The sequence below is a fragment of the Kryptolebias marmoratus genome, linkage group LG9 (assembly GCF_001649575.2).
Source record: "Kryptolebias marmoratus isolate JLee-2015 linkage group LG9, ASM164957v2, whole genome shotgun sequence".
Classification (NCBI taxonomy): domain Eukaryota; kingdom Metazoa; phylum Chordata; class Actinopteri; order Cyprinodontiformes; family Rivulidae; genus Kryptolebias; species Kryptolebias marmoratus.
The window spans coordinates 17,727,738-17,871,916 of NC_051438.1; the positions used below are offsets into that span (position 1 = coordinate 17,727,738).

General features: G+C 37.7%; 5 protein-coding genes across 7 annotated transcripts in view; 3 read left to right on the top strand and 2 right to left on the bottom strand.

Annotated features, from left to right (window-relative positions):
• Nucleotides 1-8,579: 8,579 nt before the first annotated feature.
• Nucleotides 8,580-103,555, bottom strand: LOC108243080 (dedicator of cytokinesis protein 2). The gene is made up of 51 exons (XM_017428295.3): nucleotides 103,401-103,555; nucleotides 101,362-101,445; nucleotides 100,952-100,992; nucleotides 100,720-100,775; nucleotides 100,533-100,629; nucleotides 100,309-100,457; nucleotides 99,897-100,032; nucleotides 99,303-99,460; nucleotides 97,569-97,650; nucleotides 97,272-97,407; nucleotides 96,196-96,271; nucleotides 95,903-95,979; nucleotides 94,133-94,383; nucleotides 93,791-93,889; nucleotides 93,563-93,635; nucleotides 93,223-93,326; nucleotides 91,916-92,117; nucleotides 90,391-90,488; nucleotides 90,210-90,299; nucleotides 89,858-89,958; nucleotides 86,622-86,756; nucleotides 82,218-82,326; nucleotides 81,097-81,167; nucleotides 79,159-79,265; nucleotides 64,239-64,381; nucleotides 57,895-57,990; nucleotides 26,418-26,516; nucleotides 26,172-26,266; nucleotides 24,896-24,974; nucleotides 24,669-24,769; nucleotides 24,321-24,379; nucleotides 23,411-23,559; nucleotides 23,015-23,100; nucleotides 22,639-22,795; nucleotides 19,078-19,118; nucleotides 17,048-17,138; nucleotides 16,236-16,346; nucleotides 15,257-15,346; nucleotides 14,431-14,535; nucleotides 14,167-14,308; nucleotides 13,253-13,334; nucleotides 12,999-13,083; nucleotides 12,575-12,661; nucleotides 12,219-12,395; nucleotides 11,813-11,896; nucleotides 11,583-11,720; nucleotides 10,722-10,849; nucleotides 10,406-10,613; nucleotides 10,191-10,296; nucleotides 9,538-9,686; nucleotides 8,580-8,834 (listed from the first exon to the last, which is right to left on the bottom strand). Exons 1-51 carry the CDS (start codon nucleotides 103,441-103,443, stop codon nucleotides 8,772-8,774), a joined length of 5,526 nt encoding a protein of 1,841 aa, XP_017283784.1. The 5' UTR covers nucleotides 103,444-103,555; the 3' UTR covers nucleotides 8,580-8,771.
• insyn2b (inhibitory synaptic factor family member 2B) lies at nucleotides 45,877-57,658 on the top strand. 2 transcript variants are annotated; one of them, XM_017428297.3, is made up of 4 exons: nucleotides 45,877-47,639; nucleotides 50,593-50,667; nucleotides 54,889-54,995; nucleotides 55,348-55,457. In XM_017428297.3, the coding sequence occupies exons 1-3, from the start codon at nucleotides 46,084-46,086 to the stop codon at nucleotides 54,980-54,982; spliced, it is 1,725 nt and encodes a 574-aa protein (XP_017283786.1). In that variant the 5' UTR covers nucleotides 45,877-46,083; the 3' UTR covers nucleotides 54,983-54,995; nucleotides 55,348-55,457. The 2 variants fall into 2 exon arrangements, with proteins under 2 accessions (XP_017283786.1, XP_017283785.1); XM_017428296.3 differs by lacking the exon at nucleotides 54,889-54,995 and having other exon boundaries at nucleotides 55,348-57,658.
• A 3,627-nt stretch (nucleotides 103,556-107,182) lies between the features above and the next one.
• Nucleotides 107,183-121,945, top strand: LOC108243071 (histamine H2 receptor-like). The gene is made up of 3 exons (XM_037977309.1): nucleotides 107,183-107,300; nucleotides 116,844-120,258; nucleotides 121,088-121,945. The coding sequence occupies exon 2, from the start codon at nucleotides 117,336-117,338 to the stop codon at nucleotides 118,353-118,355; it is 1,020 nt and encodes a 339-aa protein (XP_037833237.1). The 5' UTR covers nucleotides 107,183-107,300; nucleotides 116,844-117,335; the 3' UTR covers nucleotides 118,356-120,258; nucleotides 121,088-121,945.
• Nucleotides 121,946-137,934: 15,989 nt separating this feature from the next.
• LOC108243070 (T cell leukemia homeobox 3) lies at nucleotides 137,935-141,240 on the top strand. The gene is made up of 3 exons (XM_017428282.3): nucleotides 137,935-138,601; nucleotides 139,542-139,779; nucleotides 140,178-141,240. The coding sequence occupies exons 1-3, from the start codon at nucleotides 138,175-138,177 to the stop codon at nucleotides 140,359-140,361; spliced, it is 849 nt and encodes a 282-aa protein (XP_017283771.1). The 5' UTR covers nucleotides 137,935-138,174; the 3' UTR covers nucleotides 140,362-141,240.
• A 128-nt stretch (nucleotides 141,241-141,368) lies between these two features.
• LOC108243089 (Kv channel-interacting protein 1) overlaps nucleotides 141,369-144,179 on the bottom strand; it is a 47,234-nt gene continuing 44,423 nt past the window's right edge. For both annotated transcript variants that reach the window (XM_025008617.2, XM_025008618.2), the window contains exons 7-8: nucleotides 143,257-143,319; nucleotides 141,369-142,887 (exon numbers count right to left, since the gene is read on the bottom strand). In XM_025008617.2, coding sequence (XP_024864385.1) covers nucleotides 142,840-142,887; nucleotides 143,257-143,319 — 111 coding nt within the window. In that variant the 3' untranslated portion in view covers nucleotides 141,369-142,839. The remainder of the gene's footprint in view (nucleotides 142,888-143,256; nucleotides 143,320-144,179) is intronic.

The window sequence follows — 144,179 nt, forward strand, 5'->3', positions numbered from 1 at the left end:
CTGGTGTAACTATGCCTCCACCCTTATTATAGCTGCCCAGTCTTTTTCTATATATAAATCACACTGAAGTCCATGTAAAACCTGATGATTATTAGGTTTAAAAAAAGAGACCTATCTCAAATAGTGTGACTTTTATGAACTTTACAAATCATCTCCCTGCATCCACATTTACACTTCACTGTTTGAACTAATTTTGTGGCATTAAAATAAAATAATAAAACCATTTACACACTATACAGACTTAATAATGTAAAGGAAATTAATCCAAGCTGAACATATAAATCCAGAAGTTAAATAAACATGATAGTTAATGAGCCTTAGAACAGCAGCCAAGTGTTTGTTTTATATTTGGGTAAAGTCATGCTTCTTGCTTCCAGTCTTTAAGCTTTGTTGACCATTTTTCAAACACATGCCTCATATTTTGCTTCAACCCTCCAATTGTGTTACAGTCAAAATTGACCATTTTAGAAGTTTTTTCTTTGAAATCCTTCTTGGATCTGATTTACATGATCAATCAAATCAAACTTTAATTATCTAACACCTTCCAACAACACCTTGCATTTACCAAAGTGCTTTGCAAGATAAAACAAACAAGATTTTCATGACTCAGTTCACACAAGTCAACACAAGTTGGGTTTTTGTTGTTGTTTTGCTTTAAATTTTGAGGCAGTCTTTTTCCGCTTTGTCACACCCTTGGTGTTCTCACTCCAAATTCAGTTACAAACAACTGTATGAAATATTAGGTGTAAACTTCAGCAGATGGACATAATTCTCTTCCCTCATATATATATATATATATATAAAACCAATATAGTAGTATAGAGTTGTTGTTTTTTTGTTTAGGCCTTGCTCACAATTCTTTTTGTGGCAGCACAACAACCAACAACACTCTTTCAGATCCTCAGTCGTATTTTGTTTCATGACAGTGATAACAAGGAGGGAGTTCAAGAACTTGACAAAAAATGCTATAAATTGGAGGAAGAGTCAAAATTTGAAGTCAACTGTGTGATCAAGAGACAACTGATGTGGAACAACCCAATGATGAGGAAGAGACCTCGATTACAGGTACAGGTGTGTTTACTATGTTGAGCGAACCCAAAACGCAGACTCATTTTCAAGAAAAAAATAAAAACTAATTTGTTAGCAAGAAGAAAACAAAAGGCTAACATGGCAGCAAAAATAACTTACCAATTATGGGAAATCAGGAACACGAGGAGCAGGAAAACAACGCGCATGATCGAGGCGTGAAAAACATTGAAGCATGGATATCAAAAGCAAATTGAACCAGCGAGGCATGAGTAAAAAGAGACAGTTTTAAGACTAAAGGGGGGAGTGGGAAATGAATTACAGCTGGGACATAATGAGGAACAGGTGAAGTGGGTGTGGCAGGCTGACCTGAGAATTACATAGCTGAAGGCAGGTGAATAGTGACACAGGAAACACATGAGAAAATTAAAATAAATAAAATCACAAAGACAACCAGAACACAAAAGTGACAGGAGACACAGAAAGCAAAACTACACAAGAACTCAATAACTGAACACAAAATAAACAAGAAATAGAACATAATTACAGAAAACATAAAACAACAACAAACCTAATACAAAATAAAGTCAGAAATACTCAAACCTATGACAGGTACATTCTGTTTAGGAAATAGAGATATTGCTTTCATCCATCCATTGTATTTTACCCACTTCTCTTTCAGAACTATATCTAGACCTTTTTAATTACAATGACAATAATTTTATCAAATGAGTAAATGTTCAGGACACAGCTTTGGAGCTGAGATGTCTCTCTGAGCCATAATTAAAACCTGAAACGGTTTGAAAACAATTGTCTCTGTTAAACTTTGACACTTTATTCTATGAGAAATATCTCAACATGTTTCATGTATAAATGTGTTGTAGTCCAAAAATGAGTCATATGAGCTCAGATCAGTGAGGCCTATAGGCCATAAAATAAAACAGAAGATCTAAATGTGTACTGTTCATTAAAAATAATCTTTTCATATATATATATATATATATATATATTATAATGAATTTATAATCAGATATAGTGGACAGTCATTGAGAACAGAAAAACAGTATGCAAAGATTGAACACAATAGGAGGGTTAAGACGTGAAGGCAGGGATCTTTTAACAGAAATTTCATGTTGTGGTATTGGCAATCATTCTGCTTCTGATCCGTCTGGGTAAAGATCTCCTTTCTCCCCAGTGACTACATTGTGTTTATAAAAACATCAGCTGGGGTAAATGCTCTGCTGGAACACATGCTGTACTGTAAAAGACTTCTGACTCCGTGCTACACCCAGTTTGGTAGTTTGTATCGATTTTTTTTTCCTTTCTGTGTGAAATTGCACCTCTACAGGATGTCTTACAAAACAAATATTTACAATGAAAAAAAAAATCCTGATTTGTTTTCTCTTATCAGTTAATGCTTCTGTTCTAGAGGTATTTGTATGGATTTCTATTATTATTATTATTATTATTGAAGTGTGAATAATCCGGACAGTTGGAACTGACCCCTTGTCACTGCAAAGACCATGTGCTGCACCAGTGAATGTGCTGTTATGTATGTGCAGACCCTATGCTGCAGGCACATATTGATAGGAGCTATTATAGCCCCATTTAACTTGCTGAATGATTGCTGGATGAGGGAATGTGAGTAACATGGTATCCCTTGATGAGCTGTCAGAGAAAGGATTACCACACATCCCCATTGACGCTCACAGTGCTGTTCTGCTTTCTTTCCCATCAGCTGTTTGCAAAAACTTGTCAGAGAGAAAGGAAGAGCACAAAGAGGGTCAGGGGGAGGGCAAAACGTGCTGGGGTGAGCGAGGGGAGAGGAGGAAGAGTCGTCAGAGTAAGGGTCAGGCAATTACAGAGAGGCATGGAGAAGAGAGTGAACTGACACTGGAGGAGCTGAGGGCGAGGAGAGGTGGGGCGGGAATGGTTGGGGATGTTATCAGCCTTGATTTAGACAGTTGTGCAGGGTATACACCACCTTCTGTTCCCAACACATCAGCTTCCTCATGCAAGCATTGATTAAAGAAGAATCTTCTGCTGCTACAACTCAACACTGCGCTCTACAGGATGAAGAAGAAAATACAGCTCTGGGCAGGAAATCGAAAAGACAGACCTGCTGATCTTAAAGCAACAGTTCAAATCTTTTAAAATGGCATTCTGTGGACAGATTATGAGCAATTATTATCTTACCTGTTGTAGATAGCTTTTTGAAGACCAGATTGATGAGCTAAATGACCAAAAGGATTGATACTGTTTTAAAACAACTCTAATCTCAAAATTTGCATTGCCATTCATCTAGGCATTACTCAATAAACCTTTACGATGCATTGATTCTTTAATCAATGCATCATAAACTTTTGATTAAAGGAAGCATTGACTAAAGAATTTCTCATCACAAGAATGTCTATATTTAGATAAGTCATCTTTGCCTCGTCTACAAACTGTCAAGAATGCAGCAGATTGTCTTCTGACCACATGACCCAAATTTTTCTAACTGTTAATTTTAATTATTAATTTTTAAGGTTTTTACATAATCATTCTCCAACGCATTTAAATGATCTTCTTAACACGCCAGAAAGAATCCAGCCAAACATCTGGCTGGTCAACCAGCCAGATGTGAAAAGATCCAGATTAAAATGTAAAAGTGAACAGCGTTTGCAGTGTCTGCTCCAAATTTATAGAGCATTTTAATATATGCTTACACTAAAGAAATATTTAAATCCTTCTTTAAGACCCATATTTTTAATATGGCTTTCGATATAAACAGAACACCAAAGTTTAGTAGAACTTATGTACTTTTAAGATGCTTTTATAAATGTGCTTCATTGTCTTTGTACTTTTTTTAAATATTATTATTATTGTTTCTGTATTTAGTTTTGTTGTATTGTTATCTGGTTTGGCTGTAACGCCCTTTGGTCAACCTCAGTTGTTTTGGCTATTGACATTGACATATCTGTATTTACATCAAATATATGGGTATTTGCAAGTGCAAATAAGAGCAGCAGCTAGCTGTTTGCATTTCCAGTGCAGCCAGGAACACGTCCAGCAGGAACATGATATTTCAGCCACAGAGATGCTGAAATATCATGAGGTTCAAAGGCCACCCTTCACAGTCCTACAAATAGTTATATGAGTATAATATATTTTATGGATTTAACAGAGGAGATGCTTTAATGAGTTAAATAGAAATTGTGAATTTTTTGTTATTCATTTTTTTTAAGTTTGCAGCAATCTAATTTGGTCTTTGCACTGCTTGGACTTTCCGTTTTTCATTCTGGTCAGAATTAAACTTTATTTTTCTAAACTATGGCCCTTACTATGATATTAAATTATCATATCCTTTCCACAAAACCCCATTTTCAAAGCCTTGAACTATTGCTTAAAGGAATCTTTTGAGAAAGGCATGTAATACACAATGTCACTAAGAGAATCTCACTCAGATAGTTTGGGCCAACAAGTGTAGTTAACCTATCCATACATCAGGATCAAACCACATTTCAGATTATTTATACCAGGACAAAAGTCCAGAGGTTAACAGGAGTTGGTTACAGGCTACATTTCACAAAAACTGTGTTACTGACCTGTAAACAACCACCAAGGTCAACAAAATATGATGCCACTGACCCTAACTCTTCTTTAAATGTACACAAACACCCCGAAGACGGCTGGATTAAATTTGAAGACCTTGGCCCTGAAGAACAATTCATACCATGGCTGAGCAAAGAAAATCTGCTGGAGCAGCAAACTGGTTTGGCTTTGTATGCATATTTTTTGCTTTTAAACTAAAACTGTGACACATTTTATGTATAAAATATATTCAAAACACGCAGCTTTTGTTCTTTTCCTTACATAAAAGCAGAGCCAGAAATTCTAATTATATAGTTATTATTGCATAGTTAGGCTTTCCAAGACTGTGTACAGCATTGGGGTCTCCTGCCAGCAAGAAGAAGTCGATAAGAAATATTATCTTTCACGGTGAAGCCAAAGGGTTGAGGAGTTGAAAACGATGCTTCCTGTGTGGAGGTGTGATATGATGGTGTAGCTGACGCTGCTTTGTGTTTGTAATCACAGGGAGAAGTGAGGAGCCCTGAAGCCTTCAGCCCCACAGGGAGAGCTTGTCTCCACGGTCAGAGCAAATACTCAAACTCACTGCCCAGACAAAAACAAAAACAACAAAAAAACTTGTTTACCTCTTCCACTTGCTCACCAAATCCCAGCAAAACATGTCTGTAAGTTTTGTTGGGAACTTGGAGTCAATGTATTGAAAGACTTTTCGATTTCACCACTTTCATCTTGTTTTTCTGCATAAATTAAACAGGCAATCTTGGTAATTGTCAAAGCCCCACATCATGTTTAAAGCTATGTTTTACTGCCCCCTAGTGGAAAGTTTCTGACTTTTCAAAGGGCGCACAATTATGTTATGTTCTCCCGTCCCAGATTTTTCAGTGATTGTGACAAATGCTTCAAAAGTGAATGCTGGATCTTTAATTGTTCAGAAACTTGCTGCAAATGCACTTCTTGCCACTGTAACAGAGCTTAATATCACACACTCACAAAATGATGTTAAATGACCTGTAACAACTAAAATGTTGTTTTATTATGGCGAGAAAAAATTAGCTTGTTATCAAAACCAGCATTTATTAAACAGAGTTGTTTATCAAGTTTTTGATGATTTTTTCCATCTCAGGAACCAAACCTGCCACTAAAAAGGATTGTTCCTTAAAATGATACTTTCAAAAGCTAAAAGGTAGTGACACGTCATTACACGTCCTCAGAGAAACAATTTTTACAGAGTAATAAGCAGGTTTCTATTTTAAAAGGGAGTTCTGTTCACATTACTCTGCTGACACAGTGTTTTTTGTAAATTTACACTCTTTCCAATTTGGTCTCTTTAGTAATAAATCTCTTGGTCAGTCAAGCAATGATGCTGCATCATTTCCTATGAGGATTTACAGCATATCCGTTAACTAACCCAATCCATCCTTTTTATTTTTTGCAAGATAGATTTCTGTGGAAGTGAAACCAGTGAGCGCTGCGATGTTTAATCAGAAACTCTGTGTTCCACGCTGGAGGGCCGCAGGGCAGGACTTTGCACGAGTTTTTAATGGCCACTCTGCAACTTTAAATTGTCTGGGAGGGGAAAAGTTTGTAGTCAGAGTGGAAACAGCTAATGGTTGTATTAATAAGGAAGGGGCGCCACACTTTGACTGCTTTTAATCACCTTTTATCGACAAGTCTGCAGTGGAGAGCTCAGAGAGAAACACAATGAAATCAAACCTCCAGAGGATAAAACTGATATATATATCCATGAATCATTAAAAAATTAAAGTCAGAGCATTAAAGGCATATCACCCACCACCTTGCATGCAAGAGCTTTAAATGAAAATCACCTTATGCTGAGAAGCAACAGAGTGATATATTGTGCTAATATCCAATATCGTGATATCCGATATCACACAACAACATTTTAAAAACAGATGTCATGCAACCAGTTAGTGCTCAGAGTATGGATTGGGGATGACTCTCAGCTACTACCACACTAAGATTTAGCTTAGTGTCTGTAAAATTTATTGTGTTTTAGCCGTTTTTGTGTTTGGTAGGTTTGTTCCTCTGTGGCAGCCATCTTCAATGAGGTTGACTATATAAGTTATTTCATTGTAGACGTACATCCAGTGATTACATTCTGCAAGTTTCATTAATATCTGTTCACAGTTTCTTGAGATATTTTGCCGGTGCAGGTAGGATATTAACTTCCCTATTTGACCAATCGGTCTACCTAATTTATATTCATCAAATGCAGCTGCCAGTCGGCCTTTTTTATCAACTCATCTTACAGCCTTTATTCAAATGCCACTAAATTCAATGAAGAAAGTAAGACATAAGACACCTCATTTACTCACTATCTGTCAGGACTTTGAGTGGTTTATCTGTGTGGATTTAGAATAAGCCCGGATGGACCCACTGGTGACACAAATCACTAACTTTAAGCTCCACAACAGACCTGAGGGCAACAACGTCTCTCAGTGAATTCTTTTTTTGTTTTCCTTCAGAAGGATTTAAAAAAAATGTTCCAACTGTACACCTTTTGATTTTTTTTTTCTCCCTCTTCTTCTTTTCCTTTGACCCCTGTTCAGACCTGGGATGGTGCATCAGCATCATCCCAGGTGACTGGCCCTATCGTGATGTTGTTCTTTCATTATTTACGCTCTCTCTGACTCAGAGAACCAATTCTTCAGGGCACAACTGGACTGGGATCCAGCAACACAGACATGGAATACAAACTAAAAAAAAAAAAAAAAGAAACTATCTTAAAGCAGAGGCTGAAACTCTTAAATTTAAAACAAAGCACCACCTGGGAGAGTCAAAGTAAGAGACTGACACCTCTCTCAGGAGGCAATTAAATTAATTTAGCATAAAAATTAGAACCATGTTGGTTTCTTCCATCTCTTTCATTTAAAAAAAAAACTAAAATTAAAAGTCTGGGAGATGAAGGGGCAAAGGTGTAGATGTTTTGGTCAAACCTTGCAAGGTAAATAACACTTGTAATCTTGAGAGGTATGTTGAGGTTGACTCTCAGCTACTACCATTGAAAAATTGGCTGCTGTGGCCATTTTAAATTGAATTAAGTCCAAATATTATTGAGTTTTATATGAATACCCAATGATTACTAATTGCTGGTGCAATTGAGCTATAAAAGTTCCAATTTGACTTACCGGTCTGCCTAATTTATATTCATCAAGATTCAGATAGATAATAATCAATGGTAAAGTTAAAAACAAAACTCATGTGACCAGTTTGTGCTCAGAGTATGTGTTGGAATCGGCTCTCAGTTACTACCACACCAAACTGTAGCTCAATATCTGTAAAAATGACTAAGTTGTAGTTATTTTTATGTTTGATAAGGTTGTTTAGCTCCGGCGGCTATCTTAAATGAGGTTAACTCCAAATGTTAATCTATTGGAGAGATGTTCATCTAATAATCACTTCATGAGAGTTTCATTAAAATCTGTCCAGTGGTTTATGAAATATTTTGCAAACAGACAAACAAGCACACCAAAACATTATTGCTGCTTTGCTTTTGGGCAATAAAAAGTTCAAGGCGTTATTTATGATCACCAAAAATCACCTGACTTCAGGCCTAAAACTCTTGTAAGTAAAACAAATATCCCACAGCATCTTCATAAACCTTACAGATATCATGGACGTAAAAGTTTTATGAGCCACTCAAAAACAAACCCCCCCAGACTCAACCCATTTAATGTCATTACATTCTTGTTTGTTGAATCTGTGCCAGAACTTTTTGGCTGGATGTTGCTGAGCGCAGTCCTACGGGAGGACACAGTAACCTTTTCGCTTTACTGAATTCTTATTTTCTCATTAACGTCAATCACAACAAGCGCTGAAAACTGTATAATAAGAAGCTTTTCAATCTAGCGCACCGGACGGGGTGGCTTGTGTTTGCTCGTTCTAGTAGAAGCAGAATTGATTGAAAAGCTGTAAGGTGGCATTTAGCTTCTGTGGGAATGATTCAAATTAACAAGAAAAAAAAAGGTCACTCAACAAAAATAGCCTTTATTGACAGGAAAAATCTATTACATTAAGGCAACAGAGATACTGAGATTGACAGGCAGGCAGAGAGGGAGTACATCATTTTGGTTTTGGCAACAAGTTTAATAAAACTTTTCGTAAGAAAATGCATAAAAATGAGTGATTGCAATGTAAAAATAAAATAAGAAACTTCAGAAATGATTGTCACTTTCTTTGGCTGCATCACCGTGCTTCCCATCTTCTGTTCTGGAGCTCTGTTGAAACAAAGACAAGTTATTCAGAAAGGTAATATGTGCTTTAAATCAATGCAAATATATTATATTAGTAAAATTTAATATTTTATATGGTAATTTTTCAAAATAAGGGAAAATACACACACACATATAAATATATTTCTGAAAATATTTGAGACAGTCCAACTGTCTGTAACACATGTAACACAATTATGGTTTTTTTTGGTTCCAAAGAGGGCTGGGTTTTTGCATTGGTCTCACCAAAATTACATTGATCTTCATTTATTTTCTTCACATTTTTTATTTGTGCTTTGTCTGCTATGTATGACGTACCATTGCCAAAAATCAGAGCACACTGTTTTCGACCAAGCCGCATGCTCTGGTGTATAATTTGCATGTTTTATTTTAAAACTGTGTGACAAGACAGGACAAACCCCCCCCCAAAAAAACAATAGTAAGCAGGATGCTTCATTGCTTCTGCTTTGGCACCTTTTATAAAGACAGAAAAATGCGAAAAGAATATCACTTTGTATAGTCATTATAAAACAAGTCTAAACTTAAAGCATAAAGAGGAGAAACAGGGTTCTTTAAACAGATTTACAGAATGAAGTGTTTGTTACTGAGCTTTAGAGGAGGCTGTGTGGTACAGTTTTTATTTCTTAAAAAAAATTGTTTCCTGACTTCCTGTAGGGATTATACAAAACATTGAGGCTTGTTTTCGTACCTTGGACTTGAAGAGCAGGTTGATAACGCCCTTTGAGCGTCTGTCTGCTGTTCGGTCAGAGGTCCCACAGACAGACATGCTCTTGCTGTCCCTCTTGGCTCTGGGTGAGTCCACCTCCTCTCCCCCACCAACCACTGACAAGGACAAACCTGTAGACAGGGGAAAAAAGCAGAACTGACTCATTTATTATCTTACGCTGACTCTTCAGCCTGTTCCTACAGCCAAACACTGACTCATGGTGCTCTTGCAGCTGTTCTGCCGCTGATGATCTGCTCTGCCAGCGCTGCTACAGATGTGTGTTAGATCAGTCAAAGCCAGCAGCACTAATCAGAGTTAGTGTATTAACACCACAGCTTGTGCTGGCTCAGCTTGTTTGATTATGGCAGGAGGCCAGCAAAGCATCAGTGAATTGTAGTGTGATGCACCACTACAAGTGCAAGGTCAAGTAACTAATATAATGATGTTTAAACTGGATGAAACCGATGCCTATTTTGAAAAAAAAACAACATATATATTGAAAAATAACAGATTGCTGGTTTACATCGAGCATGGAAAAGACATGACCTCTCAACTTTGCTGTGCAGAACAGGTGGATTTTGAATGTATTTGTGTGTATTTGTGTATGTGTGTGTGAGCGTGCATGTGTGCATCACCTGTGATGGCTGGCAGGGACCTGGAGTTGGCGCTGGTCAGCAACACGTTTCCTTCAGTTGGCTCAGACAAGTTGGTGTCACTGCGAAATTCCTGCTTCTTTGACAGCTAGAGGGAGACAAAGATCACACACGAAAAAAGATTCAACACTTCAACACAAACCCTGGATTTTATGCATAAACATTCACACACACCCAGCACTCGCCCTCTGTCTCACCCGTTTGCAGTCCATAGAAATTGTGTTTTCTCTCTCCTCTGAGATGAAGATCATGCTGCTCCTTTTCTTCTTCTTCTTGCTCTTCCTCAGCTTGACCTCTGCGTCTCCAACTGTCATCACCCCTTCCTCCACGGTGCTCATACTAACACTACCACTGGAGCGGGGCAGCGTGGAGTTCCAGGAGTTCGGTGACTCTGGAGGGATGTCTCTAAGAGAAGACAAGAAGAAGCAGAAGATCCAGGTTATCAATAAAACTGTTTGTTTTGAGATGAGTGGCTAAAAGGTTAAAATGTCAGGTTATGAACATCTATGGTACCTATCTGCATGAAGTTTGGTTGGAGTCCCACATTCAGATCCCTGCAGGGAGGAAATCGAGATGATGGACTGACGAAAGGAGCGCAGCATTGAGCGAGGACGAGTGGACTTTCTATCATCAAAGTCCGGCTGGAGAAAGATGGAGACATTTGGACATTATGTAAACAAAACTACAGTGGTAAAAAGGTATCAAGATATACTTCTGACTTTGAAACACAGCTTAGCTACATTATGAGAATCACAAAGGCATATGACAATAGTCACTTGTTCAATATTATATCATCCTGCACTTAGTGTAATTTTTCATTAGGGCAGAGCTAATTTCAAAGTTATGAACATCTTCGAGCAAAAGCCACACCAAAACAGGTTCAGGTTTTTGCAGAAGTAATAAAACAGCTCTTCTTTCCCCCTTTTCTCATGTTACGACCCAACTAAGTCAGGAAAAAGGGGAAGTAACATTAAACCAGATTGAATTGGTTTTGAAAAGAAAAAGGTATTTATTGTTCAACCTTTTCAGTTTTAAACTAAAGGAGAACAAAGGGTGAGTACCATTAACGGTACTTTTTACCATTAGATTAGGATTTACAAATATAGCATTTAAACAAAGTGCCATCTAATATAAAACAAACAGTTAAATCAAACAAATAATGCAAGTAGTATTTAATCAAAATGTACTGTAACAAATTTTAATTTATTTGAATAAGAAAGATCCAACCTCCAAAGCTTTTAAACTCTAACCAAATTAACAAAAGCAAATGTTCTATAATTAAGACTTCTGGGCCTGTTTCTAGAAACTTAGAAAATGTTTTTTTTTACATTCAGCCTCAGGCCACAGCATATCATGTTTTTACTAAATTCTTACCAGCTCTCTCACTCCATACTCTTTCTCCACTTTCTTCTTCAGCTGCTTGAAACATTCCTCCATGCGATCATGGAAAGGACGCAGGTCATCTGTGACTCTCTTCCCGTGGAGGGACAGTCCACCACCCAGCAATGGGATCTACAGACACAAACATTAGGATGTCAACAGAACATCATAATAAAGGGGGGTGGGTGCATGTGTTTGGTGATGCGCATAAACGTATTCTGTACCTGCCATGCGATGAGGTCTTTGAGGCGCAGCAGTTTATCTCTGTCCTCGGGGTGCAGCATAGTGTATTCCTCCGTGAAGAATGCCTGATGCAGAGGAAACATTCAGGACTCATTTAAATGCTAACAGCTATAATATTCTCTCAGGCAGGTCATAAAGTGGTGCTTTAAAATGTGCAAAATTCAAAATTTTACCAAACAAGATATAAAAATCATCCAATGTGTTTTTTTTCTATGAGTACTAAACTCAAAGAAGCGCTTTTTGACAACTGCTAATTTAATGTCAGTTTGCAACAATTAATCAATATCAGAGCTTATCTGTACTCTTAAAACTCAGTAGAGCAACACATATTAAATGTACCAGTCAATTGTATTATTAGTTTGATACTTTGTCTTGTTGACAGTTTACCTTTTCATACTTAGCAAAGCCCCCCATGACAGCTGGGTCCACTATCCCATTAAGAAGCATTGAAAGAGGGTTAATGGGAAGACTCCAGTCAGCCTGGTATTGATTTATCATGGTCAGAATCTTCTCATTGGTGGACTCCATGGTTTCTATGGCATTCTCAAGTGGAGACAAGACAGTCTGCAGAAGGGACGCAGAGAGAAGTGACAAATGTGGGTAAGAAGGAAAAAATGAGGTCAAAGAAAATAACTTAATTTAATTATTAGAGGTGAGATGATAAACGTGGCTGACTGGATAAGATGTCTCAAAGGAAATACTTAAATAAAATAACAAGTAAAAACATGCCCTAAAAGACTCACATGCTTTATGTCAGTAGCCTCAAACCAGCGCAGGATCCCAGGTAATTTATACACAGTGGTGAAGGTTGTGCGTTCAATCCACATTGACTGAAACAAAAAGGTGCAGAGGAGAGAGAAAATCTGCTGATGAATCTTTTCCTTTTTAAGGGGTCTAATGCAGATTCTGCCCAAAACTCCAACATCAACTTGGCACAAATCTAAGCTAAGAAAATCCTTTATTAGTAGCTTATGGCACAATCTGATTTTATTTAATAAAATCATACATCAAATTAATACCTGAATTCAGTGAATCCTTTAAACAAGAGTTGATATCTCATTTTATTAAGGAAGAACTCCTCATTTCAGACTATTGCATGTACAAGTATACCGCAGCCTCTAAAAGACTTTCATGGCCCCTGTAGTAACGCTTGTGAAATAAACTCACAGCAAACTCATTGCTTGGGTCCACAGGCTCTCTCCTCACAGGTCTGGAATAATGAAAACGCTGCACATAGTTGGACTTGTAGAAGCTTATGTAAAAAGAAAGAAGCAGACATGAGTAAAAACAGTAAATCTCAAAGATATTAAAGCAATAATTACAGCAGAATTAGATGTGGCGAATGTATGAAAAAGTACTAGTCCTAACTTATTATTTAACAAATGTTTAGTTTTATATATACTGAGGAAAATAGCACTAACTTGATGATCTGATCAGGTACGGGTTTGTTCTTCAAACGAGGAGGAATCTCCAGGACTGGCTGCACTGTGAAACACTGGATATCTGGTTTAGATCGCTCAGAAAGAAAAACCTTTGCTGCGCAATAGTCACTCATCATCCTTTTTTCAAAGTATACAAACTGGTATTTCAAACCATTCTAATAATTTAGAGTAATAAACAGAAAGAAAGATCATTCATCTCATGAAAGATCCAATAGGATAGATTTGATGTCTGAATAAATTCTATTGTATTTTTGTGTGGAAAAAATAGTTTCTTAAAAAAAAAATCTTGGTCAATCTTGAATCTTGGTCTTACAGGAAACATAACTTACAAATTTTCACTTGGCTCAAGGCCAGAAAATATACCTGTATATTCTATATCTGCAGTGCAGCTGGCATAGGCACAAAGTGCTAGTTTGAGCTTGATTTCATTTGTATGCTATTGTGAATAGTCTGATATACCGAAAGCCTTCTACAGGTTTTATAGAGAGTGATTTGTGTCTGCACAATAATCTCAGAAGTCCCATGCTCCACAGAAGAGAGCTCTGGGGTGAAAACAAGTCTGCATTTGTATGTACAGAAAATAAGCTTCAAAACAGGGTTGGACCAGAGTGCACTTGTATCGCAATTCTATTTGACCAAATCATGTCACAGACATCTTTGAATGAGTTGTCCAAAACTTGCAACAGACGTAATATATCTCATGTATTATTTACTCATTTTACCTTCAGTGCAAGTGACTTGATCATTTATTAATCCCAAAGGTAGTGCATGTTAATATTCATGAATGTTTGTACTTGCAATCCTGCAAACGTTGAAGATCATGTGCTCCATTTAGAAATTTTGCATGGCTACAGATTAAAATAAATTTGTGTGTTTTTGCATTCAAAGGATACACTGCAGTGGAGAGTTTTTGACCTCGTCTCCTGGCATGGTGGTTATGTTGAGGCGCACAGAGCTGGGGTACTGGCTCATCAGCTGGTTTTGGAAGTCCTCTCTGCGCTCATACTCCTTACCTCGGTGGATGAACACCTTGTTCTGAAGCCAGGACAAATGAATTGATGTTAACAAGGGTGAGGAATTTTTCTTTTTTAGAAGTGCAAACATATACCTGCAATTGTTCATTCATATTCCAATAAAACAGACACATAAATACAAACCCTGAGAAATGGAGGGTAGCCTTGTCCATAGTAGCCCACTGCAAAGTAGTCAGGCTTAGGTCGTAAAATCTTCATAATATTTTCATAGAACTTGGCTTGTTTCTCCTGCAGAGAGAGAGAGAGAAAAGAGAAGTCAGGGATGTGTCCGGGGCAGAGTTTCAGATGTGCACCGTGCGCAGTCAGGGCAGTTTAATCAGCTCACGCCAATGACAAAGCTACCATCAGCAGAATGCTGGGCCTGTGAGGGTGATAGATGCAGAAAAAAACAGTGTGCACCATCCAAGGGCAACGTCTGTCATTTATATAACCACATAAATTCAGCATTAACTGAGAGAGCCATAGCCGCAGTCATATAAAGAGAAAAAGTGATTTTATCTGTTGTTGGGAAAGGTGTTATTCTTTTTGGGAAAGGGAAAAGAAGTGTTGAGTGAGAAGGAGATGAACAAGAACAAAAGAGAGGTGAAAAACCACAAGGTGGGATTCAGGAAAATCACTTATGCTCAGGAGTGACTGAGAGGACAAAGAGAGCAGGTTTAAAAGTGGCCTGAAGTCGACAAAGACTGACATTGATTAATCACATATTGTTGGGGTCGTATGGTAATTACTGAGACAAAAGCAAAGTTCAATAATTGAAAGCAGGATATGATGTAAGTATTGTTTAAAGTGTAGCTGATTTAAGAAACCTCTACATGTTTCAATGTTAAACACAGTGCAATGCATAACATGACTGGGGTAAGCTGTTAACCCAGAGAGCAAAACAAACAAAAAAAATGAAATCATCATTTTTACACAGAAAATTCAAAGGTTTCAGATTGTAAAGGATTACCAGTCTTTTGCTGAGTAACTCGTAGTCAAAGATCTCATTTTCATACTGTTCTGCTAGTTCTTTGCACAGAGTGATAGCCTCTTCCCACATCTGAAACATACATAAAAGAAAAGAAACGATTAACAAGGAAAAAAAAGCATGCCCTTTAATATAAAGGTTCCCAAAGCTGGAGTCACGACCCCACTTGGGATCATGAAACACAAGGTGTGTGGTCTTGAAAAGATCAACAAAAATCAAATGAACTTTACCAAGGATTGCTAATAGCATATTTAGTCTTAACAGTGACAGAAATAAAAATAATGTCTATAAATACATAAAAACATAAATGTTTGACAAAACTATTCCTTTAATGGCATATTAGCAATGTTTGTATACTTCAACAATATAGTTATTTAGTCTCTAAAACTTTCATTTGGTGGGTTGAAAGCAGGGAGGTGTGTGAACCACTGCTTTAATGCTCCATCTGTTTACAAAATTGACTTCAGTGGAGCCATTTGCTGTTGGAATTTAAAAAATATCCTCTTTTCATCAATAGTCCTTAAGATTTCTGACAGTGTTTACATGACTGTATTGGACATTAGCTTTATTATATTTCAATCCAGTCTTCAAAACTGAGCATTTTCAAATTTTGAAACAAGTCATCTAAACTGAAGGGATGAACGAGTGCTGGATATACATATCTTGTGCAAATAAGCAAAGAACCAATTTTAAGTTGCTGTTGCAAATACATAATTTGCTCAAGAGAGAGATGGAGTTAGGATTCAAACGTGTCACTCTGTCCTCTAAAACCAGCTACACCTGCTTTCTGCTGCTGTTCTGCCAGGAACTTTAAAAGACAATATTTTCTCATTACAAATCTTTTTGGAAATGATTTTAGAGCTTTACTCATTTCTCCAGATAAACACATCAGACAAAAAATATATTTTCAAAAGTTAAACTTTTCATTTAAGTATCACCAAGTCTAGACAACCATACAGACCTTGCCCTTGTCAAAGTAATCAATGATGGTGTCATACAGAGTTTCTTTGAGCTGCCTCTGCGTTTGGGAGCCATGGAACTCAAACTGGGGGCTACACATCTCGTCAGACCACTGAGAAACAGACAGAAGTGAAGACAGTCATGTCAAAAAATAAGCAACTTGGATGAGAGAAGGTACAAGTTTGAGGCTGAAATAAACTAAAACAACTGTAGTCAGAACACCTTAGACTGCGTTTATAACCTTTCTTAAATTATTAAGAAAGAAGGAAGATAAATTGTGTTCATTCAATATGAGACCCATGCAAAGTGCAAAGTAAGCAGCATAAATGCATTCTTTATATTAATTAGACATTGCTTCATCGTTTGTTACATAATTAAAACAATAAATAATTTTGCAAATGGCACTTCTGATGCTTTGTTTCAGTGACAGAAACAGGGACAGGAAACAACAGCGAGCTCTTCTTACTTATACTTACCTTTGTGAGCCTGTAAATGTCCCATAAAAATGATCAGGGGACAAAAGAGGTGAAACACATTCTGACACATCCGTAACATCCGGGCACAAACACACACTCAGTGACCAAGTGTACAGCATCAATCACCACAGTGATATGGCTGCGGTGGCTGACACAATGCCATAAACTAACCTTAGAGCCTCATCATTTAGAGGCCAGAGATGTAGCAACCAACTATCAGCTAATAAAAATTCTCATTGTTGAAGTTGGACAAGTGATTAGACAGAGAGAGACAGTGTGTGCAGCATTAAGCTACAAGACATCTTAATATGTGTGTATGTGTGTGTGTTTGGCTTGCCTTGAGCAGACGAGAGTGCAGCAGCAGAGTGTAGGCTGCCTCGGTGTAGTTTTCACCTTCCAAGTGAAGGTCCCTTAATTTGTACAGGTACCTAAGCACATAAAGATGAACATAAATTATTTTTAAAATCATCCCACTAGATGCCAGTGTTGGGCAACCTGAAGTCCTGCAAATGAAGCAATAACCCCAGTGTGTGTCAGCATCCTTTTGTCTCACACAACAGACCTTGAAATATGAGCACAAGACAAGGTCATTCAAGAGCGAGTGCAAACACACAGGCAAAGCACTGTGTGTCTTTTAATGCTATGGCAGCTGCTTGTGGTCTAAAAATGTTTTAGAAGCCTGAAATGTGAACAGAGTAATTCTCAGCAACATTAACATTAAAGGCAGGCAGGTGTGAGGGCATGTCAGAGAACAGATTGTTTGTTGTGTAGACAGGTAAAGAAAGTGCTTTTTAAGTAAAAAGGTCTTCCATTTGCATAAATTGCATTTGGCTGAGTGCTTATAGAAGAAGCATATATAGTGCATCAGGAAAGGAACAATTTTACTGCAGATTTTATTTGCAAGGCAAACAGTTTGCTAAAGCTGGGAGACAGTCTGATTTAGTCGTAAAAATAAGCAGTACTAATCATTTTAGTTTTAGTCTTGCATTTGGATTGCTAGAACTCTCCCACTGGTGTACTTGCACATGCATCATCACTCTGTTTTTACTGAGGCACTTTCCTGAGTATTGATCCCCTGTGTGTCTAAAATCTCACAAATTATCTTTTTAATGAAATCCTGATCATAGGGCTTGTACGGGTAATGGGATTAACAATGGCACTGGTTATACAGAAGGGATATTTTCTAGGTTTCAAGATGTCTTTATTTCAAGAATAGTTTGTTACTGTTGTTTACAGTGCAGTGCATTGTGGGTAGAAGTGATATAAAATGGTGGTAAAATGCCTCTGTTTCTGAACCTACAGTGAGATACAAATTAATTCTGATGGTTGTGATTCGAGCCTGAGGGGAGTGTAGATGGTGTTGATAATATTAAAAAGATTTGAGAAAATGTTCATTAGGATGCAGAAACTCAGAGAGTTGGGATGATGGGATGAGAATAAATAAATAAATTAAGTTGACACTGATGCCAGCTGTGTTACTGTTATTGTTCGTTCAGTCAATAAAATATTTTTTTAACTCTTTAGCTTCTTTTTTTTTAAACTTTTTTTGTATTTATCCTTAGTTTAGGGGCTGTGGTGGCTTGGTGGTCAGTTCCACGGTCTTTTAATCCTGAGGCTGCAGGTTTGAGCCCAGGTTGCAGCAGAAAGGACTTCTGGTGTAAAACCATTGCCGAATTGTTTGTGTGAGTTTGCTTGCTGTGGCAACCCCTGAAAAAGGGAGCAGCCAAAAGAACTTACTTTTACTATCCTTTGCTTACCCAGGAAGCTACCATTAAGATACATCTATTGTTCTAGGGAGTCCTGGCAAAGATTTAGTATGAACAAATAATATACATACGTAGTGTTGCATAGTTACGACCCTGCTCTACAATTATTCATGTCAATTCATTGTACATTGCTGTGCAAGTGTGCTATTAAATATTTATTTGCATTACATTAACCCCAACTAAATGGGCCTCCATTTGCCACAGAGTTAAAACCATCAGCAAGTCAACCACTGAATGTGAATAGCTAATATGTTTAAGAGCTACAGGCTGAAATGAACCGAAGAACCTGTCAGCATCTGTATTTCTTGTTTCTTGAATATTTTAGTCTCCCTCCTGCAAACATCCTGCTCCTCTCTTTCCCTGCACCTCTTCATGTGTCTCTCTGTTCCCTCTGCAGTCAGACCACCAGCTGATCCTTTGGATTTTGACATTAATTCAGTGGAACTCATATAATCCCTTGTCAGATTATGGAGGCGCGCCACACACACAGAACTACATTGATCTAGACATGCTTTCCCATGCGTGCATACACTGTCCAACACAGCACAGACACACAACATTTAAAAAACACTTTGACAAATCCAAAATATAATGCAAATACCTGATGTACATTCCTTCACGATTGATGTCCTTGTAAAAGTTCTGCAAAAACCAAAGGAAAAGTTGGATTATTGTTATATTTTGGGTCTGTAGAAAAGAAGAAGGTATCTATAACTATTCTGGGCAGATGTATAAACAGTAAGTTCTAGCACTCATGTAGCTGAGTGTTTTCCTAAATTACTTTGTATGTGCCATATTAGTACAGTGAGTTGTACCACATACTTCTGGTTGCCTAAGTGTGTTAATGTGTAAGAGAGTCTGCAAGTGCATTTCCCAGTTTAATTAAGTTTAATGACATCTACAGAGAACAGAGATGTGGAACAAGCTGATGTATCCCCACCTTTTATCAACAAACAAATCCACAACACAGTCTCAAACAAACAACTCCAAACACACAAAAAATTGATCTTAAGCTTCTTTACAGAGAAAGTCAGAAGCCAACTGTTTGCCTTTTTTATTATTATTTTTTTCCAAGGTATGACACATCATTGATTGCACTGAGAGTATTTTAAGTCTGTAAGCCTATTTTGTACACTTGGTATTTAATGATAAAAGGGTCAGATTTTTTTTTATTTAAATCAGACAACATGTTTTTTAAACATGCAACTCAATTAGGGGGATTTGCAGCCAAGTGTGAAACTGCCTGGAAAAGAATTAGCACCTCCAACTCTGAGGTCACAGTCTTCTGTTAAAAAAAGGCTGTTTGCCAAGACCGAAATGGGAGCAAGCTGAGGCCTCAAGTGGAGGAGTTTAAACACCTCTGGGTGTTGTTCACAGACTTAAAAAGAAGCAGATGATGGAAAGGCAGATTTAAGGGGCATCTGAAGTAACTCTGTCATTGCACCAATTTTTGGTGCATGGTGAGGAGAGAACTCAACAAATGACAGTTGATCTAAGAACTAGTGATCACGAGAAATAATTAGCGACCTAAAAAATTAGACCCCAACAACAAGCAGCTAAAATGAGTTTTAGCTAAAAGATAGATAGCCTCACTTTGTCTTTGGGTATGGACTCAGATTAGATGTGTTGCTCCACTGCATCAAAGTCAGTTGAAGTGGTTTGGGCAAATGATAAATGTTCTTCCCAGAAATCTCCCAAGGGATATGTTCTGAACACATCCCACAGGACAGACCCAAGACTCACTGAAGAGATTATATCTCATTGCTCTCTGTGGAACACCTTTATGTTCCTGAAGGAGCTAGACAATGTAAAAAAAGCTCTGCAAATCTCTTCTCAAACCTCGGTGAAAAATGTAAGCATGGATGGATGGATGATTTGATAGCCATTTAAGAAAAATGATTACAGTTATGTATAGTGTAATCTTTAGGCTTCTTTCCCCCAAAATAACAACAGGTAAGACCAACTGTTATTGGTTGACCAACACAAACATATCTAAAAAAAAAAAAAGGTAAATAAAGGCATAATGACAACACAAATAGCTTAAACTTATAAAACATTTTCATTTAAGACTATGATTTTTAGCTTTTGTTATAATTGTATTTAAATAAGCTCAGAGAATTTCTTTTTAAATTTTGTTTGCTTTCTGGAGATCATCTCAGGTCCCCCAACATGGTGTTTTGTAACCCACAGTGGGGTCCCAACCTTTCCTTTGGGAATCCTTGATGTAATAAACATAGGGTTAAAAGGCTGACTATCAGTTTTAATTTTAGTGTGTTCACTTTAAAATTAAAGAAAGTGCTCAGGAATCAAACACTTTTAAAAGGTAAAAACTCTGTCAAGTGATTAGAAGTATTTCAACAAAGTTTTTTGTTTGTTTTTAAGGTGTGGATTGTTCTTTTTCTCATTTTATTGAAATTAATAAATTATAAGGTCTAAAGTTGATGCTAAGGCAAATAATTGAATTTACAAGCTTTTGATGTCAACCACAATCGCTTACAAATTCAAATTAAACAAGTAATTTCTAGGCTGAAAAAAATAAACAATCTAAGTATTAACAGTTGCATTAGGAGCAGCCAAATCAATATATCTGGTAAATCTTATGAAAGAAAAAAAAAGTGAAAAGCACACATAGGAGGTCATCCCAAGATAAGAATGAAGACAAAACTTTAAAAAAGTAGCAAATGTAGAAGTGCCAACATCTGTTCTTGCTTTTGTTAACTGCTGGCCATTAAAATCCTTAAAAATAAAAGGAACAGATAATACTTTGTCAAAAAGATTGTAAAAAAACATTTTGGAACAATCTTTGTAAGATCAGACTGTACCAGCATGACTGGAACAAAGTATTACAAAGAGAACCTGGGATAGTCTATGATTTGAAGCATTATGACTTCTTAAAAGATACAACTCAGGAACTTTTGAAGGCAAGAAAGTGGAATATTTTCCAATGATTAAGTCATTCACCTGGTGACAACTTGATAGTGCTGCATTTTACTTGTTGAAGACAAAATTAAAGAGAAGATGAAAAAATAACAAATGAAGATAGATGCAGTAAAGTTCTGGCAAAGCATCATCAATTTCATCCTATAAGTAATCCCTCTTTTTCTGTTTTATTGCAACTACATACCTGCAACTTGTATATTTTTTAGTAAAGAGCCAATAGCACAAAGTTGCACTAAAAATCTGTAAGTTAGCAGAGGTTATTTTAGCCAGAAGGATTTTTATGTTTCAACATGTAGAAGTATATTTGTGTTCCTTTGAGAGTTTATCTGCATCAGGAGGCTTGACAAATACCATATGTAAGAGAATGTGTGTGTTAGCCTAGGGGAGTGTAAATACAAGAGTGTACTAGTGTCTGCTAGCCTGGAGAAAGGATTTTTTCAGCTGACCAAATAAATTAAATAGAATAGCTAATGGGCAGCTGCCACAAGCTACAAGATAAACATCTCTGCCATTCACCAGCAGCCTTCTTCTAAAAAGGCTAAGGTGCAATACAAGGTACAAACACAGAAACATAGACTCATAAATAACTAATCTTAAATATTTACACCTTAGATTGATAATAAAGTAATAATTAGACCTGAATAAGAAAAAGAAGATAAAGACTAGAGTAGTGATTTAATCTTCTGGAGAAAATTACAATATGATATGTAATTGGGATCCACCACTATCACTGAAAACACCATATATATATATATATATATATATATATATATATATATATATAGTCTTACTTAGAGAACACATCAAGAAAAGATTTAAAATGGACAGAAGCTGATGTAACCTAGTGTAAACAGTCAGAAACCTGAGACGGAAAACCGACTTTAAATCAGGCATTGAATGAATGTTAAAATAAATCAGAAAGACCATAGAACAAGAAACACAACAGAGTAAATATCTCTAAATCTCTATTCTGTTTCCTTTGATACTGATGTCATCACTACATAGAGCAAACACACTAATGTGTTTTAACTATGCCAACATGATGAAGTTCTAGTACTTAATAACTAGTCTACTGGGTACTGCCCCTTAGGAAGCCCACTCCAGCACATTTTACCTTTGGGAGGTGGCATACTTATGATGCCCACATGTTGTTGTTTTTTTTAAGCAAGGCAAAGGCAACTCTGAAAACAAAATTCAGGTTTTACTGTGGTTTTTTACTTACCAGAAGATTGACAGTGCAGCTCATGCGGTTGTTGCGGCTGTCATCGCTCATCACTGTGCGGTAGTCAAGGAGACGAATAAGGAGACCCTTAACCAAGGAGACAAAGTGCTGCACCTGCGGCTTCAGTGTGGGTTTCTCTGCAGCACAATCCAGCAAGCTACAAACAAGCATTCAAACCTTAATCATTTGTTTATTATTGCTGGAAGTTTTTTGTGTTAACATATCACTGAAAAACCAGGTAAAAGGGTTTAAAGTCACAGTTTTAGGCATTAGCCATGCTAAGATTTATATTCTAAGAAAGCAGCAAAGGTGAGTACATAAGAGGATCATATCTGGGTGATTTGTGTCATGTTCTGACTCTAATACTCAGACCTACATGGTTTCTAACAGCTGCATGTATCGTTCATCTCCTCCTCCACCTTCCACCTCATGGTCCAACTTCAGAATGATCTCATTCTCAAACTGTAAATCCGGAGAAACAAAGAAAAAGAGAGAAAAGAAAAAGGGTAGATAAAGCGGAGATAGGGAACCAAAAGCAGTAGAAAAAGTAATCAATTATGCAAGAGTAATTAGGGTGCCTCCTTTACTTTTATGTGCAGCATAGCTGGAAATCAGTGGAGGACAATGGGTGTGTGCCAGTGTATCTTTGTGTGCAGATTTTATTGCATGCATTTATTCAGAGATATGTAATAAAGGTATAGAAATTTGTCATCTTAAGTGTTTGACAATCTTATCATTTTCACATTTTTGTATGTGTACTGCACACATGTACCTTTTGGAAGTTTCCAAACTGTGTATGTTCACAGTTGATCATGTCAAAGAAGATAGGAATAGTGGCTCTTCTCAACTCCTCCTCAGGAATTAAGGTCATTTCCAGGATAGGACCCACCATGCCAGGGATAAAACAGATCTTGTGACTTCCTGCAAGACACAAATTTATATATGTAAAGAACCCACGTTTTTTTCTAATTAACTAGAAGTTTAAATGTATTGCTGTTAAAATCAGTGCTACAGCGCCTATTGCCACTCTGAGCCTAAAATCCACAGATAGAGCTCCTGCCTCTTTAAGGCCTCCCTCTTGAAAGGTCTTGTCTGCTCTAATTGGTCACAATAGGCAGAGTGCAAAGCAGATGCTCATTCTCTGTTTGAGGTGTGCCAAACTTGCCTGTAGGCAAATATCTTTCACAGTGATGTAGAAAAGTGAATGGACAACGGCCAGGACTACAAACAACCTTTTTGAAAGAGTTCAGGAGGAGTGCTTTCTGTGAGAAACACTAAACTCATTTTAACTTTGACTTTGTAACTTTAAAGGGTAAAGAAATCACTAAAGAAATGGAGAAAAACCCCAAATGCTTTGTATGGTCTCTAATGGTTCACCACCTTCCACTTTCCTTCAGGTGACTCCCTGAAAGAAAATTGCCTTTTTCTGCTTTAACACCCTTTAACTCCACTTTTTACAGTATTTGCAGTCTATTCCTGAATTTCTGCTTTCTCTGACAGCTGTACATCTTATTTCCAGAATTAAATGTCATATTGAAAATCATCTGCTGTACGTGACAATATGTTTATTCAGTCTTTTCTAAGATGTGATATTAGGAAATCCGCAGACATCTAGTTGTGTTATAAAGTAAAGACATCAACCAACCCATGCATTCTTTGCACCATGAACTAGACTTTCTCACCTAGTTTGTACCAGATGTCACGTATAGCAAAGCCAATGAGCCTTCGCATATCTCCATATCTGAAATAAAGTGTGATAAAGAGTTTGAGAGGAAAAATACACAGAAACAAAGAAGGAGAGAAAAGTTAGACCCTTAGTTTAAAACCAATTATTTAATCAATACTGTTATTTTCACATTCAGAAACCGAACAACCCCTTAGGAAAGACGATGCTGCACGACTCTGCCTCAAACTAAATTGATTGCAAATCTACTGGTAACACAGTGTTTTAATAGGTAGCACCATTACTGCGGAAAGAAGAGATGTGGTAAAAAAAAAAAAAAAGGGAAATTAAATGCTTGTATTCTCACTTGACCAGAATCTTGTTCCTCTTGGTTGGAGAGAAATGCTGAAGCTGCAGAGACTCTTGAGTAATAAACGCCACTGCCAAGTGGAAATAGTTATTCCACAGCTAGAAAGAAGTAGCAAGAGAGGATTTAGACGCTTATGAAAAAGAGTTAGGAGTAGACAAACAAAATAACACTTCTTATCAATATTGCTTCTAATGAAGATATAATGTATAAAAACCTACGCTTACCTGAACTTCAAAGTCATCATTGCTGAGGAACTTCTGGTTCATTGTGTCAGCATAGGTATTGATGGCTCTCAGGAACACTCTGATGGACAGACGTACAGTATGTTATATACATATAATGTGTATTGCAAACAAAAAAAAAAAGTAGCAGATGTTCCTTATTTTGAAATTTGAAAGTAATTTTGAAAAATGAGTAGGGTTTTGAGACCATAAAAAATAAGAAATTACAAAAATTGTTCTGCATTTAAAGATCAAAGTACTAATATTTCCTATAAAAATCTTTTTTTTTGTCATAAAATATAAGTAAAAATGTTCTGGGTAAATTCATTGATAAAAATATAGTTGTTAAGCAAAGCGATTAGTGCTTTCAAACATAACCACGATATGCAAATAAGAATTGAATAAGAACATATTATACCAGAGTAGTTTACTTTTTACTAATAATGTAATGTTTATACAATAATCTGTAACACACAAACATAACTTCTTGAGACAAAAATGTGAGTTCATAAAAATTGTAATGTATCACAACCACCTTTTTTTCTTTGGGAATTCAAAACAAAATTAGCTTTGAAAGTCGCTCAAGTAGATTCTTTCAAACTGATTTTTTTTTTTTTCTTTTTTGCATTGCTTCATAATCTAATTTTCTTTTCAAATGATGGCATGATGACACCTCAACAGAGTGCAGGTGTATTAGTGAGACGTTACTCTTTGCATTTTTGAATTTGATGAGAAACTGCTCCTGTTCTCTTTCGGCACAAACACGATCTGTCATCATTATCCTGAGTCAAATGACAACCCTGTCATTCCTCTCCTCCTCCTAACAATTTCTATAGTAGGACTCCCTCTTTACATTTGCACATTTTTTCACAACCCCTCCTCCGCAGACTCCTTATCAACCTGTCTTCACTTCCTTCTACTGGCTTTTCCCTTTGACACAGCTTTAGCCTCCCCTCTAGTTTCCATCACTGATAGATTTTGCTCTATCAGCTCACGCACAGACACATTTGTCCCATCAGCCGTTTTCATCATTACAGCCTTGATCCCAGCTTTACTCTCTCTAACTCATCCTCATATGGGTTTGTGCCAGAGAACAATTCACTGTGGATGTTGACAGTCTTTTAAGATGCAGCACCGAGCCTCGTGGGTCCAGCAGCAGACCAAAGTGGGACTGCTCTGGCCTATTTATCTGTAGGAGAAGGAATCTGGAGATCTAAGCTTGCCACTCTCTCTGTAAAATGTCTTGTGCCTGTGTTAGAGCATGGATTTGGTACTGTACTTGTTCTGCACCATGATCATGGCCATCCAGTCAGACGGGTATACATGTTTCCCAATCAGGTCCTTAAAAAGTAGAAAGGACTCCATCAGGAAGTCCTGTGATCAAAAACAAGAAAAAAACAAATGGGCAGAAAAAAAACTTTAGTATAGCTTTCAGCAATTTAGTTTAGGAGTATAAATATTTTCCTTTTTGTAATGAACCATTAGCTCATAATTATTTGAGTTCAGTGGGCATGTGTGAACTTACCACTAGATCAGTGGTTCCTGTGAAGGTTTCTATGTAAATGGCGTAATGACGATCATCCATCTGACTGAGAATAGCTGTCATGCAGGCAACAACTCTTGACTAAATAGGTGAAGACAAATGAAAGGAAAAAAGAAGAAAGAAATGCAACATTACTTTTATTGTTTTCAATGCGTCTAAAGTCCAAGACTTAAGACAAATGTTGGTGCATCTTATCAAAGTTAGCAGAACACACATCTTTAGATTTACTCCTTTACTTTATAATTTATGTCATTATTCAAATAAAAGAAAAAATAATCATCAAGAAGCTTCACGGACTACAGGACAGCAGTCTCAGCAAGAAAATGTGTTATTTCTGATGCTATTTGTAAAGACGCTGCATGTGCCAACAAGTCGGTACCAGAGTGTTGTTCACAAATTATCATAATTGTTATAAACAAACAAAAACCACTGCCAGAAGGACTGACAGCCTATGTAATTTCTAAATTACATTATATTCAGTAATGTTTACATTGTGTCAGGTGAAAAATACAGACTCTGAATGGTTAGCACAAAGAAAGAAAAGAAACTAGAGCTGTCAGATATTCTGTTGACAGCAAATTGTAAAAGGTCCAAAAAATATCAAGAAATATTTTTTAAATATTCAAATTGATTTATTTAGTTAAAATAAAAAGTAAGATAACTTTACTCATGAGGCCAAACAAAAACTACAAACAAGAAGCAGGAAGAAGGTCTTTGAAAATCAGTCATGTGAAGGAGTAAAATGAAGCCTGTTCTTATATAATGTATGACTTTATATTTAATAAAAAATAATCATTTCAAGCCACAAGCTATAAAGATTTAGATTTAATAAAATTTTTACTGTAGAGTATATATTTTTCATTTGACAATGTTCATTATTAATCGAGTAACAACTTTTTGTTACTTCGTTCTCATTTTCCATTTTGTTTGTTATCTGTCAATAATGAGGCATAATCTTCACAACAGTGAAGCCTGTCAGGGGTTGGGAAATCTTTAAGACATTAACAGGAGTCCGACAAGTGAAGAGCACTGCATCAATATTCTTGTGTTGTGTTTGCCTTTCTTCATCCTCCTCAAGAGTGGTTTCTGATCCTTTCCTCTGTCTCGCTTCCCTCTTGAAATCTACATAAAGTTCACGGATCTGTTTCAGGAAACACAGCAGATGTACAGCTATTCCTGCGAGCCAGGGTTTTGGGTGAAATTATCTTTTAGAGTTGTCAGCAGAGAAGGGAAAAGTGTGACTGAGATCAGAGATGATGGATGGCTAATTGAAGATGAAAGATGAATGGGCATCCAGTGTGATGACAGCTTTCATCTCACCTCATCAGAATAAGCAAGGCTGGTGTTTGTGCTTGCCTGAATTTGAATGGAGGAAAACATGCAGGGGCTTTTGCTATGTTAATTAAAATACATGAACAGATACTGAAATAGAGGAAGACTGGCTGATTGGTCAGCCGATTATTTTGGCTAATTGGATTACAGCTCAGGCACATCTGTGGCAGAGCAGGGTGTTAACACTATGTTTTTGTGTCATTACACTTCTCATGATGGGTTGCCTTTCATAGCTAGAGCTGGTCAGTCAGCATTATGCCAACAAACCACAATGAAAACTGCTCTAATTAATATGCTAACTTTATAAAAATACACTTATATCTACCATGAAAAACCTTAAAGTTTTTTAGAAGCTGTATGTTTTTAATTGGTTAGATAGAAAATGTTACTTTTAGAGAGTAAATAGTCAAAATTTCCACATCTAAGCTAATGCCAATTTCTACAAAATGGAACCCTAATTGGTCAAACTCTATACTAATAACTTGTTTTCATTTGCTCACAAAGACTCAAAAATAAAAATCTGACTGGGCGTGAGTATTCTGTTTTTAACGCTGTACATTATTTGTTCAGTGCATGAGCAGAGCCATCTTCCATCAGCACACTCACCACTTTAATTACTCCTTTCTTCTTTCCCCGCTCCTGTTTTCCCACATTAAACGTATCAGGAGATCAGTTTAGGCTGACATCTAATCAAGAACTAATTAGAGGTCAAATTTTCTTACAATAAAAGCAATAAACTGTTATATGAACCTTGGTATGGCAAACACTGGCAGTTCTCCTGACATGATAGTAGAAGACTAAATTATGTAATTATATATTTTATGTGTCTACCACCCCTAAGTAGCAGACACCAACAGAGAAGACTGAGCAGCACAATTAACTCCCCCTGCCTTTTCTCCTCTATCTTTGCCTCTTTAGTGTGCAATTGCTGAGAATTAATAGGATTACAAAGCCACCCACTCTCTCAGCCCCTTACCAGAATTACTCCACAGTTAGGTTTTTTTAAGCTTTCATGATCACAGCATTTGAGTATCAGTGCATGTTTGTATTATGAAGTGTAGGTCACCTGTCATATATTGCCCTACTTCACTGTAATTGCTGCTCTCTGAGGACCTGCAGTCTGAAGCTCCTTCAACACCATCTAAATGCTCAAAGGGGGCAAACTGTTTGTGTCCTCACATAAAGAATGTGTTTCATTAACACCCTGAAAATATATGGAAAGCACATTTATGGGGTGGATATTAATAAAACCAAATGTCAAACAGAAAAACAGGGCATGTTGAGGCAATGCCCTGACACAACAGTAAAGAGATTACTGGCAAAACTTCCTTCCTACTTTGTCCATTCTCACACTCTGGCACTCTCGCTTTCAATATATTAAAAGCTATAATTTCTGAGTTGTTTCAAAATGACAGCCGCTTGGAAAACACCTTACAATAAAGCAAATAATAAAGTTTCAGCCTTATTACAGTAGAATACCTTAGAGGCTCAAATGCTCAATATATTCTACAGTAAAAAAGTGTTAAATTCTACAAAAATATAGTTTCCCAGGGAAGACGATAAATGACTACTGTGGACTCATGATGGCTCTGCAAAAAACTAGTGATGGCAAATCTTGAATGTACAAAAAAACTAAAAGTATTTTCTATAAAAACAACTTTGAAACCTAACATTTGCTGAAAGTGTGTGGTAATTCTGCCATAGCTGGGATGGCAGAAACTAAATGCATTCACACACAGTGATGCAAATATATTTGTTTAAACTGGAGTCAGCATTCAGCACCTTCAACAGATGACCTTAGCACATATAAATGTAGAAAGCTGTCCATCTGTTAAACTCCTGCTTTGAATAAATATTTAAATGGGATCGACATCATCAGGCTTTGGGGTTATAAAAGAGCAAATCTGTAATTTCTAGCTATAGTTGACATAAATTGTGAAACATTTATTTTTAGTTATTTTTGCTACTAAATGAAGTGGAAATACAGCTCAACAAAAAGATGGAGAAACATGTCAAGGTGCCCTTCTTTACCTAACAAGCATTTGATTAAAAAAATGATGAAAAAATTTAATTGAAAATTATTACATGTAATTTGTTGTCAGAAATATGTAGAATTTGCTACAGTTGTTTTGGTATATTCCTTTTTTTTAAAGTGGGACCTATAACAAGGAACCTAATAAGGCAATTAAATAAAGCAACCACATCAACACAAGGTAAAGTTTTCCAATTTTGTAGGCTTTTGTTCTGTTGTGAGTAAAGTTGTACCAATAAAGACCCTGTTTAGCACACAAAAGATTCATTTCAATAATCAAACATGCCCTTCTTTCTAAAGTTACAGCTTTAAATTCTCTGTGTGAAGTCAGTTATCCCCCTGAGATGCCCAACAGGATAAACAGTCAAACTTTTGATGCAATTAAACATAATTACCCCATCATTACTTTTAAATTAAGACAGAACATTAAAGCATTAGCTGTGACAGCCCTAATTTACATTTTTAAAGGGTAAAGGTTAATTTGTTGAATTAAACCAAAAAAGTGTTTGTGACATGGACAAACCTGGCACTTAATGTGAAACAAGTAATACAGCTATTACATATGAATTGTTTTGGCATTTTCTCATATTTTTTCACTGTTTTAACAGGAAATACCTAAGACAGTTGGCTTTCTAAGGAGTGACAGATGAACCAACGCAAAACAACACAAATCTCTTTTAAAAAATCTCCTTCAACACAATTCATGCCTTTAACAAGTACTTCATTTAGGCTCATATACTGCCTGTGCCCTCCCCAAAAATATTCCCTTATTTTCTCTCCTCTCTTGCTTCTTCTGTGGCATCCTTCCAGGTGGGAAATCATTACATGCCTCTCAACTGTGATTTTTTGTCTTTTTTTTTATAACAGAGCATCTAATCTCACTGGAAGCCCGCAGCACTCCTCCACAAACACATGCTCGTGTTTGACCCCACTCTATAACACACAAAAACACATAAAACCCATGTTTTCCAATACCTAGAGGCAGGAGGTGCAAAAACTAGAGGACAGTTAAAGGCAGAGATGGATTGTCAGCAAGCATAATTAGAGCTGTTGTGTGTCTCCATGTGGTTGTGTGTTTGTCTAAGGCATGAAAAGTAGAGAGCAATTGGTGTTTTGCGTATTTAGTGTGTCTGTGAACATATAGGTGTGTTAAGAAAACAGATCAATGTGCTCTTATCCTCCTTTTTACTTGTCAAGTATAAAGAGACACAATCAGGTAATACTAATAGGGTAGAAAAGGGATTGGAAAGAAGGCAGGTCAAGGAGAAAGAAACAAAAGGGGGAGTTTAAGGGAAAGGAAGACAGGAGAGGAAGAATACAAAGATGCAATAAAATATTTGTAGTCTAAAGATGTTTTCTTTCGTCTTCACCTCACTCAGAGTTCTCCATCGCCTTCTCTTCTTTCATTGACAATGGCATGCTTCTTCTCAACCACCTCACTAAAATCAAATCACTTTAACATTACTAAAACAAAGCTATCTTGTGCTTCATCAAACCTTGCATGCTGCTAAGCACGTGGGTATTATGTATGTGAACAAGCACAGTTTCTATATGCATATACTGTATACAGTATAAGCATTGTTTTCTCCATACCTCACTGGAGGTCAGTTGAAATGCAGCACAAGGTGAGTTAAGCACTTTATGTTGGTGGTGCATATGTCTGCTTATTCTCAGATGGGGGAGGGGGTCATAAGGGACATTCACAAGGATGCTGCATCAAAGAAATACTCAGTCAACAGTAACACAAAAAACTTACTCAGATTGTCTTAAATGCACTCCCTGAGAAAAACGTTAAGGAACCAGAGTGATAGAAATTAAACAAAACTATATGTTAAAAATTGTTTGACTGTACTGCAATGATTACAATGTTAGATCAAATGGATGACAGAGTTAATAGTACCGGCACACTACTGGTCCCATGTCAGAAGAGTTTGGGGTTCTCTTAGGCCCAGACACAAGAAGCAATCTGGCATAGAACAAAGTCTTTAAGTTGCATACTCTTCCGCAACATGGCAACATGTCAGCCCACTGTTGTAATTGACTCTAATGAAACTCTAATTATCCTTATCAGCAATAGGTTCAAGCTAATCCCACAAATGTTAGAATAAAAGAAAGATGTGAAGACACTCCTGACCACATTAAGACCTCAACATAATGCAGGCAGCCTATAGACTATGTATGGATGAGTGTTGTCTTGCTGACAGACTACTGGGCTGCTGACTCAGGAGGGGTAAGACATGCAGATGCAGGATGTTAAGGACATAGTGCTGTGCAATCAGGGTCCCTGAATCAGTACTGTAGGTGACCTGAAGTAATACCCTATGACTCCTCACAACAAGACACCAGGAGTCACACTCTGACGCTTTACAGCATTAGTCAGTATTGGTCCTCTTCTCTAAGTGCAGCCATATGCACATGTGGTGATCATCTATGGTAATCCAGAAGTTAAATTCATCTCTGAACATCTACCTCACTCCTCACCAGTCCATGCCTCCCAGTTCAGGCACTAGTCCTAATGCAGCTGTCTCTACTGTAGCAACTTGGATATGAGACAGTCAAGACAGTCGTCAAGACAGAAGATGGTTGTAAAGAATACCTTTGTCCAGATGGCATTCGGGTTTTATAATGCTTGGTGCACAAAATGACGATCTAGTGTGGTTTGACCAAAACTTTCATAAAGTAGATAGGTGCCTTCATGTAACTATTGGTTCCAACACTGGACCGTTGTAGCATCTGTATGCCCCACATGACAAGTAATTGCACAATACAATCATTTGGCCTGCATGCAATCCCTTTCAAACTCTGTCAAGTGATGATAATGCTGTCTAATGGGTTGATGAGGCATCTTCCATGTCTGATGACCCTCACCCACTGTTTTGACTGACTCTTGGACGCACCAGCAACTACTCAATAAAACTCATGATGCCAGCACATAAGCCCTCTGGTGTCTGTTCAAGACATGTCAGCTCCTTTCAAATCAAATAATTTACAAACCCATCACTTGCCTACGTGTGTACCAAATTACATCCAAACTGGACCATTGCTTCTAATGTATTTTTTTTGGTCATAGAGTGTATTTTAAACAACATTTTAAACAAACATTTCACTCATTTTATTAACTTAAAGTTGCATAAAACAAGAACTTTTCAAAAGAAAATGTTAGATCATTAAATTGTTTGTTTTTCCCAAGCATGCCTAAAATTTTAATATGACACCAAAAACAGTAACATATTTTTGTCTTTTTATATTTGAGACAACTGATGCATGACAAATGATTAATTCGCAATCAGGACATTTTTGTCATGCTGAGAAGACAAAGTATTTGTCATTAAGTGTAATTAAAGCCTAATGTAATGGGGTGTTTACTTTTACAGTCTTTTCAATTTGTCTAATTGTCTAGTTTGTTGCAAGAAAGCAACATCATGCTCAGCTTGAATGAACAGGAGCTCAGACAGAGAATAAAATCAAAACTGGATGAGTCGCAGGGACAGCCAAACACAAAGGATTAGGTGAATGTGCGAAACGAAGATAAAAGAAGAGGACAGAGTTGAGTGAAGAGGCTGAAGTGGAGCAAAGAAGGAGGACGGTGACCACATAGAGGAAAAAAAGGGAGCTGAAGCTATCAGGGAGAAAGTGAGTAAGTGAGCATTAGTAGACTGTGTTCAAGCAGAAAAAGCAAAGATATAAATAAAGCGGGTGGTTTGCGCAAGAGTGTGTGTTTTTGTAAGTGTGCGCAAGTGTTTGGGTCCTGGCTAAACTCCCGGGAACAGATACTTTGTGCTGCCAAAGTTTCACTGGGACCACCTCTGGGCCAGGGTCAAAAAAAGGAAATAGAACAAAAAGGGACCTTAAAACCACAACATGACACTGAAATGAGCCACCAATATGTGAGAAAAGTGGAGAAAAATGTGTCAAAAAGGGAGACAGAGATGTGTGACATTTTTTTAAAGACAGGAAAGTTAATGAGAAAATTGCAGTAGGTAGAAACAGAGATGGAAATCGATCAGGAACAGGGGGAATAAGAGGGAGGAAGAGTGAGAGAGAGGGAGGGAGGGAGGGAGGGAGGAAGGGAGGGAGGATCAGTGGGCTCCGCGAAAGCATGTTGAGGATCAGCAGCGTCAGAATGAGACGGAGGGAGATAGAGAGCAGTAAAGAGTCAGAGGAGAGCGCTGCTGAAGACTAAAGGACTACCAGACACAAGAGAGCCACGCCGAGGAGGGAGGAGAGGCATGCGGACCATAGAGGAAGACAAAAAACAGGTAAGTGGAGGAAAAAGCAAGTACAAAGATGGGTTTTAGAAAATATTACAATGTATGTGAATTTAAGTGTGTATAGGGGAGTGAAAGAAAAAAGCTTTTGTTTTGAGGTTTCCATTAACACACTCAGAAATGTAACCAGACTGATTTTCCACAGCTAGTACTTTATTTCTCAAAGCAGATCCTCCGAGATTAAAAACTAGCAAGGATTTTGATTTAATAGATCTGTGGAAGTGTTTGGAAGCAAGTGTAATACTCAACAAAATGTTAGGTAAAACCTCTGGACTGTAAAACATTAAAAAACAGGTTTGGCTTCTTGTTTCCTAATGCTGATTTTAGCTGCGTCTATGTAAGGAAAGCTGTGTTCTTAATACTCACTGTGTATTAAAGTAATTTAAAATTAATTAAAGAGGTAGTGGGATCACATCATCAACACCAAGCATAGAGACAGTGTATAGGTGAAGCAGGTGAGAAATCCTATCCAGCTGTCATGGTAGGGTTTGACGCATATGAATGCATTTATGTGCAGTGTGCGTCTTTGTGCTCAGCTGGTGCTTACACTGGGTGTTCTATTATGCAATGTTAATGACAATTTTTGTTTTGAAGAAGGGTTCTAAATCTTGTGTGAGCATGTGTGTGTGTGTGTGTGTCCTAATTGTTATTAAAAGCTTCTAAACCAGTCTCCAGGGCAGCTATAGCTTTAAAAATGATCTCTTACACCCTAATGCTATTCCTTTGCATGTGTGTGTATGTGTGTGTGGGTAGTTCAGGTATTTCACAATGGATACATGTACTTGTTTACACATTCTCATTATAGAGACATAACCTGTTCTTACGTACCTATAATGTAAGGTATTTCATCAGGACACTCATGTTTGGGTTTAAACGCAAAGTACTTTGGGGCTAAGGTAAAGTCTCCTTGACATAAATATCCTCAGAAATTATTACATCATGACAGAGAGCAGAACAACCAAATATGTTCACAGGGATCCCACTGTTAAGCCACTGTGGACATATAAAACACATGCACTAAAACTTTCATTACAATCACAATTCAGAAAATGATTCAAGGTGCTTGTCTGTTCGGATGTATGAGTGCACATTTCCATGAGCATTACACTCTCTAAGGAAAATATTTCTCTCACAATTCAAATTAGCCTAAAACTGAATCATGACAAAATCAAAATTGTTGAAATTATATTTATTAGTGTACACATGTTGTACTAGTGATGGGTGGGATGATCAAAAACTCTAAACACAATATTTTTGTGTTTAAAAAATGTATTTTTTATTCAGATATAGCGTTCAAATATTTAATGGGCTTCTTTACTCTGTTTTTATGATAAAGCAGTCCATATAGAATAGTACTGGTCAATGGAGAAATCTTGTTATGTATGCAGTAAATGAAATAAGAATTACACTTCAATTATAAGCCTTAGAAAGTTAGGCTTGTGAAAACATTGCAAATTTTATGCTGCAGGAAAACCAGCTGTTCCACTGCGTTTGGTTTCAGTGAAAATATGAGGCAGTGTCTCGTATCAAACAATCATAGTCACTTATACACTCCAGCTAGCCAACAAGTGTTTATGTTGAGTACAAAATAACAACAACAACAAAAACTCTAAAATGTGCAGACAAAGCTCTTCACTTAGTAAAAGTTCTTGTGGTACATTTCCTGCTTTGTTTTGCCTAATATCTCCATTTTGTGTGATTTAATCCATTGGTGTTCTTTTCAGCTGTTTAAGTTGTTATGCTGCTTGGCTAGCTAGCATATGCAGCCATCATGTCACACTACTGTGTAACTTGTAAACATACAATTAGTTAAGCAAAGTGTCCTGTGACATGCTCTTCCAGCCTATGGTATCCTAGTGGCAAAAAATCATGAAACTGAAGCATTAGTCTATCTTTCAATATCACAGCATCAATATTTCTGCTGTGCAGAAGCATATAAAAAAGTAAAAATTATATCTTAAAAGAAATCTAACACCAAAAATAGCATTTTCTTCCTAATGCTCAAAAGTTGTCAACATTTCTTATCATAAAATTTTAGTCTTTTCGTTTCCCAAAGATGTGCAGTTCATTACATAAGTTTCAGTACAAGCTTCTAAAAAGATTAGATTCTTTTTATCTTTCTTTGGATTTTAGAGATGCTTTGCCACAAAGTTAAAAGTAACATTCTATATTCTGGGAGAATTTTTGTGTATTTGATGTTTGGGAATCACTTCTGGAAAGCAGAACCACTTCACTTGTGCCAGGAAAAACATTGTTGGAAGTGTTTTGCTAGAACAGTTTTTTTTTTGTTTGTTTGTTTGTCTTGTTTTCCTGGCAGTTAAGCATATTCACATTTTTATCTGAAAGTTTTCTTGATTGGTCTTATTCACATCTTGTTTTCTGATCTGTTTTTCGATTCTTAATCTTTAGCTCATATAAATCTTTTGTTGAGTTTAACCAAGACGTTAAAAGAGTAGAATATTTACAGCACCAGACTGTGGAATGGTTATGGTCTTATTTCCAAAAAGAAAGATTTCTGAAACAAGTAAAATCCTTACAAAAAGTCCAAATAATATGTCCAAGACTTTCAAAAAAAAAATCAGAAAGTTCTTAAAAGTATAAAAAAATCATTGAAAGAAACAGGATTCCCACAACCTTTAGCCTTGATAATATTCAGTTTTTCTATATTTATAAATTACAGAAAAATTTCTTCCTTCTTTTTTTACGTTCTTATTTTAAACAATAAAAGCATGTTATTCACATGTTTGGGCCAGGCTACTTTGTAATGTGATCAATTATGAATATAAATATCACAGCCCCTATAAATAAATGAGTGACTAAATAAGTAATGTTATTCTGTTTGTTTCTTAAGTTTTTTTAAACAAATATTTCTTAACATTTATAACTAACAAAATGTTCAAAGTTTCAAAAATGAAAACATTTATTTTTAATTTAAGACAAAAATACTGCAGCAGAGTTCCTGCAATATGGCATGAATCTTTTGATTTCTTCCCTTTATCTTAGATGAGTCAAGCATATTTTATTTTCTTGGAGCAAATTTAAAATTTTCATTATGAGTTATCTGTCTAAATTAGTAAACAAGTGTAAAAACAACAACAGCAGCACCCAGACATAATCTGATGAAGTTCAGTCCAGATTACCAAGTAGGCGAAGCCAGTCAATAGGTTATTGCAATAATCTGCATTTGCTCCCAGTCTATATATATATATATTTTTTTTTTTACCAAGTGACAGATGATGGAGAGAAAGAGCAAATAGAGGTTAAAGGAGGATTGACAGGAAGACAAGAAGAATCAAAGAAATGTGTGTGTGTGTGCCTGTGTTTGTGTATCTGTCACTGACACTTAAGCTCCTCTGCTAGCCAGACAGACAGTGAGAAAGTGATGGGACAGAGATGAGATGAGGAGAAAGACGAAAGGACTGAGAAGTCAGAAGGGCAGCAAGATGAATGAAAAAGAGGGGGAAGAGGGCAACAAGACGGAATGATGAGAGAAGGAGAAAGATGAAATAGATTTGAGGGTTAATGATGGAGAGACTGCATGGAATAGTCAGCCAGGGTGAATAAAATGACAAAGATAAAAGATTAGATGACAGAAGAGTACAGAAAGAAGAGGTAATAATCACAATAAGGAAAAGTGAATGATAAGGATAAAAAGATGGAGGCAAGAAAAACAGAGAGAAGAAGATAGAGTGTAAAACCCACCTATGACACCTACTGATAAGATGTTTGCATGGCCGTACATTCAAAGTGCGTCCCCAAACTCAGACACTGTTTTCCTTTGTTAGATCACTGGAACGAGTTTTCTACTTTATCATGTTCATCTCTCATCATCAAATATTTGGTGACAAACGCCTCATAAATATTCAGCTTTAAATTTGCTTCTCTGCTCTGCTGCTCAACCGACACGTCACACGCATTCCCCTCGCCAAAGACAAAACAAATGATTCAAGCCAGCAGATGGATTTGTCAATAATCTGCTCTTTTTTTGTATCTCACCCTTTGCTTGTTGGAGCTCCACAGCAGGTTATTTATAAGCTTACACCACAAAATCATTTTTGGGGGGGTGGAGTTTTGACAGCCTTCCAACTGGAAAACAACATAAATACTGTTCTATTTATTATTTCATAAAACTGTAAATTAGCTAAAAAAAGGCAAACTTTTAATATTGTTTTGTAGTTATGGATTTAGTTTTTGCAGCTTCTACCTTTTGTCTTGGCCTTCAAGATTAGAGGTCTAAAACTAGAAACAGGTCTACAACCTATAAACTCACATGTTTAGACAACAAACTAATTTTTTTTTGCATTCATAAATTTTTTGTTGCCGTTTCTTTCCTCTACTGAAGAGGTTTTTGGAAGCAAGAAGCAACAGCGTGCAATGCACGTATGCAAAATAATACTAAAATGAACATAATGTTCTTTTGATATGCTTTAAGTTTAAAATGCTTTTAGCATAATCTGAGGATGTCTCAGACAGAAATAAATCAGGTTAGTCCAGTCCACAGGCTTCTAATTATTTTATCTTCTGTTTTTTTCCATCACTGAAACCAAACGTGCACACTTCGAAACATCAAAGCACATGCACACAGAGGAATTTGTCTAAAGTTGATTTACATTTAACATTTACCACAAAAAGTACTGAGAACAGACATTAACATCTATAGTTTTGAGGGAAATCATTGGAATTTGTGTGTGAGTCCATGATTAACATTAAGTTCCTTCTGTTCCATGTTTCAATAATTAATATTAGCAGCCTTGATGATATATTTGAGTTTCTAACCATTCATCTTTGACACGGTTTGCCTCAAACTATCTTATGGGCTGGCTGAGTAGTTTGGCTGTTTGTGATAAGAACATTAGCCTTTGTGGCATCTGGTTCTTGACTTAAAATGCTGATTCAAGTGCATTGTCTCTAAACAATACAGCTGGACTCAATTAAATTGTACAACAAAACAGGCTGCAGAAAAAATTAAAAAAGCCCAAAAAAAAAACGCCCATTCATTTTCTTCCAATTATCATTACTGGATTTGTGCTTCTGTAAGGCAGCAATAAATGTTATGTCATTACACTTAGGAACAGACAAGATCAGTGACCAATTAAAGAAACAAAAGCAAAGACAGATGCAAGATCCAGAGCATATATGTTTTATATCTGCAATGCAGCGCACAAATCTGCAGTCGTACAATAATTTGCAAGTAGCAATAAAAACCCAAACACTTCCCTGATTGTTTGTGTGCTTACAATGATGCAGGGACACATAAATAGATCCCAAGCATGCAATAAGCATCTCATAAACAACTACAGCTTTAGTCTGTAGAATTTAAACGAAGACATTGGCATGAAGACACTTTTATATTCAGAGCCATGTTTTCATTAATATAGGATCAAAATAAAAACTTCTTTTTAAGACGAGTCACTACAGGTAGCACAAATCCTCCTCCACAGTGTCTGCAGTGTTGCACCACCATGTTTCTACACCGGCCAAGAGTTACTAATCAAATCTGAGCCATAGAAAGGGTATTTCTTTTTTTATGGCCACTGTAGTTTCTCCTTAATGCTGGTAAGAACACGGTGGGTCAGAAGTCTTCAGTTGGCTGCAAAATTCCTATGCCACCACAAGCTTTAACTAAACCCTACATGTTCCTCCTTGAAGTCACAAACTGAACGAGACGTCCTGCAATATAAGATGAAGGCCCCGCAGTTCTGATTTCAGCATCATTTAAACAGGTGGGGATTGCATGAAGAGACGTAAGATCAGCCTCAAGAAGGGTGGCAAGTTCCCAAGGAGCTTAAAACATCCTATCTGCCAGGAAGAGCCTGTACTGCTTCAAAAGCATTTAAAACCAAGCAGGGACTGGATTTGGATGTTAATTGTATGTTTGCAACGAAGCATACATTTTAGTTTTAGATAACCACAAGCTGCTCTTTGTTTTCGAGAGAAACAGGGAAAAGTTCTGTAATCAGGTATTTCTTATGTTTTAATGTCAACATGCTGAAACTAATCTAACAGGTCATCAGATGACTAAATCGGCAGTCTTTCAGTCATTACTTACCACATATATAGTTAGAAAGAAGGTCTCAATCATCATACAACTCACACTTTTACTTTCATTAGGAAATGTATGCGGCCACTTGTGGTAAAATCACTTCAAAATCTTTATTAATACAGAATGTAATTTTCTATTACGCTTCACCTTAAAACAAAATTTGTGCTTCTGCTGTTAAAAAGAAGGAATATATATACAAATATTGATTTGGAAATCACTGAGTTTTTTTATGTCAAGCTCAATCACTGTAGAAAGTTTCTTGAAAATAATTTTAAAACATTGTGCTAATAAAATAAGGTAACTGCAACATCCATATAGTCATTAAAAGTATAAAGTTTTCCTCTGTTGCTTCCAACGAGAGAGAAGAAAAAAAAAAATTGACTGCAGAATCCAAAATGCAGTGTGTGCCCTGTCTCAAAGGGCCAATAAAGAGCTGTGTTTGTTCTGTCCTGGCAGTGAGTGGGTGAGAGATAGTTACAGGGAGAAGCCGTGTGATTACAGAGCAGTAAAGCAAATCTCAGTCACCCTAACACATACACGCACACACACACACACATACACACACAGGGCCCGTCAATCGTCGGTTGAAAAATGAGGCTCACCTTGAAAAGACAGGGGACTCGATTCGCTGGAGCATTCAATGCTCTGTTACCACTGCAAAGGTGCACACACATGAATGAGGCCTGGCTGACATTTCTCTAACGGTTATAACCTACCGCCTGGTGAATTAAACTTATTTTTCATATAAATAGATGCCATGAATTGTTTGTCAAAATAATTCCAGTGGTGTTCAATGGAGACGTGTGTGCATGTGTGTGTGTGTGTGTGTGTGTGTGTGTGTTTGTATATGGTAACAGATGTTCAACCATACTTGTAACGTATTGATCTTTGGCAAGCAGATCTTTTTCTTCCTCTCTTTTATTGTGTTTTCCTCCATGCTTCTCCCTTGTGTGTTATTTTCTCATTATTATTTAATAACCCCACATTCACCGGTTAAAACCTAATGTTATGAAACAAGCCTTTTCATGTCTTCCCCTGACTTACATTGATCATTCATTAATTTTGTCTTGTTTGTGATTCGTCTCCATCTGTTACCCCTCCACTGTCTTTCAGCACCTCCCTGTGCTACCGTCTCCTCCGCTCACGTCTTTCCTTGCCTCACCTTCATCCTACAGCTGACAGTGTTTCCTCCCCTTCTCCTCCCCGTTCATTTAGCACAGCCAGGGGTGCAATGTGGGCGAGAGACTGAGATTAAATATAGAGGCTGAGGGAGGGGATAGAGAAACCCGACATATCACAGCATGACAGAGCAGGAAAAGAGGGTGTTGTGTGGAGAAGCGTGACAACAAACACAGGTAACGATGAAAGAGCGACAAGAGGATAAAGAAGACGGAAAGCTTAAGAATGAAAACGCTAGTAGGAAGAGAAAGACCGATGGGAACGTGAAACGGATTTCTGAGGACATGGTGTCACTTTCTGCCTGGCAGCACACAGGTCAGAGGTGAACGGTGAGATTTGAGACAGACACACATGAACAAAGATCACACACACACACACAGAAAGACTTGCTGCACAGAGAGGAAAAGACAGGAGGAAACTTTTGTTGCAGCAGGTGCTCTGCTCTCCACTGTGGCTGTAGATGGAAAGACAAATACTTTGAAATAGACTGTGGTGAAATTACCTTCCACTGATTTAGTCCGAAGCCCAAAGCTAACTCATATACACAAACACTCACATATGCACACACAGCTGTGGTCCGTTTGTGCAATTTTCTTTAAGCTTTCCCTGTCTGTTTGTCTCTCTTTAGAACAATATCATCATATGCAAAGTGTACTTTTCTCATCTACCTAGAGGCTGTTCCCAGCTTTGTAAATAAAAAAGTAACTTGTAAACTTTGGAACTTGAAAATACATTCCTCATAATTTGGGAAGTTTGTGTACACACTGAGTCTTGACTACAGTGGTCAAAAAAAACAACAACTGCACAGCACGTTACCAGCCATAAACGTTTAAAAGTACCACTTCCAGTGACGGTACAAGCCACAAGTGCTTGGAAGGTTCAACATGCAGACTGCACAGTCTTTCATGCAGACTGAGTGGTTCTGTAGAGCAGTTCATGCGTGGGGCAACAATCGTATTAAATAGTATTCATTCCGTTTTAATATTTAATGCTCTTAACAGAGAAGTAGAATAATTCCAAAGAGTCAGACAATATCCATTTCACTTGCTGCCAGTAAGAGGACAGTAAGAGGGTTTTAATAATGCCCATCAATATTCTGCTCATGGTGTAAAAAACAGCATGGGGACATCAGGCTTTCAAATGAGTCACTATAAATCATGACCGACCACTGGTATGAGTGAACGTGTGCATGACTCTGCTTCTGAATACATATGAACTATTTGAGTAGAAGTCAGACCCATCACAGTCAAGTTGAATTATCTGTTGGAAAGATATTCGTAATTACTATAAGGTCATAATATTTTATGCTGCTCATGATTCAATATTTGCGTGCATTTGTCTGGATTGTCATTAATTTCACTGATTCTTAAAAGTATAATAGTTGAACATCCATATTTTATGTTGAAAAATGTTGTTCTGATCAATTGTTGACACTATGCATCACTGCTCTGCTGTTTCACCATGGAACAGAAAATGAGCTTTTGGTTTGTTTGTTCACATTTTTTAGGTGTTTGAAAGAACTGAGCGCCAGCAGACTTCACACCACATACCAACTGTCAGAGGTGCTGTTAGAGTCTTCAAACACAGTGAATTCAGCTAAGCTTAAACATTGTAGAAATGTTGTACGCCACTTACATCTTTTTCAAGTTATTTAAGAGTAAAACTAATACGGTGCATCAGCGGTTTGGATTACCTGTCTTTGATATGAAGTTAAAACACAATGGGTGCAGTCTAAGTTCTAACATTGTGATTGTTCTGTTGTTCAATGTTGTGGTTAAATACTACAAATACATTTCAACCTTGATTTTAGTCAAATGCTAAATTGGGCATCTTTTGGGCATCTCCTGCCCAAAAGTGTCAGATTCTATCATGTGACAAGAGATATTTTTAATTTGTGAAATACTGGGATAACTATGTCTAGTTGATCTAAAACCAATCTTTCCTTTATTTGCACAAATAAAATAATTTAATCTGTTTGTTCCATTTATATTCTCTTCATTCATCTGTTCTCCTTATCATTAAACAAGCAAAATTTCTAAAAAAGAAATATTATTATTTTGTCATTTGATAGGTAGCCTATATCCTTAAAAATTATAATATTTTAAACTGCAAGTTATCTCTTATAATTTTTGCTCCTGCTTGATTTTTCCTGTTTATTCTGGCTTGTAAACTGCTCATTTCAGTTTTTAAACTATGTTAATGTTTATTTTTTGTGGTGTGCCATTTTATCTTGAAGACATGTTCATAATTATAGTATTCTTCTTATTTGAGTTGTTGCTGTTGTTGCCGTTTATCTGCTGTAACATAAAAAAACATAAGAATTTCCCAGTTAGAGATAAAGTCAGTGAGTGCCAATTTTATGACAAAGTACCTAAGAAACACTTGTCTTCACTAAAAATTTTCAGATCCACTCAGTCAGACTAACTGGATAATCCTTTTCACCAACCTGATTTTGCAAAGAAAGAAGCACCTCGTTGCTGCAGTTGTTACTCAAGGTTCTTCCTCCTCTTACCCTACTACCTCCTTAAATTAGAAAAATCACTATTATCTAATTCCAGTAAGTATCGGTCTGGAGCACATGTTCTCTCTGTTACAGTTCACGTGTACATGCCACACATAAACACATGGTACCAGGTTGTGTAAAACCGATGTTGCTTGTATGAAACAAAAACAAATTAAAACAGCCTTCTTCTTTCTGATTTAAATGTAAGAAATTGATCTGTTCAAAAAAAAACATTTGGGGCTGCAGACCTGAACATCCAGGCTTAACAATCCACCATCCTGACTACAATGTCCCAACACTGTTTTGTGGTTAAAAGAAATAATATAAAGTGAGACATTTCAATCGATTTCATGGTTTTCTAATTCTATAGATAAATGATGCTGCTGACCAGCAACATTACCAGCACTAAGAGGATCTCAAAAAGTTTGAAGTAAATAAAAAAACACATTTTCTACTTGAATTGGAACATCAAAAATGGTGATTTAATTTAGTGCAAAGTCAGAAAAGAAATTCGCTGCTGCCTTGCACTACCAATTACCCTAAGAGCTAAACGTGTCTAATTATGTGATTCCATTAACTAAAATGAAAGCTACTCAGACAAATGTGGGTCCAATTACTTTTCCATGCTCTTAAAACAGAACAGATTGTATTTGTAGATTCAAAAAAACCTTCCAGGAGTCATTTGTCTCCAAATATCATCTACTAATCCAGCTAAGACTATAACACCTTGCACCATTTTTATTAGATAATCATTGTGTGACACTACACACCACTCTGGACCAGTTCTCTGTGAAATAAAGAGGCACTGATTTGGTGAATATTTTTTTCATACTCACACAGCCCAAAATTTCAATGACACAATTTAATTAAACATAAGTTTTATTTAAACAAGGGTACAATTGACTGGTTATCAGTTTAATTTTCTGACTACAAATGGAAATAAGGTTCAAATACCCAAGGTCAGCTGTTTCTTGACTGAACAAATTAAAAATTTGAAAATTTGAAGAGCTAATAAAATACAAATTTTTCTGCAAGTGATCCTACAGCTAGAAATATAGACATTTGTTCATTTTTACCAAAGTGGAAACATACCTTGTCTATGATCTAGCAGATGTTTTTCTTTTGCATTTGAAAATGAAAATAAAAATAAATCTTTGGTCATAAACAACAGGTAACTGAAAGAAGAAGAATTCATAGTTTTAAGTGAATATATAACACTGGCGGGTATTTCAACACTATTTATGTTAACTGTTCTCACTATCAATCACTTCTTTCTTTATTGTGCTTTATGTAGCTGAACAGATTCGGCTGAGGAATATTGTCATTCCCAAATGTATATTTCATTTTTTTCTCCTCAAAAGTATTAAAAATCAATAAACAGATAATATATTTATGCTTTATAGGCAATTTTGCTGCCAACAAAATAGTTAACTAAACAATGTAAAACTACTTTAACACCAGGTTTAGACCACATTTGCCTGTTTTTGACAGAAAAAAAGATTGTGCTGCTTAATTTAATGAAATAATTTTCAAAACGATAAGGAATGTCACTGCATGCCTGATTAACTAAAATAATCCATATTGTTATCAAATAATAAAAGCTTTCATCAACATCAGAAGCAAGACATTTGTACAATTTATTAATGAGTCGGCTGTGTGTGTAACACACAGTTTAATAAGATAAATGCTATTACGATTAACATATTTCTGAACATTCTCTTTCTTCACTTAAATGAGATGCAACATTTTGCCTCTATAACTCCCATGCTTGGATATAAGAACTTGATAGACCTGTATCGATCTGGTCAGTGCAAGTATTCAGTTGAGGTCGAAGCTTTTATACGGTACTTAATGTGCTTAATGTCTGTGTCTTCTTGCCAGATTTACCGTTTATTACCTCAGTCCTCTCTTCTGCTTCTCTTATTTATTGTTTCTCTCTTTCATTTCTTTTCCAGAATGAACCAGAAATGTCTAAAGAAGTCATCACCTGTGGGCAAATGGTCTAAAACTGAGAAAAGCTTTGACAGTGATGTCCAATCAGAAGTTGCTAAACCAATAAGGAAGTCAATAAAGGAAGAACTCCAAGAGTTTATTGGATATTGAATTCCTGTCTACAGTTTACATTGACACTCTTCTAATCTGCCGCCCAAACGTTTAGACTCATTTAGATAAACAAAAGCTGGAACATTTTGATTTTCTGTTGGATATAATTTTACCGACGTTGGCTGATGTTGCCGCTCGCCTCCATCCCTTTCAGCTCCTCCGGGGGCTGAGCCAACCGGAAGAGGAGCATGGGCAGGAGGGTGGCTGACCCAACCAATCCAGTGCCAGCACTGGGAGTTCCACTGGCGGGGGGGCGATGGGGCCCGCTGTGCAGCATTGGGGTGCAGACATCTCCCAGACTGCGGACTCTATCCTCCATCAAAAGACACGGCAGCCAACCGAACAACATGCATCAGCCCCACACCATGGCAACAGAGAAAACAATGACAGCCGAGACCAGAGGAGTTATCAGAAGTGACAGCAACAGCCTGCCGGAGTCCAAAGAGACATCTCAGAACGAGACCAACAGCCTGACACAGGACGACATGGGGTCACAAGGGTCCGGTAGTGGAGTTTATTGTCAAATCAAAACCATTCAAACAAACCCCAAGGACACAAGAGATAAAAGGACTGCTCGGTATACAAATGGCAGTGTGGTAGCCACTGATTTGTTGGGAGGGGTTTGCAGTGAAGCCACAGAAGGTAAGGAGCCAACCCAAGAGAAAAGAAGGGTCCAATCTCTGCGAGGGGAAGGTCATCGCTCTGTACTGAAGACGGGGAGTGTTGGTACAACGGTACACGTCACGCCACCTCGGCCCTGTCGAGCAATGACAAATTCCCCACATCGCCTTTGTGAGACATGTGGGAGGAGACGATCGCAGATAACACAATGCACAGGTGCATGTCGCAGGAGGGCGGTCAATCAAATCACAGCAAGTCAGACTTTACCTAATCCGCCACGGAAAACATCTGCTGCTCCCACCCAGTCAAGAAAAGCCTCTGCTGTTCTGAACTCCCAGTCTTGCATCAAAAACACTGACGGAGGCACACCACAGCAGCACACATCAGTAAAGACTGCTCAAATGCCACAGTTGTCACACACTATGCCAAAAACAAACACAACACACTCGCAGAACAAAACAAAAGATTCAAAGCAGCAAACAAGGCCACATTCAGCAGAATTTACTTATTACAAGGACTCAGCCACGCAAACAACAGAAACACATTCAGACAGCAACACAGAGAAGACCACAGTTAACACAGATTTACATTACAATCAAAATACAGAGGCAACCAAACATTCACCTGACAAACACACTCATGAGCAGGCTGAAATCCAGAAAACTGATGAGCATGCTCATCAACACACATCAGTCCACATCATTTCCAGGCCTCAAACTCCTTCCTTTCACTACGACTCAAAGTCCAGCAGCATCCCATCTGTTCTACCAAAAAATTCTCCGAAAGCAACTAACTCTAAACCAGTCACACCTGTAGCCCAAACCAAAAACCTTGAGACCACAAATTCATCCAAACAATCCTCAGAACAGATCAATTCTAAGGACTGCATAAAGCAGAAGAGCAAACCATTTAATGACCACACTCTGCCTTGTAAGACTCATTTGAAAGCACAATGTAACGGAGCTCCAGGAGGACTGTTAGATGGACACGCAGTGAACGTGCCACATGGCCTGGAGAGACAGCTGCAGAGTGTGGAGGAGAACCTGCTGTCCAATCAGGAGAAGATCAAGGTGCTTCTCAATGTGATTCAAGACCTGGAGAAGAGCAAGGCTTTCAGCGAAGGGTGAGATAAGGGGCTTGGAGGGGGGAAAAAGTACAAAGAGGAGGTGGGATGGGGGATTGAAAAAAGGCAAGAAGAAAGGAAATAGAAGAAAGTAGTTTAAAATAAATAAAGTTCAAAAACCAAGACAGATAGTGAAAACAGGAAGAGATGAAGATAAGGATAAAGGGAATAGTATAAATGAGAGCTGAAAGAGCCTCTGCTCAAGCAAGAGTGAGCTCCAGTGATAAAAAGAGTAAATAGAGGGAAGAAAGAGATTGTCAAGGGAGTCCAAAAGATTGGGAGAGAAGAGTTTATTTGAGTTTTTATAGCAATATATACAGGCAGGCTTTCGAGTTTGTGTAATAGCTTTTTAAATTTCAGGTCTATAGAGAATTACTGTGCTTGTGTGTATGCAAGGGTGTGATGCAATGCTGTGGAATTATGATACTTGGTTTCCTTTACTCAGTGTTAGCGTCCTCATATCTCCCTTGATCCCTTATTTTATTTACTTTTAAGTGTTTTTGGTCCCAGTGGGACACTGTGCTACCTGGCAATGCAAACTCATCACTTTTTGTTTTTCTCCTGCTAATTCTTTTTTTTTTTTCTTTTTTTTTTTGTCTTTGAAACTCGCTTCAAGCAATTCATCTGACTCCACCGCCATCTTTGCATCTCACTTTGCCACACTCCTGGTTAATATCTTTTCTCTCTTCTTATTCCATCTTTTCACACCTCCACATATAGGCCATGAATGCTAATAACAACTGTGAGTCACACCGTTGCACTGAAGAAAAACCTCCTCTTCCTTCCTCTCTCGAAGCCCTTTTCTAAGAAAGTTGGATTTTTCATTTTAAAGTCAAAAACACTTATGTTTTACAAGATTATGAGTCTTCCAATCTAAAAAATGTTTGCATTGCCTCCTTTCATTCCCTCATTCACTATACAAGTGAATGAGGGACCAAAATTAAGTGGGACACATATGTAAAGTTGTGTGTCATCTGCATAAGTACGTAGACATTTATGTACCGAAAAAATAAGCAAAGCAAGTAAATAAACAAAGACCTGTAAATGGATGCTTGAGAAACTAAATGGAGCATCTTAAAATCAACACTTTTTCTGACTTTTTTATTTTCTACTTCTCCTGCACTCTAAAGCGCAGCCCTTATCTGCTAAACATCATTAAACTGATGAAGATGCTCTATTTTCATCTCTCTGCATGATTTTTTTCTCTTTTTTTAACCTGTCTTCTTTGTGTCCAGGGTAAACAGATGTCTCTTTCTCAAGACTAATCCAGATTACCCTGCAATTAATGAATAAGATGCACAAGACGACTCCTGAACTCAGTGTTTAAGCTGATTTGCCCCGTCTGATACCATGCCTTCATCCTTTTGGGTGTGTCTGTGTGTGAATGTATGTCGGGAGACCACTTATGTCTCTTGCTGAGTGTCTGAGAACAGTAAAAGGGTGAGATAAAAACAGAAACTGAAAGACATAAAGACAAAAAAGGAACGAGAAGAAGCCTCACTTTAGACGGACAGTGTGTATCTGTTGCTGAGCCAGAAATGAAAGTCCTCCAAGTAGGCTGCTGTGATAAAAGCACCAGCTGAGTTAAAAGGTTGTTGCTATTTTTTTCCTAAAGCAAACACTTGTCTTTGTTGTTGCTTTTGTCTGTGATAAAGATTAGTGGGAGACAAAATGAATGATGCCATTCACATAGTTTCTCTGCATGAGTGAAATTAAAATGTCAATTTCATCAACATAAAACAGTTATTCTTTTTATCTAAACAGTTCAGTCAAAGGCCAGCCAGAATATCTTTACAAAGCAATCTTTTAATTACATGGTCGTCATCAAGTGCTTAGCTAATTTCCAATCTATTTAGCGCTGTAGTGATGTTTGTGTATTAATATTCTTAAATATATTTTTTTATTTGTTTACCTCAAATGTTTTTCAACAGTTAAAAGTAAAATATCAGTTTTACCAAACCTGCTTCTAATAATGATTGTGTCATGTTATCTTTAGCTCCATTACTGTGGGTAAACAAAATCAAATGAGTGCAATCAATTGATTGTGTGCAAAAATTGTGTTAATTTTTTTGTGTACTTTAAAGTGACAGCGCAGATATTTATTTTGAGCACTGCATCAAAATAGCAGTGCTTTAAAGAGACCATGATTAAAAAGCAGTCTTGCTGGGCTGCTTTTCTGTCTAAAAAAAAATACTGAAAGTTGGTTTTGGGGGAATTGTTAGAGCCAAATTGTTAAGTGTAAAATGATCACACAATTAATATGCTTATAGATGCACAATGTGACTTATTATGATTTAACTGGTTTAAAATGAATTGATTTTAATGCTCTGAACTGCAGACAATTTCTATAACATAAAATAGCCTTGAATTTTTGTGTACTAAACTTTGAACTGTTTTTCTTTTTTTTATGAGAACAATGCTGTTTGACAACACACTAGGCCTGTTTAGTTACTTACTACAAAAAATAATTTAACCTCCCTGACAGTAGCCAATTATCTACATATCTACAATTTATGGAAATGTCTAAATCACTCCTGATAGGAAGCAAAAATTGTACTGAACATCAGAAGTATTTTTGTGTTGTTTGACAACTCAATGAACAGCCTATAATTAGTCCGCACTAAGTAGGGGTTAGAGAGGAAGCAGTAACAGTTGTGACAGCAGCGGTTGAGACAGAGAGACTGCTCATCAAAAAACTGCCCAAATTTGACTTTGTTTGGGCAGTTTGCTTCATACGTTTATAATAAACAGCATGTATTATCAGTGTGCACCGTCTTCAAGAAAAGAACAAGCACAAAGCAAATGTCCAAACCCAGTTTAAAATATTTTGAATTTAAGTAATAATTGAAAACATTACAATAGAATAAGACGTGCAGTTTGGATTTTAATGCACATCACTGTTCAAACTTCCTTTGTGAGGGTGTGTGAATGTTTGTATTTGTTGTTTCTGCAGTCGCAGCTCATACAGAACTGGTCAAGACATAAACAACTGTCCTACCTGCCAGAAGACAGCCTGCATCATTTACAGGTGATGTACTAAAATTATTGGGCTTACTGGGTAATATATCCCACTAATGATCCATTCTTACCTGTCCAGAAACCTTTTCTTCTTGTATTTGTAATTGTTGTACTCCTGATTGTTTTGGATTTTTTTCACCTACTCTTGTAATCTTTTATTCTCCTTAATACCCAGCTGTGTTCACCTTTTACCTCTCTGATGATTGTTCAACTAAAATTCTGTAGATCCACACAAAAAAATGCATCTACTATTTACATACTAAAGGGGGATGCTTCATCTCTGTCCAAGTTATTCACACATAAAAGAATGTTCTTTTCAAACAAACCATTTATTTCTGCATCTAGATGATGCATCTTTTCTCGAAATAGTTGTCTCTTGTGTGAATGACCTAAATAAGTAATTGCACCTCTATACTGTCCACAGTTTGCTAAAATGCATACAGATTGTAGCGGAAAAATCTGTGTTAAACAATCTGTGCTTTAATATTCCAGACTTTTTTTCCCGTGCCTCATTCAGTTACCGAATCATCTGTGCCTCATGTCCAATCAGTGTTCAACACTCTTCACTTTGTCTGCAACGCTCACATGATCTATTTTTTTTATTTTCATGTATGACTTTTGTAAAGAGACTAAAAAAAAGTGCCATTATTATATTCACAGACCAAAGGCAGGCTTGAAGCAAATTTTGCTTGTTTTCAAAGACAAATCGCCCTCGCAGATCTCGATTTCCTGTAGGATTCATAAACTATCTCTGTCTTTATCAATCCCCCTTTTATCTTACTTCTCTGTATCCCCAAGGAGGACAAAGATACATTTTGCAGGACTTTTTCTTTTCCAATTTTCTTTAACTTTGATAGGTACTTCTGTGGCTCCTTTTCCTATATTTGTGTTTGCTCCTGTTCCTTCATCTGTTCATTGCACCAGACTCTCACTTTCCCTTCATCACATTCTTTACTCCCCTCCATCTTAATTAACACGGCAGAATCCTTTTTTGCCAGTCAGTGATAATGAGCATCAGGAGGGAAGGACTGCCACGTGGAAACATATTCGTCCACATACGGAGCTAAACTGATCCATGCCTAATCACTGTGATGTAATTAAATATATAGGAATTTATTCACACTGAGTTTAAAATCGATGCACTGTTACATCAAGGCCTAAAGAAGAGGATGCATCAATGACCTTGTAAAAAATGTTTGTGATTTTTTTTTAAATTATTTTGCACTCAGATAATAAGAAAATAAATGAACAATTACTGAATTTTAAATGCATCATTTTATATTTGTTGGACTGCTGTTTGACAGGAATTTTGATTTCTGCTCCAAAAAGCTGACTACCACTGTATCCATAATGTAAGTTATTGTTAGTGACAAGACTGGAATATGAATTTACCGGAAATGGAAAAACACAAAAAGCTTTACTGTGCATATTTATTCTGAACTTCTAGAAGCTTTTTCACAGATTGTAAACATGTTAATTAATTTGATAAAATAAAAAAAAGAAGAAAAAGGGCTTTCAGAAAACTGCTAAATATTCTGAACCTAAAAAGCAGCAACCTATCAATATGACAAGAACTGAATATTTACAAGGCGTAAAGAACTATTATTTTTCATTTTGTTTTATAAACAGATCTACTTTGTAGACTTAACTGTGTGCAAACATTACATCAAGAGCCATCTTTTTCAGTATGTTTACACCTCATACATATTTCCATCTCCTCTATCTCCTCTTCATTTCAGAGAATTTCTTGCCTGCTCTACTTTTCCTATTTGTTTCTTCTTGTTTTCAATCTTGGATACACAAATATAATGTATGTATATATTCACACATGCTAATTAATCCAGCAAAAGGAAAACACCACTTCAGTTAGATGCTCTGACAACTTTTATGAAAACAATGCACTCTCTCATGCATACTAACGAATTCATATTTCACACAAATTGAAAAATGTTAATTGTTTGGAGAAAAAAAAAAGTGGAATTCATTCACAATTTTTGATATATAGGTTCTTCTGTATTATACTGCTTTTAACTACAGAAAGAATAAATTTATTTATGAAATATATAGTTTTATTTTGAGAAATATACACATGAGAAAACCAAGAACTCCATTTTTTGACTTGACAATAACAGCCTAATCTAAATCTACAGGATTCTGGGTAAAAAGGAGGTGATCTGGGGAAAGACATTCAAGCAGTTTATGAATAATGTGTGGGAATGAAACATCCATCCCAATGATTTGTGGTGAAAAAAAGAGGTTTTGACATGAGCAAGCAGCCTGAAAAAGCCTTGCTGTTGTCAGTTCTAATGAATCTTTATGATGATGGACAATGAAGAGGAATATTAAGCACATCTTGTTTACTTACACATAGCATAGACAGGCATGTCTGCAAAACCAACACTCAAAAGATTTTTCTTGCTTTCTTAGTCTCTGGGAAAAATTTAAGATAAATACATGGACAATGTAACACATTCATGCAGGCAAACACCATTGCTGTGCATGTTTATCCAGAATTAACAATAAAATGTTAATTATTTTAGTCAACACTAATACACAACAACCACTACTAATCTAAGTGAAATTATAATCTGGATGAAATTTTAACTTTAGTTAAAACAAGATTAAAGTAGTTTGGTTTGGAAAATCCAATTACTTTGAAAATAAATCTGTCTGCAGTCTGCTGTCAGACATCAGTTTGCTAAATATGAACTTTTTTAAACTTGGGGATGAAAGCATGGTAAAAATCAAGCCTTGTCTCCCTCTTAAAGATTTGTTTAAAAAAAGTATTAGTGCTTTGGTCACCTACCAGCTAAACCACAGAGATATTCTATGCATTTATCTAGTTTACTATACTATAAATTGTCGTTCCAATTGTCCCAAACTGTTACAAACTTAGCTGCTTATCTTTTAACTGGTATGAAAATGCATAAACTCAACTCTTTTCTTTGCATTTCTTGGCTGCCTACCTGTTTGTTTCATATTGATTTTAGGATTTTCTTATTTTTGAAGTTTTAAATGAAGAAGCAATATTTTGTGCAGATCTCAATACCATCCATGAACCTGTAGGAGCCCTGTTTGTACTACATATTACAAAATTGGGATTTGCCTTAATTTTTAAAAATGCTAGTTTGTCATAAACGCAAAAGCATTATTTATTCATTCTGTTTTAAAGATGCTAAATAAGACATAACAGCATAAGAAAGCATAAGGTATGAGTAACAGTTTTACTTCATAGTGTTTTAATATCACAAACAATGGTGGAGAGGAAAAGAAGTACTAGGACTGATGTATGGAGACACTGAAACATGAAGGTAAAGAAAGACCTGGCAATGAAAAATCATCCATTCTGAGACAAGAGAAACTAGAAATAGACTAAATGTAGGACAGGTGCTTTACTATTTCTTTTCTTATAGTGTGTGTTGAGTGGCTTTGTTTGTGAATGGTATGGGAATGTCTTTTGTATCACTTATTTATGATAGCCATCTTGCTTCCTCCGTGCCCACCAGAGCTTTCACTTCCACTTGTACTCTCTTATTTTCCTACTCGCTCCATCACTGTTTTTTTTTCTCTCGAAGAGCCAAGAGGTCTCTCTTGTCAATATCTCTGTTAGCCCTCTTCCTTCTCAATTTTTTCTCTCTTTTATTCTTCAGTGACCTATTTGCTCTGTTTCATTTATCCAGCATTACATCTTTCAAATATTTTCTTCTTTCCACTGTAGAAAATCCCACAGCATCACTTTTCCCTCCTCACTTGACTGGGGGCCTGCTGTAGGAGATGCACTTGTAGGATGGCAGAGTAACAAATCTGTGTTTATGCTGTGTTTATGAGCGCCTGTGTGTGTGTTGAAATGTTGGGATATGGGAGGAGGGAAGGATGGGTGGTTGTATCTGCTTTCCTTCCCTCATCATGTGCCTCATTACCTCCAGATGCCAAGCCCTATTCAGCTCCACCCCTTTAATCCAGCTCAGCACACACCCACGCACATACACAAACACATCGTTACCAAAATGGAGTGAGAAGTCAGAGTCTACTACATTATGACTTGCAGCAATGAACACTACAGAGAAAAAGAGCGCGAGAGAGAGATGAGAGACCGGAGGTGGAATAAGAGCATAGAAAAAGAAAGCCAAGAGGGTCTGCTTTGAACATTTCTGAAGAGCAAAAAAGTTCCTCCTTTGCTCCTTCCTATAGCTCCTCCATTGTGAAAACGTCCCTCTTCTCTCTTTTTCAGTTCTCCTTTTCATTCTCCTCCTACTCCTCTCATCTCACCAGTCTGTGATCTACTGGTGCATGAAGTGCAGAAGAATACTCTGGACGTGAAATGAGTGCTAAGTTGAGGTCTGTGTGTGTGTGTGTGTGTGTGTGTGTGTGTGTGTGTGTGTTGAACGTATACGAACATTTTAAGTTAAAAGCACAATATGATTATATGCTTTTAAATGCATTTAGCATATACAAAATCTCCCTTCAGGGCTTCTAATCTTATGCTTTTTTATACTCTTTTTTTTTCTGTTTTCTTTGTCACCCTGTTCAGCTTCTCGCTTTCCACCTCCAAAATGTAATTTTATTTTCAGTAAGAAATGAGCCGTTTAAAAAAAATGACTTTACAAGAACCCAACCTCAATATGCTCTGACTATTTTTATATATTTTTTGCTTCTTGCTCTTTAACTGTTCTCAATCTGTCCTCCCCAGTGTGGAGCATGATTTTCGACAGCAGGAGGGACGCTTCCAGGGGGTGATGGAAGCCCTTGATGGGGAATATGATGTGCCTGCACCAACTCTGATCAAGCCCACAACGGCTCCTTCTTCCTGCAGTCGGCCGAGCACCAAAGCACGTGTCAAGAAATTGCGCAAAAAGTGCTTCTGGTGGCTTTAAAAAGGCAAAAGCCACACTGACCTTTCAGGGGCACAGATGCGTAAATACATCTACTGTAGAGGAAAGCACTTTTATATAAGTTACCCATAACAAAATGCAATGCTGACCATGAAGAGGACAATAAAACTGGACTAAAGAAGTGAAATAGGATGAAAGAAGTTGCTGAAATTTCTTTTCAGACTCAGAAACTCATTTCACTGCAAAAGAAAGACTTCATCAGCTACTTTCTTAACTACCTTGGAACTGAAAGTGAAGACATTGTTTTTTCGACCAAATCTGTACCAGATAAAGGAAAAAAACTGAGACTTTTGGTCTGTTGCTTTTCCCTTTGCTGAGTGGCTGTTTAAACAGATGGACTAAACTTGATGCAGAATCTTTACAGTGACTTTGGCAAAGTTACAGCATTAAGCAGGGGACTTAGATTGATTTAGAAAGTCCAGTGAAGTCAACTGCTTGGAGTACTATTGTATGTCTGCTGCCAAAATTGTGAATGTAGCAACAACTGAAACACTAGAGGTATGTTGAAGAAAACAAGCTGATGACCTGTCTGGAATCACAGTGATCTCTCAGTGTATCAACAGCGTTTTTATGAGCAAAGTGGAGGATTGTACTAAGAATACACTATCAAACAATGTGATTGACAGATTGACAGTCTGTGTTAGATAATTAAAAAACATCTGTCAACTTTGGCTGACAGAGTGATTGATTCTCTCCTTTATTACCATCCCAAATGGAGGTGTTTTGCTGTAAGCTCAGTTTTATTTCAAGGGGTTTTATATATGTGTGCAAAAATATACTTGCACAATAAGGCCTGTGGGCACTAATTCACAGCTGAATTCCCAGATACTATTTCCAACACACACACACATAAATACAGTGTATTTGGAATAAAACTAGGAGTAGACCACCTATGTATTAAATTTGTTAATAGCAGGCCAGTAATAATGCTGTACAAATACATAACTTTTTGTGACATTTGAGCTAATGCCCCTCCAGTGAATTTTGTTTGATTGACCATGAAACTAAAAGTTCACTTTTGATTTTTTTACTGATTCCCCTTTACACAGTTTGCGCAGAATGCTCTGTCTGACTGCTTTTATGTTGCAGGTTCAACAGAGTAAACAAGCATTTGGTCATACTGTAGATTAAATAAAATAAAACAGGAAAAGTGTCCTAACCTAATCACTCACAACATAAAAGTTTAGCCTTGTATACACTGACAAATCTAAAAGGATATTTTTTAAAGTTTCCTAAAGTCTTTAGGCCATATTTTCTCTATTAATCACCAAGCTTCATTTGAACGAAAATTTTGGGTTACAAATTTACAATACGAGTAAACACATCTCTCTACATAAGCAAAAAAGTGTTCTTGAGCTCAGTGTCTCATTTTAGAATGACATCTTAATAAATGGACTGTACTTACATAGCACCTCTCTCGCCATCCAGGCTACTCAAAGCACTTTACAACACAATCTGCGCTCATTTACTCATCCACACACAGATTCATACAGCACTCCACTACCTCTTTACAAAGCACATTTGAATAAATCATTCCATAATCTAATCAGTGTTTTAAACTCCATTCATACATCCATGGGGCACATTGGTGAGGGGTTCAGTGTCTTTCCCAGAGACACTTCAATATGTGACTGCCAGGAATTGAACCTGAAACTTTCTCATTGGAGGATGACTGCTCCAACCACTGACCCACGGCCACACCCTATTAGCTCAGCGCAGCCATAAAACGCTTCTAATAAAAAGACTTCTAACAAACAAGTGCACACATAAAAGGATGAGCAACAAGCTTTGCACTGATGTGAAAAGCAATAAAACCAAAATCAAATATTCTGAATGGGTCTTTCCCATTAGCAGACATACAAACAGACTATTTTTACTCACACAGAAATTATTTGCACAAAGCAGTTTAGGGCATAACCACTCATCTCAAAAAGAAATATTTCAGCATCCTTTGGCTGACAAGTTGCTCCCAATTAGAACCCTGGATGACACCACACTTACTAATTACCTACTCTATATCCAAAGCGCTCTGTCATAGCATTTTTATGAGTCCCTTAACAGTGAGTAAGCTTCCACAAAGCCCTTCTCTTCCGATCATCCTTTGTATGTGCAATAAAACGTGTATTTAAACAAAGGATGCTGTTGTCAACATGCTTTGTGTTAAAGAATGGCACTGAATGCTTGACTGGCATAAACTGAGATGCTTTCTTTTAGTCTACTTTAATCAACAGATAAAACATAATGAAGAACTAAGAGAAAATATATAAAATGTTTGAATCACAAGTTCATATAAAGTTCATCAAATAAGAAAGAGCTCAATACAAGAGTAAAATGTTAGTACTTACAATCAAGGCATGCTCTCGACCCATTGTGATGACTGTCCGGTTGATGATCCCCAGCAGAGACACAACAATGTCTTGAATATGTTGAAATGTTTGTCCCTGACAGAATCAAAATGCAGAGAACAACAAACAAGAAGAAGAAGAAAAAAGAGCAGCAAGGAAAGATGAAGAGGGGAAAAAAGACAGAGACAAACAAAATATCATTAGGTTTTTCAGATGTAAATGCACTGAACAACACCTTGTCTTTTGTGAGCTTCCATTCAGGCAGAATGTCAGTGCCGCTTCAAGGAACATCTCAGAATTTATTCTCAGCAAAATCAAACACTTATCAGCTTTTATTTGGCTGAGTTGTTTTCCCCAGAGTAAAGAGTTTACACAGTCCAAAGTTTGACTCTACTTTTGGATAAAGGGTGGATCAAACAAGTCCAGAAAGAGAACACATTTTTTTTCTGAATCTGAAACTTTTTCTTTTCTAGTTTAAAAATGAGCCTCACCAGAACATTTACCTCAGGGTGGACATAGGAATTGCAAAAAGCTTTAGATGCAAAGATGTGCTTCAACAATAAAGATATACTTTCTATTCTTCTGTTCTTTTCTACTAGTTCTATTCCCATTGAAGCCTCTTTCCTTTCTTTTTTCTTTCATTTCATCTGTCCAAAGAAGAAATATTGTGAACGAGCAGCTTTTAAAAGTTTAACTTTTTTAAATCTTCCTGATCATGCTTGCCTCGGGTCAGATTCCTGTTTCATGATTCGAAAAAAGCCAACAAGTTTAAGGAAAAAAACTTAAAGCTAAAATAGCACAAGTGACAACAGCTGATATGCATAGAGTACAACAAGTTCATTTCAAAAAACAAGCAACTAAATAAAATAAAAGTGTTGAAACGGTTTATAGATTGTTCCATTTAGGTCTGTACATATGTGCTTTTGTTAGAATGATGTAGCTGCTTAAGTGTGCCTTGTGCCTTGACAAAAAAAATACACTGACAACCTTAAACTTTGGCACTCCTGACCAGGATCAAAAACAAATGCTACAAATGACAGAAGGCTACAGATGACGACATGTGCATCGACAGCTTGTGGTCAGGTTCCAAAAATAAACCAACAGCTTGAACTTGCAGCAAGACTTCTGTGAAAGGATTAAAGAAGATCTGAACAGCTGTGTAATACACACCTACGTCATTACCTTAGCAACCAGGCAGAAAGGTTAGTGAATCTTTGGACACACAAATCTGAACGAATCACTTGCAAAAGAGTGTGGACTGTCTGTTCTAAAAAATTTACTTTGAGAGGCAGGAATAAATTTGTCTGCAGGCTAAACACTGAGGCCCTGATTCACGAAAGGATTGCATGGCTTCTGTGGATGCTAAACAGGAGTGAACCAGAGACTGCACATCCGTCTAATTCACAAAGCTCTTGCAAAAGGAGATTTGCACCTTAAACTGCACTGCAAGCAGCTCTCTGCACTGATGCCGTGCGCCCACATTTAAACAAGGTTTTATGCATGAATTTAGAGGGAACACTGATCATACTTATGTAAACAACTGTCAGGGCAAAAAGTGTTCTCAAAGACCACAGATGTCTGCAACACGTTTAATGTGAAATATTTACAGTCTCCTGAGAGCTGGTGGTATTTGCATTTCAGGAGGTTCAAAAGCAGAAGAGAAGCTGAACTGAAAAGTAGCATTCATTCTCTTTTCCATTGATGTGTCAAATATTGTTCATCTACAATTAAAACAAAGTGTGTTAAATCTTGTGTTTTACATTCAGAATATAAAAACCTCATTAATAAATAACATTTCAACATATTGTTGGTTGGTTTGGGTGCACCAAGAACACTCTGCCCCAATGAGGAAAGAATCTTTTGAATTTCTTTAAGCAAAATTATGAGAAAAAAAATGTTGGTCAATAAAACAAAATGTGACATTAGTTTAGAAAAGCCATCCTAAACATGGTCCTTCCCAGTTACAGTAGGATGTTGTTCGTGCAGTTGTAAGGAGTCTGTTTGTACTTCACTCACAGAGATCTGAAAATCATTGTAAGAAACCATTTTCTATCTCCATCTGTGCCTTTTGTACTTACTTTAGCTGAAGGTCATACTAAGATTGTGTATCAAGGACAACTGTAATCTTATACAAAAACTAGACAAACTGCTTGCACCTGCTAAACTTGATGGGCATGTTTGTGTATCATTAGTGCTTTCTGCTACGTGAATACGACACTGAGATTGTGCAGATAGTGGGGGCAAATAATGCACAAAAGTTGGAGAGAAAACCAGGTGCAGCACGTGTTTTAGTTAATCAGACCCAAAGTCTTTTAAGTTGCTGCTTGCTTGGTTGGCAAATTTTTCAGGGCACACACCCTTACACACACTATTTTAATGTGAAACACAGGTAATCTTTGTTATGTTTATTTTACCTTAATCAAAATTATGATTACACAGTTTCTCACTATAGTGTAATGAAAATATAACTGTTATGTAAAATAAATGAAATAATGTTTTAGACTTTGTTTGATGACATCATGTGAGATGTGGCCCACATAATGAGCTACACATTTAGATATGACAATGCTCTGTCTAAAATACAAACCTAAAATTGGGAACATTACAGAGGCATGGCCTGTTCACAAGAAAAAGCCTCCCCACAGTGTAGTTGGTCAATTGAAGCTGACTTGCCTCGGGCTCTTAACTCGCCACTGAAGCGTTTTCTACATCTAAATATACCTCAGTATTTTCTACTGCAGGCTATATGTGTGTTTTTGTGCTTGTACAAAAGCTTGTTAGCATAATCTGACCTAGATGTGTGTAAATTTGTTTTAATATTTAAAAAAAAAAAATCTCAAAAATAGGAACTGGTTAAACCTGTAGGGCCCAACAACTTCTTTATTTAAGTTCCTTCTTTTTGAGAGTGTATTTGCGTTTATCTGTGTTTGGGATAATCATCAATGAAGGGAAAAGAAGGAGGGTCACAAATAAACAGATGGGAGTTGGAAAAAAAAACCACCAAACAAAGTTTTTGTTCTCTACCAGCGGGGTTTGTTAGCATGTGTGTGCTGCAGTGATGGGATTTGAAGCGCCTGATGAGAATTAGGTAGATATGATTAAACCACATTAGAAGCTCTGACTCACTGCCTGAGGCACAGACAAGATAGACAACTGTGTTTATGTGTGCTATCTTGCTGACTGTTTCCACCTCAGACTGCCTCACACACATATTCTGATAGGCTGGGATGCAGCACTTAAACCTAAAGAAATCAGCAAATCGTTCTGCCTCACTGTAAGTATTTTAGTCTCCTGGAAAGAGTTTCTCTGACTGCTGTTTTAGATCTGGAGGAGAAACAAAATGCTTCTTCTCTTATGTACATTTCTTTCTTCTTTTTTTTTTTACAAAACTATAGCCAGATCACTTAATCATCTCTACAAGCAAAAAGATAGAAACAACAAAAAACAAAAAAGTCTGGGGAAACAATTCTATGTTGATCAGAAGTTCACATGACATAAAGGTTATTTAACTTTTGTTTTTCAAGTGTCATTGCAACCTATCCAGAGTGTCCCCTTGCACAGTGATGGCTGTCAGCATCAGCTTCCAACGACCCGGAAAGAAGAAGCGAGTAAAGAAAATGGATGGATGATCATCAATGTGACAGTATTTCTCATTGAAATAATGTAGTTTTTGATGTCAGTGCTGCTTTTATTATTCAACACTACTACGTTAACAGTAGGTTGACAGTGCTTCCAACAATTTAAAAAAATTGTTTGCCGCTTTATTATACAGAAAATAAACCCAAAGCAAACATAAAACATGAAAGACGGGTAGCTCAGTTTGGAACAGTGACTTTCAATAATTACATTTTTAGTCAGGACTAGACTGAATTCATCAATAAAATTTCACCAACTATGGTGAAATCAAAATCACCATTCTGTTCATTTTATGGTCTGTATTCATATTTATCTGTTTTTATTCAAATCCTGTGAGTCCCTCAGAATATTAAGAAATTTCCGTCCAGCTTCTTTTTGGTGTTTTGTGCGTTTAACTGCCTTGCCATCCGTGTAGAGGAGTTTGTCTCTGCCAAACAAACCAAGATGAGCAGTACTTTCAGCCTTCGGGCCCTGCACACACCTCTGTGATGAAGCTGCACAGAAACCCCATCTGCAAACTAATATGATGCTGATTTACATAAAAATTCTTGTAAAATGACGACTGAATCAGAACCAGAAGGAAGGTATTACCTACACTATATATTATATAATTTCATAAAACAGTTTCTGTACACAAAGTTACATTTAAAATGATATAAGTTTGTATTTAAAAATTGGAACTCATCTCAATATGTGACTTTTTTTTTTAAGACTTCTCCAGTGAACAGAAGGCTGACAGAAACTGTCAGACTTGAAACAGATTTTTGTCTCTGGCTCCCTGCTGCTGCCGCCTGCTCTTGTCCACTTTTCAGGCAAGCCAGAGTTTTTTTTCCCTAACAAGCCCCTTGTTCTGGGGTTAGCAAGAAAGAAAAAAAGCAAGAAAGGTCTAGTGAGCCGTGCCTGTCTTTCTCTGTCAGTGTCCTCACTTCATCACCCTCATCCTAACAACAAACACAAATCGCACAAGTTTCAAAGTCACCTATAAATTTAACACAACCAGCCATAGACCTGAGCATCTGTCATTCCCATAAGCTCTCTCCTGCCTTTGTTTTTCTCTCTGAATATTTATTTGGATTGAAGACATCTGTGGTGTGACAATTTAATCAGGTACCACCCAGAGCGAGGAAAAGAACAGGGTGAAAAACGAAGGGTGCAGAAAATGAGGGTGAAGGGGTGGAGGCGGCAGCTATCGTCTTCTATCTTTTTCTCCCCTGCTTATGCGTTTTTCCCTTACATTTGCACCTGTTCTCTTTGCTACCATTTTTTATTCTAAAATCCCTTCACCTACAAGGATGCCTCTGAAATAAACAATCTTGTCACTGTTTAACTGTTAACTTTCTGCTTCTCCATTCAGGCTTTCATCCTTGTTGCTTTGCCTCTGGCAGTGTTCATCTCTCCAGCCTTTTCCGCTGTGGTTCATTTGTCTTTTGACAGCTTCAAAACTCAATCCAACATAGTTTGCTTTAAAATTTAAGTGAGGAATGGCTTTGTTTGGAGTTTTGTTTTCATAACTCATCCAATGGATGACTTCCATCCTAACTTGCAGTCTCTGTATCATTCTTTCTTTACTTGTCATGGCCATCTGACACTCTGCCACTACCTGCCACCTACCAGTGTATATTCATCTCATCACAATTATTCCACTCTAGTTTATTCATTGCTTTGCTCTCGTCTTTTGCTGCCCCTCCTCTTGGCTTATGCTTCATTAGCACATTCAAATAAATTGAGTCCAAAAAAACAGGCCATACCTTCACTTCAAAGACGATGCAGGCTGTCTTCAACTTGCACAGGCAATTAAAAAGCCCTCAGCCTGCTGCTGGTGACATATTTGTTTAGCATGCAAGTGTGTGTACTTCCATTAAAGGTGTTTAGCTCAAGAGCAAACATTTTTGTCTCACAAATTTAACTCGCAGCAACATGTGTGAAAGAAAATCACATAACTGGTCAAGGGTAGTCAAAACCTGCTTCTTATGCAACTGTAGGATAAGAAAACAAAACTGCTTGAGGTTTGCTAATATTTAGGGGTTACTACAGAGTTTATCATCAGATATGAAGAGTGTCTCATAAAATATACTGTATATTAGTTTCTTTACCAAACTGAGAGCTGGCTACTATCATTTCATTTGTAAGCCAAAGTTACAGTATTTTAAACTAAAAAGTGCTTGACATTATATTTTGTTTTATCTATAATAAGCACATAAAGGAACATTTTTGACCTTTTTGCTTGCTTATTTTAATTTTAAATATTATTTGTCATCTATCTTGAAATGGAGATTGGATTCACTTGAAGTCTGGTGTTGCAGCATCATGTTGAGTCACCTGAGTTCATTTTAAGTGACCATTCCACTTTGTTAATCCCACAGACATGTCATTTTATCTATGAGAGTAAAAATATAATACAAACTATTCAGCTACTGGTGTAATCTAACAAAGAATGCTATTACTAAACTACACAAAAAGTGGCAAAAACATTAAGTGACAATCTTGAGAGAAAACACTTGAAAAGCTTTGCCTCAGGCAAACCTGTTGGGGGGACTTGTACTATAAGCTGTAACATGATCAAGCAGATTTTCCTGCAGGGGTACACACTAAGCCATAAATTTATCTTTTATTGTACCTGCAAATGGACAGAGGGATCAGACGACATGATGTTATCACTATATAGAATATGTTCTCACTGTCTTTTATTTCAAAATTGTCTGTCTTACCACGTTCCTTCTGCTGAGGACCTCCAGAATGTTGTTGAGAAGCTCCAAACTGTTCCTCCTCTCGTCATGCGGCCCGTCAGCCATACTGGCCAGAGCGCCACTCAACTCCCGCAGCATCATGGGTAACAACACATCACGGCATTCTGTCGAAACAAAACCACGAATGGTCAAAAATCAAACTTTTGCTGTGCAGGCACAATACTAAACAGACGCGTAGTGAGTGGTGACAGATTTTAAACTAACAAGGAAAATATAGTAAGAACAAGAAGGCAGCCTTTAAATGCATTTTTCATTTACTTATTTTGGTTTTACAAATAAATATTCAAGGCACAACACCAAGATCATTGCATTTTAAGAGATTCCTTTCTCAAGAACTCTTCAAAACCTTTGCATGAGTTGATGCTGCACCTGTAGAGAAAGCTGCACCCACACCGCTATGAATAATGATGCCACTGGACCCTAAAGAAGAAATGTAAACCTGACTCCAATGTGCCTGGTGGAGTTGCATTAATCAAGTGCATTTACAGTTCCATTCTTGTCACTATCCTGCTGCATTTTCAAACACAAAGTCAACACATCAATCTCTATAGTGAAAGATTTTTCCTTTTTTTTTATTATTCATCCAACCAAGTGAGAGCTCAGGCAGAGGTGTGGGATTGTGAAACTTGTTTTTTTGATTGTTTGCTCATCTGTTAGGAAGGAAATACAAAAACCGCCAGACAGAAATTTATCAAAGTTGCCTGTTATTAAAACATTTCTTAAAAATCAAGAGGGGAACTTTCTTTTGCAGGTGTGCTGATCGTGAATTTTTTCTAATGGTTTGAGTGCAAACCGTTAAAAAATAGAAGCATAAAAATATATAAAAGGAAAAACACATTTGGTTGGAACAAAAACTTATTAAATGGCTCAAATAATTATATATGAAAACTCTTGCTCTATTTATGCTGTTCACACATGCACTTATCCACTTTGTAACTGTTCACAACTCATTTCTAAAGAACTGTGGCACCTTTTATGCACCAATGAGTCAGGCAAGTTCCCTTAAATGTTTTGTAGACAATATTTAAAGCTAGATTTTGTCCATATGTTGCTGTTGTTGTTGTTGTTGTAGCTGATCTTGCAAAAAATCTGGTAATGCTTCCAAGAGACTAATGCTTGCGGCATTCTATTCAGTTTCATTTTAATAAAATTTAAATGGGAGTCAAAGAAAGGATTTATCTTAAAGATGTATGTGGTAAACCTCTCCATATAATTGCATTGTTAAAACGGAAAGATAGTCATGAATAAACAAGGAAAGAGAGGTTCAGAGGAACAAACCTGATAAAAGGCAATGATGAGGCAAGAATAAAAAGTTGCACAGACACTGGTGAGGCTTCCTAACAGTAAAGAGAACGTAGAAAGTTAAAAGAAATAAATATGAAAGTGGAAGTTTTAATATTAGTCTGGTCAGTACTGAATTATTTTTTTAATAAAACAGTAACCCATAATCCCAACTGGTTGTCTAAGATACACATACCTGTCTCAAATTTGTGAAAATTGATCACTCGCCCACAAAGATAAAGCTTACTGTCTAGTTGGCTTATATAATCCTTTTTTATGATGATGGCTATTGTAGCAGAGTTAAAAATACCTTTTGAAGTTGACAGGATGAAGCTACAAAAATGTATTATTCTTACCATATATAAGCTTCAAACTGCAGCATCAGTTTGTTAAATTATCCAGATTACTTACAAATCTGTACTGTTTTGGTACTTTTATTATGTTTTTTTATAACAAACCTAAATTTCCCTTATTATTGATAATTATTATAATTAACTAAAGCAGAGTTATGATTATTCAACCTTCCTTGCTAATGTACTGCTATCGACACACCTAGAGATCATGCATTTGTGCGTCAACTTTTGTAATTTATCATGTAATGTTTGATAAAAACATCTGCTGACTCTTGTTCTGATATTCCAGTGAGAATACACATTAAAATTTGATATATGGAATTTTGTGTTTAAAAGCTGTTGTATAACTAATTGTTCTTTAGACAGCAAAAAAAAAAGGACTAAAGTCAAACCAGCATTATCACAAATTTATGTATTGTGTATTGAGCTTTTAAAGGAATCCTGTGACTGAACAAAGTAGGCGCTAATGTCTGTCTTTCATTCCATGGATGCATCTCGATCACAAATGTTACTTTTTAAAAATAAATCTAATTAAAGCAAATGCAGTCACATTTCACGTTTCTAGATGTTATTTTTGATGACATGAGGGAATGACGTAAAACTAATGATCCCCTGGAAGGTATGAAAAAGTGCCGTGCACCCTTGCATTAACTCTCTTAATGTACTGACTGAGCGCAAAAAGGATTTGCAAATCTAATTACCAACAGAAATGACTGAAATGGTCCTTTGAGGAGGTTTTTCTTTTATTATTGTTTAGAAATCAGCAGACATGAAGACTGTTTATCTGGTAGTCAATACGCAAGTACAAAGTGTGCACCATTAAGTTATGAGAACATACAATATGAAAATAAACTAATCACTGTATTTCATTTTAACAAATCTTACAGTCTTGACCTCCCCCATACTTGTTTTCATTCTCCTCCATCTTTCTGTTTCTTCATATCATCCACTCTATCCCTCACTTTGTAGCCTTAGGTGGACAGAGACCATTAAAAGCTCATTTGGGCTGATGCTCATTAGATTCATTATTAACTGAAGCAAGCTTGTATGCCTGCTGCTTGGACCCTCACAATGCTGTCACACCAAGACAAAGGGATAAAGGCAAATCACAGAGAGATGTCTTCGAAGACGAGATGGTGGAGGTTTAAATAAGGCACCGGGAAAATCAGACTTGGAGGAAAAATAAAGTAGGGGTCTCTTCTGGTTTGTGCATTTTAGTTAGTGTTTAGTTTTGTTTTGTTTTGTGTTTAACTACAAACTTTACTAAATCAGTTTAATCCATCAGAGCAGAATCTCTTATTGCAGATGGAGAACAGGGGGTTGTGCTTCATAGCAGAGTAATTACACAAGCATAAGCATTAATCTATCTGCCTTCTGGCCAGGAAGTACTATTAAACTTATGGACCTGGGCACTCAAGCTACTTGTGACAATACCACACTGCCACCGGTTTTAGTCTTTTCTAATGAGTAAACCAAGTTGTTATTTCCGGGTGCTACATGTTTAGATAAGCCCTGGTCAAAAGGCAACAAAGTAAGGGATTAAAAATGCTGACACATTCTGTGGTTTTAGTTTACTAAGACTTGGATCATTCATAAAAAAAAGGAAAACTGAAAGCAGAAATTTAGGTTTTTTTATTATGATCTTTAAAGACAACTTTTTGGAACAGTAAGATAAAAAATAACACTAAAGCTACAGATTTTATCAAAGTTAAATCTTCCTCACAGTTTTGGCTTTCAGCTAATAAATAAACCTGATCAGCCAATATTGAAAATGCCTGAAGAATATGATGGAATACAAAACAAAAACTAATAAAGAACTGCCTAACTTCAGTTTGAATCTCTACTGAAAACTGCACAAAACAGAATAAACGCCCAAATTATTAAATTGTGAATTGTATTATTTCGAATGTGCATCTGGTGCAAACTTTCTTACTGTTACTGTAAAAGATGCAACATGAGGTCTCACAGTATCTCTGTCACAACATCTCCACAGATATCTCTTGACAACGTGACAATGTGACAAGCTGATGACAGCGCACTGGAGTAAAATGCTGGCATGATGTGAAATAAACATTGCAACAATGTTCCAGTGTGGATTCCATCTTAGTAGGGGAGAGATTAATACAAGTGGTCTATATCTGATTATTAATGTTAAGGAACATTACCCCCATGTTGTTATCTGTCTACAAGATAAAACAGTAGACAGATAGAATGGAAAAGAAAAATCAATAATTATAGGTTATTGAGACCCCCGACTTAGGAGCGTAAGAAGACTTCTTTTAGTTTGATGCAAAGATTTGTATTTTTACCAAACAACGATGTCAAGTCAAGAGGTTTTCATTGTCACTGATACAATGTGAAATTAGATCATTCTTTTTCTGGACCATGCTGTAAGATAATATAGACAATACAGAATTTGAAATAGATACAATGCTAGTGCAAATACTGCAAGACAATACTGACAATGCATGCAACAGAAACAAAACCAGAGCAGAGCAGGGCTACCTTCTGCAAAATTTTGATGTAGCTAAGGTGCAAAAAATGCTATGAAATTTGCAAATAGAGCCAGTCAACTATGCAACATATATGTTGTGTAGTAATGTTCAAGTAAACTCAGTATAAACAGTCAGCCCCCTTTAATGTAAACAGTACTTTTTTGTCATCTTAAAATTCACAACACAAAAAAGCTGTAAATAACAGCCTGCTTTTGAGAAATTTGCAAGCGTTTGTTGTCTCTTCTGATTTTATTATGGCTCATTTGTTCTTGCAAATCAGATCCAGAACTCCTAAGCATGTCAGTTATGATGATGTGTAGGCCTTCTTTATGACACTCTTCCATAATGTGTAGCTGATAGCTTTGAAAAAAAATGATCCACATAAGTGCATTTAACCCTGCAAACATTCTTTATTATCTAGTCTGGCCTAAAATAACACCAGAAATTATAATATTTGCACATATAATGACATGTTTTTTTTCTCTTCTGTTTTTTTCTTTTTTTGGTTCCATTTTCCTTATCTCTTCTTTTAAGCTTTCTGATACTCTTGCTTTAATACAGTCTCTGGCTTCTCTAATTCAGTGTTTATCTGTTGTTTTCCTTTTTTCTCTCTTTACTTACACGCTGTCTCAAGTCCATTTTCTGACAGAGCATCGAGACAAGCACGTACACTCAAGCTGTGAATCTCTAGTCACATTATATTAGTGTTGTATCTCCAGTTTACTCTAACTTTGCAATTATTTGTGGAAATGGATTCAATACCATGCAACGCAGCTGTTATCACTTCTGCTGCACAACAACCCCCCATTCCAAACAAAGATTATAAAGCTTTAAAACCCCACCGAAATAATATGCTTTCCTGGCCTCCCTTCATGGTACAGTAGAAATTGGTATCTGCTTTTTCAACACAGCCTTTCATGTCTAAATGTCATGATCTTGGGGTTTGGGGTTTGTTTTATTGGTTGAGTTTATTTCTGCTGTTTGTTTTTAGTTTAGTCATGATTTCCCTTGCTTTTTATGTGGGTATTACCTTGATATTTACCTGTTCCTCTCATTGGTCATTAGCCATAATTTCCCTCAGTTATCCTAATCTTCAGTCCACCATTCACACCTGCTCTGTTTAAACTCATTCTCCCCCACCTGTTACCATTCAGTAATTACTCCACCCAGTACTTATACTCCCTGCTCTCTTCACCTCATTGTCAGATTTAACTGATTGCCTCTTCTGTTTCCAGTGACGCCACCATGAATCTTGTTTTTCCACTACCTCGCCAGCCTATTTACTTTAAAGTTTGATTATTGGTCATTTAGTTCTTCTAACTAATTATCAGCAATTTATTTACCCAGTTTTATGCATAGAACTCTTAAATATAATGTTTATTTTGCTTTTTTAGTGCTCCAATCAGTCATAGAATTCCATCAGTGCATGCAAGATTTGTCCTTAAAAATGCAAAACACACAATGTTTTAACAACTTAAGTATGTTCAGGGGCAAGAGCAATGAGATGTGCAGACCCTATGTCACAGTTCTGATCTCAATATTTTCAAATCAGTTAGGAATTATATAAGGAAGAAAGCTATGTAAATACCCAAATCTTTAGAGGAACTGTGACAAGTTAGTTTTCAGATAATTTTCACTTTACTTTTCGCAGTTACAACTTTCAGATGAGGACTTCTAAAATGGAACAGCATGTGCCACATGTTTGCATCTGTTTTGGCTCGAGTTTCGCAGACAGAGGTTCGTTTTGGGCTATTCCACTTCCTTTGCAAAGACTGGCAGAGTTTACCCTTAATCCTATAAAGTTAAACCATTTCTGCAGAAGCCTGCTCGCTGTCACTTTGCAACAAAGCTGGCTAAGATGAGATGATGCCTGAAAGGCTCAACCTGGGTTCAGAGGGGTAGTGGTCAGGGAGAATTGGGGTTGGAAACTGCAAAAAGTGCCATAAACATAGATAGGAAGAAGAAATTCATACAGAGGCAGTATATCTCTTTTAAATGTATTCTGTCCACCTTTGAAGCAATCTGATATAACATCCATCAATCCGGTTTTTATACTCCACTGTATCTAGTGCAGGGTTGTGGGGTGGCTGCAGTGACTTTGGACCAAAAGGAGGGGGTAAACCCTGGGCAAGGTACCAGTCAATCACAAGTCCAACACAAAGACAAACAACCATAAAAATTGATTCTCACACCTGTTATCCATTGTGAAACATCAAAATTAATATAAAATACTAAATAAAAAACAATCGTGTTATTTTAAACAAAAATTATATTTGAAAATATACATACTCTGACTAAAACTAACATGGTCTAATTCACTAATAGCTGAACTTTCCTGTGCTCACATATTTCTGTGTTCCTGTGTGATTTAGTTACATGTTGTAGGTCATTGCCTGTGGTGCAACAGTGTAATAAATCAATTGAGCCATGCAGTGGAAGAAAGCTTTGCCAACAGGCACTGACAGATAAATGGAAATCAAGATTTGGCAGCAGACACTGGAAAAAAATTTAACCTTTTCTAGCTTTCACTAAAATGTATGAGTGTGTTTGTACCAGCAGCCTAATGTAATCTGCAGAGATCAGTATGTAATTATACACACACACACACCTACACACACACACACACACACACACACACATGCATACAGGTGCTGATAACACAACAAACAACATATTCAGAGCACATACCAACAGAGCCTCAAGAACTCATTTATATTCAAATCAAAATTTATATTCTTTAGCACAAATCCCAGCTGGTGATTATTAATTCTGGTGTATTTGTATGCCTGAGTTTGAATTGTCCTTGTTGCGCCTGATTGGGTGCTTTGCTGCTATTTGATGTGTAAGTGCTTGAATCCGTTTGTGCCTGCATGAAAACATGGTGTGTGTTTGGGTTACCAAGTTTGTTGGAGCAGACAGCCGGCACTGCTGGCAGGTCGCCACACAGAGAGCAGCTTTGATGGCTCAGCAGCCAGCTCATCCCTTCTCTGTTCCATTTTTTTCCATTTGACAGCCAAACACAATAAACTACAGCTCACAATAATGAGATGCAATCTCAGTTTCTAAGAGGTATGTAAATCAAAATTTTTCCTCCTCTGTTGCTCCATCCCTGTCTCTTCCCTCCTATGGTTGTCGTCCTCTGCTGTCGGGAAGATAGAGTGATAGAAAAGATGATAATGAGGAGGTTTGGAGGCGCAACGACAAGTAAATCTTCTGAGTTGAAAGGGGGCTGGGGCCATGCCAAATGCTGTCCCGCTTGGTGATGACTAAATGTCTCTCTCATGTCACTGTGGGTGCTTCCCATCATCCACTCTCCCTCCATTTATCATTTGACTTCCTCCCTCCTTTCCTGCTTTTTTCCTTACTCCATCTTCAAGCATCATTTTGAATGTGAAGCCCCACATTTTCTCTGTTCATATTTAGACTGTGCCTGTCTGTCCACACGTGTTCAGCTGCCATGATTTTTAAAAGCAAGGAAAGATGCTTCAAAAGTGTTGCAAAGGACATTAGATTTGTTGTGAAAGAAATGTAGAAGAACCTTTGTTGCGCAAATAGCAAAGTGACAATAAAAAAATAGGTTTCATTTTATTTCTGGCTATGTCATTATTAGGACCTGGCAGTTAAAATGATAACAGCAAACCCATAGTAAACAGAGTCACAACAAGTTTGTTCATGAATTTGATGGCTGTTTCTCTTGTTTTCGTGTCATATTTATCTTGTTAAATTGTAAATTGTAAGGGAGTCAATGATAAAAATGAGGAATTAGCAATGAAGTTTGTTGCTTCTTTCCTTATATATATCTGGTTTAAACAGAATGAATTCTCTCTGTTCCACCTGCCTTAGTCACCATCTATGAGTCACCCACTAATTGCCACCTCTCATTTCTGCCTTTCTGCTCCGCTTCATCTCCCATGGAACTACTAAATGGACTGGCCAATTACTCTGTTGGTGTCATCCGTTGCTACAACTTTTTGATCAATTTAACCAGAGCAGACCAATGCTAGATGAATGCAAAGGACCTACTGGGTCGATGCTTTGACTGATGAGCAGATTTATCCCCAGTGCGCCCTAACCAGATAGTAATATGTCACAAAGCTGCAGGCTCTAGTTAAGCCTGTATCTGATCTTTGTATTTAAATCCCACTCTGTCTGTGTTCAGATTGAATAATAAGGCAGGAACTTAAGCTCAAGCTCTAAATCTCTGTTCATACTCTATTATTACATTATCCCTACTTCATCCGCTGTAACTGTTATTACTGTTGCTAAACAATGACCAAGCATTCCAAAAGTTTAGTTTTAAGCACTACTGGAAATTTTGTGTTGCTGGAACCTTCATAATTAGTTTCCCAGTGTGGTACTGAGACAGCTACTGACAACAACATGGTGATCTGTCATGATGCTCCCATCTCTACTTAACGTTACCACTGTTGCACATCTGTACTGGGTAAATTATTGGTAACCACTCTGTGTCACTCTGCTGTCCTTGTATGCATTCAGTTTCCACTGAAATCACCCCACAGGAACAGGCATCAGAATATAAATGAGATGGAAGGAGGGTGTGAGGCAGAGGCATTTCCCAAAATGATTAAACTCCTTTCACTTTACTCCATTAGTCTCATCCATCCCTCGTTTTGTCTGTTCACAACCTCCCAAACTGCAGTCTACAGAGATTGAATGACAGCCACTACCTCTTTTGCTCTCATTAACCTTCTAAAGCTAACAAGCCAAAGCTCCCACAATGAGTGTGGCTATTCTGGGTCAGCCTGAACAACAACCTTAAAAAAAAAAAAAAAAATCACATGCAGCAGATGGCTTTGCTTTCAAGCACCCTAACAGACATTTCTGCTGCTTGGACCCCGTTTCCATTGATAATTCTCTAGCTTGGGTCGTCACTCGATGGGACCATTGCAGAACCGCATGACATAAACTCTAAACATGATATATACGTTAACGCAATGTAGCAAAGCACAAGTTATATTTTACAAGAATCCTAGGGGGAGGTAGAGAGAAGGAAAGAAAAGAGAACTAAAAAAAGTAATAATCTTAAAAGGTAAGACAGGTCATAAGCAGAAAAAATGCATCAGAGGAAGAAAGAGAAGTACTTTGAAACAGCCTGAGGAGACAGTCATATTACTATTCTGTTTTATTTATGATTCACATATACACACCTAACCTGCTTTAAACCTACAGATACATCATAAGGCACAGAGGGCTCACTGACCAACAAGAAACTTCTTACACACACATGTATGCTCACACTCTGACTGCAGCAGAAAAGCTGACACGTTTGAAATTACAACTCAAGTTATAGCATTGAGTGTATGGCTTGAAATACATCACAATAATTACAAGCCTTATGTGCTGCACACATACACTTGTTTAGCTTTAGCCCAACCCTTTCATATTTTCCACTTCACAACCTAATCGTACCCCCGAATCACAAGCAATAAGAGTGTTTTGATTTTTTTGTACGTTTTAGGTTTCTCATTTAATTTTCTTTCAGAAGCCTAATGAGTTGAAACCACCTTGAGCATCATTATACCCGCAGTCTACCGTGACATATCAATATTGCTGATTGGTTGAGAATGTAGGGACAACTGTGATCACTCAGCACTGATTAAATCCTGACCAAAATAACTCTACAGTACACTACTCATCAGTATTCATCGAGCGCTGGCATACTTCTGTTAAGTAATCACATCAAGAAACACATTGGTGTGAACAATGTTTGCAATGCTACTTGATGTGTGGCAGTAAACAAAAGCAATTCAAGTAATGAGATTGCTCCCATTTATTTTAATTGATATAACGTTAAGACGTACATGCAGCTTTTTCATTTTTTTGCAATGTGGGTTATTTTAACAGATGTCTGTAACAATTAGTTTTACAGGAGCATTATCCTACAACATACAGGATTTGTTTTTAACTCTTTGTTATACTTACTGCAAGATAGACAGGAAAAGAAAAGAAAAGGAAATCTTGCTGAGAAAATACAGACTAAATGGACTCAATTTGACTCGCTTTAGGAAATAAGAGCGAAAAAAAATTGACTGACTCATCCTTAGGTCTCTGTTCTTATTTATCCTGATCTCATTCATTTTCCCCTTATATCAGAGTTGATGCTCTCAATCTGTCACAGTGACTGCCTGATGGAATAATAATTTGCCTAAATTGAGCCATAATGCGCCTTGTGAATTTAATTTAGTCTCAAAACCAGATTAACCCATATGACAGGATGCACATGTCTATCAATGCATGAGTGCCAACGAGAGCATGTGGACATTGTGTGTGTTCGCGTGTGTGGATACACTATGTGCTTGCCAAGACCTTTAATCCCAGGAGTGTATGCTGAATAAGTCCAACGAGCATTTCTGAGTAAGAGGGGGAAATAAAAGTGCAAATCTCTTCAAACATTGCCCTTGGATGCAAACAGTCATGAAAAAGCCAAGCAGATGGACAGACAACTCTGGAAAGCTGGACACACAAAAAGATTGATGTAAAATTAAATCAGGAATAAAAGGAAAATGAATGAATAAAAGTTTGACTGAATGGACTGGTAACTGTAAGCTTTACATTGATTTTCACCCAAACATCATTACATTTGCTTCATGTAGGAATATATTAACTCGAGATTTTAGCCCTGCCAGACTTTAATTTGTGTTTCTGTAAAAAGATGCTCCCAAAATAGTTTGCTGTGAGCAATCATTTTCTGCAGGAGAAAGAAAAATATTCAGTGACCGTATCAGAGAGTAAAAAAACAAATTCATTCAAGACATTTAGAGCAGGAGCTAGAAATGAAAAATTAAAATGTTTAAAAACTGAACATATGATCATTTAACACGCCAATAAATCCTCATGCTTGTGTGTGTGTATGTGTGTTTCTATTTAAAATCAATTCTAATGAGTTTATAAATTAAAGACAGATCATTTAAACTAAATGATCACTCCCAAGAGCGTTCATTCCACTCTATCAAATCTGAACAAGCAACATAACATCCCCCTTCCATCATCCAACTGTGTCTGCATCAGAGCTGTGTCAGTGGCTTGACATTTTTCCCTGAAGAGTGCGCTTGGCACAGTCAGTCAGACAGACAGGTAGAGATATTAAATATGTATTACAGTGCAGTGATAGGACACCAGGGCCATTAACTATTATAAATATGTAATTCAGCTCTGCCGCATACATTCAACCTGCTAAACGAAGGCTTCCCCATCATACAAGCCCACTGATTAGCATCCCAATACAAAAAATGCATCTCAATTAGAGGGAGTGTCAGCTCTCATTTTGCAATGCAGGAATTGAGATGGAATGAACGGATGTATACAAGAGAAAAAAAAATAAATAAAGTGCTGAGTCTGAGACTGCAGGAGAAGACAAAATAAGGAAAACCAAGTGTTGCTGACCAGAAGCTTGTGGATTTCCTGACTGGTTCCTAAACTCTAATCACATGTGAGCTGTTTAATGGAAAAAACAGACATGTCACTCTAAATCAAAAAGGTTTTTTGTCACACATAAATTCTCCCTCTGGGAATGATCATCTACAAGCCTTTTCTTCCATCTTTAACTGTGTTTCATTTCTTCTGTTTTAAAATCAGCCTTTGTTTCTGTCTCATACCTTTCTCATCCAACTTTCAGCTTTCCTTGCTCTATATTTACAGTTTTGTCACCCAAAATTGGTATGTAAACATTTGGCTTAGAGTGGCTGTCTGCTTTTTTCTGCATTTCTCCTTATGTCATTCTTGTGGTTTACCCTCTATTCTTGGTGACAAAGTGTAACTGGGAGCATTTTGATAGCAATCCAGAGGGCCAAACTCCAGGGGAATCAATCATCTGAGCCAAAATCAATACCAAGAACTATATCCTGAACTTAGATCCTTAGCAATTTGGCTATAGCAACGACTAACTTGCCAAAAACAGCCCTCAAGGCAATGCTCACACTCATTTAACAAGCACCACTGCACACACATTCACTGAGATTCATATGCTCACATTAAGGCATGGAAGTTCACCAGCTTCTTAGAAACAGAGGTATGCATTGTATTTACAGGATGTGTATGAGTAATTTGTTTTTTTCTGCACACCTGCAGCAAAGTCCATGGTGTAACTGAATCTGCCTTGCACAGTATTGCATGTTTTCTACCCTGCTCCATTCAGACCAATTTTTGTTTCAAATCAAATTTAATTCACAAGCACTTACAGTCCACTGCAGCCGTCAGATTATGGGCCTGTTTATTGTGTACACACTCAGCATCACAATACTTGATCGCTCTAATCCATCACTGTATGGACCTCTGCAGGGGAAACAACCATTTATCAACTCACTACGAGCAAATTAAACAGACAAATTAGGGCTGAAATTAAATAGAGGGGAGTGTGTGTGATGACCAGTGTGGAATAAACTGGAAAATGCATTGCAACAGAGCAAAATATATGATTTTTTTTATTGTTTTGACAAATAAAATTAAAAAGGTTAAAATAATATTAATAATAATTATTATAATAAAACTCAGTCAAAGTCTTGTCTTCTTTTTACCCACAACCACCTTTTTCTAGTCACCACATCTGCTGCAGTGTAAATTAAGTACTTGTGTTGTTGCACAATTAAAAAAAAAATAAACAGGTTCCAGATACTGTATGACTATCAGATTTCTAATCAGGTCAATGTTGTTTTAACCTCAATGTTGGTTATTTTTAGCAAGAATTATGTGCAGCGGCCTTTACCATCAGTGGAAGGAGTATGTTAATAGCACTTGTTAGACTGATTGTAATAAGAAAGTATTTAACTGGAGTGTATTGCACTGATTGCAATATGACTGTAGGTAAATTTAACACAGTTGTACAACATAAACATCTAAAAAAACAGAAAAGATTAAAGTAAACTCAAAAATAAATCCCAGCAGTAGCAGAAGACAATTTAAGTTTACTGAACTAAACTTAAATCTAATTAAGCAAATTTAAAAATAGCCAATCAGCTGCTTAAGATAAATTATATTTTTATGGTTTAAATTTTGGAAAATGAAAAGATACTTTGATATTAAAATAAAATAAGAGTCATAATTTTGTGTTTGGTTGCTTATTTCTATGTTATAAAAAATGCTTCTTGGCAATAAATCTTATAGGAAAGCCTGTTAATGTCCCACTACATGGTGACACATTTAATAGGAAAATGCATTAGTGGGTTAAGCAGCAGATGAGTATGTGTGTTGCACCCATGAAAAACTTGCCAATATCAATGCCAAACAGCTTGTTCTGCTGTTGAGTCTTGTTTAGCATCTGTTATTGGACTGGTTGATTTAACTCTGAAGAAACAAGACATATTGGCAATTTAATAATTTATTCATTTACCAAACAGGGGCCTCAGTAGCATGTAGAAGAACCATACACAGCCAAAACAGCCCGGCACCTCCTCCTCATGCTGCTTACCATCTTGGTCACACATTGTAGGATTGCATCCCATTCCTCAACCAGAATTTGCCAATGGGGTTGTATTGGTCACTCTCCAAGCTGATCCCACAGGTATTCAGTGGGATTGAACTCAGGACTGCAGGCAGACCATTCCATCCTCTCCACTCGCAAATTCTGGAGGTAGTTTCTGATGAACCCCACTCTGTAGAGGCGAGTGCTGTCATCTTGGAGAACAGAGTTTGGTCCCAGAATGTGAAGATATGGCATTGCCACAGGTTGCTCACAGGTGCTGACAATCAGGCTCCAATCAGGCACCTGATTGTCAGTACCTGGGGTACCAGAAGCTCAAAACAAGGGTCAACAGCGGAATAATCTGTTTGGCAGAGAAGATTTGGCAAGTTTTTCATGGGGGCAACCTACATACTCGCTCTGATGCTCAACCAACAAATACATTTTCCTAACAAATGTGTCACTATTTATTGGGAAATAGACACTCTATCCAATGGCATAAGATTTATTGCCAAGAAGCATTGTTACACCAAAGAAATAATTAATTACATACAAATTGACTTGCTTTTTGTGTTCAGTGTATTTAAAAAAAAGACCTAAAATGACTGTGGATCTTGACATTCCAAAAAAACAAATAAACACTTCAGCCAATTCATGGCTGTGCCCTTCTAAAAAATAAATAATGGTAATGTTATCTGCTCCAGTCTCCAAAAATCCAGCAGGTCCTGCTGCAGTCCAAGCAGCTGTAACTGAATAAACTTAGCATGCCAATTACACCTGCCCTTGGATTAAAATCTCCTAGTCGGAAAAAAGAACACACCACACAAAGCAAACAGCAGAGAGCTGGGATGCTAACCAATATACACACCTCTTTGTTTTATTGAAAGATTACAAGGACTGAACTATTACACGCTCTGAAGTATGACCAATTTAACTGCAGTCTCACCGGCGTGAGTTTTAAGTGCACACATGCTATTATGTCCTTTTACCCATTTGGCTGATGATTTTATCCGCAGTGTTTCACTAGGCTGCCCCAAAATGAAAGGTGCAGTTCACTGTAAGTATTCTCAAGATGAAGCCATCAGAGCAAAGAGCACCTTTACTGGTCATAAAACAAAGAGTGGTCCGTTGTCTGAATAGTCATTTTGGAATTACTCAGTGTTTAATAGACATTTTGATGTAACCTCTACAGTTATGAGAAGAAGTGCTCAACAGGTTTTTGTGGCATGTCGCAGAACAACAGCATTTTGATACTGTGGAAATTTGTAACTGGTTATTTACACAACATTTCATCTTCAGGGCTGAGGTGTGAAAATGGGTTTAAAAGAATGACACACCTTGTTTCTGGAAGAGCTGGCTGCTGACAATTTCAGTCATGGAGGCCACCTTCTGCTTCTGGAGTTTATCAGGTGGGATGCAGGAATAAAAATCATGCAGCAACTTACTGAGGAAAAAAAGATAGCATGCATAATAATCAATAATAATGTTATTTATTCCTTGTGGGGAGAAGAACAAGTTTGTGTTCTTGAAAATATTTACAGTAAATAGAAAAAAATGTATGGTGCGCTTCAGCAGTCATTGGTAATTTGCACCACATCCTTAGATCAAGTTCAAAGAAATCTACAAGATTTCTGCAAGCTCGAGTGAGAGATATTTAAAGCTTTAAACATTTCACCTTTGAGGTTAAAACATTGTGCAATAACTAAATGGAACAGCTGTATAACAGTAAAAACATGAGTCAGAACCTTTGGCTGAGCAGTGTATGCTGCATGGAAACAAATGAGCCAGGGCACACACACATTAATGAAGTTATAGGTTTGACATATCTTCCAACATAAATTCAATTTTACAATAATTAAACAGGATGGTTGTAGGACCTGGTGCTACTTAGAAAGATTAAATGCACAGAGCATAGTGGACTCTCTGTCTTCATTTTCACTTGTATGTCATTTTTGCCTTTGTCTCTTGATAAATTATGCCACACAGGCCAATATCAGTTTTATTAGGAGCATGAAATATTGAAATGTCCACCCTCTGTTCCAAAAAAAAACATACCAAAAAGGTTTGTGTGCCTTCGAATGTGCATAAACTGACACAGGGACTCGCTGAGGCACAGAGGTTCAGTGCAAACCTATGAGCCCCACAAATCATCTGAGCTGAATCTAATTAAAATCTAAAATGTCAACCTGTAATCTGTATGGACACGCAAAAGGACAAAGACAATAAAACACATCCACAAATAGGAAAATTTTTGCAACTACCCCTCCACAGATCAAACTAAAGCTAGGAGATGTGAAAACTTTCATGTCCACGTCCTGTAGAGATTGTAATTCACACGGTTTGCCCATGGAAAGTGCCCAGGGCAATTCTTATCAAACGTGCAGTGGGAACCTTGCTTTTAAGTTCAGATGGCCCAGATAGGTTTTTGAATGAGTGTGTAAAGAAAATAAAAGGTGAGTGAATATGCGTGAAAGACAGAGAAAAAGGAAGTGAATGACAGAAGACAGAATCTAAGAATACATGTCCTGACATTTACCTTTGCCCCTCAGCATCTTTGTAAAGGTGAGTGTGTTTGTCTGTGAGGCTCTTAGCCAGGTGTTAAAAATAATAAAAGGGAAGAAGGAGCTGGCAGATGCAGATAATCTAAACACAGAGGCACAGAGAAAAGGCATGCGGATCACAGAAAGATAGACATTAGGAAGACAGGAATGTTTAAAACTGAACTGAAATTTCTGAGAAAAGACCAGTTAGTGTCTTCTTTTGGTAAAATGAAGCCATTTCCAGACAACATATAGTTAGCTCTCAGATTACTAGAAGATAAATGAAGTAATGATTCAGACTTGTAGTTGGAGAAGCACCTGTATTGGTTTTAGGGCTAAAACATAAATTTCATGTTTGAGTCTGGTTCAAGGCAAGGTTAAATGGGCCGTTCGTTGGTGCTTTGTTCTTTAGGAGTTTGATCGTAAACAGAGAGAAGTCAAATAGCTTGTGTTTTATGATTTTTCTCACACAGAGAGGAGCACCAGAGAGGGTGCAAGTGTTTGTCCTTGTCTCTGTGTCTGTTTGATAAGATTTCCATCACCTGATAAAAAAAGTAGAGTTTAACCAGTGTGAAGTGTGTAGGAGACAGAAAAATACAGGTCAGTGAAGAAAGCAGAAAGAAGAACTCGCACTAAAAGCTCCTTCAACTTTGCTCTTTCAGTGCACCCAAATGACACCAAAGATAAGATGCTTGTGTGTGTTCGTGCTTGTAGTTTTCTGGAGCATAAGCTTACCTGAGGAGTTTTGCGTCAAATACTTTCTCAACATCGTGCAAGACTGTTGGCAGGTACTTCAGAGCGGCAACCTGATGACATGCACCCACACAACAACAAAAAAAAACATTAAAATAACTGCTTTAAACCACTGCAGAAGGTGACTTTGCCAACAAACAGATTTTCTTCACATGTGAGAGGATCTATCTCATTTTTCACTGAGTTGCTTCTGTATTCTTTAACTTTTTGTATTTGAATCTGTTTGAATATTTGACCAAGTACAAATAGTGAGAATAAAAAGATGTTAACAGGGATTTTACATATAGTTGGAGAAAATATGTTTTAGCATAATCTTGACTGAATCAACTAGATTTTATTGCTTTTCAATGCAATTTGACGAGCCACACCCTAAAGTGAAAAACTATTTCACCTGGACATGTAGGGACAGATGGAAATTGTAATATGTAGAACACTTCAGAGTTTTAAATAATTTAGTTTTGATGTGAAATGCAATTCAGTGAAGTTTGGTTTGTTCTCATGTAGATAAAATGAGAGAAAAAAAGCCAAAATAATGATCAAACAACATGTAAATAGTTTTCTCAATGACAAAACACATAAAAAACATAAAAAAGCATAATACAATGTGAATATTTTTGTTTAAAGTTATGTATATGAATTTAGAAAAGAATTATACCAACAAAAAACTGTTAAAAATGTATTGTTCTCAAAAAATTGTGTGGTTGTGACACAGTGATGTTATCAGTGACATAAATCAAATGACATTATCTCTGTATGACAAAACAAAATTTTCATATTTTTTGTTTAAATATAATACAGTTTGTTTAAATGACCCCCAGGTTCCCAGTTACTTCTCAAAGATTCCTATAAATTCCTATAATTCTCCTAAATTCCCATGAAATGTTCCATTTTAAAATTTTTCCAAAATTTCCCAGTTTTTGGGAAGTTTCTGGAACTCCAGTAGTCAGAATCCGATACAAAAAAATGAGAAAATTAGGTAAAAAATGAGAAAGAAGGAAAATGTAAAAAGACAAGACAATGAAGTTTTGAGAAGAATAAAGATGGGAGGAGAAGAGAAGAACTGCTCAGGGAAGAACTGATACAAGGTGTGCACAAGGGATTACCCTGTTCAACACTGTGGTGGTGTAGTCTGACTTCATCAAGTTGTTAATGGACTCAAAAAGCTGCCTCAGCGACTCCTCAAACTCTGCCTGCTCCTTCCCTTCGTAGAGTCTAGAAGAAAAGAAGAAGGTTTATGAAAATGCAATGAGAAAAAAACTGACACAAAAGAAGAGGACACGATAGAATGCCAGAATACAGGACGTGAGATGATTAGGAAGGAGGACGGAGACTGAACCTTCTTAAGAGGTAAGAGTGATGAAAGCAAACAAGTGCGGGGAATAATCATTAGGAGTGGATGTGGAAGGAAAGACAAGTAGCGCAAAAAGAAAGAACCTCTTAGAAAGTGTCTTAAGATTTTCAAGTAATATAAATAATTCATGTAAAGCTATTAATTCAGACTATAAAAAACATTATACCTTGGATTAAATTTATAGTTTTGGTTTTTAATTCTCACAGCGAAGTCCTGTTCACAGTGAGGAAGATGGAGAAAAAATGACTTCATAACTTTCTTTTTGTGTTGAAACAATAATCATAAATCATCAGCTGACACCATCATTAACATTTATATTCATTTTCATCCATTGAGATGTGTACTTACTGAAGTTCTGTCATTCCTAAAAGAGAACAGCTTGTGTTGTTTTATTCAAGGTCATACAGATATCCACAAATGTCAGATCTTTAACGGACTTAACCTCGTCACACTGGTTCTTGTAAAATTACTTAAATTCAACCTTCCATCCATGCTCGTAACAAATTTTATTACTTGGTTGGAAGTTATAATCGCCCGAGCCAGAACTAAATCTCTCAACAGTGAGTCAGAGTAACCCAGAAACAACCAAAATCACGCCTAAAGTCTTGTGTTTGTATGAAAATAGGGCATCAGTGTCTGGCTGCCTGAGTAATGATACAGTGGAGAGCCCACACACGTGTAATCTGATGCAGTAAATTCCCCTTTAGGGGGGCATGAACGAATACAGTGTTACTTTAAGAAGACATTATGCTGTAAAAGTTAAACATTTATAGGCACCGACTGCTGCAAGGACAACAACCATTAACTTCAGAAAAATGCATTACTTTTGTTGCTGTTAGTCACAGTGCATTCAAACACCCACGTTTGCCACTATCATCTATTAAAATCCCCTTCTTCCAACCTTAGCAAATGTTTGTCTCATCCATCTCTCCCTCCCTTTGCTCCTCACAAATTTTATGTGTGCTGCACATTTGTTAATTACAATGGTGAGTGCTGCAGGGATGGATTAGCATGTGGCACACAGTGAATTTAGCTTGTGCGGGGGGAGAGATTAAGTACTAATGCACAGAGGTATTATCGCTGGGCTCTTTGCAGTGTATAGTTATGATTACAGAAGCATTGTCCTGCTTAATCCGCTGACTCTATCTGTGTTTAAGGGTGTGTGTTGAGATGTCCGGATGTATCCGGGTCAGTGTGATCACAGTCAGCTCTCACACTCCACACATATTCTCTTAACTAAAGTAGTTGGGTCCTGTAGATGATAACTTCAGTCTAATTCACAACATGAAGCAAAACACACACCCGGAGGAACAACAAACGACTCAGATATGCCATCTTTGACAAGTGATTTTTAAAAATGGAGATGGACAGAGAAGCAGTACAGTATGTTTCTGGCGACGCTTCAAATATGGATGTTGTTCCAAAAGAGCAACAAAATCTGAATTATAGATGTTTCACACACGGGTCGTTGACAGCAGTTTCACATTCATCGCACAAAGACGAGTGTGACTTATTCAGAAACTTGTCAAATATGAAATATGGTCACGACTTTCTCCTCTGTTCCTGACAAACAGACAAACAAACTGAGGCACACAGGGAAAACCTAAAAAACAAAATGCCCATGGCCTCAGCTGTCATGGAGAACTAACCAGGCGCCTTCATCTGAACCTGTCAATGAAACCATTAAAAATGCAACAATGATGCATTAATGAAAACAAGTACTTGAAGTTTTTTTAAATCTTTTTTTAAATAAATGCAAATTCTTTACAGTTTAAAAAAGGATAAAATGCTGAAATTAATAAAGATATTATTGATGTCTGTAAAGCTTGTTGTTTTTTTATCTCATATGTTAATAAAGCATGAAAATTAAGTATAGACAACTGTGATTTGACAGTTTCACAAATATTATTATGATTTATTTATAAATCCTGAAATAGGCACCAGCTTTCCACAACCCGGAAAGGAGAAGCGGGTAAAGATGGATGGATGGATGGATGGATGGATGGATGGATAGATGGATGGATGGATGGATGGATGGATGGATGGATGGATGGATGGATGGATGGATGGATGGATGGATGGATGGATGGATGGATGGATGGATGGATTATTCAAAGATTAAAGAATGCATATTGCTTGATGCCTTTCTCATGCAATACTTCAAAATCTTAATTCAATTCAGTTCAGTTTATTTGTGTAGCTCCAAGTCACAACAACAGTTGCCTCAGGCTACTGTATAAAAATATTCACATACATTATAAATGCCAATTAGTAAAAGTTATCTTTCTAACAAAGCAAGCAGATTGCGCTGAATCAAATCTCACAAGTTGTGTTTGGAGTGCTTTGAGTCTGTGTTGAAGATGACTTTCAGCAACTACCGAAGCATTTAGCTCAATAAATGTAGAAATGGCTGAGTTATAACCATTTATGTGTTGGATAATGTTGATTAGCTGTGGTGACCATCTTGAACTTGTGTGACTCCAAAAGTTAATCAGCTGTAGTTGTACATCCATTGATTGCTTTCTGAGTTTCATTCCAGTCTGTCTTGTAGTTCATGGGCTATATTTTGCATCAGACAAACAAACACACACATACACAGAGGCAAAGACATTATTGCCTTTCACCTTCAGCAATGAGCGACAATAAACTGGAGTGACAGAAAGGTGTAAAACGGAGAGCAGGGGAGCTGAAACAAGAAGAGAATAACAAGGGAAAATAAAGAAATGTGAAGGTGATGACCTAATCAGAAGCGGTTAAAGAAATAAAGCTTGAGCATAAAGGACAAAAAGGAGAGGAAATTAGCGAATCATGCCTCACATGTAAATGTATATTTGAAATAAACATGCCAAATCTTTAATGTACTTTGTATGAGCATAAAGTTGTTTAAGCAACCTAACAATCTTTAAGGTCACCTATTAATTTATTAATGACAGTTTATCTATACATAGACCTTATACTGTAGGAAGGATAAAAAAAGACAAAGGAAAGAAAATAAGCTTGCCTAAATTTCTCTGTGATTGTTCCTGCTTTTATTTACAAGTGTATATCAAGGACACAGAAAAGCTCTTTGTTTTCTACTTGGGAATTCAAACTAATACATATACAATAAATAAATGTAAACTCATTGAAAAGCAAACAACAGTCATGGTTCTTATAAGAGGCAAGCTGGCACCAAATGGTGCATTCTGTGTTTGTGAAATATTTTTTAAAGCTCATTTTGTTCATTATTATAAAATTTATAGTGCAACTTTTGGTCACAAGTTACTAATTATCTATCCTTCCATCCATTTTCTTTTTCCCACGTTTCCTTTCCAGCACGGGAGGGACCTGGTGCATATCTCTATCACTAGTTAGGTTTACTAAAATTCAAATAAATCTTAGATACAAGACATTTTCACTCGATTTATTTCATATTTTCTAAATAGTCTCTGAAAACATTTACATATATGTTTAAAATTTTGAGCATTAAGTTAAAAAAATACAAACAGGGTTTGCAGATATACTGTATTTAAATGTACTTAAAGCAAAAAGTATTAAACTAGGTAAACGATTGATGACCTAACTCATTTTTCTAACTGACTGAACAGAGTATCAGAAACAGAGAAATCTGCTGATTTAGATCCTTTAAAAACTAAATTTAGCACATTTTAATTTACAGCTATCAACCTTGCATTTGGGTGATAATAGGATTTCAGAAAAGATTGTGCCTTTTTCACCTCTTCACATCCATACATGTATTCACATCACAGTTAGGAAAGGCAGATGATTGAGTGCAAATTTTTATATGTTACAAACAGATAGCAAACAGCAATAATCACGTGGTCTGACTGTGGGAGGTTTCTCAGCACAGTGAGCGTCTCTCCGACTGGAACTTTTCTTTGCTGTTTGGCAATTTAGCAGTCCTGCCCTGACATTAACTTTCATTTGGTTGCTACACCTCATCATCAATGCTTATTAGCAACATTAGTGCTGTTATCAGCAGCCTCTTCTCCCAGAGCTGTCAAACGCAATTACGTTTGCAAAGAAGAGTCACCAGGTTCTGTGCACCTTCAGTAATTTTGGTTTTCATTATTGGAGGTGCACAAACAAAATTTGAAGTGATTATCATAAAGATCAGTTGACAAAACTTTCTCTCTCTTTTTTTTTTTAAACTTACTGGGAGTAGAGCATGCGGGAACGAACAATGAACTTGAAGATATACTCGAGGGCTTTAAGGGTTCGGAGGATGGGCTCACACTGTTCTCCTCGGCTGGAAACATCCAGATATCTCTTCAACACCGACATCAGCTTTCTGGATGAGAGAGTTACAGAGGAAATAAAAAAGAGGAGAGAGATGGAAAGCAAAGGGGAACAAAAAGACAGAAGTAAATTAAACCCATTGAGACAGATTTTTCATTTATTCCCCGATGTCCCACAGGTTGGAAAGTTAATCACTAACTCCATTTTTCACTTCCATAATGCAGAAAGACAATGTGCAGCTGAGTGAGAGCAAACGAGCTATGAGAGAAAGAGATAGACTGACAGGCTGATGGCTCTGGAATAACAGCCAAATAGTGCTTTATACAGATGTACCTGTCACACGCAGACATTTTTATTTGCACTCAGATGCTTGGTATAACAGACAAAACAACAACAAAAAATTCACTTTCCAAGAAATGAACACCCAACAGGCATTTAGTCACAAACATAAATATGTCAGTGTAATTCTCCCTCTGCGCTCTCAATGAAAAATAAGACTAGAATTTGTATTAAATATGCTAGTATATGTTTTTATTTACAAGGAGATTGGTATTTTGACACTTGAACAAATTTGTCGTTGATAATTTCCTGCTATTTTGGTAAATGTCACATTAAAAATAAAAAAACTTCCAATCATTGCAAATTTGTTCACAGTTTCTGAGAAAGCCGTGAAATGAGACAATTTAGACTGCAACACTCAGAAAAATGTCTGACTGATTTAAAACAAGTGTTACATTAACTACCCAACTCTCTTTAACAATAAGAAATTAATTTGAAAACAGAATATTCATCTGTTCTTGTTGCCATCAGGGTGAGCCTTAATAATTTAACTGATATGATTAATGTTTAGTCTTCCATTTGTTTTATTTAGATGTATAATTTAAAGGTAAGCACAGGAGGATTGTTTTCTTTCTGAGAGCATTTTGAAATGTACCAAGAAGATGTTAAAGACTTTTACATAACGGCCTCTTGGCTTACAGGCAATAAGCTGCAGTGACCCTCTTAAATGAATACTGATCCACAAGCAGAGGAAGGTTGGAGTTGTGATGCAGAGATAGGATAAGTAGATGAAGTAGAGAAAAAAAAATAGTTATATTAGGTGGAGAAGAGTGGTGAGGAAAACAAGGTGCAGCAACCCAGGAGCAGGACTTACAAACCGTTGGGGTAAATAAAAAAAGATGCCGTATAAGAAAATGTGCTTAGATGTCTTTTTAATCTGAATCCTTGGCAACAAAAACAAATGTTTCTGCTGATGATCACTGAGTCAAACAATGTGAGATTAACATAAGATGAAGAAGCAGACTTATTCTGGGATATAGTAAAAAAAAAAAAAAAACTCTAATCTTCTTTAATCAAGTGCTCCAAAGGCCAATGCACAGACCAAGTACCATGAAATAATCTTTTCTTCATCACTTTTACTTGAAATTAAAAACAGACAAATTCAAATCAATAACAGAAACATCCTGCAGGACTTGGGGAAACAAAATGTGCACAACTAAATGAATGTGGCAGTTCTTAAACAAGGCTGCGATGGATTTTTTCTGCTGTAATGAAAGTTTAAATGTTTCAAAGATTCTTTACCTAAACCAATCTCACTGAACTGTAACATATCAGTTAAATAAGCCGGGCAACTCAAGAGAACATTTAGTTATTGGCTGATTTCAAACACTAAAACAAGATAGGAAAAGAAAGAACATTAAACATATACAGCAGCTGAAACATTAACAAGCTCATGCACACCTTTGTATTCTAACAATCAATAACATGAAAGCCTAATTTCACTGTTCAGATACTTGATCAGTGATCGTCAGACTCCGAGCTGAGGATCATCAATGCCTGTCTTCATAGTGATTATTTTGCAACTGGCAGTTTTTCAAACTTTGAGACACAAATAAGATCAAATGTCAATTAAACCCATAACTGCTGATCACGGACAAATAGACTTCCTCCCTTTTGCCCACAATCCACTCATCTTGCCAAGATCTGGTTCTGCATCTCAAACAGTACCAGCCAAGGTGTGTAAGTTGTGTAGTGTGCTTAATTTTGTTACTTTAATTAACTTAACACATAAATATTAAGAGTCCAACACATTACTTATTTGTGGTTTGCGATTGGAATTACACTTCTGACATTTGTAGTTTAGATCAAATGAATTTGGTGTATTTGCTTTGTTTGAAAAAGTAAAAGTCATTGGTGTCTCAAATCTGACTGCTTTTGTGGTTTAAAAAATAATTTGATATTAATTATATCTAGCTGGGATGTTACAAATTTTCTTTGTGTTTGCACAAACTTTATGATAAGCAAACTAATTATCCAGATTAAATCATTTACTGATAACACTGTTGTTTCGAAATGCCTAAAATAATTTATTTTAAGTAATTTAAATGTTTAGACCCTCCTCGTGTTTCTAAAAAGGTAGAGGGTTGTGTTTGTATGTTCACTAACAAGAACAATAAACACTGATTTGCAACAACTTCTAACAAATATGACCAACCTTCAGAGCCAGTAATTTGTATAAGTCATTCCTTTAACATTTATTTAAAGACAGGCAAATATAAAGTGGCTGCAACAAAAGAACCCCAAAAGCTGCCACAGAAATATATATAAATATGGAAAATAAAAAATCACTAAATTTGTCAGTCCATTATTTGTTTCTAAACATTATTATTATTACAAACAGTCAAATAATACCCCTAAAAGACATTTGTATATCATAAATAGTCGTTTCATAAGTGAAATGACTATTTATAATTCATGATTTGTCGGAAAACTAAAGCTTTGTTTGACTAAATGGTTACATGAACAGCCTTTTCATTATTTATTTACATCAGCGTTGAGTAGAAGTTCAGCAGCATCTTTTTGGTTCTAGATGGAAACTTGGAAAGCTGTGTGCTCAGCTGCAGTGTGTCAGGCTGACTGACACTGCTGTTTCAGAGCAGTGATGTTACAGCAAAAGTGAATTTATAAGTCAACGCTTTTGCATGTCGCTCTCCTACACCTCATAAATCTACACTGCCGATGCAGCAGCGAAACCCAGATCCCTCCAGACCGACTGATTCACTGCTTGCGTGGTAAGGCCACAACTCAGGTTGAAAAGTTTACTTTTTCAGGAATGGCATGGCACAAGAAGCTTCTAATGCAGGGTTAACCTACTTGTAGGCCAGCGTGGCACTGAAATGCTGCTTGATGTAGGCCTCCAGAACAGTGTTGAAGTGCTGGAACTTTCTGTCAGCAATAAGCCCGATGATGTATATCTGTCAGAGGAGGAGGTACAGCAGACAGGAAGATTCAGTAACATGTTTACATAGCAGCAAACATTTTACAAGGCAAATGAGAGTTATATACACCCATTTGACAGAAGTGACTGTTTGAAAAAGATGGGCATGGAGATATGTTAGACTCAAGACGGCTTGTCAAGAAATCCTGCTGCTTGAGTTGACACGGTGAGCGTGCAAAGTCATTCCCATAAAAAGTTCCCCAGTACACACACACCCCGCACACTCACCAAGGCATCAAACACAAGGATGTCGTAGTCATCGGTCTGAGAGTGTTCCATCATGATGTTGAACAAGGCATCAAGTGTGTCCTGCAAAAACTAGATGGCAACAAAGCAGAGAGCCAGTGAAAACACACTCAGGCCAGTCCACACTTTCACACAAAGACAGGCTTGTATTCACACAACTGACCTTGACAACCTCCTCTCCATCAATGATTTTAAGTTTCTCCAGGTTTTCTCTCAAGAGTTCAGGTCTAGTCCTCCATTTAAGAAGCCCCAACAGGCCCACTGAAGGAGAGGGACACACAGAGAATATCTCCTGTTCAGGTGTTTATGATCTACAGTGGTGCCTGCTCCTACAGATAGATAGATAGATAGATAGATAGATAGATAGATAGATAGATAGATAGATAGATAGATAGATAGATAGATAGATAGATAGATAGATAGATAGATAGATAGATAGATAGATAGATAGATAGATAGATAGATAGATAGATAGATAGATAGATAGATAGATAGATATCGTCAAGAACTATTAAGGACCTTCCTAATGTTAGTGTCTGCCATTTTTGTTCTCCAGAATCAAAAGCTTCAAACCATCTGTGTGATTTGTCAAGAATATATTTGCTTGTGAAAAAAAGACATTATATGTTTCCAAATTCATTATCATAAATGTTTTAAAGAAGACCAAAAAAAACTGCTGTAAATATGCAAAATGGCCATGTCATTGATTGATCAGTCTTCAACTGAGTATTCAAATCCAAGTTTTCAGTCAATATTTCTGCTCCAGTTTGACACGGGGCAGATTTTTCTGTCTTTGTGGAGCTGTCTGACACTTCCTGCTCACTGCCCTCCCCGTCCAGTAGTTCTGAAATGCCACACCAAGCTGCACATCTGGTGGGTGGCCCTGTGAACGAGCAAGCTTCCAAGTCTGTGTGTGGGCTTGTGTTTGTGCATGTGGTAAAGGTGATTAATATAGCAGGATAATGTTCATTATATTGATGGACCTGCTTCCTCAGTAGCAGCTGTTGCTCTGCACCTGTGTCTAATGCACCTTACTGTTTAAAGTGGATGTGCAATTAAGCATTTGTGGATGAGTGTCTTGCTTGTATGGCAGCCTGCCTGGTTGTTTCCGACAAAATCAGTCCTCAGCAGTGACAGTTGCAGCATACATACACATAAGCCACCCTCCATCCTTTCCTTACAAACCACAACACGCACAGAGCAATGTAGTTCTATGAATACTGAACTAATTAACAGACTGCTGATTCAGTGTTAATTGGCTTGATGTCTTCTTTACCCTACATTAACATTGCATAAACTTTCAGCCTCAAACCTAAAAATAACACAGCTTCATCAAGTCCAAAAATAGTTTCCTGTATTTAGTTTCTCATTTTAGAGTTTTTTTGCAGCAAAAATGTTTTTTTTTCTTAACACAATGCCTTTTTGCATCAGGCTTGAATAGACTCTTTACTTAAAGTAGTGGATTTGTCCTCTAACATTTCCACACCCAGATGATGAATAATCATCTTAGCCTGGCCTCATTTCTCTGTTATAAAAAAGGTGTTAATTAAAGGTTTAGGACAAGCCAGGTTTGATTTCAATCACCTTCCCTCCTCATAATTTTTGTCCTGCTCATTCTTCAACTTTCTGTGTGTATTTGTTCACACAGACGCATGTGTGTGTGCGCACATGCACGAATTTGCACCTACCATTCTGGGTGAGTTTAGTGGAGCAGACGAGGGTGGAGATGGTGAAGCTGTCTCTGGAGCTTACAGACAGGCCTCCCCCACCCCCAGACACACTGCTGGAGCTGCGGTTCAACCCTGCCCCCTTGTGGGGGTCGCTGAGATGGTGACGGGTCGAAGGCAGGGACAAGTAGGAGTTCACGTCTTCCATGCGCTTGCTGTCACCCTGACAAGACAAAGTAGATTTTAGGGTACCACAGTTTTGTTCACGAGGATTCACGTGGGTTTTAGGGATGTATCCGGAGCCCTGGGACAAGAATTGTCCTGTGTGTAGTTAAAATATCCTGAAGCGTTGTGAGAGTAGACAGAGACGCTGGAATAAAGACACAGCCTTAAAGTAAAATATCTGCTGGCAGCAATGCCTCAGCTACGTCTGCCTTACTCAGCTTTAGCAGCAATTCTTACTGGTTTTTGTTCTTGATTATTCATTTAAAGATAACAAAACAGTACGGGAAGAGTAAAGTACATTCTGAGGCATTTGGATCCCCAGTTTTGCTAACATTGCCGTTCTTTAATTATACTACATTGTTCTGCAGCTCATTTTATCACCATCTAGTCATAATTTAGACTCAACATCTCTGCTGTCATCAGCCTGCCTGTAAATAATAAATGAGTGACAGCAAAACCTGAGTTGGAGATTTAAGCCACGAGTGGCAGAGAGATCAAGAGGAGCGCACAGATAATGAGAGATAATCGTGAAAGGGGGCACAAGGTGGCCAACCATTTGGTATTTGAGTGAATCATGAGTAATTAATCTTCACTGCTTTGACATGTAGTCAATAAGGGGATTCAATCGTAGCTCTGGCTCATTTAACAAGAAGTCTATTTGACTTCAATCAACCTGTCAGGGTGGCCATAATCTCACTATATCTTAAGGTCAACTACAACTGCAGTGGCATTATACTTTTTTTCTTACTTTATTGTATATATCTTTTTTAACATTTATTCATATTCTGAATTATGTTTCAGGAAAATAATCCTGCACATTTCTGTTATTTGAAGAGTTACAAAAACATTTTTTGTGAGTTGCTACTTTAATTTGATTCACTACATTTTATTTGACAAATATACTTGATTCATTCCTGGAAGCTCAGTTCTGAACAGTTTGGATCAACAAAGGACTTTAAAAATACTAAAAAATGCTTTATTCATAAATAATTATTTTAGCTTATCTACAAGACTAAAAGCATTAAGCTGATGTTTAAAGTAACTATTTTCAAGAGGCGGTTGAACTTATTCATGAATATAAATATTTTTTCACCGCTTCTCACCTTAAAGACGACAAGATCGTGAGGTCCGTCCTGCAGAACTGTCCCGTCCTCCTTCATCAGGCGTACGAATGCCATAGCAAAGTTCTTTTCACTCTTGTCCTTTGCTGGAAAAGAACAAAATGGATGCTTAAACGGCTTTTGAACAAAGTGTGAAAGAAAAACTGCTGATATAAATAATCAAGTCTATCTAATGACACATCGGGTCAATTTGCAAATTGGTCACAATCATTTAGTCCTTGTTCATTATGCTTCAAGGATCAAACAAGAACAGGGAAGTTAAGAGTGTTGATCTTATAAAGAAAGCAGACTGGTAAGGTTGGGGTGGGGGGGTAACACTTACACTCCTGGGAAGAGCGGTGTCTGAACATGAAACGCAAATGAATCCTGTGCATTTCTTCCAGAGAGACTGTCACCTGCATTATGTTAATAAACAATGTAATTAATTAGATGGTCTACAAGCCTACAGTGGCACTGTATTGTGAAAAATGAAGAGTTAAAAATGATCTATAGCAGCAGGTCATTTTCAAAGAAACTTCAAAAAAGTGGCTGATAAGAAAAGAAGACTCACCTTGACTGTCTCCATCCAGCGGGGCTGCTTGATTTGATAATAGATGACAGACCTGTACTCGCTGACAGGCTTATCTCCAGCTCCAAGACAAATGGAGTTCTATGAAAAAGGAGGTGTGACAGATAGATGACATGGCAACTTGGTGGATTTCAAGTATGCTTAAAAAGGATTGTTATTTGTAATAAAACTGTTTTTATTTTTCTCTGAATTTTAGAGACTGAGTAAGTTCCTAAACACTGTTGTACATTTTCACCGGCATGTACTCCCTCACTGTTTAACACATGCTCCTCTTTCTATATTCAGATACACCAACATGGCTGATCTGGGCCTCACGCTGCTCACCTGGATCACTTTTCCATCCTCGTCACAGACCCACATGATGACCTCTACGTTTTTCTGTGTCGTCTTGTTGTACTTGTCAAAGTCGCCTCCTTGTAGGGTGAGGTAGATGTCGTTCCGAACGTCTCCTGGCATAATGATCTCCGGGAAGCCCAGCTTGCGGGCAACCACTGTGCTGCGGTCCACCAGGTGAGGGTATTCTTTTCGAATCTGTACTATGTCCCCCACCAGAGGCTTCATGGTGACCCAGAGACCTGAGGAATGAGGTTAGACAAGAGGAAAATGTTGCCTTTTTAATTAAATAATTATTGCAGAAAGATATTTTTCCCTCAAAGCACTTTTTGGTATTTTTGTTGTAAAAAAATAGCCCAAAAAATCTTTTGATGCAGCCCTTTGACAATGCATAGGTTTCACCTTTTTGGTGCATATTTTTACAACCTTGTTGCCAATCTAAAAACCATATGTTGGTAGAAGTGTCACATTAATACAGAAAAAAAAGATTAATTCCATTGTCACAAAGACCCTTTTGTCATCCTAACAAAGCCTGACCCTGATTAAGTATTCAACATAAAACAGGTGCTACTTTTATGTTCCTCATTCATTCCTTGATAATTACACACCATTTTGCATAAATTACTGTAAAATAAAGCAGGCCCAGGGGCTGCTTTACAATTTGATCTGTATGGCAACCAATCACCAAAATTAATTAAAATAAACATGGACTATGTCCCTGGTTGCCTGGTTGTACAACCTTTAACTCTTTACACTCATCTGTGCAGCCTAAGGTTGGAAACATGAGAGTAGTTAGAAGGGAGCGCTGCCGCTGTCTGATGAAGATGCTGTGTTAATGAAAGGATAAGTGGGGGATTGAAAACTGTGAAGAATTTTGAGACAGCAACGTTTCATCAATTTACCTGCACAAATCAATGTCTTAAATAAAAAAATACAGAAACCAGGGATTTCTTCAAATTAGAGCCAAACGTGTGAAAGGAAATTTCCAAGGTGGTCCAGTATTAAAAGTATTGAAAGACAAACTGAAATTTGAAGCTTAACAGCTGAACTTTAATATTTACAAAATATGAAGCCAATCATGTAAAGAAATGGGGTTGTGAATATGTACCTATGCTACTTGTATATACAGGGCACCAATCAAAAGGCAATGGGTTAGGTTTGTCATTACATTTGCTTATCTATAGTATAATATTATTAATTATATGTGTGCAAATGTTAGTGAACACAAGAACATGTAGTTCAGATTGAGAAGAAGGAAAGATTAGGGGAGAGTAATGTTAAGAACAGAAATTTAGTGACCACAGGTGCTCTTTTCAGATCTGCTTGTGCAGCTGCTTCTTTCATATCTAGGTTCTGCTCAGGGCCTTCGGGAGCAGGAGGAAGAGAAAAGCTGACTGATAAGGCAGTTCAGCCTAACACGCAAGGTTACTCTATGTGAGCATGGCAGTGTCGCCAACAGGAGATGTCGAAGTTGGCCATGAATACCAGGCAGTGGGCAGTAAAGTTTGAGCAAGCAAAATAAATGGAAACTACAGAAAAAACAAAACAGAATTTAATCCTCCACTACACTGTTCCTTTTTCTTCAGCTAAAATGAAACAAGACGAGGCAGGGATGCGTTCAATGTTGTGGTTTTATCAGGCCACAAACAACTGCAGGCATGCACAGATCAGTGGGAATCTCGGATGCGTGCAGGACGAACTTCCAAGAATTGCTGCATGGCTGGGATACAAAGAGAAAAGCTTGTTAGAGCAAAACACTACCTTGGCCACCACTGTCTCCTCGTGACGCTGTGACTTTGTTCAGCAAGGAGTGGAGAAAATCATTTTCAGCAACCACCCTGGAAACAAAAATACACAGAAAAACACCCTGAAAAATACAGAAAAATCCAATTTTGACTACTTCAAGTACACAAAGCTGTCATATTGCTGTTTAAACTTTATGGGAGGTCTGTGAAGAGATGTTGAAATGACTTTTCAATAGCTATTTTGTAGGGAATAAAAGAGAAACAGAGAGAGCAAAAAGAGAAGAATTAGCAGAAGAAAATGAAACCTACGGGAAGAAGGGGATGAAAAACTGCTTCTCCTCATCGCATTCGATCTTCCCTTTGATGATGTCACTTATATCCATCACTAGCAAGAAAAGAAAGAAAATGTGTGTGTGATGAGAAAAAAAAAAGCATTTTACGGTTATATGTAATGTGAATTCCCTTCAGGCAAACAGGCAAAATAGAAGCAAACTGGTATAAAAAGAATACTCCCTGATAGTTGTCTCCTCACATGAAGACAGAAAGACCTCTGTGAGCCAGTTTGAGCAACAATAACATAAATCATAGGTTCCTAAAATCAAACTTAAGATCCTTGTGTGGATCATAAAAGTTAGACGTCTAAGATAAATCTCAGAGATTAAAAAAATAAAAAAGGTCATTGCTAGTAGCATTATTTTCCAATAGTTGTTACAAGAAACTATAATGTGATATATCCTTGTTTAATTCGCTGTTTAGCAATGTTTGTAAACTTCAGGTGGTTTTCAGAGACGTAATTGCAATTTAAGCAAAATCAGCTGAAGAATCAAACATCAAAATGCTAAATAACAGATGAAAATTGGTAATATGATAAGAAATAAATATGTGACAGTTTTTATTCATAGGTTAAAGAGCCATTTGGAATTTTTTTTGTGAACAAAAGGTACTCAGATTTACTAAAAAGACTAGTGTTTTGCCCTTGATGATCTGCACTTCTGTCTAATAAAGAATCAAAAGAGCCATTTTACATGAAAAGTCATTAAGTTCTCCACAAGGTTGCATTCTTACTCACTACATTACTGTTGAATTAGTGCTTCCTAACGTCTTTCTACTGTACCATTTTATGTTTAGTCAAATTAATTAAAAGTTTGTGGTGTTATTTACGCAAAAGTGTTTGCACAGAGAACTAGCTCATAAAATCACCCGTCTGTGGAGGTAAAAGAAAAAAAAATTTACAGAATTTTAAATAAACAGAAATATTAAAAAATACTTTCAGAATAGTATTTAAGTTTTAAAGCCTACTAAAGTGTGTAACCTCTGACCACCAGGACTAGCAGCTTAGCACCTCCTTGAACCAGAACAAATTTAATTGACTCATCTTGAAGTACCTGCCACCCCAAAAGGCCTCCTGAGGCCCTGAGTGCACTTCTTGTTGTTTGTTTCTTTCAAGTCCATCCTGCCCACTCGCACTATCTGACAGATCAAATAAATCTTCTCTCTGCTCAGGTCTTTGTTCCCCAAGTCCTGGTACACAAAGACAGAAACAAAGTAAGTAAAAGAAGCAGTGGGGAAAGACGGGAAATGAGAGATTAATGAAACGTTCTCTCGCAGGTAACAGGTTCATTCATTATACAGCAGGGAGACGACTACAAACAGTGAAACAGTGCCCTCCAGTGGCTACTTACCGTGAAGACAACTTTCAGGTTGTTCAACATGTCAATCTCTTTGGGGAAACCTTTGCTGCCCCAGCGAACCAGGTAGTTCTCGCTGCACAAAAAAAGAAGAAATACTATAAAACATGCATCTTTTTTAATTTCTGTTCAATGACGACATTAACGAACACAATATTTAAACATACAGACTGAAGTTGCATACTGTTGTCACCTGCGAGGCTGAGAAAAAGTTTCATTCAAGTATATGATGTACAAATTAAAGACCTAGTATTTCTTGAATGGATGCATATTGTCCACTATCTTTCATGCCAAAAGTTCAGCTAAGATCATCTTACAGTGAAAGGAGATGGCATTACAGCCGTTTTGGTCAAACTTTAAAAATGACGTTGTGTGCAATCTCATGCAATATCGAGAGATCTTGTGAGATTTTTTGGCAATTGAAGTACATGTTGCAGATGACTCTCAGCTACCACACCAAATTTTAGCTCAATATCTGTCAAATTGGCTGATTTACTTTTGTGTTTGCCAAGGTTGCTTAGCTGTGGCGGCCATTTTCAAGGGGTTCACCCCAAAAGTTAGTCAGCTGTAGATGTTCATCCAAGGATTACTCATCTAAAATCCTATAAAAATCTGTCCACTGGTTTATGAGATATTTTTCTAACACTACAGATAAACAAACACACAGGCAAAATCTTTATTTCCTTCTGTGTGTGTGTGTGTGTGTGTGTGTGTGTGTGTGTGTGTGTGTGTGTGTGTGTGTGTGTGTCTGTGTGTGGTGATAAAAACCTTTGTTTTCCAGTTAGCATTTTCCTAGAATGCAAAACTCTAGCAGTAATGTGCAAAAAGGATCCAAAGAAGAACAGACATACACCAACATCCATAATTCGAAATTTTGTTTTTAAGAAAATAGAAACAAACACATAAAGTGTAATAAAATAAATAAATAAATAAATAAATAAAGTAGACAGTAGGGTAAACAAAAAAGTCAAGCCAATCAAAAAACATAGCACGCACAAATGAGATGAAGGAGACTACAACATCAGGACAAGTGGATAGAAAGTGAAGAAATAGTTTGATAGTAGTGGGTAGTTGAGTGACTGAAGTCTATCCTAATACTTCCAGCTGCTACTGGCTGAGACACAGATATACTCAGTATGACAGTGAGTGACGGGGCTTAACATCGGCACTGTCAAGCTCCATACAGCGCTGCCACTCACGAGCCGCTGGCCCTGTAATTTTAATTTTCTTTATGTCTATTTTTGGCAAATTGTCATAGTTTAGTGCCGCTCAACAATAGAAAAAAGGGGAAGGCAAGGTATATGGACAAGAAAATAAAGTAAAAGGGAGGGGAGTGTGTGTAGGCCAGAGGGTGAGTGTGTACACTTTGTAGAAAGCTGGGTGACAGGAGGAAAGTAAAATGATCTGAGCTGAAAATACTTTTTGTAAAAGCTAATATTACATAAAAAAACATGCTTGCTTTTTAAACAAAAAAGAAAGTCATATTCCAAATCAATTTTAAAAATTATCAATTTCTGAATTGGCAATAAAATGAATTCAACTTAGTTAAAATATGACATAATGTTTACATTTGAGACCCTAAGAGACTTAATTTTTATAGGAATGTTGGGGTCCAAATCTTTCAATCCACCTCACAAGAGTTATGGTTTTACTCATCTATTTTGGACAAGAATACATTCAAATCAGAAAAAACCCTCAGAATAAAAGCTAAAAGAGTAAAATGACTACCTGATGATGGTCTGTTTACAGGGATCATAGAGGGACATGAACAGCTCGGAGTCTTCTCCGATGCGGCAGACAAAGTTCCTGACAAAGACGTAGAGGCTGTGTGTGGGGGAAGACTGGATGCGTGCTGAGATTCCACTGTGGTCTGTCTGGATGTTGGACTGTAGGGGGAAGACATTAGTGTCAGCAGGATCACCAGCTGCTTTGACCTGACAGGATAAACTGCCAACCTAACTCAATCTGTTTAGCTCTGTCTTAGTAAACCTGGTTGGCTGAAATGGATGAGCTAAAGTATACAAACTACTGTTTTTTTTTTTTTAAAGTCCTTGTAACTTTGGGTCCATTTGACCCGAAGGCCAGTGAAGGGTTAGATTTTAGCTACAGCATCATGCAGATAAAGCTTTGTTGCAATATTTTTCTCAGCCACAAAAAGAAAATTGAAATTAAATGAAAAAGCTAATTTTTGAGAACACTTTCTAAGTTTACAGACATTAACCTTTCAGAATTGTTTTCAGGATGATTTGACAAAGTGTATCAGTGTCAAAGACAGCAAATAAGCATTATGTAAAGCCCTCCCTCTCACATTATGTCCTGTACCTGTTCCTCTTTAATACGTTCATTGATCTTAGTTGTGGCCTCCTCGTGCGCCCTGAAAAGATTGATGACGCTCGTTTTTTCAGGGTCCAAGATGTTCCCATCCTCGTCTCGAACAACAAGGTCCAGTTCCAAGATTCTGAAGCAGAGAGTAGAAAAACAAGAGAAGTAATGGAATTCAGACAAGGATGAAGAGGTGAAGAGATTTAACAAGGAAAGACAATTAGGTGAAGGAAAAAATAACTGAGGAGAAGAGGTTAAAGGAGATTGGAACAGTAGGCAATTAGAGAAGGACAGAGGTTTGCAAAGAAGCTTCAACCAAGAGATAAGAAGAATGCATTTTACAGTTTGTGTGGCCGTAGTTTGAGTCAAAAATAAGCTTGAAACAATGAGCATGTTATCAGTGCAGACATACTTGTTGCCGTAATCAATCTTGGAAGTTACTTTCTGCTTAAGCTCCTTGAATTCATCACTGGGCAAGGTACCAGACAGGAGCTGCGAGCGCCACTCCATCAGTTCCCACATCAGCCGCTGGACCTGCTTCACTCTCACCTGTTTGTTGGCCTAAGAAGACACACATATGTTGTTAAATTCATACACAAACATTCAGACAAGCATTTTGAACGGTTTGGTTCGTACCACAAATAGCTGCTTCCATATGCTTCCCCACTCTCTCAGTGTTGTGGTCACCTCTTTCACTAGGGGCATCTCTGCAGACACCACAATTTCCTCATCTCTAAAAAATTGAGCACACGCACATGAATCAGAAGAGAACAAAATTAAGACCTGTGCTAGCTTTCGGAAATGAAGTTTTATTTGCACTCACCCCCGTTTTTCAATGATAACCTCTTTAAGATGGACAAAACTGACAGGGAATACTCCCTGGAAGGAAATGCATGTGGTGGAAATGAACAGGGAGAAAATCAATAAAAGCTCTAAAAGTCCACAATAAAAAAAGCTACCTTTTGAATAAACCTGGTTTGTACATCATTATCACCGTACTGTTAGTAAAATCGGTAGGCTAAATATTGTGTTATTATTGATGTATGGATTCCCACCTGCTGGGCTTTATTCCTTGCCAAGTAGCCTTTGTACCACCCTGAAAGACAATCCAGCTGTTACAACTCCAAAACTGCATGAGACCAGTGCGTAATGAAAACAACACATGCAAGAATTCTCTTCTGTTGTTCTAATATTCTAAATAATTAAGGGTATATTGTTTGATAAACAGAAAACTCATACAATGAGAGACAGAAATACAGATACATCACTTTTTTTTTCCTACAACTGAATGAAAATTTTATCTCTGGCAACTTGTGTGTTTTGTTGTGCTTTATTTTTGCAAATTGTAAGCCAGGTTCAAGCCACAACGATCACGTATGCTGTGGATGGAATACATTTATAATTTATTACTTTATAATTTTTATTTCTCACAGATGTACATAAAACAAAAATGAGATACTCTTACCATCACAAACCTCCTGGATGTAGACAGTATCTCCTATTTCCAGGGACAGCTGCTTCTCTCCTTTACCGACAAAATTCCACTTTACTAAAACAGAAATGAGTTGTGATCATGAGGAGCACTTAAACTTTATACAAAAAAATTAAAAGTCACTGTGCCCAAAACTATGTGTCAACAAGCTATAAATGTTGACACAGAGGTTGTAATTTAGCTTGATGAATAAAAATATGCTTGTCAGTAACCTTGGCAAATGTTTTTAGCATCTACATGCACAGAACCAGTTAGCTAAGAAGAAACAAATTAGGAAAGGTGGTGTTTTTCAAAGATAAATAGTAAAATCACTTCAGGTGAAAAAGGTAATAAATAGTTGATGTGAATGAGAAGAAGGCAGGTGGAACAGTGAGGCTACAAGGAGCAGAGGTCACAAAGACATTAGCTCACTTGTATGGAAGCCCATTTTGGCCACTTTAAAGAAAAAAAGATCCTAAAAGTCGTGCATATGAGTTAATATCTCTAAATTATGGCATAGCTGCTCATGTTTATAACTGTTATGACTTAGTATCTCATAATGATAAGGGGTCCTTAGTCATGATTATGAGATACATTCTCATTACTTTAAAAGGCTGAATCATATTTATGAGCTATTAAGCCATAAATATGAAATAGTATCTCATAATTATGTCTTAGTGGGTCTTATTTTATCAGCAGAAATGGGCTTCCATAACTTTGTTTAGGTTTTTAAGCCAACTTCTGACATTTTTTTGATCAAATTGTTTGACCATAACCTCAAATATTTACTGCGTAGTATATCAAAGTGCAAGCAAGGAAAAGGGTATGATGGTGTAGGTAAAGAGATGACAGGACATTGCATCAGCTTCTCTCACTATAAAGGCTGCAGTTACCCTAAACACACATCTTTGTGCCATTGTTAACTGGCAATCGTATGGTCACAAAACAAGTAGTCCCAAGCAGATTTTGAAGTAACACATTTATGTGACAGTGTACTCATTTAAACTGAGCTAAAAATAAACCAAACAGTCTGTGCAGTGTCATAACACAGAGTCAACATCAACGTTATTTTTTTTCGACAGCTTTCAGCTGCATAGCTTTAAACTCACACAAACTTACTTCCTTCTTCCACCACTTCCTGTGTTCTACAGTCTCACACAAACTAGGAAGATATTTATTTGAATTAAAATAAACACTGAGATCTTTTCATTTGCAGTTGTGCTTAAGTGACATTTTATTGTCCAATGTTCCTCTCGTTGTTTATGTTAAGCAATAAGCTGTACTACTATCAGGCTGAGAAAACTTTTAATTGCCATCTCTCAGTATAACGATGTAACATATTTTACCAAACCAATGAACTGATCTAAAAGCTGCCATAGGCTTGTCAATCTCTGTTGTTACAAATTTGATTGGAAGTTTGAAAATCTGCAGTTCTTGACAAAGTTTTGACTGTATTGCATATCTAATGGAAACGCATGCTAATCAGCCTCGCCATGTTCAACCGCATACTAGATTTATACTCTACTGAGGTTGTTTTTGTAAAAGCTAGGATTTGATTTTCACCTAACTTAAACATTTGCTCATAGAACTGGATTTTTTAAAGAATAATATATCTTTCAGCACCCACATTGATGTTCTTCCAATTAATACATGTTTAAGGCACTATGACTCTACACAGCCCTGCTCATTTCTCTGTCAAATAGAAATATCTGCTCATGGTTCCACATGGCTCTCACTCTACTGCAGCTTCCCTGCATTTTGTTAGATCAGAATTAAATTATTATTATTTTCTGAAAATCTAAGGACTTTAAATTAAAATTAAATATGTTCTGCACATCCTGATGAGCTCTGAGGGCCTTTTGCACCTGATCACAAAGTGTCAGACAGGAAGTAATGGTAATCTGAAATGTATTTTTCCCTCAGCTTAAACGTTAAAAGCTTAGCAACACATAAAAACAGAGAGAGAGCACATGAGGTTTGTGAACATAAGCATAACATAAAGGAAACACACAAAAGAGGACATACTGACTTACCAACACCAAAATGCTCTGTAGTACTCCTTGTCCAAGGAGCCATAATTTCTTGTAGTCCTGTCCACACTTTATGAACCGTATATTTTTAATTCCCTTTCTGTTTTTATTTCTCTACTTGAACGTCTCTCTTCTGCATTTTTTATTTTAAATGAAGGCAATAAGCCCATCCCCCTTTGCTTTTCTTCCTCTTCTGTCTCTTCTCGCTTCCTGTCTTTAGGCGCTTAAGAGGAAGTGGTGGAGTGTAGCAAGGTGGAGTCCTATCAAGCACCCAGGCCTGTGCAGCTCCCACTTTGCTCATTTACACTGACTATAACCCTAGTGAGATTAATGTCAGTTAAAATGGGGTTTAAAAGGCAGCAATAGTTTCTGTTTTAGAAGTTATCCACATATTAAAAACTGAACATCTCCATTTATGGCAAATTGTGCTGATAAAGTGTATCTGCATTTTTAATAAGGATCTCATCAAATGACCTATAAAGCAAGTAGCATCTACAGTATAAGCTCTTCTCAAATCTATAAAGTCCTGTTTGCACAGTTCAACAAGTAGTCTTTGATCTAGCTTAAATCAATAGTCTGACAGCTCAGCCTGCCATCTTACATAACCCTCAGTTTTGGTGCAACTCCTCACAAGCTTTAGGAAATAATTGTTTTCTATCAGAAGGTGAAGCAACAAGACAATAAAAAACTAGTGACATTCATTTGAGAATTAGTAATCAAAAGAATATTCAACAACACTGATTTTTAATTATCTTAAAAATAAACAACAGTGGAACATTTTAGACTATTTCAACAAAAATTAAATAAACACTTATTAAACTGTTTTTTCACATAATAGTAAAATATTTAAGTGTCCATACCATTTGCCTTATGATATGCCCTTTCTTTTTAAAGCAGAAGACAAATAAAAAGATGGAAAGGTGTTATTATAAATGTTATTATAACATTTGCTCTGTCTGTCAGCCAAGTCAAAAGATCATTTTTTATGCTTTTTAAGTCAATAAAAAAAAACAGCACACTGTCAAATCTCAGTAGGTTTGACAATAATTTCAGCGTTACTTTTAAAGTAATGATCATAGAACCACTTCAGATTCAATTCTCCAAGCGGTGGTAGTTGAAAGAAACCCAAAGAGCTCCAGCTGTGACCCTGCAATGCAGCAAACTGTCTTCATTTAAGATTTATACGTGGTGACATGTTGTCTCTTCAGCAAGAAGAAACATTTCTAAACATTTTTTTTTACCAGGGTTTTAAAACGAAAGCTTTGGTCCTGGGTTTTCTTGTTGGGAGAATTATTTATATAGCTCAAATTAATTTCTGAGATTTCAAAGAAAACAGTACTTCATCAAATATGTATCTTCTCTGAACCCCTTCAGATGATGTTACCACGGTAACCATCCCATTCGGAGAACATCCTTGACGCCACAGTTGGCAGCATTCATCTAATAGATAAGACCTTTAGGAATATTACTGGCTCACTCTCTTTACCTTAATCATGAGCTACACTGTAAGAATGATAAATATCACCTCTTTATACAGAGCTGACAGCAACACTTTGAATCCAAACAGTATTTCTAATCGAAACTAAGATGTGCCAGAGATTTAAACTAAAATTATCTTGTGCTGAGAAGGGATGGAGTGACAGACGTTTTGGTCAAAACTTGTAAATGACATCATGCACAACCTCATGCAATGTTGGGAGATCTCAGTACATGTGATAGTGCTTACATTATGCACTAGTCAGTATTTCTTGACTTATTTTGCCTCTCCTGTACTGCAAGCTCTTCTATCGAACTGATCTTGAAAGCAATATGGCAAACTTTGCTAAATCCAGAAGAGACTGGTAGAAACACAAATCATTTGTTTGGAGTATCTTACTTTTATTTTTTTTTTAAATGTCAGATTTAAAAAACTTTTTTACCAAAAAAAAAAAAGATGGTTCATGTGACATTTGTTGCTTTTTGCTTATTTCTCTATTTTTCAGTTGTGCACATGGAGCCAAAAGGCATCATAGCAACAAAAGGTGCCATATAAGAAGTCCACGACTCACAGTTAGAGTTTTCAGCCAATCTTGGAAATCTCAAATGGTCCTCTTGTTGTTAGACTTCACAAGTCTATAGATTTGACACTGAGAGAAAGCTAAACATAATAGCCCTTGGTTTCCAATCTATCTCTGACAGAAATTGTGAAAGTGAGAGAGAGAGACGAGTAGCTATGTGAAGAAAGGAGAGAGCCTGTGAGAATAAATGAAAGACTGATGAAGACATACATGTTATCTTTCCGTAGAACAAAGCTGAAACCTAGTTATTATGACTCACAAGGAGAAATACAGGCAGAGTCTGATCGTGTTTGTCACGAAAAACAAAAAGAAAACTGTGACAAATCTATCCAGTGTTGGCAGAGATGATTTGATGTTAAAGATGAAGGAATACAGAGGCACCAGACACAAAAAAAGAGGCAAAGAATGATTAAATTCAGATCCAAGTAAAACGTGAACAAGGCCATAGAGCCAAACCAGATGTATTATAGGCAGATAAGGAAAGGCGAGGCAAAAATTGAACAGAAGCAATGAAAAGAGACGTGATAATGACTTAGGCTGAAGCTGAGATGAACTGACATTGGAAAGAAAAGAATAGCTACACCACCAAAAATATGAAAAATGAATGCAAAGTTTGAGTGAAGGCTGCACCAGAAATGAAATATTGTGCAATATTTCTGACTTTTGGTGTCACTAAATATTGATAATTTAACATGGTGCTAATTCAACAAGATTTAAAGCCTTAAAGCAATAGCTCACATGTTTTAGGGAGGGCTCTTTGTAAAGATTGTAAACAGTATCTAACCTGTTAGAGACAACTTTTTGAACAACTTCAGTTTGGAAAAACTTACTTTAATTCGGACTGGATTGACAAGCTAACAGCAAGTCAGAGTGGGGCCAAGAACAAAGCAAACTGTTTCCAACAACTCAAATTTTTTAAATTTTATAACATTTCATGCAAAAGCTGTTTTGTAAACCTTTATACTATCATCAATTTTGCATTGCAAGGGTAATCCAGCAGAAATTTTAGAATTTTCTTGCTGGAAGTGCTACAACTATTTGCTGCTGCTGGTATTTGTGATTGCAACTAATCATAAAATACTACATAAGTCATCATGTAATACAAAATTGGTGATGATGTAAAAGTTTATAAAATAACATTCACATGAACCAAAATAAAAAAAATAGATTTGGGCTGTTTAAAGACAGCAGCACTCTACTTAAACTCTATTGAATTAAACTAATTCTCCAAACTGAGGGCATTCAAAGATCTATATCTACAACAGGTAAGATATCAATTGTTTATAACCTTTCCATAGAACCCTATTTCCTAACAGTTCAAACTGTTGCTTTAAATATTTCCCTAAATTTAAAATCTGTTTACCCGAAGTTAAGAAGCAGGTATATTTGTGTGCGTGAAACAGAAAGAAAAAGCCAGAAAAAAAACAAGTGTCTTTTCTTTTCCTGTCAACTTAACCACAAAATGAATTGACTTCCCTGCACTTCCAGTAGGACTGAATGTGGCACATTAAAGATAATTTCAACAAGGCACCCTGTTGTATTGTGTCAGCTGGCACATGCACACGAAAAGCAATGACAAAAGAAAGAATGAGCTATTAAAACCATCCAAGAAGCAAATTACCTCAAAGAGGTGAGTAAAAGCAGAACAATAAGAGACCGAGAGTCTGAAAGTCAAAGTAGGAAGTGAGAGGAACCAGCGCTTCCAGCTCTCTTTCTCTCTTTTCTTTCCCACACTCTCAAACCCTCATTACACAGAGAAACGCTCCCTGAGACAGAGTGGGGTTCTCCGTGGGAGCACAGCTACTTGCAGGAGCAGTCATCACAGAAAGGGAGAAGCAGCCTCGAGGTGAGCTGATACATTTGTTCTTGCTGATTTCTTGATGTGAAATGTATTTTTGAATTTAAATGACCTGCGGGGGAAAAAAATGTTCAGCATAAGTAACCTTGATTTAGTAATTTCTTTACTTATTCATGAGTGTGGATTTCAGCAGCAGGCATGAATACTAAAGAAACATATAAAACTAATTCCATTTAATACTTGTAAGCTTTCAGCTTTATTGTTTTCTGTAAATTAACACTGCATTTAGTGGAAGTTTAATTTCACTTCCCACTAGCTGGGATGAAACATTGGAGCTTTCACACTTTATCCAGCAATAATTCTTTACATTTTAAAGAAGACTTTAGAAGCAGTGTGGGGTTAGTGGCGCGTGACTTTGCTCATGAATACACTGCATCAGAACTTCCCATTTCTTATAAATTTTAATACCTTTACAGCTTAAATTCAGATTCACAGCTTTGAGGTTGAGGAGAGTTCAACTGAGCCACTCAAGAGACTGGTGTGAACATGTAAAGCATGAACAAGTGCAAAAAGGGTCAATATGTGGAGGTGTGATTGCAGTATTTTGCCTGAGTGCTCTTTGAATGAAACCCAAGAAGAAATATGGCTTTAACTTGTTATTTGATGGTATATTATATAATGTCACTTATCTACTTTGAAATACTAAAAGAAGAAACCACTGAAGAGCCACACAGGCATAAATGACAGACAGATTACCATAGAAAATAGGAGAAGCAAAGAAAATCCCCAGACATGCAAAGAAGAAGAGCTAGATCAAACTTTTTACTGCTGATTTTTTTTTTTCATACTAATCTAAAATGGGTTAAATCCAGGCTGTTAATTTGTGAATGTGGATGGTGTGTTGCAATTTGAATAAAAAACAGTCTTGATCATATTGTTGAGGAGCAAAATTAAGTTGGAATCAAAGATGAGACAATGTAGTTTCATTATTATTCAAAGAGTCTCACATAACATTTCTGGTTGGACTTTCACCCCTGTCACCTGTGGGATTGTTTATGTTCTTCTTTCTTTTCTTTCTTTTTTTTAGTTTTAACCTTTTACTGTTTGCTTAGGTTTGGCTTAAAAAAAGAACTCATCTAGAACTTCTGTGGTTAAGCTTCAAACACACTGTAGCAATGTTAGCTATGTCATTCTATTTTTACTGTGACAGCACCAACATTTGTCTAGAGTTTATAGGCATATATTTCACAAGCTGAAGTACTTTTGTACTTAAATGCATATTTTAAAATAATGCTAAGGGTTGTATTAAAAGCTACTCAGGGACATATGAACATATTTGCTAAGAAAAAAACAGAACAGGTAAATTAAATAGTACAAAATGAGGCATCAAGGACAGTAAGGGCAGTTTCTTCTCTGCACAGTATTAGTAACGTCATTTTTCTTTTTGTTGTTGCTATCGTTAAATACTTTTTTGTCATGTCATGCTTTTCAAACATTGTGGCATTCACCGGTAATGATAAGTACTTTGCATTATTTTTACACTTAAACTGATTTAAATAAATAAACAAATAAAATAAACAATGCTATATTACTTTATGTAAGGGCCCGAACCTCAGAAAGAAGTTGATTGAAAATTTGTGTGTATTTAATTGCATGGCTCAACACCACTTAAAAGTATGCATATATATGATGAAAAATGAGAATCAGCATTAGTGTAGTGAGTGGGAAGCTGCTAGGGCGGCAGCATATCTGTATTCATAATCATGAAAGATGAGCAATCATGTAACTCTCTGTTTTGTGTGTGTGTGTGTGTGTGGGTGTGTGTGTGTGGGGGGGGGATCTTTGGATATACATCGACAACTGGTTAACGTTTGGAGTCAAGCCAATTCAAGATGGCTGCCAAAGCTACACATCCTTAGCAGGCACAGAAATAGTTATAGCTCAGTCCCATGTTTTAGAGAGGGAACCGATTATTTCAGACGGCTGAAATATTTGGTTCCCCCCCATGTAACTTTTGCAAAAAAAGAACAAATGTCTCCAAATTTACAGGACTTGTTGTCCATGATGAGAGGAATAAACACAGTTAAGGACTTTTTGGTAAATTATTTTTTTCCCATGTTTTAGAGGGGGAACCAATTATTTCAGACGGCTGAAATATTTGGTTCCCCCCCTGGTAACTTTTGCAATTTGCAGTTGCACCACAACTGCTTCCACTCGCCTCGATCATCATCATCATATGAAATAACCTTTTGTCACAACATAAAAAAGTGGCTGGTAAAATATTTGAGTGGCTGGTAAAAAATTTGTCCCCCAGCCATAGTGGCTGGTGGACAAATTTTTAATTTCCACCCCTGCTGCCACAGCTACTGAACTTTAGCTAACGCAAAAAATGATTGCAACAATGGTTCACTTAACTAGATATTGACCTAAAATTTGGAATTAGTTGAGTCAATCTCAGCACAAACTTTAAGTTCTAATAGACTGTACAGGATGTTAGGCATGTAAATCATGTAAATGGAGACGCTAACAATATTAATATCTGATTGAATGAATTGCAGCCATTTTTGTGTTAGCTAAAGCTGATTAGCAAAGTTGATTAGCTGTGGCACCCATCTTGAATCAGGTTGACTTCAAAAGTTGTTCAGTCATAGATATAATTCCAGTGAGTTTTGTTAAAATCCATCCTGTGGTTCATGAAAGGCAAAGAACACACAGACACAAACAATCACATTTTTGCCCTCCTTTCATAGGGGTTAACATGGTTATCTGGAACAATGTTACAGAGGAAGACAGAAGTAAGAAAAACACAGCAGAAGCCAAATCAGAAGCAATTGTTACTATTTACATGCAAGCTAGAGTTGGCGTTGCAGGACAGCTAGATGCTACATGAAGTCAACGAAGTAGTTTAAAACCGTCATGACCCACTGTTATAAAAGCAAGGCAATGACTCGTGTAACTCTTTATGAACTGTTTAATTATATTTTTGTCACATGGAAACCACTTAGGCAGATCATTATTGTCGAGTGTGTTGTATAATTTAAATATTTGTGTTGTTAAGCCTCTTGCTTTAATTCTGGCAATTATTTGCCACCATACTAAAAGCTCCTCAGGCAATGAATTATATTCTGCGAGAGTTCACGACCGGGGCAAGTCTGCAAAATGTTTAATAATAAATTCCTCTTGCCACCAGCATATGCACTGGAAGTATTATGTTAGGATTTGTATTATAATACCTTTAGAAGGGAATTGCCGACAACTTCCCCATGGAAAAGTGGTCAAAATGTGTTCCCTGCAGGCCTGAGAACAAGTATCCGAAAGAGTGATGGGATGGGTTTAGTGTTATGATTTTGTCAGAGAGCTGTATTTCAGACATGCCGAGCAGTTTATAAGAAAGTCATCTGTGAAAGGAGCAGAATAAAAGTTTCCATATGAGCAGTATTTGGAAGTTTCAGACTTTGGTTTAATTTTTATGAAAGTATAGACTACAGGTACCTATTTTGTTTAAAAATTCTATACATCTGCTTTGTTAAAAACAAACAAAAAAGGGACAGAGAGAGAAGTGGGGTAAGACTGACGCACTGAGGCCAATCACTTATTCCTATCTGACCTGAACTTGTTAGTATAACCGTGTCTGTGTGCCACGGCAATGCATGCTGTTAGTGTCCATGAATATTTTATTTGTTAGATCCTCCTGTTGGCCCGCGATAAAGCCTGTTTCATAGTGTGTTTCAATTTCACCCTTCCATAGCTTCCCTGCACTGGGCAGAACACACACAACTGTTACCTAGCAACTCACCATCCCAGACCTCATCCCTCGTTCTCCAACTATTTCTCTGGGTCTTTCTGTCAAGGACTAAACAAAGACAAAACAAGAAGAAGATAGGCATGTGCACACAAACATGCACTGGCACCCTGACACAAACAACAAGAAAGGTCTAAACAGCTACACAACACTCCAAGAAGTAAAGGAAGTGAACAAGCCAAGTGTTCTGTGCTTTGATGAAATACATTAAGATAAATGAAGCATTCAGGGGCTTGATTGCATTATGCTGCTCTGATGAATGACACATTTGCTTTCAACAGCTACAGACCTTTCTAGCATTACCATCAAAACTAAAAATAAGTGTCTATTGACTTCTTACCACTTAAATTTCTTCTGCTTCTTTCTTTTCCTACATGTATTAAAACATTTATATATTTGTTTCAAAAGCTCCTTAGGTTTTATATTCATGCCAGCAATCATTTTCATTTAATAGTCTTTTTTTTTGGCCAGTATTTAAAGCTAATTTTGATCCTGAGAACTACATAAAGTCAGCACCATTCACAAATTTCACCAGAGCTAGGAGATGACAAAAGATTTAAATAAGTATGCAGTCTTAGACTATTACCATGGCTTCTTAAACAAAGGAGAAGAAGTGAATTATTTCATAAGCTACATTCTGCATCCACGACTTGTCAGTAATAACCTAAAAGAAGAGTTCTTTTCTCAACCGGCTGGAAAATCAGTGAGGTGTGAAATTGCTTTTCAGTTTCTTAACTCTATGTAAACATATTCAAATACATTTCTTTGCATTTGGCGGAAGTAGATTGCTTTGATTACATTTTGGGATGAAGAAGAACAGATATTCTCTAGATGTTTATTCCACAAAACACATCTGGCTGGTAAAAGAAAAAAGTCAGAGGGTGTACACTTGGTATTTTTCAGGATCTCACGATTTAGGCAGCGAGTCCCAGTTGAGAGATAAATAAGGCCATTACTCGTCTCAAGTCACAAACCATGTCTGGTAAAGACTCTTCTTTTCTTCTGTCTGCCTTTCATCGTACCCAAAATTGAGCTCTTTTCATCAGATGACTTAGCGAGTATAGGAGGTAAACATGATGCAGGATGAAGCCCCTCTGACTCATTTGCATCTTTCTTATGGTGGAATATCCACATGAAGCAAAGGAAGCTGTCAAGGAGCAAATAAAAAATAGAATATTTAAAATTTCATTGCCTGCTTTTGATGCTAGGTGTTGTACTACCTCATACATATAAAATGAGCGCATAATTGGGCTGTAAAGTTCAATTAATCTTGTTGAGTACTCAAAGGATGTATTTAAAACGAAGTCATCAGTGTGTGATTGGCATATTTTTAAAGCATTGCAAGAACTTGTTTTGAATTACAAACATTTCTGCAACATCCTGTCATTTTTTATGAGCCAATGTTTTCATACTCAGAGCCATCTTTAAGTCTTTGATAGAAAGTATTTGGAGAAGAAAGACACTGATTGGTGACCCACTGGATAATCCTGTTTATCATAAGACAACTAAAATCAATAAGATTAACAATCTGCTACAAGCAGAGCCAGTAAGTGAATTCTGCCAAACTGCAGCAAGTAAGAAGAAAAATAAAATTGTTTTCTCTGGCCTTCTTTCGATGAGTAAATAATCTCCAGTTCGATTGTATCTGTTGCTATAGCAGCACTTGTGTTAACCTGTACAGCAGCAGCCACTGTTGGTTAATATTACCCAAAATCAGGCAATAATTGCTTCAGTATTCGGTACCTTTCCATAAATGCATAGATTGAAACCTGACAAGATGTATTCTCTTACAATCATGATTTAGAAAGAACATAGCTGCTTCACAACCTAAAGTGTAGTCTAATGGCACTGTTTATTGTTGCTAATGGATAGTGGGACAGAAGATAAACTGAAGGATGGGATTTGAAATATAAAAGTACACTTACAGCCCATCTACAGCTTGCCTAGTAGAGTGTCCACCAGAGGCTGAGTACATCCTCAGTACAACAAATCTTAGTAGAAATTAAACACCTTCGAGCAAACTACATGTTAGAATGTTTTGAAATGGCTGAATCACCCTAGCTCAACTTTTTATTACTGAAGACAAAATTAATTATAAAAACACTTACAAAAAAGCAATTTCAGAAATAAAGTTAAAAACATCACTAATTAGCAGAAATGAATAATTGATACTGTCTGTAGGGCACAGGCAAGGTAAGTGATGATTTGTCAACAGCTTATAGTGAGTATGGGGTGCTGACAACCTCAATTAAAAAATAGTCAGGCATTGAAAGAAATACGTTGTTCTCATGAACCCGACTGGTCCACCGTCCATTATGATGGCCAAACTCAGGGTTTTTGGAAGGAACTTGCTTATAACTGCAGCTAAAGTAGCTGACATAATTAAAACTGCTTTGTGGTTTAAAAGCTCCAGAGATGGAAGACATTTCTCAAACAGTTGTTCAATGTTCTAGGTGTTGTCGGGCTCCTCAGCTGGCCTCAATGCTCCTCCTGAACTTCAGATTCAGGGGAGGCAAATTCAGTTTTCACCAGCTATTTACCCTTGGAGAGATATGTATTGAATATTTGTCCAACCAGTTTTTGTGTGTTTTGTTGAGTTAAATAAGGCTTACTACCATGCCCTTTGTGGTGTCCTATAAAGGGTACTTCAGGAACGTGGAGTGTCAGCCCTGTTCTTAAGTAAGGGCTTGGCTCACATGTTCAAAGATCAGATTCATTTCAAGTTAGCATTAGACACGATTGAATTTTGTCATTAATTCTGTTTATAACGTACACGAACAGAAGTTCTTGACACAGCCAAGGGTTGGACTGGGGGTGCACCAGATCAAGATATTGATAGGTAGAATGGAGCAGCATCTGCAGTGGACATTGTTCTGTTGGGTGAAGAGAGAGTGGCCCATCAGTGAGTCAGACAAACAATGACCCTAACGAGCCTCCATTGTTAGGAGAGTGAGAACAATTTGCAAGCAATCCAGCTTACATCACATCTCAGCTTTAAAAGCTCAACTCCACACTCTAGCTCTGAACTGAGAAAGCTCCTCGGATGAGAAGCGAAACGTCTTCAACTACAGAATAGAAGTCCAGTTGTTATTGTTATTTAACTTTTTTGAAGTGAAGAGAGAGCTGAGCTAAAGATTGAAGCTGTCAATTTATCAATTGATCTACGTGACCTACAAGCCTAACCTATATAGTCAAGAGTATGGGCAGACACCAAAACAAAAAGACTGAGAATGAAAATGTCTTAAATTAGCTTCCTCCACAGTGTGGCTGGACTCACCCTTTAGGTCAGGAGTGGGCAATCCTGGTCTTCGAGGGCCACTGGCCTGCCTGTTGTACGTGTTTCCCTGCTCCAACACACCTGCAGGATGGTGGCCCTCCAGGACCAGGATTGCCCACCCCTGCTTTAGGTTTTAGTAAGGACCTTGGCTTTTCGGGAGGAGCTCAAAGTAAGTTGCTGGAGTGTCACATCAAACAGAGCCAGCTGAGGGGGTGAGATGACCAAAAATCCCCTCAGAGTCCTTCCAGATGCCCTGGAGGAGGTAGCTGATGAAAGGGAGGCCTGCAGTTCTCTGCTTAAGATGTTGCTCTTGCAATCCAGTATCTAATAAACAGCAGAAGATGGATGAGTTTTGTCTGTGTGTTTCAGAAAGACAGTTACAAATAGAAACATGGACGATACTTTTATTTATCCCCTCGGGGTAAATTTACAGGAAATCTTTTTTAATTTTATCATTTTCCAAATAGACCTGAATACACCATTCCTGGAATAAGCCCTTGGAGGCACATGTTTAAAACTACAAACCAATGCAAACCTTTGTGGTAGCTTGAATACATGAAATATCTTCTTTGCAGAAAACCTCAGAAAGCAGTGTAGCCTCTGCATCCTCTGGAAAACAAAGCACTCAGCAGTCATTTACAATCCATTACAGTCCTTAAAATCCATTATCCACACATATGTCACTGGTTGAGAGAGAGTCCAACTGGTCCTTCATGGTCCTTCTGTGCGTGTGATAATAAATACAGATGCAGTAACACTCATCACTTTTTGCTATTATGGGGCAAATATAATGAGAAGTGTATGACAAACAACAGATGGTCAGTATTAAACCAGCAAAGTGTAAATAAGTGATTACTTTGCCCTTTGTTTTTTGGTTTGTTTGTTTTTTTCTTTCTTTTCTTTTTTGCACACAAGAGAAATCTCAACCTTAGTGTGAAGGACTTTGATTCATTGGATTTTCTTTTCAGTGAATCTATTGATTAAATGCATGCAAGTCATAACAACACATTCTTATACATATTTCTAACATGAGGGCACATATCAGTTTGGGACAAAAGTAGTCCTTGTTATGAAACCTGCAGCAGCTGTAATACCAGCCAAGATTTGGTTAATTTTCCCAGGACAATGTTGTATTGGAACAAAACTGAGGTTCACCTGTCTGTAGGTTGGATAAACTGAGAAAGGGACTTAGACTAAGAGAAATATTTGGATGATGAAAACTGCTGAAATGTCTGTATCATAAGCTGGTGGTGCATTAGACACAAAGGATCAGACAACATTTGTGCCTATCAGCCCTATTACCCCGGATAAAGATTGCTTGGTTCTCAGTGTTTGCTCTGGATGAAGTTCTAAACCTCAGTTAGATACAGAATTGTGAAGCATGGCATCTGAACCAAAACTGGCAAACAAGCAGATCCTACCCATTATTCACTGGTGCAAACTAATCTATACATAAACACAAATTTCTATCTCAAAGTTACTGTTATTCTCCTGGGCAAATATTAGAAACTCACACCCACAGAGCACTGTCAAGTTTATAGTGGACAAATACTCAATTACATATTATTTATATAGCTCTAAATTACAAAAGAAAGTCATCCCCAAGCTTGTTTATGAGCAGTTTTGGCAGTGAAAGGCTACTTATTCATTTGCATTGCTTTCACTCAAACCCACTTGGGTTAAAGGAACACCCCACACCCCCACATCTTTCATTCTTAGACTTTTATTTTTGCTACTTGGAGACTATCGCTTTGCCTCTTTGGCATCTAGCAGAAAGTATGTTCACTTATATTAATAACTGTAATGTTCTAGTAGATTAATTTATGGTTAGGATGAGAAATGCCCACTTAGGCACCTTGAAGACCTTAAGGGTCATTAAAGGTAAGTTAAATGCGTTGTAGAGTCTCACAGACTGGAATGACAGTCACTTTATCCCAAGGTGCTTGTGTTTCTGTATTGAGGAGAAAAACACAATTTTCTCACTGATGCAAACTTAGAAGGCCCTTTGTGTTTCATTAACTGTGAAAAATGTAATTTTCAGTTTTCTCTTATTAAGAGATTATTGTCACAGCAGGAAATTATCTCTGACGGATGATAACAGAAGTGTGCAGGGTTGGCAGCACATTTGCCACTGACACAATTGGTCTAGATATGTTAGAAAAATTGTGTCTCAGCAGTTGTGGTGTTTGTGACTAGAATATTTAAAAGCGGATGTGTATAGAAGCTAAATGTTCAAATTAAATGGCAAATGTTGTTTCTTGCATACCACTATTGCCTTATGTGCATGCACTTTTCTATATCTTATTTTTTAATTCTATTGTTACCCATGGTTTACGAAATGAAACATATAAATAATATGAATATTGAACAGAATTAAAACATTTAATAAGTTTTGATGTGATCCAGCAGATTATGTTACTTTTTTTCAAAAATTGTCTTGAAAAATTCTGATAAAATCTGGTGATCTGACCTGTCCTCTGTATTAACTGTACTTCTCATCTATGTCCACTAGGTGTCACCCCTTCCATAGAACATGTCAAAGAAGCCAACAACTTGGAAAGAACCTCTAGGAACAAACCAGAAGACTAAAAGAGTTGCATGTCTCAGTAAAAACCATTTGTCTGGAAGCAAATCTTGACTAACCAACTTAATATATTGTCACAAATATGGATGTGAAGCATGCTGCAATCAACATACTGGAAAATTAAAAGCTTTAAGGTTGTTGACACCAGGACGTTAAGAACATACTGGCAGAGCTGAAGCCAACAGCTCATACACTGAAGATCTTGATTCTTTTTTCTTATTTTTTTTTACAATGAATTCCCTGGACGCTCTAATTAAACATGTTTTAAACCAGAATGAGAGGCTGAAACTTATGTACCTACTAAAAAAAGAGTGAGCATCTTTCAACTTTTCTACTTTAAAAGTTGAGAATAGAGCAGTGGTTCCCATGCAGCCTCAGCTGTGATGACTTTAGGTTGTCTCCAGTGAAGCACCAGTAATAATGTTGTCAAAAGTGACGCTGGGTGTCATCTTGTCCCTGCTCATCCTTCTGACTGTGGGTGGTAATGTGCTGGTGTGCCTAGCTGTCTGCGCCTCTCGACGCCTCCGCTGCCTCACTAACTGCTTCATTGTGTCGTTGGCTGTGACAGACCTGCTGCTCGGCCTCCTGGTCCTCCCATTCTCTGCCCTCCTTCAGCTCAATGATGAGTGGCCACTCGGCCCTGTCTTCTGCAACTTCTATATCTCCATGGATGTTATGCTTTGTACTGCCTCCATCCTGACACTGCTGGCCATCAGTGTGGACCGCTACCTGGCAGTGACCATGCCTCTGCGATACGCCTCACTGGTGCTGCCATGGAGAGTTGCTGTAGCCCTGATGAGTGTCTGGACAGTTTCTGTGGCTGTGTCTTTCTTGCCTATTCAAATGGGCTGGAACACAGTTAATGGCACAGTGCAGAATCACGGTCCATGGGCTTCAGATAGGAGGTGTCGTTTTGAGCTGAACAGACCTTATGTACTCACCGACTCTCTTCTCACCTTCTACCTGCCACTCGGGGCTATGTGCTGGACATACCTCCAAATCTTTCGCATTGCACGGTCTCAGGCCAAGCGTATAATCACTGCCCGGCCCATTTGCATCACCAGCTACAACAGCAGGAACAACCCCCCCACCAGTACCACTCTGGTTTCCAGTGTTACAGCCGTGGCTCTGAGGGAGCACAAAGCCACACTGACTCTGGCAGCAGTGATTGGAGCTTTTGTGGTGTGTTGGTTACCTTATTTCATATTATTTACAGTGCTGGGTTTAAAAGAGCATCCAGACCCTGGCATAGTACCAGAATTCCCTATAGTGTTGTGGCTGGGTTACGCCAACTCAGCCCTCAACCCCATACTTTATGGAGCCCTCAACAGGGACTTCAGGTCAGCCTACAGCCACTTACTGAGATGCCGGGTCCCTACTTACACTGGGTGGAGAAGTCGACAACCACCTCCTACTGTTACACCAGGTGATGCAGTTTAACTGAAACTCCTGAGTTCCCATTAATTCAGTTTTATTTATTAGTAAGCAACAGTATGTTGCAAAAAGTGTAAATACAAGGCATCATCTATACCAATGGTTCCTAAACTTTTCTGCTTTTGACCAATAAAACAAAAGTTGCAGAGACTCATGACCCCAAACTGTTTGGCTGAAGTGTACAAACCTGGCTATTAAGCCATTTAATAAAGAGTCTCATCAAGCTTTTAGATTTTTAATTAGTCTGCAGTCATTTTTAAAGTTCATTTGAGTTCCATGGATTTTTTCAAGTCCCTAAACTTGGTGTTTTTTGACTCCAAGTGGAGTCTCGACCCTAACTTTGTGAACCACTGATCTGTAAAGAACTTGGTAAAGGTTCTAGGAAGATGTGCAAAAACGCCTTAAAGTAGAAATGCTTTCACAAATATTAATTCTTAATTTCTTTATCAATCAGCTATGCAAAGTTAACATATAGGAGAAATCTAAATCAAATCAGTGTTTGGTGTGGCCATTATTAGCTTTTTAACAGCATCAATTCATCTACAGAAGGTGCCCTTGCACAGTTTTGGAAGAAACTAAAACTAACATCTTAAAAAACAAACCACAACACTTTTGTGAATGTAGGCTGGCTTGTATGATTCTGTCTCTTTATGTAATCCCAAATACACTCGATGAACGGGCCTTACCATCACTTACAAGACTGCTTGTTTTGCTTTATGCTGAATATAGTTCATAATAATGTGCACTGCATGTTTGGGGTCATTGTCCTGCTGCAGAATAAATTTGGATTCAATTAAACACATTTCTAATAATATATCGCCTGATGGCTTAGTATCAGTTTACATTTTATTAGCATTGAAGACAACATTAATGCTAAAAAAACCTTCAACTTTATTTGTAGAACTGATGTCTTAGATTTCAAAGGACTTCCACAGTGCTTCATTTTTGCAGCATAATTGTACCACACTCCAGCCATTCAATGAACTTCAGCTACAGACAAATATAACTCATCAGTCCAGCACCCTGTTTCTTCTGATTTTGTGCATAGTTGAGTTGCTGGGCCTTGACAAAAAAAAATAAAAAATCTTCAATAAAGACCACTTCTTGACAATCTTCTTGGACAGTAGATGGATTGGGAAATAAGTAACCTTGATGTGTTTGTCATTACTTTGCACTTTGTAAACTCATTAAATATGTACTATTATTTGTGAAAGCATTCTTACTTTCCAGCATTTTTCCGCACCTCTCTAAAACTGCTACACTGCACTGTCATTTTTTTTAATTTTTTTTTTTTTTTTTTGGGGGGGGGGTTGTCTAGTTTTTATTTTGCCTTTCCTCCTTCACACTTTAGCCAGAGAGCGGCTCACAGAGATGACACTGCTGTGTGGCCAGGCCTCTGCAGCCTGCAGGCCAGCTATAACAGATCAAAACATTACACTTGAGGACATGAACAGCAGGACAGCCACCCTGACTGTCCACTCTGCAAACAGCACTGCTGCCACAGATGTCAGTGGCAATGAAGGGTTATTACTTTGCAGCGTATTTAACACCATGTGTAGTTAGTGTTGTTCAAGACTAGCTTCGGAACTACTTTAAAAAACTGATGCTTCTTGTTTGAGCTTACTAACGTGAACATATTTGGAGATAAATTCCATCTCGTCCTATACAGCATTTCCTGGTTCTGTCATTCTCTTAAAACACAAAGTCTACTCTCTCTTATTATCTACTTCCTGGAGTCCAGGTTGTTCTGAGCCGGTGCTGATGAGGTGGATGCTGTGCTCATTTTACAACCCAGAGTCAGAATCCATCAGCCTGAGGGGAAAGAGTAACAAACAGACCAAAGATGGGCCGCCATGTAACAACCCCCCACACATTCAGTGCAGCAGCAGAATCAACCATAATACCAAATGTAAGTAGATATACTGCGCATACTGACATCCCTGTTGCCCCCACAGGCCATGTCCTGCCCAGAACAAATGAACTGTGACACAGATCCTAGCTGTGTCATCCACAGTGCATTAGGCCATATGGCAATATGTTTATTAGGCCAAGAAATGCGCTAACAGCACTGAGACGACACGTGATCTAGTTATCCAGCCTGCTTTCATTTCACTGTTTGCATTTTGTGAAAAATTAAACATAAGTTTGCAAAGGGTAAGTCAGTTAAAGCTACAAAAGTTTTGTTTTTCTTTTCTAATGATTGTAGAGACATTGCAGAGCTACAGAACTGAACACAGATAACACAGACCCAATCTGATTCAAAATTAAGAAGTAAATTAGATTTGCTCAGGCATTATAAATGGGTGTGAGCATTTAATTGTCATCACAATATTCTGTGTAGTAACTGCTTAAACAAATGCAAATTTTATGTCAAAAGATTTGGCCTCAAGTTTCAAACTTCCTATCTGTTTATTCTGTACCGGCAAACATTTTGCTCCACACAAGCTCCTTTCTGTTGCCTGTGAAACTAAAATTAATCAAAATCAAAACAAAATTTTGAACTTGTATTTCAGCTAATTTGGGTCTTACAATCATATCCTACACTGTATACAGGTAATAATTATAATGTACTTTTAAATTATGAAGTATTGTATATTCCTATATGGGATTTTGAACCCACAATAATCTTGAAGCTGTTTTAGTGATTGATTTTTTTTTTACTTTGTATATTGACAAGAAATGAAAATAAATATAGGGGAAAAAAACTTTACTTATCTTTATTTGTGTCTATCCTTTAGAACTCACTCAACTCAAATATCAACAAGAATAGGATAAACCAAGATTTCAGCAGGGGCGGCACGGGAGTCCAGTGGTTAGCACTGTCGCCTCACAGCAAGAAGGTTGAAGGTTCCCCTCCCAGCCTTTCTGTGTGGAGTTTGTTTGCTCTCCCCATGCATTCGTGGGTTTCCTCTCAAAAACATGCATGTTAGGTTAGTTCTAAATTGTCTCTAGGAGTATGAAAGGTTGTTTGTCTTGTTCGTCTCTGTGTCCCTGTGATGGACTGGAGATCTGTCCAGGGTGTAGCTTGCCTTTTGCACAATGACTGCTGGAGATTGGCACCAACTTCCCTGTGACCCGGAAAGGAAACAGTGGGTAAAGCAGACGGATGGACAATTTTGGTAAACTCCCACCTCATCAGGCCATTTCTTCGTCTTGGACAAACATTCCTGGACTGTGATTACTGTTCTTAACCGAAGAAAGAAATGAAACTCTGCCGGACAATAGCTAATTAACCTTCTGATCACCAGTTTCATCAAGTAGAGAACATATTTTAGGCTGACTCAAGAGTGCTCTCCAGTGGAAACATGAAGTATCACATCTTCAGCTTAGAATAGATGTACATTTATCTGAAAAATGAATTTTCCATCAAAGTCAGCAAAATAAAAGGAGAAAAAATATGAGCAGACCTTTAGTTTTGTCTGTGTATTAAAATGTGTAGCATGCAAAATAATGTTCTGTGTTGATTTTGAAAAATGCAGCCACCTTAACATTCTGTAATGATGTAAAACTGGCAAATGTATGTTCTGAATCACAATATAAATGTAACCAAGGACTGAAAATATATAATGCTGTTCCTACAAAATGAAAAAAAAAAATACAACTATTCCAATAAAGAGCAACTCTTAGAAGAAATAAAGGCGATCATTCCTTAAAGAAATGCAAAGCACACACAGTCTTTCATGCCAACGTTTTAAAGTAAGATCAACTAAAAAAATTATTGAGTTTAGGTTTTTTGGGAAATAATGCACACAAAATCACAAGAGTGTGCATGATTATGTAGTGCTTGGAGTTTGGTGCATTTCATCTGAACAGGAAAAAGCTACTGAAATGTCTCACAAAGCTGAAATTTCAAACTTAGAAAATTGGAGCGTTCTTACCAGCCCTGACCTGAAAATCCAATATGGCTGAATCAAGCATGAAAAGCTGTGATAGCTGCAGGTAAAAAAATGTATTTTCAGTTTTGTCAGTTTGTATCTCAGTCTCACACACAGGACTGTCCAACCACGATTAGTGAATATTTTGCTGCAGTGTTTGAAAGCACAGAATGTAGAAAAATCTGTAATTGTCTACTTGTACTGTACTAACTTGTAATGGTAGATAGCCAGGTCACTGAGCACAAGATATTTCTTCAAACACAAGGAATACCACTGTATTTCTATTTATTTTTTTTACCTTAAAGTTGTTTATTGCTTTTAAAGTATTAATCTATAAATGCCAGATGTACAGTGGGGTGACTAATTACTTGATTCCTGACTGATTTTAAAACTTTGCTCACTTACAAAGAATTAACATTCTTTATTTTTTTATAGTAGTTTCATTTTAATGGAGAGAGACAGAATATCAACCAACGATCCAGAAAAAGAAACACAACATTCAAAACTAATTTGCATGTCTTTGAGTAAAATAAGTATTTGATCCTCAAGCAAAACACGATTTGAAACTTGTTGAAGAAACCTCTGTTGGTGGGCACAACAGTAAGATGTTTTTGTAGTTAGTCCACAGGTTTGCACACATCTGAGGAGGGATTTTATCCCACTCTTTTTTTACTGAAATTGTCTAAATCCTTTAGGTGTCTTGGCTGTCTCGTGACAACTTGAAGCTTCAGTTCCCTCTGCAGATTGTCTGTAGGACTAAGGTATGATAATTTTATGGTCTTAATGTGCTTCTTGTTTAGCCACTCCTTCTTTGCCTTGGTGACATGTTTTAAGTCCTTATCAAGCTGGAAGACCCGTCCACAATTCATCTTCAGTGTTCTGGTTGAAGGAAGTAAAGTAAAGTACATTGCACCATTCATTGGCCTTCAGTGTGGTAAAGTCATATTTACCCTTAGCAGAAAAACAGCTCTAAAGCATAATGTTTCTGCAGCCATGCTGGTCAGTGCACATGGTGTTCTTTGGGTCATGCTCAGCATTTATTTTCCTCCAACACGTTGAGTTGAATTGATGTCAAAGACCTGAATTTTGGCCCCATGTGAAAACAGCATTTTCTCCCAAGCCTTCACTGAATCATTTAAATGTTTACTGGAAAACATGCACAGCAAGATTTCTATTAAATATGGTATCATGTGTTACCAGTGGTGTCATTGGTGACTGTGGTCCAAACTGCCTTCAGATCTTTAACAAGCTCATTATACGTAGCTGTTGGCTGATCCCTCACCTTTCTCATAACCATATTTACTCCATAAAGCAAGTTGGCATAGAACTTCCCATCGAGGGCGATTGGTGGTCATTTTCCTTTTTTTTTTTCATTTATTATCACACCAGCAGTTGTTGCCATTTCACCAAGCACCTTGCTGATGATCTTGTAGGCCATTCCAGTTTTGTGCAGATCTACTGTCTTGTCCCTAACTTTCTTTGACAGCTCTCTGGTCTTGCCCATGATGGTAGAGAGGTTGAAATGGAAGAAATTGATTTTGTAGACAGGTGTGCTTTGTACACATAACAAGGTGAGATCGGAGTGTCTGAGATTGATTGATTAAAATCTGTGTTCCACATGGGCACATAACCAATCTGTGGCCACCAGAATTTTAAACAGTTTGTAGAGGATCAAACATTTGTTTCATTCAATGACATGCAAATCAATTTGTAACTTTATAGGAATTTTTAATTGATTTTGGGTTGATAGTTTCTCATTCTTCATTAAAATTATCCTTACAAAAATTAAAGACCGTTCATTTCTTTGTAAACTTACAAGATCAGCTTGAGATCAAATAATCATTTCCCCCACTATATGTCCCCAGAATAGTATAGCAAAAACACATCAGTCTTACATATCATAATAAAATAAAACACTTTCTCTTCACAACTCTAACCTTGTATTTATGGCATGTGAGTTTTTATTAATAACAAAAAAGCTCAAATGTAGGAACAATTTCAAATTGACTTTTTAATCTAATTTTGTCAAGAGTGTGAACAATGAGACAATCAGATGCTGAAGTTGATTAACTGGTCTTTGTTCATCTCAAATTGATTGATTTTGTTTTTTTACTTCTTGAGTTTTTCTCTTACCACAAAAAAAAATCATGTGTCACATAGTAATCTTGGTCACTTGTCAGTCTTCTTTACTCAACACCTGTGTTTCTCTCAGAGTGAAACCACATGAAAACCATTCATCATTGCTTCCTTAACATCAGATTAATGTGGAGAAAACAGAACAGTGTACGCATGCATACACACAGGCACCAATAGCACACACACACTCACGGCTAGCTCTGAATAAGCTATCAATCATGGATATTGTCATTATTCTGTGTCATTGACAAGACACTTTTTTTTCCTCTCTCTGTACTCCGTCTTTCACTTGATCCCCTTTCTTTTCTTTTGAATCTCTTGTGCAGACACACACACACACACACACACACGCATCTAAAGACAACAAGAATCATGAATCATAAATCTTCTGAATGCCATCTAAAGACTGCTCAGCTCTACAAAAAACAGCGAGTGATGATTGATGGATGAGAGTGACTGTGGCGAAAGCCAAGAAGACGGACAGAAGGTTGTAACCAGCAACACCGAGGTCGGAAGCTGCGGTTCAGGGGTCAAACGCATCAGAGCGTCAGCGTGCAATATGGCCAAGAGACAAGGAGAAGATGTAAGGAGGGGGATGAGAGGAAAGGGAGAGGAGGGAGTAAATGGTTGAAGAGGAAGGGAGAGAGGAGGAGGAAGAGGAGGAGGAGGAGGAAGAGGAGGAGGAGGAGGAAGAGGAGGAGGAGGAGGAGGAGGAGGAGGAGGGGTATGCTGCCACAGTGAGGCTAAAGCCATAACTCATCTTTTATTAAAAATAATGAAAAAAACTTAATGACTTAATAATATCTCGAGAAAGAGATAGGGAGTGAGACAGAGATGGAGGAAGGGACAAGAGGACAAAGAGGAGGAATGAGGAGAGGGAAGGAAGTAAGGAGAGAGAAAACTGCACCGAGAAAAGAGAAAACAGGGTCAGCGTGTGTCTGCTTTCTCTCTCCGGTCATTTGTTTCACTTTTCAAAGTTCACTCAACATTCATTAGACAGACAGGGACAATCAGAGCGAACCCTCGCTTTCTGCCGACCTAAATCCCAAAGCCTGCTTGGTAATTAAAGGCACTTAACAACCAATTAACAGTGATGAGCTAAATTAGCAGGATATTATCTCCTTTGACTCATCTACTGCATTATCAGTGTATTGAAACGGCAATGAACAAACCTCAGTGGCCTGTGTTTGCATGTAGGCAAATGACGGATTAATTACTATTAAAACAGCAGCTTCTTAATGAGCTTGGAAACAATTAGAGAGGTCGTTAGCATGTGTAGAAAGGCTGAGAACAGAAAGAGGGAGGGCATGCACAAAAACAAGAGAGAAATCTTCATTGCGAAGCAATACTGATTAAATGGACGTACGGTCGCACTCATCGCCCAATATCCACGGACTTATTAAATACATGACATCACCATTTGTCTTTTCTACCATCAAACTACTTTCCTCCTGCCATTATCTTTCCCCCTTCTTCTCAACTCTGCCTTCGCTTCATCTCTCATAAAAAGCCTTTTTCTTGCTCTTCCATTTCTTCACTTTCTGCTTTTTTTTTCAAACTCCCATTTCTTCCATCCCTCCTTCATGCTTGGGGGGCACAGTCCTGTGAAGGAATTTAATATGCAACTTTTATATGAGAAACCAATCGCATACGTCTGGGTCTATTGGGCTCGCAATCTATCGGCCTGGACGGCTAATGCAATAGAGAGAGCCGGGGCTATTTATCACGCAGGGAGCTATCTTTCCCTCTATCTCTCCCACTCTGCCCTCACTCTCTCTGTCTTTATTCAAGCCCAGATTCCTGGCTGCCACTAAATCAGGCCAACTATGAGCTATGGCTGCCCAGAGGGCATCTCCTCTTTTATGGGAGGATTTGGATTTTGTATCTACTGGTTCCTCAGTGGTCGTTGAGACTGTGCTAACGGAAGCTATAAACATCCAACAAACAAAGGCAACAACCTAAATGTCCCCCTATCCCCACAGTAATGATAGTGAACGTGTGGAGAAATATGGAAGTGGGAAGACGAATAAACCTGATGAATAAGATATCAGGGGCATTTACAGTGATGCAGCACGGATTTGTTTGCGTGCGTGTCTTCAGATAGAGAAGGGGAAATGATTGCACAGACAAGGAAGTTCACATAAACTCATCACGAACATCAATCTCATAGCAACATTGGGTTTTCAGTTTTACTTTTGAACTGGTATTTTTCTTTGCAGCGCAATGATTTAAATATACATTTTTTTAAAAGAAAGGTGCACAGGTTTCAGTTCGCATTCTTCTCTTTGAAATTTCTAGAAGCCAAGAACAGCCGTGACTGCAGTAACCATTTTTTAAAAGATCTTCTCAAGATCGTGAGTTGAAGGTGCTATTTTTTTTTTTAAACAGCCAAGCTAGTTTGATCTCATCATCTTGGGAAAAAAGTGGTTTTAGCTTTATTGAAAAAACAGTAACTTCTGACCAAAAGAACATGACAGCTCAGAAATGATTTGTTCTTGTGTTACATCCTAGTAGGTTTAAAGAGAGGAAGCTGGACTTCTTCATTTTTATTTTATCTTTTTGAGGAGCTTTTTTCAGGTCAAAGAAAAAAGGGCAGAATTCCAAACTTTTCCTTTGCTTCAGGCTTGAAACCGCACACTTTTCAGTTTGAATTGGAAAAGATGAGAAGAAGAACATCATCAAAATGTTTTGCTTGCCCTTTTTTGGGCCTGCTACTACTACTACTCCTGGATAACTGACAACCTTCACCAGCTCCTTGTGTCACAATCAGTTTTTCATTCATTGTTGCTGTCATAACACTTTGGGATGATCTATAACAGTAAGTCAAGTGGAACACTATTTGCCTCGTGTTCCTTAATGGGACATTTTAAGGAAAACAGTTAAAACCTTGAATATCCTCTGAAAGGGAAGGAATCCATTTGTTCCATTGTGACTTCAAAATATTATTAGTTTAACATGAAAAAACTATTTTTCCAGGTTTAAAACATATTAACATCCTATTTCAAGAAAAGAAGCTTAGTTATCTTAGTATATTGACATCAATAAATTGTGTTAAATCATCCAGGACAGACAACTGGTGCAATAAAAAAGTCATGTTTCCTCTGTTCGGTGTGATTATTCACATTGCAGCCAAACAATTTTTGTTTCATCTGATCATTAAACTTTCTTCTCGAAGGTGTTTTTTTTATGGGCAGCAGTGAACAATACTCAAGCTTGAAGGTGTTGATTTGAAGCAGGGGCTTTTCTTTTGGATGGCGGCCTCTCTATCTGCAGCTCCTTAAAACCTGAAATAAACTGTGACACTGATGATCCAGCAGCTTCCAGTACACTTTATATCTGTGCTTTTCCTGATCTCTTGAAATAATTTTCTCTCAGCTGAGAGTGACTGTTGTGTCTCCTCCCAGTCTATTCACAGTACCTGCACCTGTCAAAGGCAATAGAAGCAGTCAGTCTTCTATTAACCATTAACTAGTTAGATGACATAACACATCTGTAGGTGTGTGTTTGGAGTTTCTATTTGTGTTAATTACCACAAACATAACTAATTGTTTTTTAATTAAAATTATGAAATTATGTGTTAGTCGTTTAATTGAAGACTTGATTCAAGGTGCAATTTTGCTATGATTATTGTGTGCAAAAGTCTTAAACAATCCTTTTTTTTTCTTTTTTTTCTTTCAAGCAGTCAGACTTACTTGCAATATCTTAAAGTGGTCTTGATTTGAAACCATAGTCAGTTTTATTTCTGTAGCATGTTTAAAAGCAACAAATTTGACCAAAAAGCTAAACAGGTTGGTTTATACAAGACAAAAAAATATCAGCCAATAAAATAAATACAATAAAATAAACAAAAAAACAAATATGATAAAATAGATTAAAAACAGGCTCAAACAAGGAAGCACCCCAAAATAAAAGACTTGATGCGATTAAACTGAACTAGAGTTAAAAGCCAATGTATCCATTTCCAGGCAAGATTTAAAAGACTCTGCAATATGACAATTAATGTGCAGGTTGTCCCAGAGTCTATGGGTTCTCACTACAAAAGTCTGATCCCCTCTGGGCTGTCATTTAGCCCTCAGCTGTTCTAAGAGCATCAAGATTGTATATGTTGAGCAGTTTTGTTAAATAACTGGGTGCCAAACTAAAACCTAAGTCTAGAATTTGTACAAAAACAGACAGGCAGCCAGTGTAAACCTGCTAAAACTGGAGTGATGTGGTCATGCCTTTGAGTACCTGTTAAAAAAGGTGCAGCCACATTTTGGAATAACAGCTTGAGATGAAAAGATGATTGATCAAAGCCAACATATAGAGAGTTACCGTAGTCCAATCTAGAGTTGATGAAGGCATGGTCGGGTGTTTTCAGGTCTTCTGGAGGAAGGTAAAATTTTGCTTTGGCGATTTTACATAAATGATAAAAACTGGTCTCGACAACTGTGGACCCTGGCTTCTCTAAGCAAGAGGGCCAAGGATATCAGTTAACTCATCCAAAAGGGTATGGTTTCAAAACACAATAATTTCTGGGGTATTTTTGTTTTCATTTAGGGTAAGATATTTGTGTGTTAACCAGTCTTTGACATTTTGTAGACAGTTAAACAGAAGCTGCAGTGGGGCAGAGATTTCATCAACATAACAATAAAATACAGTAATCTATCTGTCAAAATGTGTTAACTTTGGAAAACTTTTTAAGTTAATTTTTGTAGGTATATTTTTAAGTTTTACCTAAAAACATGCAAACAATTGTATTTTTGTGTCAGGGTGTTGGGAACAAAATAATTAACATCCAATCTAAAATCGGTTGTCTATTATGTGTTGACACAATACTGGTTCCTTCCTTGAGTTTATGAGCTTTTATGCCTGAAAGCTTCATAGGTCAGAGTTACGGGGCTTAATACAACAAATAAATTGTCCTAAAAATGGTCAGATATTTCACAGAAAATAGCAAAAAAAAAGAAAGATAAAAGCAGCCAAAGTCCAAAGAATACCATTGAAAGACCTTGGATTATCCTAAAGAACTATTAACCAGGACCACTTTTAAATATTACAAGAAACAAATGATAACTCAAGATTTTTGCGCAGCACTGTATGTCAATATCTACTTGGACCTGTATTTACATGATATATAGTTTTACAGTAATATGCAATAAAGCACAATTTTGTTCACGCTGCAGCAGCTTCAAAAGTTTCCTGCTGAAAAACAAAAGTGACAGCGCGTGGAGGATGCTGCCCACCTGCAGCAATTAAAATGCCCCAGAAAACCAAATTCATTTCAACAAATTAGCCACATTACTGGCCACTGTGTAATCGCTGATGGCAATTAATAAGAAATTAGTCACAATCAGCCCTATATTAACATCTCACCCAGGGGCCGCGGCTGGAAATTAATAACCAGAGATTCATCTCTCTTACTGTCTTTCTGGCTCTCATTCACACACACACACACACACACACACACACACTATACACACACACACCTGCCTTCACCCACCTTTACCGTTCATGAATCACCTCTAAGACACCAATTTTCTCTATGCAGATCGTCTCCCATGATCCACAATCTGCTTGTGTAAGCTAGCCAGCTTCCTCTTTACCAGGGTGTGAAAACCCCCTGAACGATACAAAAATGTGTGTGTGTTTTTTTTTTCCCTCACCGGTGCAATCAAGACATGCACTTTGAGCAGTGTATGGACAAACATTATGTATATTTGGAGATATACCATATTGTATATCTGTGTGATGTGCACTGGGCACGTCTGAGGTGCTACACAAATGAGGAGGGGGCGCTGGTGGAGACTCAGATCACCTCTAGGGGTCCTCACACCAATCAGCAAAGCGCAACAAGAATCAATTAACACCAGTAGGAGGGGGCAGAGGCTACAGCAACACACACACACATCACACGCACTGCACTGTCTGAGGAGATATCCATCACATCACACACTGCACAGTATGCCAAAGTGTGTGTGCGTGTGTCTTTGAGCCTTGTCCCAGTGTGTCCTGGTCTCTCATGGTGTGAGGTTGGGGAACAGATTGGGGGTCAGCAGGGGGGTCAGGCCAGGGTCACCCCCCGTCTGAAGTGTGTGTGAGTATCTGTGTGTGTGTGTGCTGTAAAGCCTGACCACGGCTTGCAGGGCTCACTGTCAGGCAGAAGTGAACAAGATTGATGGTGTTGATTCAAAGTACAAATTCATCGTTCCCGCCGAATCCGTAGAGGATAAATACATCCACAGAAATTATGAAGGAAGGGACCGAAATGAGTATCTCACATTTCATATTCGTCTCCTTCTCTTTGTGTGTGTGCGTGTGTGTGTCTGGTGTGGGGACAGCTGCTGGCTACATGAAAACCATTCATCACTGCATCTTTACTGTAAAATTATTGACAGAAAGGAGCACAAGCAGGTATATTGGCTACACTGTACAAGCCTGGACAAAGAGAAAAGTCTCAGATTTGTAAAAAGATTGAAAAGTTGAAATTATTTTTTTATTATTTGAGCTAACCCAAACCGTTTCTGAATGATTGTAGTTAAACTGGAGAGCAGCGACGAGGCATTTTCACCGTAATATGCAAAAGAAAACCGTTGAATAAAGTGATCAAAGTGTTTCTCTGCTAAACCTCTTTCCTCTTCCTCTGTTTCTACATATTGCCATCTCCATCTGTTGGTCTATTGCTCTCGTCCATCCACTATCTCCCCCCTCCTCCTCCCCTCTTGCTCGTTTCCTCTCCTCCTCTGCTCCTCTCTGGCCTTCCTACCCTCAGGGAGGTAAGGTGATCTCCCCCGTGCTGGTGTAAGTGACTGGTATTAGTCTCCTTCTCTGTCTGTCTGTTTGATCCCGGCACTAATGACTCCACAGGGACTCGGGGTCTGATAATGGGAAATCAATATAGAGAATAGCACTCTGGAGTGGCCTCACTTAGCTCTCGCTCTTTCACGCCTCTCAGCAAAGTGCCTCTGTGTAACCCTGTGTGTGTGTAGGGTTGTAGTGTATGAGGAAATCTGTTTACATGTATGATGAGTGTGGGGTTTGTTTGTTTGTTTTTTTACTTGCATGTCTGCACAACTGCAACTTTCCAAGCAGTTTCAATTAAGGCTCACTGGATCGTATCAAAGTTAGACATATTTGGGGGTCAGCTGCTTTTGAAATGCATGCATGGCTGTGTAGATCTGTGTCTAATCGGTCACACTACGCCCAGGGCAAGACAGGTGGAGCTGGTGGCATGAGGCACAGCCCCCTCCCTCCACCCTGAGGGGCCAGAAGGCCCAGCAAAGCAGGAGACTGGAGTAGTGCTCTCTGCCAGGCACCAGAGCACTGTGGCTGGTGGCAGCTGGTCCTCTGTTCCTCCCTCCCTCGCTCCCCTGCGTAAGCGCCCCGCAGGCAGGCAACAGGAGGGGTGAGGAGGTCAAGAGGCAGGAGAGAATGGGCGACATGCAGTATAATCGGCTTTTATGAAGTGGAGAGGACACAGATGGGGGTGAGATGGGACTCGCAGCTCTGACACAATGCAGCTGACTACAAGCAGTAATGAATTAAAACATTAGCTCCACGACTGGGGCGTTCAGGAGTAATCAGCTGCTCTTAAACACAAACCGCTCACACGTGCACGCATAAATCAGTCATAAGCCATTAAGGCAATAATAAACTAATTAATTACATTAGTCATTTTGTCAGTGGGATCTCTTTGAAAGCTGATCAGCGGCCGAAAAGGCAGAGAAACTTTTACTCCGATTTTAACTCTCACACAGGAAGAGGAGACAATCCTGTGGGAATCCTCTTGTCTAAACTCAAGCCATGTGTTCAATCATCATCCTTCACAAATGACCCCCATTAATGCTTTAACTCTTTCCCTCACATCTCGGCCTCAGCCGTCCATCCGTCCTGTTCCTGCTCTCGTCCATCCCTATAATTTACGTCTGTGTGGTTGCTTACTTCCCCCACATTTTTGCCTCTCTTCCTCCTCTCGCTCGCTCGCGCCCTCCCCGGCGTTTTAACCAGCGTGAAGAGGCAGCCATGCGTTCAACCATCAGACAGGCAAACATGCTCTGCCCTCACACACGCAGGGCCGGAGCATATTCTTCCCCTAGTGCAGCCAGAATGCAATGTGAAGTGAAACAAATGCCCGTCTGGGAATTTTTAAATGTTTTTAAAGAGGTTTATGCGCAGGAAGATCCCACCAAAAGCCACTTTTTTTATTAACAATCAGCTTCTAAAACACATGGAAAGACAAACTTTTCTTGTCATCTGTCTTTTAGGGGAAAAATGAAATATCCCTCCTCCAATAAAAGGGAATCTTTAGGGATTACAACCTTCATATCTGCTAATTAAAATCCTTTAATATCTGCTAGGCCCATATAAGTGACATTTACAGTGACATTTTACGTGGCTTGTCTGCTTTTTAACTGTCTGTCAGAAGAATTGTGTGCACGCAGAGCTGCAGACCTGTGCTTCTCGAACAGCCCTGGGATGATGATGATGATGATGATACCCGGGGTCCCTGATGGGGGATCCCATTGCTCTCTTCTCCTCCAACAATCCCACTGAGCATGTCAACGTGAAACACTATCCCTCCTCCTCCTCACTGCTGGGCAATCCCTCCCGTTAAAGACAGGCTTGTATTGATGGAAGAGGGAAAACTGCGTGAGAATGGATGCACAAAGACAATAAATTAGATCTTGTGTAAGTAAAACACATTTTGAACATTTTGAACTCATCATAAGTAGGATTTACCACAGGGCTTTAGCTGTTTAAAGGGAATATTCCAGACATTTTGATGTGCGGTTTCATGAAAAACCTTACCTGTTATTGCAGCTGTTTGAACAATGCCAAACTGGAGAAAGAGAGTTTACATCCAACAGCACTAATGAGCCAAAAGCTAATCCCAATGAAGCCAAACCCAAAGTGAATCATTGCCATTTCAAAACCACTTTAGTCTCAAAACATTTATGCAAACACTGTTTTATAAACTTTTACTTTTTCATCACTATAGGTTTCACAATACACTGTTATTTATGTAGAATTTTATACTTTTTTGCAAGCGCAAATAGCAGCAAAAGCTAGTTGAAGCACTTCTGGTAGCATCAAATCAGGCAGGAATTTCTCAAAATTTCTGTTTAACTAACTGTGTAATGTAAAATCTGTTTTAAGACAGCAGTCTTGGTTAGATTTTGCCACTAGTTTATCAGTCCTATTGAATAAAAACTCAGTTTCTCCCAAACTGAGGCTGTTTGAATATCATACAACAATTACAATAATAATTGTTGCCCACCTTTCATGGTGACGGGCAATCATATAATTGCCCCTGTGTGTGTCTGCTGGCAATCCCATGAACCACTGAATAGATTTTATTAAAACTTTCAGTAAGTAATCACTGGATGTACATCTACACCCGCTTTACTCTTTGGAATCAACCAATTCAAAATGGCTGCCACAACCAACTGACTTTAACAAACACCAAAAATGGTGATAAGTAAATACATTTAATAGATATTGAGCTAAAATTTGACGTGTTAGTAGAGAGTCATTCACAACACATATAGAGCTCTAACAGATCTCACAAGATTTCAAGAGCACATTCATGCATAATGTTATTTTTAAAGATTAAAGGACAAAAAATGCTAAAACTCACCATTTTTTTAAGATAAGATGGTCTTAGTCTAAAACTCTGACATGAAAGACAGTGGTCGATAAGCATTTGTTCAAGGGATGTTAGTCCTTTAATTAGAAATATGAATTCAAAACAGGAAAGAAAACCTTCACCAAGCTGAATAGAGACTGTGCTGTCCTGAATTAGTAATATCACCAGTAAAACAGGAAAAAGGCCCTTATTGTCAAGGTGGAGCATGGCAAACCCAGAGCGCAGGCTCGTTATAACAAAATGAGAATTTATTTTAAAAAATAAAAGAAATGAAAACAAAAGCTGATATGGCAGCAAAAATACAAATGATAACAAAAATCCAGAAAAGAGCAAGGCAAGGCATAGACATAGGTAGGGGGCATAGGCAAAAAGCAAACAGCAACAATGAACCAGCGAGGGTTTTAAAGACAGAGGATAATTATGGGAAGTGGGCACAGGTGAGTGATTACAATTGCGGGCAGGTGGAGATGGGCGTGGCAGGAAAACAAGTGCTGACTGAGGACAAGTGGATAATGACAAGAAACAAAGACAACAAAAACAAGGACTAAACCAAAATGACTAAATGATAAAATAAAAGAAACAATGACCCCAAACTGAAACATAAAAGAAAACATAACCCCAGAAAACAGAAAAACAACGCACCAAGACTCAAAGCCAAAACAAAACCTGACAGTTATGAGATGTGTGGTTTCGGTGTGCCACCCTAAGATTATCAGTGGGCCGCCTTTGAAAAGTTTCCAAAGGCGTCATTGCAGAACCCCATTTCCAAACGATGGGAATGTTCCTTTAAAGACAGGCTTGTATTAGAAAGAGGATGGAAAAGTGCTGAGAAAAGACGCACAGAGAAAATAAATCAGGTCTTCTATAAGTAAAACATGTTTTGAACATTTGAACTCATTGTAAGCAGGATTTCTACAGGATGTTTTTTTTTCTTCTTTCTCTCTCTCCCTCTCTCTCTTTGTTTACCCAACTTTAAAGAATCCACAGCCTTGTAAATGCTGTCAGATGGCCGATGCAAGTGTCTTTCAGCTTAATACCACCTATATTAAATAGTTTAAATATTTCATAAGGGCTGCGTTTTTAGAGCCAGGGAGGGGAAATCGTTAGCTGCGGTAAAGTTTCATTAACTGGTCCCCATTTCGCTGCGAGGCAAACTCATCTCCTCTTATTGTAATAAAACAATCTCAGTCTTTCTGTAGGTGCTGCCGCTCTCCCCCCAACACACATACTCGCGCGCGCGCCCCCCTCCCCTCTCTCTCTCTCTCCTTCCGTCTCTTTTACATCATAATAATACACTACATCCCCTTTAAATGCACTATTACTTACCGCTGCCTTTTCATATTGGAACATCACGGGCACTTTAGCGACAATATGAAAGCGTGTCATTCATTATTCAGAGGCAGACGGCCTCGGCCCCCTTTTTAAAAAGTCAGGCTGCGCCGCTGAAATTGATAACGGCGAAGAGACGCGCAATAAAAACGCAGCCCGCGGGTACCGAGCCGCAGCCCCAGAAACCCCCCGATTATGCAGATCAAGTGGTAATTTCTCAAACAAATCGCACTCTTTCACTCTTTTGTTGTCGTTTCCTTTTTGGACTTTTGGAATCAGGGTGTCAGCTTTTATATTGCCTCTGGGGAGGGGAGGGGGGATTGATATATCTTCGTGCAATTATTCATGCAGGCTGCAGGTTTTTCCAAAAATATTTTGCTCCAAACGAAATAACCTCAAGGTTGGTTTTTTTTTTGTTTGTTTGTTTGTTTTGTTTGTTTGTTTTTTTTTTCTTTAAATGACTTTAGACACCAGTTTTAGCTTTTCTCGTGGAATGACAATGTCCAACACTCTCCTCTTCAAGGCTCACATGAGTGGGGCTTGTCTGATATCCCGGCAGGTCAGGGTTGATGTTTCACAATCGCTGGATTACAGCAGATTACCTGCTTGGTGCGGGACTGTACTTTCACTCAAATACAATAATTCCTAAATTTTTTGTTTGTTTTGCAGATGTTTTCCAGATCAAAGTAAAAAAAATCAAGACGTGCAGTTCAACTAAATTGAACATGTGCTATCCGCTTTTTTTCAGGGAGTTATTTCTCCAAATGTCATGAAGAGAAACATAAAAATGTCCGAAACGATGACAGCTATAACAGACCAATTCTCCCCCCATCAAAAGCCACCGGTGAGCTCACATATGGCAGGGGGAGAAGCAGCCAACACTCTGAGTCTGAGTCCATATTGCCAAACAAACACCTCGGGCCTCGTCCCATCTCATATTGCTTCACTTTATTGTGAAGGGCGAGATGTGTTAGGTTATTTTTTTTTCTTAAATATATATTAACTCTGTGCACTTCCATTTAAACTTAGGAAATATGACCCCTGCAGTTCCACAGCCAATTATTACAATTTTCTTTTAGACTGATATACTATTTTTTATTATGGTTAGAACAAAATTATTAGTCTCAACATGTAAAAAATCGCTCAATGCAAAAAAAGGTACATATTTTTCATCAATATAAAAGAAATAAACTATTTAATCTAATTTAAATTTAAATTGTAGTGATAGTTATTTAGAAGGTGGAATAAAGGGCAACAAACTTGAACTCCTCTGTCAATATTTGATTAAAAAAATGTTGGTCAGTTAAAGTGCCGTAATGTGATCGCGTAAAGAAGCCACCTGCCGCATCCAAAGCCGACGCGCATTTGTCTGTCCATGAGACAAGTTAGTGGGAAAAATGAGATTAGTCGGTCACTTTGGGCGCCTGGAACATTGAATCTGAGCGGTTAGGCAGCTTCCAGAGCCCGGGACACTTTATCTGAAGTAGCCCGTGGCTTTCCCCTTGTCAGGTCATTTAATGTGGCACTGGCTATCAGGAACAAATAAGGCCACGTTAGGGCTTTGCCAAGCTCAATAGGTGCTGCTGCTTCTGCCAGTGCCTCAATACGGCTGCTGCCCCTTTTTTATCTATAAAGATGCTTGGTTTGCCATGTCCGTCCATTAGCTGTGCGCAATTACGCACGGGATCGGCCTTAAAGCGGGTTTAATATTTAATTTTCGCTTTCAAAACCTTACATTTTTTTTTATCTGGGCCAACAAAACCTATTGTTCTGATCCTAAATGAGAAGTTTTCAATTGTTTTTAATGTAAATATCAACGTGAGTGGACAAGTTGACATTATTTTTTAAATCTTATTTCTTCTTTGAAAATGAACTGAACGTGCGGCTAAATGCCTCAGTCTAATTAAAGATATAAAAGCCCAGATAAAGAAGATTTTCATCTCAAAGCGCATCTATAAATGAGAGGAGTATAAAGAGAGTTGGCTCCGTTTTATGTCTCCTTTGTGAGACATCCACCCCTCGTGTTATTCTAAAAGCTTTCAGCCTGTTTTCTTGTGAGGTTATCATTCACGCGCAATCCACACGTGTCAAATAAGACAAACTGAAGAGGTGTCAGAGACAGCGAGAGGGACAAATGAGTGTGCCGCTCTAAAAAGTGGAAATAAAGAGAATCATCAATTCAGAGTGTAAAGATTGTAAAGTTTTTTTCCCCCCGTTTGTTTCCATCTGATGTCATTTCCCAACAAAACCAATAAATCTGTGGAACGCTGGCAGAAATGACAAAGTGTCATTTGGGTGAAATTATGTAAAGAACGTTGGTCTCCCTTTACACAAATGTTCACAGAGGTAAAACCTTATTCTCTATTAATGTTATAGGAAACGTTAAATGAAACACCGACTCATTCCGGCGCCCTGAAGATGCCATATCTTACCATATATAGGCCTACATATAAACACCCTGACACCCGTGGTTATGGGAAATCTTGATTATTGTGCCAAATCGCGGGCCTCCCCCCGCTGACATTCAATCAGTCATCCCAGTGCCAGCCAATGAAAGGTGGAGAAGGATGGAGGAGGACGGAGCTGTTAGACGGAGCGTTTTGACGCGCTGAGAGGAGGACTGAGCGTCACATCTCTCCAAACGCCCATCAAAGTTTCGGCACAGCCGGGCAGAGAGGACTCAGTACTCATGACGGAGGCCTGTTAGAAACAACCCAGGACGCGCCGGGTTTTGGACATACAGCCGGACAGAGATGGAGACACTTCCAACATTGACTTTTGGTGCAGTTTGACCCTCTTGTCAGGCTACTCTGAAAACATCTCGTGCAGTTCTCTCATCCTTACAGCGGCCGAGCGAGGGATGGAGCAAGCCCCCAGCGCGCCGAGTCCCCCACCAAAACCGGTCCACCACGAACCCATCAGCTTCGGCATAGACCAGATTCTGGGAGCCGGCACGGAGGCGGAGAGCGAGCGCGCGCCAGGGAGACAAAGTGGGTCCGATTTAAGAGGCGGGGACGCTTTTTACAGCTTAGGGAACCCGACGGGGGCCAGCGCGCCCTCATACACCGCGCTGTCCATCTCTCTCTCCGGTATAATGCCTCCGGTGGAGGCTTCGGGTTCGTACGGGGAAAACAGGAGTCTGGGCAGCCGGGGTGTGATACGGGTCCCGGCTCACAGACCCGTGGCAGCCCCGGGACCCCCGACCCCCGTCCAGAGCGCTGTTCCTGGTTTTGGAGGGCTCTGCTTCCCCTGGATAGGAAACAGGTTCGCCAAGGACAGAATATCAGGTAGGCCAGCTGCAAAACGGGATCCCCTCATCAATAATTTATTATATTTTAAACCAAAATAACATCTTCTAATCACAAAAACACCAGGCTTCAAACAGCCAACTGAAAGCTGTTCTTGTTAATTATTAGAATATTTAAAAATCAAAACATTCATATATCTATATATATTTAAATAATAGTAAACAAGGCCACATATAGATTTTCAATTGCTTCGATTTAACTCGTATTAATTCTTTGTTTAAATTTGAAATGTTTTACATCATAAACCATAACAAATGTCATATAAATATTTCAGTTATTTACCATTAAGCACCAACAAAGATGTGGCTGTGAATATTAATTGCTGTGGAGAAAATTAACAAAGGTATTAACAGTAGAGCTGATCTGAAATAAACAATACGTTGTTCATGATGTAATAAACAAACAATTTACTATAAATTGTTGTTTTTTTCTGCAAAAGAAATCAAACTTTTTTGAAAGTAATTTAGCAGATATGTACTTTATATTTGTTAAAACAGACTATTATAAAGTCAGCCCCCTTTTTTAAAGTTATTGGACTAGTTTTTTTGTGAAATAATCCTAAATAATATCTACATTTTTTATTTTCTTTTACATTGGGATTGTATGGTAGATGGGGGATGTTATCTTTATAATTACCTGTACAGACAATTATAAAGAATTCATTGTACAAAGAGAAACAATTCAAAGTGAATTAAATACATATTGAAACATTTCAGCTGATTTTTTTTCCACAGCTGTGTTTTCACACTGCTTTGGTCAGGTTTGTCTTCCTCAGGAGAAATGATCTGACTTCCTCCTCATGTATCAGACAGTGGTCCAACAGGACACATTTCAGAGACATACGGCCTGGTGTTTCCGCCCTGAGCGCGCACTCACAGACCTGTTTGGCGCTTTGTTAAATCTCACCTCCTCTCTCCAGCGGCTCTGGTGCCGTTCGCCGTCACGAGGCGGATAGGACACCCATACCAGAACCGGACGCCCCCGAAACGGAAAAAGCCCCGGACCTCGTTCTCCAGAGTTCAGATCTGCGAGCTGGAGAAACGCTTCCACCGGCAGAAGTACTTGGCCAGCGCTGAGCGCGCGGCTCTGGCCAAGAGCCTGAAGATGACGGACGCGCAGGTCAAAACCTGGTTCCAGAACCGCAGGACCAAGTGGAGGTTGGTGTGAAACAGCTGCAGACCCGAACCTGTTTTCAAAACAGATCAAACCCACCAGAAAGGAAGGAAATGCCTCTTCTTTTCAGGACTTTATGCCAAATAAAATACATTACAAATTACCTAAATATACAAATACATAAACACATATTTTAACACATGAAAAACAAGTAGTTTATTTATTTTGTTTTTCTTTTCTCCCTACAATTTTAAAATTTTCCAGGTCTTAAAAGAAGCATGTAACCTTTTCCAGGCGTCATATTTTATTTGTACAATTTAAACCAAAACAATCCTACAAATATAACCCTGTTGTTGTTTTTTCAGCTGCTTCCGTGTGTGAGCTTTCTTTAAAAAAAAATAAGGGTGCTGATGATTTTTGACCGTTTTGTTTCTCCTTCCAGGAGGCAGACGGCCGAGGAGAGGGAGGCGGAGCGGCAGCAGGCCAATCGGCTCATCCTGCAGCTGCAGCAGTCCGCCCTCCAGAAGTCCCTGAGCGAATCGGCGGTGTCCGACCCGCTGTGCGCCCACAACTCCTCCCTGTACGCCCTGCAGAACCTGCAGCCCTGGGCCGAGGACAGGGAGTGAGGGACCGCACTCTTGGAGGACAGGGGACTCGTGTGAGTGAGGACGGTGGGACGTCTCCTCAAAAATCTGTGAGCAGAAAAAAAAAAACTGAACTAACACCCGTTTGAGTGGATGGTTTCTAGACTGGTTATGAAATACTGGTGAGTAAAAAGAAAAAAAAATCAGAACCTTTAATGGACTATTTGGACTGATGGATTTTTTGAAGCAAAAACTGGACTTAATGTCCATTATTTGCACTTATTCTGTTTATTAGAATAAGAAGGGAAAGAAATGGCACCCATACAATTTTCCTGAAGGATGTTGTTAATCTCACACAGTAAAATACAATATTTAATTGTTTATTGAGTGTGTTTTTTTCTCTTAAAGCAACATTTTCTTTATTCTAAAACAGATTTTCTTTAAGGGTAGACATTTGAACATCCATAGGCTACAGCACATGCATTAAAATGTTGTTATAGGATCAAAGAAATCTGCTCTGCAAAATATAAAATGTGTTTTAGAAGGAAAAAAAAACTTTTTGTTTTTGTTTTTGTTTTGTTTTGTTTTGTTTTAAATAACAATGCACCCTAACAATCCTGCACATTCTTTTTGGTGCACCACTTGGTCATAAATCGTGCCAAAAGCATTGCAATATGAGGAAATGATGTTTTGAGAAATAATGAAAGGAAGAAAAAAAAGGCATCAGGATTTAGAAAGTGGAAACAAAACAGGGTGTAAGTTGGTAATAAAAGGAGTGATGCATGTTCATGGATGTTGGTAAAGTCTTTTCATATATGCACATTATCATTCTTTATTTGTGGGGTTTTCGAGTCGAGGCCCAAGCTCCTTTTGTACTTTCTCTGTACATGTGTAAATAATATTATAAAATGTTGTTGTTGCTGTTGTTTCTTGCTCCTTTTGATGCACCACAAAAAGATGTTTAGGGTTTTTTATCTCACAGAAGAAAGAGAAAACAAAGCACTTGGAGTAAAAAGATTTTTTTAAAAAACACAACGGTTGACATGCAATAATTTTAACTCTTGAAAAGTTTATTGATAAATATAATGATTTTATACAATATTTCAATACACACAGAATTTGGATTCTGACCATTTTATGCGTCTGTCTGGATGTCTTCCTGTCTGTCGCTCTATCTGAAACTAAAATGTCTGGGGACACTGAAGAAGAGCTGCAACCCATTTCTTTATGACGTTATTAGTAGCACAGTGAGTTAAAGCAAATGTTCCAATCTTTTAGTTTGACTCAATCTTCAGAACGATGGCTCTTGTTGGGAACATGGCTTTCATTCCTCCAGAATCAGTGATAAGGTCTCGTCTTCGGTCCTGCTCTCATGTTGTTGTCCTCCTCCAAACTCCCCCCACCCCCCACCCCCCGTCACAGTGAAGCGTTGGTCACTCTGAGTCTTAAAAGACCCAACTCTTCATCCTTGCTAAAACATCAGCTGGACTCGTTGAGGTTACACACATGTATACATGCCAAACACAAATACCGAGGCAACAGGACACCATCCACAGAAAACACACGCATATTCGTGTATTGCTCCCTATTTTATCTGTTTGCAACTTGACAAGCTCTTTATTTAGCGATTTTATCTGACAGGCAGAATAATTACAGACAAAAGGGCAGACAGGTGTCAGACAGACGGACATGATCCCAGACAGAAGAAGAAGAAGAAGCCACAAAACAACGACAGTTATCTACAGAACAGTTGAGTCGTTACAACATTCAGAAAGTCATCGACAACACAAACGCACAAGGAGACTGTCGCAAGCTGTCCAAAAGAACTGCCTCAGGCTGGCTGGCTGAGTTCTGCAGATCTTCAGGTTTACGTCTGAGTTTCACCTGAAACCAGGTGAGATGAAGCACACAGACCAGGATTCTCGAATGCAAGCTTATATACTGCCGCCAGATTCTCCTGGCACATATGCAATAAATATTAAATATGATGACACGGGCCGCTGTCCTGCATGCGTCGCAATATTGCTCGTGTTAACGGCACAGAAATCTAAGATGAAAAACTGATCGTTTTTAAGCCATCAGTGAGCAACGGTTGCAGTCTCACCTGCAGGCTGCTGTGAGGAATTTCAGTCCTGCTTGATAACAGTTAACACACCAGACCAAACGAGGGAGGGGCAGAATATTTACACAGCGGTGTGACTCACACACACACACACAGTCCGAGATAACAGCAGCTGTCACATCAGCAACAAATAAAGGAGACAGAGATGAGCTGAACACTCACAGAAAGACCAACAAAAAAAAAGTCAGGACATTTTCTGAAACCAGTGAGGGTTTGTTGCAGTAAGATGCCCTTCACGACTATAACACCCAACATGGCAATTGAAGCTCCTTGTTTCCCTTTTTTCCAACAAGTTGTCCTTTTTTTGTGTGTGCAAACCGCTGCCCATCTTCTTCCTTCTTTCCTCATCTCTCGCTCCGCGCTTCCATCTGTTGCTCCATCTCCCTCATGTTTGTTGTTTAGATGACATTTTCAAAGAGCTGCAGAGACCTCATGATGTTTTCATCCTGTGCAAAAAAGAAATTAAGAAGCTGATTGTGAGGAGAAAGCCTTCCAACAATCACCCTGTAATTCCTTTTACTAGCCACCAGGGAGCAGTAGAAGATAATAAAATCTTAATGATCTCTGAACACGAGCACGTTCATACAGAAGATATCAAAGATCGTAATTAATAGCCGCTATAATGAGCCCTACAAAGGTGGGAGGCCTTTATTGGTGGTAAGTAAAATTGTTTTGACTGTGATGTAGTGTACAAACACGACCCTGATCTGCACTAATAAGAACAACACCAATCATTATGTTCAAGGCATTATAATTATTTAAAAAAAGGTGGCTGCATATTTTGATTTAAATTTTAAAAAAAGAAGAAACTGTACCTCCTGACAAGAAAAGATGAATTCATCAAGAGTGACCACGCCATCTCTGTTTTTGTCCATTTTCTGCAAACAGATTCACAAATGTTGTCAAATGGGCATGTATTTCACCAATAGTTGTCTAAAATACCGATGTGTTTTTAAAATCAACAGTCTAATTAGTGAAATTACTTTAAAGCATTAGCACAGGAGGTGGTAGGCTGCCGGGGCTGCGGCGCCCTCTTCTGGTGGCTGAAGGATATTGCAACTTTATACAGGCAGCGGCAAAGAAAATTTGATTTTTTTCACAATCAGAACTGCTAACAAAACATTATCTGAAAAATAAAAAACAACATAAGAAACGGAATTTGTTTCTATTTACATACAAGCTAGCATTATCATTGCAGAACAGCAAGCTGCTACAGGAAGTTAGAAAAGCAGAGGTTTAAAACTCCCATGAGCCTCTTTATTCCACTTGAACTTGGAGGTCAGAATTTATGAGTTTCAAATAAAAAAAAATTTAAAAGTTAAACGTTCAAATTCAGACTCAGGTGTTAGAGATTCCTGACCGACAAAAGCCTTAAAATCCAATATGGCTGACTTGCACTTAAATGTGTGTAATAGGTTCAGTAATGAGTTGTTTTTATTTTATTTTTTTTGTCAGTTTTTGTCTAAGTTTATCAGTCAGACACAGAGTACTGTCCAGCCAGGATTAGTGAACATGTTGCCACAGTGTTTGAATCCACAGAATGCAGAAATATTCATTGATTTCAGCTCATATTGCTGACAAGTTAGCCCAATGGTTCCTAAACCTTTCCGCTTCTGACACAACAAATAAAAGTCACACAGATTATGACTCTGACTATTACTAGTTGAAGTGTACAAACATTGCCAGTAATCATTTAATGAAGAGTTTTGTTTATGATTATACTATCTTTATCCATTTA

Coding starts and splice junctions, on each gene's coding strand:
- insyn2b (XM_017428296.3), top strand. CDS start 46,084: ATGGGCAGGAGGGTGGCTGACCCAACCAATCCAGTGCCAGCACTGGGA. Junction 47,640..50,592: donor AGCAAGGCTTTCAGCGAAGG/GTGAGATAAGGG, acceptor TTGTTTCTGCAG/TCGCAGCTCATACAGAACTG. Junction 50,668..55,347: donor ACAGCCTGCATCATTTACAG/GTGATGTACTAA, acceptor TGTCCTCCCCAG/TGTGGAGCATGATTTTCGAC.
- LOC108243080 (XM_017428295.3), bottom strand. CDS start 103,443: ATGGCTCCTTGGACAAGGAGTACTACAGAGCATTTTGGTGTTG. Junction 24,770..24,895: donor ATGATGACTTTGAAGTTCAG/GTAAGCGTAGGT, acceptor ACTTCTTTCTAG/CTGTGGAATAACTATTTCCA. Junction 15,347..16,235: donor ATTACTTTGACAAGGGCAAG/GTCTGTATGGTT, acceptor TGTATGTTTCAG/ATGTGGGAAGAGGCTATCAC.
- LOC108243071 (XM_037977309.1), top strand. CDS start 117,336: ATGTTGTCAAAAGTGACGCTGGGTGTCATCTTGTCCCTGCTCATCCTT.
- LOC108243070 (XM_017428282.3), top strand. CDS start 138,175: ATGGAGCAAGCCCCCAGCGCGCCGAGTCCCCCACCAAAACCGGTCCAC. Junction 138,602..139,541: donor CGCCAAGGACAGAATATCAG/GTAGGCCAGCTG, acceptor TCCTCTCTCCAG/CGGCTCTGGTGCCGTTCGCC. Junction 139,780..140,177: donor AACCGCAGGACCAAGTGGAG/GTTGGTGTGAAA, acceptor TTCTCCTTCCAG/GAGGCAGACGGCCGAGGAGA.